Source organism: Pristiophorus japonicus, chromosome 7, assembly GCF_044704955.1.
Source record: "Pristiophorus japonicus isolate sPriJap1 chromosome 7, sPriJap1.hap1, whole genome shotgun sequence".
NCBI classification, from domain to species: Eukaryota; Metazoa; Chordata; class Chondrichthyes; family Pristiophoridae; genus Pristiophorus; species Pristiophorus japonicus.
In genome coordinates this window covers 140445015-140589193 of record NC_091983.1, presented here as the reverse complement: position 1 = coordinate 140589193, position 144179 = coordinate 140445015, and positions in this window count along the sequence as shown.

The window sequence follows — 144179 nt, the reverse complement described above, 5'->3', positions numbered from 1 at the left end:
CATCATCTGCCTCCTCTGTCTTCCTTGTGCTCTGTGTCTCAGCATGTGCCAATTCCCCATCTACACTACATGCATCCCCCTCGAGTGGGCGTATCTGGGCTGCTGAGTGTAAGAAGGTGAATGATGGATGGGTGAGTGGTCTCCAGTGTTGCCGGGGTAGACGGCCCCACTTCATCAGTGTTCTCCACTGTGTCATGGATTGCGGCCTCAGGTTGAAAAACACAATACTTTCAATCTCCCTCCCTCGCTGCACCTTAAGGACATTCTCTTACCTCTGCTTAATGAGCCATTCCACCAGACAGTCCCGAGGGGCAGCAGTACCAGGGGCAGGCAGGAGGGAAATGGGGAAGAAGGCTGGGCTCCAAGCCACCTGCTAGCATTTCTGTTCTATGATATGACTCACCACCTCATTTTCTACATCATTTTTGTTAATTTTAGACAGGAAAATGCATTGCTTCCTCTTTTCGATATTTCCAGTGAAATCATAAACATGCTGTAAAACATGAACATTCTTTTAGAATCTGTGTCTTCTTTTTAGGCAGTCCCTCGGAGTCGAGGATGACTTGCTTCCACACTAAAATTAGTTCTCAGGTGACTGATGAGACCAATGCGGGGTCTACAGTCTCTGTCACAGGTGGGGCAGGCGGTGGTTGGAGGGACGGGTGGGTGAGGTGCTGATTGTCATACGCTCCTTCTGCTTTATGTGCTTGGCTTCCATGCGCTCCCGGCGAAGAGACTTGAAGTGGTCGGTGCCTTCCAGGATGCTCCTCCTCCACTTTGAGCGGTCTTGGACCAAGGATTCCGAAGAGTCGGTGAGGATGTTGCATTTTTTCAAGGAGGCTTTGAGGGTGTCCTTGAAGTGTTTTTCTCTGCCCTCCTGGGGCTCACCTGCCATGACGTAGCTCAGAGTAGTGCTTGTTTCAGGAGTCTAGCATCGGGCATACGGAAAATGTGGCCCACCCACCGGAACTGGTCGAGCATGGTCAATGCCTCAATGCTGGGGCTATTGGCCTGAGAGAGAACATTGACGTAGGAGCGCCTATCCTGCCAATGAATTTGCAGGATTTTGCAGAAGCAGCGTTGGTGGTATTTCTCCAATGCTTTGAGGTGCCTATTGTACATAGTCCATGTCTCTGAAGCATATAGAAGGGTGGGTATCACTACTGCTCTGTAGACCATGAGCTTGTTGCCGTGTTTGAGATCCCAGTCTTCAACTACTCTTTTGCTCAGGCAGTCGAAAGCTGCACTGGCACACTGAAGGCGGTGTTGAACTTCATCATCGGTGTCTGCCCTTGCTGATAGTAAGCTTCCAAGGTATGGGAAGTGGTCCACATTGTCCAAGGTCTCATTATGGATCTTGAAATCCGGGGAGTGGTACTGTGTGGCAGGGGCAGGTTGGTAGACGACCTTTGGGGCCGATTTTCATCAAGGCCTCCGCCTGCCCAAGTGCCGCCCAAAGTGTCGCCGATGGCCACCGAGGTACCGGATGGTACTTTGGGTGGGATATTCATGGTCGAGGTCCCTCGAAGGTCGGCGGGTGGCAAATGGACGATGTACGCCGCCAATCTGGGTGGCAACAGGCGGGAGGTCTCATTCTCAGTGGCAGAGGCGCTTGCCGCCCAAGTGCCGCCGAGGATGGAGTCGGACCCATGAAGACCTGGAAAAAAAAAATCACCAATAAAAAGTAAAAAACTATCGGAAGACCTCCAGGGGACCCCATGCAGGTAAGTCGCTGTTGAAAAAAAAAAATTAAATGTTCACTTACCTTTTTTTCAGGTTCTTCCTACTTACCGTCGGGGACAGACCAGCCTCCAGCCAGCGGTCCACCACCGTTCTGCCGGCGAGTCCCGCCGACTCTCGCCCGCAGGAATCTGGGAGCTCGGCGGGTGGGAGCTTAGTTGCGTGACCCGGCCATCCGGTGACATCAGCGGGCGGTTCCCAGCGACTCTCCCCTCCTGCCCGCTCCAGGCCACCTCGAAAGTGGCACTGGGCGGATCAAGAAGAGCAATGTCGGCGGCAGTGGGCAGCAGTCGGTGGCAGTGGGAGGTGAGTGATGAATTTCAGTCATTTTGTCTTACTGATGTTTAATGTGAGGCCCAGACTCTCGTATGCTTCAGTGAAGGTGTCAACGATGGTTTGGAGTTCGAACTCCGAATGTGCACAAACGCAAGCATCGTCTCCATATTGTAATTCAATGACAGAGTTTGGAGAAACCTTGGATCTGGATCCAAGTCCAGGTCCAAAATCTGTGTATGATGCTGCTCAAAATACCAGAGGAAATCTTTATAGATGGCCCTATCGAGTCAACCAATAAAATGGCAGGGCTGCAATTGATGGGGCCCAATAAAAAGTTGATGGTGCAGAGCAATGAAAGGACATGGCAGAGTTATTGCTAACCAATGAGGTAACTATGTTTTCTCAGAAGCTGCTGGTGCTATCTGTACGAGGCAGCTGCTGACAAAAGCCGGACTCGCATTCAAGCAAACTAGGCACCTGACTCATCCAGAGTAAGTCATCTCAATATCAAAGACTAAAATTGTGTTAATCTTCTGACTAAACAAAAACTTATCAGATTTAATCAAAAGTGGTTATTGAGTATTGTACTGATTAGACATCCAATTTCTCCCACAAAGACAATTTGTGATATTTTCGATGTTGCGGACTTCCTATTGCCAGATTTTTCTCTGGTGGGGATTATTGTCAGCACTAATTCATGTTAAGATGCACAAACAACACTAGTAGTTTCATTAGAAACCACAAAATGAAAATATATTAGGATAAAAAAAAATCCTGAAACACACTCCAGCTTCTGCCTCCCAATCTCCAAGACGTGAACGCGCTGCGAAGTGCGGGAAGAGAAGGCCTCAGAACGGAATCGCTGGAGGGCGCAGGAGCAAAAGATAGGTGAGGGTCTTTTTTCTTATTTTCAGGCGAGCGCCCGCGGGAAGCCCAGCACCGGGATTTCAGGCCCACTGTATTGAAGTTGAATCATCTGCTAGCAGAAAATGCTCTTGCCCTCAAAGGTTTATGTGAGTAAATAACAGGATAATGAGGGCAAAAGCTGCTGTCCCAAAAATTCTGTCATTTGTACCAGAATTCCACCTGACTTAAAATAAGCCCATAGAAAAAAGTAGAAAAGAGGGGTAACTTACCTGCACGATTTATTGTTCAGTTCACAGGCTTCGAACGTCCACAATCTTTGTTGATACATCAACTTCGACTGAAAGAATTAGAACATTATTTTCTCAGCTATGCAACTAAGAAAAGGAGGAGGGAAATCTTTTGCTTCCAACCTTTCCACCATTCAGCCTTTACATAGGTTACAGCCTTTATAGCCTTTACACCAAAGGAGAAGAGCAAAGAGAAGGAACCCTTTCACCAGAGTCTACGACCATGTTACCCCCTCGATTATGTCTAAGAATTGGTCTACTTAAGGAAGCAATGGTTCCCTAAGGAGGCAAAGATGGAACTTAGGGGGCGAAGTTGGACAGGGAGGGCCGCTGCGTGCTCTGAAGTCCCTTTATCAGCCATCACTGGGCCACCAGGAATGCCCTCGACCGGACCAGCAGCTCGGCACCCATAATGGAGAGCTAGGCTGCAGGATGGTGGCCCGGTCGAGGCGAGGGCTGCCATTGTCAGGCTGGCAGAAGAATCGACCAACAGAAAAATATGGCAGCCAACGCCGCAAATGGCCTCCCCTTTAAGGGACACCCCGGCGGCGGATGCCCGCCAGTTTTGTGACCCGCAAAGCTGGCGGTGACATCAGCCAGCACCATCCTCGTCACCCACGGGGAAATTTCCTCTGCAGGCCGCAAACGGGTCGGTGCGCACGGTAATGACGTCATCGCCATGCGTGTGCCAGCCAGGACGCAAATCGCGAGGTGCTGCGCTAACGGCACACCATCCCCCAAACCTCCGGGGCAATATCCCCAGAGGCACCCCTTCCCCCTTGTTGTGTCCCATTAGGGCCCTCCGGAGGCGCTAATGGTGCTATAAAAAAGGACAATTTCGCCCTCTGTCTCCTGTTGTAAACTGACCTCCAAATATTCTCTCAAAAGCAAAAAAATTTGACCTACTTTAAAACACTAGGCTTCATATCACTGAGCAGTTTTACTGTGCATATATATATTTTACAACAAGTGCCTATCCCTGGTGTCTCTCTATACTGTTCTTAAACCTATCCTGGTTCTGCAACAAGGTAATGAGGGACTGGGGCACCAGTGACACTTGGCTGTGCTGTGGTATCATGAGCCTCTTGGGACTAAGGTGCTCTCATCTCATGACTTTTGAGTCCCAGGCGTGTCAATGCAGGTGTGTGGGCCGTCTGGTCCCGTATCCTGACATCTACAAGAGCAGGCATCTGGCTGTTATCTTGGTTGCACAAGTTAAGCAGCGGTAGGTTTTACATCCAGTTACTGCACCAGATCTCTGCCTCTGCTGCAGGTATTTTCCACTCCTGACCTCCCAATCCTCCCCATCCCTGCTTGCAACCCCCACCCCCCAAGCAAATCCCACTTCCCGACCTCTCTCAGCATCCCAGGTAATTTCCAGACCTCTCCCCATTATGGCCCATTTGAGCTCTAACTTCTGACTGTGCGGCAGTTTTCTGCACTCTCCCCCTGTGTATCTGCTCACACAGCCAGTAAACCTCTCTCTATTTCAATGAGGTCAGCACCATGACCTGAAGGTGAGTCAAAGTCCTGCTGTGTCTCTGTTGCAATGATGCCATTATAACTTTGGGCACCATATTTATATACTTTACTGTATTTATGGTTGTTTTTCAGTTGCCAGTTGTTGGAAGTTATTGTTCAGTTAGTTTGTGTAAGTTTTCTAACATGATATATATGTGTGTCTTCACGATATTTGTAAATATGTTCCTGCAAATAATGTTATAATGATAAAACATGCAAGTTTTCCAACCTGTTACCGCAGTGGGCAAATCCTGTGCTCAGTCTGAAAAAATCGTTTCAACAGAACCCTGCAAATATATTTTGCAATTCGAGTATTCTTATTAGGACCCCAGTTTTAGTCCTTGGGGGCCATTTTAAACATACACCCAAAACAGGCATGAAGTCGGTGGAACAGACACAGCACCATCCAAATCCAGGATCAGTAGGCATGCATCGGTTTTGGGATTGGACCTCAATTGAATGCAACCATTGAGTTGGGGAGCACCTAAATGGGTGTTCCTCCATTACAGCTTACTGGTTGTGATAGGGCAGGAAATCAGCTGGCTGCCAGGGTGCGGCTGCTTATCCTGGAGGCTGGCTTGTACAGGCAGTGGGCTGCAGTATTTCTGTAGAGCCATGAGGAACATCACTGCTCCTCCTGATCCCTTTAAGGATCACTTGTTGGTGCTGTGCTCCCATTCACAGGCCCACCTGAAAATTGCATCTGGTAGGCCTTTTGCGTCCAAGGGGAAGCCGAAGTTTTCCTCAATTTTCCTTCACTGACAGCCCATTTTTCAGGCAGGAAATGGGTGGGTGTATGTTATAAATTGTACCCTCTGGAAAAGGCAAATTCAATTAATGTTAATAGCAGGTTGAATGTCAACCGTGGTAGTAAATTTCAGCAGTAATGTGCTTTTCCTCAATATATCTTCATTCACATTACAATGTTCACATTTTAACAGATGCTACGAATCTTCAACACTGCCACATTTAGTGGAGATTTTACAAATTCGAGCTCCCAGCACGGAGCCAAGGGCATAGCGGCAATTGGAAGTCTTGAGGTTGGGGGCACTGCAGGATTTTCCAACCAATAGAAGTAATTTTGACTTCTTGTCCCTGTACCATGAATTACCATTATGCGCTCTAGGTTTGCAAATCTACATTCAAGAGTCAATTAAAAAAAATATACACCCTATGCTGTATAACAACAATATAACCAATGGCTTTGACCACAATGGTAACACATTCTCTAGGATCCACATTGTGCTATTTGCAGCATATGGCGTCTTTCTCCATCGGGCCAGCCTAAGGTTATCTGTACTCTCCCTGTCAGTCTTAAATTGTCTACTGTTTGTTTCTATCTTTTCCAGAACTCCATGTTTGAATCCCTGCAATCAAATTTCTGCCCCTGCCACAGATTAGTAAAAGGGGAGGTGCAACGAGACCTGGGTGTCATGGTACATCAGTCATTGAAAGTAGGCATGCAGGTACAGCAGGCAGTAAAGAAAGCAAATGGCATGTGGCCTTCATAGCGAGAGGGTTTGAGTATAGGAGCAGGGAGGTCTTACTGCAGTTGTACGGGGCCTTGGTGAGACCACACCTTGAGTATTGTGTTCAGTTTTGGTCTCCTAATCTGAGGAAGGACATTCTTGTTATTGAGGGAGTGCAGCGAAGGTTCACCAGACTGATTCCCGGGATGGCAGGACTGACATATGAAGAAAGACTGGATCGACTAGGCTTATATTCACTGGAATTTAGAAGAATGAGAGAGGATCTCATAGAAGCATATAAAATTCTGACGGGATTGGACAGGTTAGCTGCAGGAAGAATGTTCCCGATGTTGGGGATGTCCAGAACCAGGGGTCACAGTCTGAGGATAAGGGGTAAGCCATTTAGGTCCGAGATGAGGAGAATTGTGAACCTGTGGAATTCTCTACCACAGAAAGTTGTTGAGTCCAGTTCATTGGATATATTCAAAAGGGAGTTAGATGTGGCTCTTATGGCTAAAGGGATCAGGGGGTATGGAGAGAAGGCAGGGGTACTGAAGTTGCATGATCAGCCATGATCTTATTGAATGCTGGTGCAGGCTCGAAGGGCCGAATGGCCTGCTCTTGAACCTATTTTCTATGTTTCTATGTACCGAAACGTCTCTCATCAAATTCACAAGTGACATCCTTATGTAACTGTGATCATGGTAAACTATCCCTCCTTTGCTTCTTGCCCTGTTTGCAGCCTTTGACACAGTTGACCACACCATGGGCCCAAGTTTCGAGCCGCGCCGAGAACGGCGCAGTCCCGACCTGGACGCCCGTTTTTCGCGCCACAAAGTGCGCCTAAAAAAACCCTCCAGATTCTCCACCTCCCTGCAGGTCCTCTGGCCCACGGCGCAGCGCAGCAGGAGCTGTAGGGGGCGGACACGCCCCCTTTTGAAAAAAAAAATTCTGTTCCAAAGTGAAACTGTTCTAACTGACTAGAACTGGAGCAAACTAAGTGACGAGAATTCCGATTTCTAAGATACTCCGTTCTACACCAGTTGCTCCTAAAAATCAGGAGCAAATCATGTGGAAACTTGGGGCCCATCTTTCTCCAACATCTCTCCACCTTATCTATCTAATCGTAGTCAGAGAATCACCTGCAATGGCTTTTCTTCCCACTCCCACATCATTACCTCTGGTGTCCACCAAGGATCTATCCTTGGTCCCCTCCTATTTCTCATCTACATGCTGCCCTTCAGTGACATCATCTGAAAAAAGTGTCGGTTTCCACATGTAGACTGATGATACCCAGCTCTACCTCACCTATCTCGACCCCTCCATAGCATATGAATAGTCACACTGCTTGTCTAACATCCAGTCTTGATAAGCAAAAATTTCCTTCGATTAAATATATGGAAGACTGAAGCCATTGTCTTTGGCCCCTCCCACAAACTGTATTCCCCAGCCACCGACTCCATCCCTCTCCCTGGCAATTGTCTGAGGCTGATCCAGACTCTTTCCAACCTTGCCCAACTCTGCCCCTGCCTCAGCTCATTTGCTGCTGAAACCCTCAGCCATATTTTTGTTACCTCGAAACTTGACTATTCCAACGTACTCCTGGCTGACATCCCATTTTCCACCATCTAAACTTGAGGTCATCCAAAACTCTTTCATCTTTAATCCAAAAATCTGTATCCTCCTTCAGCCCCCCAAGATATCTGTGCTCCTCAATTCTGGCTTTTTGTGCATACCCAACTTTAATTGCTCCATCATTGGCGGCCGTGCCTTCAGCTGCCGAGTAAGCTCTGAAATTCCCTCCCTAAGCCACTCTGCCTCTCTACCGCTCTTTTCTCCTTTAAGATGTTCTTTAAAGCCTACCTCTTTGACCAAACTGCCCTACTATCTCCTTACTTTGCTCATTTTCAAACTTTGTCTGATAACGCTTCTATGAAGCGCCTTGGGACGGTTTACTACATTAAAGGCGCTATATAAATACAAGTTGTTGTTGTTTATGTTGATGTGTCATTCTGTTCCTTCCACTGATCTAAAGCTAGACTTTGTACAGTCCTGATTAGTGTAATGGGAGCTTGATAGCCAAATCAAATAATTTTGCGCAAATCTACAAAAGCAAAGTACTCCAGATGCTGGAATCTGAAATAAAAACAGAAAATGCTGGAGATCTCAGCGGGTCAGGCAGCATCTGTATGGAGAGAAATAGAGTTAACATTTCAGGTCGATGACCCTACATCAGAACTGGAGAATGTTCGAAATGAACAGATTCTTAAAGAGCATTGAAAGGGGGAGGAGCGGAAAGAACAAAAGGGAAGGTCTGTGATAGAATGGAAGACAGGAGCAATTAGAGAGACAAAAGGGATGATGGGGCAACTTGAGATGGTAATGGCAGAAGTTAGAAAAAGATTAGGCTAGATAGGGTGTGAATGGCAGAATAATTACCAGCTGTCATGGGAAACAGAGAGAGAAATAAACTACATAAGATCGAGGGGAGGATGAGGCGGGGGGGGCATTAAAAAGGAGGAAAGGGAGCCAAATATGGGCAGAGGTTATGGTCTGAAATTGTTGAAATCAATGTTGAGTCCAGAAGGCTGTAAAGTTCCTAAATGAAAGATGAGGTGCTGTTCCTCGAGTTTACATTAAGCTTCGTTGGAACAGTGGGGGAGTCCAAGGACGGAGAGGTCACAGTGGGAGTGGAGTGGAGAATTAAAGTGACAGACGACTGGAAGCTCGGGGTCATGCTTGCGGACTGAACGGAGGTATTCCATAAAGCGGTCATCCAATCTACATTTTGGTCTCCCTTATGTAGAGGAGACCACATCGTGAGCAGCGAATACCATATACTAAATTGAAAGAAGTACAAGTAAATCGCTGTTTCACCTGGACGAAGTATTTGGGGCCCTGGATAGTGGGAAGGGAGGAAGTAAAAGGGCAGGTGTCGCATCTCCTGTGCTTGCACGGGAAGGTGCCATGGGAAGGGGAGGGGGTGTTGGGGGTGACTGCGGAATGGACCAGGGTGTCACGGAGGGAGCGGTCCCTTCGGAATGCTGAGAGGGGAGAGGAGGAGAAGATGTGATTGGTGGTGGGATCACGTTGAAGGTGGCAGAAATGGCGGAGGATGATCCGTTGAACATGGAGGCTGGTGGGGTGAAAGGTGAGGACAAGGGGAACCCTGTCGTGGTTCTGAGAGGGAGGGGAAGGGGTGAGAGTAAAGGTGTGGGAAATAGAATGGACACGGTTGAGGGCCATGTTAACCACGGCGGAGGGGAATCCTCAGTTGAGGAAAAAGGAAGACATGTCAGAGGCACTAGTGTGGAAGGTGACTTCGTCAGAGCAGATGCGACGGAAATGGAGAAACTGGGAGAATGGAATGGAGTCCAAACAGGATGCGTGATGGGAGGAATTGTCGTCCAGGTAGCTGTGGGAGTCAGTGAGCTTAAAGTGAATGTTTGTCGATAGTCTATCCCTAGAAATGGAGACAGAGAAGTCTAAAAGGGAAGGGAAGGGACCATGTGAAGGTGAGGGAAGAGTGGAAATTGGATGCAAAGTTAATGAAATCTTCGAGTTCAGGGCAAGAGCAGGAAACGACACCAATACAGTCATCAATGTACCGGAAAAAGAGGTGAGGGAGGGGACACGAGTAGGACTGGAACAAAGAATGTTCCACATATCCCACGAAAAGGTAGGCATAGCTAGATCCCATGCGGGTTCCCACAGCAACACTTTTAATTTGGAGGAAGTGAGCAGAGTTAAAGGAGAAGTTGTTCAATGTGAAAGGTGTTGTGTATCTGTAAAGCATGCACTCCCATGTTCCGCCACCAGGGAGCTCATCCCTTGAAGTCCCAAGGGATCCCAGCGTCCCTTGGGAGCACTGTATATAAGCCGGCCCCTAAGGCCTGAACCTCACTCTGGAGTGTCTTAATAAAGACTGAGGTCACTGTTACTTTAACCTCCCTGTGTGCAGTCTCATCTGTGTTAGGAACACAACAACTGGCGACGAGAATACGAATCCAACGCAAAGATGCAGCAAACTGTGGGCATCCTGGAAAAGTTCTCGGAGGGTGAGGACTTGGAAGCCTATGTCGAACGGCTAGACTAGTACTATGTAGCCAATGAGCTGGACGGAGAAGGAAGCGCTGCAAAAAGGAAAGTGGTCCTCCTCACAGTCTGCGGGGCACCGACCTACAGCCTCATGAAGAATCTTCTGGTTCTGGTGAAACCAACAGATAAGTCGTATGAGGAGCTGTGTACACTGGTTCAGGAACATCTTAACCTGAGGGAGAGCGTGCTGATGGCGAGGTATCGGTTCTACACGGGCCAGCGATCTGAAGGTCAGGAAGTGGTGAGCTACGTCGCCGAGCTAAGGCGACTTGCAGGACGAAGTGAGTTTGATGGCTACCTGGAGCAAATGCTCAGAGACTTTTTTGTACTGGGCATTGGCCAGGAGACCATCCTACAAAAACTTTTGACTGTAGAGATACCGACACTCAGTAAGGTCGTTGCGATAGCACAGGCGTTTATGTCCATCAGTGATAACACCAAACAAACCTCTCAGCACACAAGTGCTAACAATGTTCATAAATTAACTGGAACTGTGTTTGTGAGCAGAAATATACAGGGCAGAACCCACGAGTCTGCAACTGCCAGCAGGCTATTCATGCCGCTTCAAAGGGTATGTTTGCAAGAGCTGTGGAACAATGGGGCACCTCCAACGAGCTTACAAATGAGCTGCAAGGTCTGCAAAACCTGCTAACCACCATGTGGCAGAGGAAGATCGGTCCATGGTGAATCAAAGCAATTTCGAGCCTCAGAGAGAGGAGGTAGATGCTGAAGTACATGGGGTGCACACATTTTCGACGAAATGTCCACCTATAATGCTAAACGTAAAATTGAATGGCTTACCCATAGCCATGGAACTGGACACTGGTGCTAGCCAATCCATCATGAGTAAAAAGATGTTTGAGAGATTCAGACAAGCCCTGAGCCCCATCCACACGAAACTGAGAACGTACACCAAAGAGCTTATCACTGTCCTGGGCAGGGCCATGGTCAAGGTCACCTACGAGGGCACGGTGCATGAACTGCCACTCTGGATTGTCCCAGGCGATGGCCCCACACTGCTTGGAAGGAGCTGGCTGGGCAAAATCCGCTGGAACTGGGATGACATCCGAGCGCTATCACATGTCGATGAGGCCTCATGTACCCAGATTCTTAACAAATTTCCTTCCCTTTTTGAGTCAGGCATTGGAAACTTTTCCGGGGCGAAGGTGCGGATCCACTTGGTCCCAGAGGCATGACCCATTCACCACAAGGTGCGAGTGGTTCTTCACATGATGAGGGAGAGAGTGGAAAACGAGCTGGACAGGCTGCAACGCGAGGGCATCATCTCCCCAGTGAAATTCAGCGAGTGGGCCAGCCCGATTGTTCTAGTACTCAAAAGTGATGGCACGGTCAGGATTTGCAGCGATTATAAAGTAACTATTAATCGTTTCTCGCTACAGGACCAATACCCACTACCTAAAGCAGACGACCTATTTGCGATGCTGGCAGGAGGCAAGACGTTTACCAAGCTCGACCTGACTTTGGCCTACATAACGCAAGAGCTGGAGGAGTCTTCGAAGGGCCTCACCTGCATCAACAAGCACAAGGGACTGTTCATCTACAACAGATGCCCATTTGGAATTCAGTCAGCTGCAGCGATCTTCCAGAGAAACATGGAGAGCCTACTCAAGTCGGTACCATGCACGGTGGTTTTTCAGGATGACATATTAGTCATGGGTCAGGACACCGTCGAGCACCTACAAAACCTGGAGGAGGTCCTCCAGCGACTGGATCGCGTCTTCGCGAAATGCGTCTTCATGGCAACAGAAGTGGGGTTTTTGGGGAGAAAGATCATGGCGGACGGCATTCGGCCCACAGACACCAAGGCAGAGGCTATCAGGAACGTGCCCAGGCCACAGAACGTCATGGAGCTGCGGTGGTTCCTGGGACTCCTCAACTATTTTGGTAACTTTCTACCGGGGTTAAGCACCCTCTTTAGAGCCCCTACATGTGTTATTGCGTAAAGGTGAGAACTGGGTATGGGGGGAAAAAAAAGTAATTGCTTTTGAAAAAGCCAGAAACATTTTATGCTCCAACAAGCTGCTTGTATTATATAACCCGTGTAACAGACTTGTGCTAGCATGTGATGCGTCATCGTACAGAGTCGGGTGTGTATTACAACAAGCTAACATTGTGGGGATGTTGCAACCTGTCGCCTATGCTTCCAGGAGCTTGTCTAAGGCCGAGAGGGCTGACAGCATGATTGAGAAAGAGGCATTAGCGTGTGTGTTCGGGGTAAAGAAAATGCATCAGTACCTGTTTGGCCTCAAATTTGAGCTGGAAACCGATCACAAGCCCCTCATATCCCTGTTCGCTGAAAACAAGGGAATAAATACAAATGCCTCATCTCACATACAAATGTGGGCACTCGCGCTATCAGCATATAACTATACCATCTGCCACCGGCCAGGCACCGAGAACTGTGCGGATGCTCTCAGTTGGCTACTATTGCCCACCACGGGGATGGAAATGGCGCAGCCTGCAAACTTGTTGATGGTGGCACAGCCCGCAGACTTGTTGATGGTCATGGAAGCATTTGAAAATGATAAATCACCTGTCACGGCCCGCCAGATTAGGACTTGGACCAGCCAAGATCCTCTGCTGTCCCTCGTAAAAAACTGTGTACGGCATGGGAGCTGGGCCAGCATCCCCGTTGAAATGCAAGAGCTAATCAAGCCATTCCAGCGGCGAAAGGACGAGCTGTACATTCAGGCAGACTGCCTGTTGTAACCGTGTAGTGCTATTCAAAAAGGGCAGGGAGACGTTCATCTCAGATCTCCACAGCACACACCGGGTATAGTAATGATGAAAGCGATAGCCAGATCCCACGTGTGGTGGCCCGGTATCGACTCTGACTTAGAGTCCTGTGTACGGCAATGCAGCGTGTGTGCTCAATTGAGCAACGCGCCAAGAGAGGCACTACTAAGTTTGTGGTCCTGGCCCTTCAGACCATGTTCAAGGATCCATGTCGACTATGCAGGCCCGTTTCTCAGTAAAATGTTCGTGGTGGTGGTGGATGCTTTTTCAAAATGGATTGAATGTGAAATAATGTCGGGAAGCACCGCCACCGCCACCATTGAAAGCCTGAGGGCCATGTTTGCCACCCACGGCTTGCCTGACATACTGGTCAGTGACACCGGGCCATGTTTCACCAGTGCCGAATTTAAAGAATTCATGACCCGCAATGGGATCAAACCTGTCACCTCGGCCGCGTTTAAACCAGCCTCCAATGGGCAGGCAGAGCGGGCAGTACAAACAATCAAACAGAGTCTCAAACGAGTCACAGAAGGCTCACTCCAAGCCCGCCTGTCCCGTGTACTGCTCAGCTACCGCAAGAGACCCCACTCGCTCACAGGGGTGCCCCCGGCTGAGCTACTCATGAAAAGGACACTTAAAACCAGACTCTCGCTGGTTCACCCCAACCTGCATGATCAGGTAGAGAGCAGGCGGCAGCAACAAAATGTAAACGATGGTCACGCCACTGTGTCACGGGAAATTGATCTGATTGACCCTCTGTATGTGCTAAACTATGGACATGGTCCCCTGACCGGGAATGCGAACCCGGGCCGTGGCAGTGAGAGCGCCGAATCCTAACCACTAGACCACCAGGGACATGGTCCCAAGTGGATCGCGGGCACAGTGATAGCTAAAGAAGGGAGTAGGGTGTTTGTAGTCAAACTCGACAAAGGACAAATTTGCAGAAAGCACCTGGACCAAACAAGGCTGCGGTTCACAGACTGCCCTGAACAACCCACAGCAGACACCACCTTTTTCGAGCCCACAACACACACCCAAAGGATCAACGACACCACCCTGGACCAGGAAATCGAACCCATCACGCCCAACAGCCCAGCAAGGCCAGGCTCACCCAGCAGCCCTGCAGGGCCAACAACATGCCAGCTCAGCGAGGGCACAGCCAAAACACCAGAACAAACATTTGTACCGAGGCGGTCCACCAGGGAAAGAAAGGCTCCCGACCGCCTCACCTTGTAAATAGTTTTCACTTTGACTTTGCGGGGGAGTGATGTTATGTATCTGTAAAGCATGAACTCCCAAGTTCCGCCACCAGGGAGTGCATCCCCTGAAGTCCCAAGGGATCCCAGCATTCCTTGGGAGCACTATATATAAGCCGGCCCCGAAGGTTTGTTCCTCACTCTGGAGTATCTTAATAAAGACTGAGGTCACTGTTACTTTAACCTCCCTGTGTGAAGCCTCATCTGTGTTAGGAACACAATAAAAACAAGTTCAGCCAGGTGGAGGAGGGTGGTGGTGAATGGGAACTGGTTGAGACTCAACTCGAGGTAGAAGCGGAGCGCCCTCAGGCCATCCTGGTAGGGGGGTGGAAGAGTAGAGGGATTGTATGTCCATAGTGAAAAGGAGATAGTTGGGGCCAGGAAACTGGAAACTGTTAAAGTGGCGGAGGGCGTCGGAGGAGTCGTGGTTGTAGGTGGGAAGAGAGTGGACAAGGGGAGGAAAAATAGAATCGAGATAGGGAGAAATAAGTTCCATGGGGCAAGAGCAGGCTGAAACAATGTGTCTACCGGGGCAGTCCTGTTTGTGGATCTTGGGAAGGAGGTAGAAGCGGGCTGTGCGGGGTTGGGGATCTATGAGGTTGGTGGCTGTGGAGGGAGGATCTCCAGAGAAGATGTCGTCAGTGATGGTCTGGGAAATTATGGCTTGATGTTCAGTGGTGGGGTCATGGTCCAGGGGAGGTAGGAGAAGGTGTCAGAGAGTTGGCGATCAGCCTCTGCAAGGTAGAGCTCGGTTCGCCAAACCTTGTCAGCAGGTTTAATGACAAGGTTGGGGTTGGATCTGATTGAGCGAGTGCTGCAAGTTCAGAGGGATATAGGTTGGAGTGAGTGAGGGGAGCAGAGAAATTGAGATGGCCGATGTCCCATCGGCAGTACGCAATTAAGAGATCTAAGGAAGGTAAGAGGCCAGAGGGAGGGGTCCATGTAGAGCAATAATTCTAAAAGCGTGAGAACGGGTCAGCTGTGCCGGGGAAAGACTCCTGGCCAAAGAAGTGGGCACGGAAGCGAAGGCGGTGGAAAAATAGCTCAGAATCGTGCCATGCTCAAAATTCATTGAGGTTGGGGCGTAAGGGGATGAAGCTCAGGCCTTTTCTGAGGACTGATTGTTCGGGTTCAGAGAGGGGAAGGTCAGAGTGGATAGTGAAAACATGGCAGGGGTTGACATTGGAAGAAGGGATGGGATCAGAGGGAAAAGAAAGGGAAGAAGGTTCTGGAGGGATGTTGGTGTCCAAGAGTTGTTGAAACTTACCATCCTTGACACCTGAAAGGAAGGAAAAGAGGTTTTTGGTTAAAACGCCAGATGAGGCGAAGGATGAAATGGAACTGTGGACCAGAATAGCTGAGAGATAGAGTGAGTCGGTGCTGCTGAAGAGAGAGGTCGAGAGCGTGTATGTGGTGGCGCATAGCGTTGAGTGTGGATCTCAGGATGCGGCGTGAGTAGTGCTTGGAGCAACGCTGAATATCTCGGAGATACCTGTAATCCTAGGTGGATCCAAAACATGAAGGGTGGAATTTCAATTGGAATCCACGTGGATTAAGTCAGAGGCGGAGACAGTTACTGAGGAAAGAGATGTGGCTGTGAAAGCTGGTCTTGGCAGATACTTGATCAAACACGAGAAGGGAAACAGAAAGCAAAAAAGATGAACAAGGTAAAAGAGACCAACGGAAATCCCGTCTGAGGGAAGAGGAGAACTTCTTCAAGGTGGGTATTCCTAGCAGAGAAGTGGCAGTGACTTAAACATTAATACAAAAGCAAAATATTGCGGATGCTGGGATCTGAAATAAAAATAGAAAATGCTAGAAATCTCAGTGGAAATCTTGGGCAAATCTAGTTCACTGCTATTTAATGTCTTTAACAAACAATAAAATCACATTGCACTGGGTCACTGTGTTACTATGTATTGCACCCGTTTACTCTTATGAGCAATTTTAGGAATGTGGGTAAAATTAGCAAAAATTCCATTAACAATAATACAACAATTACTGCACCAAAATGCTTATTTAGCCTATGCACCAGCTTGACACAAAGCAATTTTATTTCAATAATGGTTAACACAAATCAAATTCTACACATCTTTGCCCATTAACTTCTACCATTTAAGATATTTGTATTTAGAGCAACCTCTCTGAATTTAATCTTAACACCATGATTGAAAAAGACCAATATATTTATTTTTAATCTATATATTTTAGATCAGTCTTTCATTAAATTTTACATTAAAAGTTTCCAACGGCCTATATATATATATATATATATATATACATCTGTCGCAGAGACTCATAGTTTGAGAGAGCAGTTAACAGTTGGGATGGCTGTCTAATGTAAATGTAAATTCATTCTTACTGACTGACACTAATATTTACTCGACTGATGTATCTTTTGTTTAACACTTCTTGTTATAGGCTTGGCCCTGGCACCATGAAAGGCTGCTGTGAAACTGAGAAATAGTGTGGGAAGACAATATCATAGGTGACAACAAGGAGAGGTTCAAAAGGGCCGACAGGCTTTCTTCTTCCCACCCTATTTTCTGATCCTGTGATCAATCTATATTCATGACTCTTGTACTACTGGGAACAATAAACACATTTTAGATTTATACAAGAATTATAACTAGCTGATTGTAACAACAAAGTAAGAGAATTGTCAAGAAGCATATTTTAGCAGTGTGTTAACTCTCATTCCACAATTCAACAGGAACAGAAACCCTTTTTTTGTTTCTGCCTCCTGCAAAATGTCTTTGGAAATTTTAAAAGCTGCCTGCATGGTTTTTGCTTCCTTCTGAAAGCATGTTTTCATAATAAACATAAATTGACTTAGATGACTCTATTACAAGAAAATGCATATGTTTTTAACAGAAATCTTGGAGCATTCTAGATACCACACTGATTTACTTTCCATGCCCATTCCTCTTACTGCTCAAGAAACAACTTCGGAACAGTTCAGTTCTCAGCTCTGAGTGTCTCATTACAGCGAGTACTTGGGGCCATGAGTTGGGAATTTCCTGAGAGCTGCTCCTGCTCTGCTACCATAACTTTGCCAGAAGTGTGGCAGAAACCCTGTTAACACATGGAAACAGAATTACCATTGCATATAGTTACCGTGGCAGAATGCGAGCATCTCTGAGAAAATCCCAGGGCTATAGAGAATGTACTGCATAGATTCACCAGAATGATGTGAAGGATGGGAAACTACAATTCTGAGGAGAGACTGGTGCAGAGAATCAGATTTAATGGAGAATTTTTTAATTATGATGGGTTTTGATACAGTGAATAGTGAAAGACTATTTCCTCTTGTTGCAGAATCAGTAATAAGGGATCATCAGTGTAAAACTGTCATTAAGAGGGCGAGTACAGAGGTTGGGAGAAATGTCTTTATACAGCAGATTGTTGGAATGTGGAATGCTTTGTCACAGGTAATGGTTGAAGTAGAGACTACTCTCTTTTAAGCAAAAGCTGAATAAATATTTGAAACAAAAAAAGATATGGAGCTATGGAGAGAGAGCAGGACCACAGAATTAGTTTTTGGATTGCTCTTTCAAAGAGCGGGTAAAGTCACAATGGGCTTATTGACCTCCTGTAAACCTCTACCTTTTTTCTGTAAATGTATTCCTGTTCTTAAAGCACATTGTGGAACCTGCAATAAACTGTAAAGATTATGCGCTAGAACCTCCACTTTTGAGCTTATCGCCCAAAAATGGGTGTTATTTCTGGTGTGGGCAATAAAAAAGGGTTTTCAGATCGCCCATTCTTAAAACATCTAGTTTACATTTTTGAAAATGGGTTTTATCATGAGCGACATCAAATGGGCGGTAGCGTTAAATTTTTCTGACCTTCTGCCGTAAAGTGTGGCCGTCCTTAGCAACGGTATGGCAACGCTCAATTCCCGCGATTCAGGAGATCAAAGGTCACCATGACATGCGCAGAAGAGGAGACAGAGAGAGAGGGAGCTCAGAGGGACTGAAGGCATGTCTGGGTGTGGTGTGGCTACTTTGGGAGGAAGGAGCGAGACTTTAGAGCTTCACAGCAAGTAGGCAAACAAAAAATAGCTGTTAACAGCCACATATTTGACCGAATTTGCCCTATAATGGAGGGAGAGGAGGAGGCATCACAGCATGCTGTGGAGACTGATGCTGGAGAGAGCAGTGAGGTATGAGAGAAGCACATTGGAGGCCACAAAAGAGCCAGGAGGTTCTCGGATGAGGCAAATGCCTCCCTCCTGCAGGAGGTCGAGTCACGCTGGGGTGATTTGGGAGGGCGTGGGAAGCCCACCCCAACGGTCTACCAGAGGATATGGACCGAGATAGCAGAGATGGATCCATTGGCAACCAACGAGGTGCGTGAGGGAAACCAATGCCGCAAGCGATGGAACGACCTTGTGGGATCCGCAAGAGTAAGTATTACATTGATTTACATGTACTTATGTATTTATATAATTTGATTTGTAACAGTCATGAGTGACTATCAGCAGATGTGAGGTCTTGCACTTTTACCGGGAATGTTTTACTCAAAGCCTGCGGTCACGGTGTACGTCTTTAGGTAAAAAATGATAATAATCATAATAATCATAATTACATCTGTCGGTTATGTATTGTATCAGTGTCTGTGATACAATGATCTCATGCCATGTCATCCTGTCACCTTTTACAGAAGAAGCTATCAATGGTGAGGTCCATTCAGAGGCGAACGGATGGGCGGCCACCAGTCCCCAGCGACATCACTGACATGGAGGAGCGAGTGCTAGCACTCGTAGGGAAGCACCCCCAAACAACCACAGACGCATCTGCAGAGCCTGAAGTGATGCCACGTGAGTAAAGCTTACACCATTGTGTGATGTAAAGTCAATAGATGCCACACCAACTCATATCCGACCAATGATATATGATAGATGATTTCTAAAAGTATCATAGAAATAATGCTGACCTAATCAAAATCATTGCAATCACAATGTGTTGAAGTCATGAAATGTGATGTCTGCGATGATTTTGAGAGTGGTGGTGCTTTTGTCGTGCATATGCTGTGTGTAGCGCTGGACTCACCTTGTCACCCTAGTACCCCCTGCTCCTCTAACAACCTCATTTGTATCTTGCAGCTCAGCCAGCAGCGTGGCCCCAAGCAAGGCCACAGAGGCCAGAAGGTGGGGGCGTGGGGCAGGAATTGGCAGATGATCCTACTACATCTGGTGCTGAGGAGCTCGGATTGTCGCTTGTAAATCCGCTGGGTCTGTTCTCGATGGATGAGAGCGCGGACTTCGAAGAACCTGCATCGCCACGCTCCAGAACCCATTCCAGCCCAAGGCCATCTATTGGTCCTCCGGTCATTCCCGCCTCCACTCTGGAGGTGCCGGCCCCAAGTTCCTCTCCACAAGACATCCCATTTGCCCCCAGGACGGCGCCAACCCCGCGGAGGCCTTGTGGACATGGCAAGTCTGTTCCACGGGCGCGACATGGCAGCGGAGAGATGGTGCAGTTGTCCAGGAAGACTGTAGACATTAGTGACCAGCTCATCGAAGCCTTGGGGGGAATGTCCCGACACCTGGCCACCATGTCCAATACATTACATGCATGGCGGAGTCCCTGGATGCGATAGCCAGGAACACTGCTGCCACAGCCCTCCCAGTGGTCCCAGAGCGCGGCACTCCACCCTTAGGTTCACCATTGCGAACGACAGATATGAGCAAGGACCAAGATCCTGTTTCTGCATCAGAGAATGTTGCCCCCTCGGCAACCCCCGCTCCCATACCTGTCCAACCAACGCATCTGCCTTCATCCCCCCCAATGAGGCACCGCGTGAGGAGCTCCTCGACCAGGCGCCGTGGAGCAAGGAGGGGAAGGGGTAGAGGTGGGGAGAAGAAAGCGGGGGGGAAGGAAAATGAGGTCCAAGTGTGCAGGTGATGGCTGTGTTATATCTCCATCTGGATGTATGCAATTTGTTGCAATGTATGGAGGCTGGGGATCATGCTCCTGCTTTGTCTTTGTATTCTGTGTTGCTGGACATGTTGACCATGTGATTTATGTCAATGGTGGAAAAAGTGGGATGTGGGCGGGGGTTGGGTGTTATTGGCTGTGTTACTTATGATTTCAGACCAATGTTGGTATTAATCTTTTGTTATTGAACATAACCTTATTGCACATTGTCTCAGATAGCTGGACCATTACACACTGGTGATTCCTTACCATGAAAGGGTGAATTACAACTTAACATCAATCAACGTAAGCTTTAACTGGCACCAAAGTGATGGGCACCATTGATGTCTGAGCTGCACACACACAGCAGTGTGTCAGCGTTTTCACTCACATCAGCGCTCTTTCAGGCAAATCTTTCCGATATCAGCTCCTCACGTAAGAGTGGGATTTACCAAATGCCAGCCCCACCACTGGCGTCCGTCCCAGTTAGTTCCACTTTTTGTGGGCGTTTTTTTGAGCGAGCGATATTGTGGGCGATATGTGTGGGAGGTGGTGAAATTGACGGTGGGCGATCTCCATGGCCGCTAGTTTGGGTAATTATGCTCTTTATGACAAGAAACAGTCTCCAGGCATTATTATTGAATCTTGGCGTTAAGTCTGTGAGTAAAGTAACGCTGGGCGATATTATGGGCGTTGAAATCGGCCATTCTGCTGATTCCGCCCCAAAAAAGTGGGCGGGCAGTAATATTTTTTCCCGGTGTTAAGCACATGGGAAAAGTAACGCTCGGCGATAAGTCTGCTAAAAATGCTCGTCAGTTTCCATTTAGTGCCAAAATGGGCGAAATCTGGGCATTATACGTCATTTCAGCGGTTAAATGGGCGTTAAGTGGGCGTTAAGCAGGCAAAAAAATTGGAGGTTCTAGCCCTATATACCCTTTCTGTATATCATACTGTAGTTGCAGTTGTTTCAATATTCCAAATAGGTGCTCTGTAATTCTTTTACTTATGTAATTCTTTCGTCTTCTGCCTCCCTGCTCCCAGGATATTGCCCCCTGATGTGAGAACACACCCAAACCAACAGGTCTTCTGAGAATAGCAATCAAAATTAGAATTTGAGTAGTTAATAATTGATTAATTGTAAAATTTAAATAAAATTATTTTAAATAGACACTATTTTTTTCTAATTGTATATTTAAAATAAATGCGGATGGATTGCTGGCCTAGTCCATAGTTTCAGTCCTCAATGAAATTCGTAGAGTTGGCCCAGGATGCCAGTGACTTGTCTCCATTACTGATGTCATTTTATTTTTTTTTCAAAACTTGGACAGTGGTTTAAATTAAGAGCTGGGATGACAGATTAAAACTATATACATATAATTGAAATTTCAAAACTTGAAAACCTAATTAATTAAATAAAATACATTAGAGATGGCAGGGCAGGCAATGTGTTCCAACTGCGGCATGTGGGAGCTGGTGGACACCAGTGTGATCCATGGCGACCACATCTGCAGTAAGTGCAATGGCTCGAGGAACTTTGGCTCAGAGTTGATGAGCTGGAGTCCGAGCTTCAGACACTGCGATATATCAGGGAGGGGGAGAGTTACCTCGATGTGTGTTCGAGCAGGCAGTCACACCCCTTAGGTTAAATAATTCAAATTTGGTCCGTGGTCAGGGACGGGAGGGTGTGACTATGAGTAAGGCAGGTATGGGGATCCAGAATGTAGCATTGGAGGAGCCTCAGACCTTGCACTTGTCCAACAGGTACGAGGTTCTTACTCGCTATGTGAATGAGAGCAGGGACTATAGGGAGGATGAGCAAGCTAACCATAGCAGCACGGTACAGGGGGACATTCAAGTTGAGGGAATATAAAGAAATGTGGAAGTGGTAGGGGACAGTATAGTTAGGTGGATAGATACTGTTCTCTGCAGCCGAGAGCGTGAGTCCCGAAGGGTTCAGAACATCTCCTCTGGGCTGGAGAAGAACTTGGAGTGTGAGGGGAAAGATCCAGTTGCCGTGGTCCATGTAGGTAAGACATAGGTAGGACAAAGAAAGAGCTTCTGCTGAGGGAGTATGAGTAGCTAGGGGCTAAATTGAAAAACAGAACCACAAAGGTAATAATCTCTGGATTACTACCTGAGCCACAAGCAAATTTGCATAGGGTGAATAAGATCAGAGAGATGAATGTGTGGCTCAAAGATTGCTGTGGAAGAAATGGGTTTCAATTCATGGGGCATACATAAGAACGTAAGAACATAAGAATTAGGAACAGGAGTAGGCCATCTAGCCCCTCGAGCCTGCTCCGCCATTCAACAAGATCATGGCTGATCTGGCCGTGGACTCAGCTCCACTTACCCGCCCGCTGCCCATAACCCTTAATTCCCTTATTGATTAAAAATCTATCTGTGATTTGAATACATTCAATGAGCTAGCCTCAACTGCTTCCTTGGGCAGAGAATTCCACAGATTCACAACTCTCTGGGAGAAGAAATTCCTTCTCAACTCGGTTTTAAATTGGCTCTCCCGTATTTTGAGGCTGTGCTCTCTAGTTCTAGTCTCCCCGACCAGTGGAAACAACCTCTCTGCCTCTAGCTTGTCTATCCCTTTCATTATTTTAAATGTTTCTATAAGATCACCTCTCATCCTTCTGAACTCCCAACGAGTAAAGACCCAGTCTACTCAATCTATCATCATAAGGTAACCCCCTCATCTCCGGAGTCAGCCTAGTGAATCGTCTCTGTACCCCCTCCAAAGCTAGTATATCCTTCCTTAAGAAAGGTGACCAAAACTGCATGCAGTACTCCAGGTGCGGCCTCACCAATACCCTATACAGTTGCAGCAGGACCTCCCTGCTTTTGTACTCCATCCCTCTCGCAATGAAGGCCAACATTCCATTCGCCTTCCTGATTACCTGCTGCATCTGCAAACTAACTTTTTGGGATTCATGCACAAGGACCCCCAGGTCCCTCTGCACCACAGCATGTTATAATTTCTCTCCATTCAAATAATATTCCCTTTTACTGTTTTTTTTTCCAAGGTGGATGACCTCACATTTTCAGACATTGTATTCCATCTGCCAAACCTTAGCCCATTCGGTTAACCTATCTAAATCTCTTTGCAGCCTCTCTGTGTCCTCTACACAACCCGCTTTCCCACTAATCTTTGTGTCATCTGCAAATTTTGTTATACTACACTCTGTCCCCTCTTCCAGGTCATCTATGTATACTGTAAACAGTTGTGGTCCCAACACCGATCCCTGTGGCACACCACTAACCACCGATTTCCAACCCGAAAAGGACCCATTTATCCCGACTCTCTGCTTTCTGTTCGCCAGCCAATTCTCTATCCATGCTAATACATTTCCTCTGACTCCGCGTACCTTTATCTTCTGCAGTAACCTTTTGTGTGGCACCTTATTGAATGCCTTTTGGAAATCTAAATACACCACATCCATCGGCACTGGCACTGATACTTGGATAAGAGGGAGCTGTTCCGTTGGGACGGGCTTCACTTGAACAATGCTGGGGCCAGTGCCCTGGCAAATCGAATAACTAGCGATGTAGCTAGTGCTTTAAACTAAATAGTGGGGGAGGGATCAAACTCAAATAGAAAGGAGAAGACAATAATGCAGGGTAGCGATTGGGATAATGCTAACCAGAGTGTGACAAGAAGGGACAGAGCGTATAAACATAAGAGCCCATCAGAAAATGGGGTCCATCAGAAAAAGGGAAAAATGGTAAAAAGACAAAATTAAAAGTTCCTTATCTGAATGTAAGCAGCATTCGTAACAAGATGATGAGTTGACGGCACAAATAGAAATAAATGGTTATGATCTGATAGCCATTACAGAGACGTGGTTGCAAGGTGACCAAGGCTGGCAACTGAATATTCAGGGGTATTTGACATTTCGGAAGGATAGGTGGAAAAGAAAAGGAGGTGGGGTAGCTCTGTCAATAAAGGATGAGATCAGTGCAGTAGCAAGAAATAATATTGGCTCAGAAGATCAAGATGTAGAATCAGTTTTGGTGGAGATAAATAATAAGGGAAAGAAGTCACTGGTGGGAGTGGTCTACAGGCCCCCAAACAGTAGCTACACTGTAGGACGGAGTATAAATCGAGAAATAATGGAGACTTGTAAGAAAGGTACGGCAATAATCATGGGCGATTTTAATCTTCATATTGATTGGACAAATCAAATTGGCAAAGGTAGCCCTGAGGAAGAGTTCATAGAGTGTATTTGGAATGTTTTCTTAGAATAATATGTTGTGGAACCAACCAGGAATCAGACTACTTTAGATCTGGTAATATATAATGAGACCGGATTAATTAATGATCTCATAGTAAAGGATCCTCTTGGGAAGAGTGACCATAGTATGGTAGAATTTCAAGTTCAGTTGGAGGGTGGGAAACTTGGGTCTCAAACTAGTGTTCTGAACTTAAATAGAGGCAATTACAAAGGTATGAAGACAGAGTTGGCTAAAGTGGACTGGGAAAATAGATTAAAGGGTAAGACGGTAGATAAGCAGTGACAGACATTTAAGAAGATATTTCATAACACTGAGCAAAGATATATTCCAGTGAGAAATAAAGACTCTAAGAGAAGCATGAACCATCCGTGGCTAACTAAGGAAGTAAAGGGTGGTATCAAATTGAAAACAAAGGCATACAATGTTGCGAAGATTAGTAGAAGGTCAGAGGATTGGGAAATTTTAGAAACCGGCAAAGGACAACTAAAAAAAAAATAAAGAGAAAGAAGGTAGATTATGAGAGTAAACTAGCAAGAAATATAAAAACAGACAGTAAGAGCTTCTACAGGTATATAAAAAGGAAGGGAGTAGCTAAAGTAAATGTTGGTCCCTTAGAGGATGAGATTGGGGAATTAATAATGGGAAGCAGGGAAATGACAGAGACTTTGAACAAATATTTAGTATCAGTCTTCACTGCAGAAGACACTAAAAGCATCCCAATAATTGATAAACAAGGGGCCATTGGGAGGGGGGAGCTTAAAATAATCACTGTCACTCATGAAAAAGTTCTAGGCAAACTAATGGGACTAAAGGTGAACAAATCCCGTGGACCTGTTGGCCTACTTCCTAGGGTCTTAACAGAAGTTAATCCCTTAATTAATTAAGTTAATTCCTTAATCCCTCATCCATGCCTTTGTTACCTCTAGACTTGACTACTCTAATGCAATCCGGGCTGGCCTGCCACATTCTACACTACGTAAACTTGAGATCATCGAAAACTCGGCAGCCCATGTCCTAACTTGCACCAAGTCACAATCACCCATTACCCCTGTGCTCGCCCACATACATTGGCTCCCCGGTTAAATAATGCCTCGATTTTAAAATTCACATCCTTGTTTACAAATCTCTCCATAGCCTCACCCCTCCCTATCTCTGTAATCTATTTCAGCCTCACAACCCCATGAGATGTCTGCGCTCCTCAAATGCTTCCCTTTTGAGCATCCCTGATTATAACCGTTCAACCATCGGTGGCCACGCCTTCAGCTGCTTGGGCTCTAAGCTCTGGAACTCCCTCCCTAAATCTCTTTGCCTCTCTACATCTCTTTCCTCCTTTAAGACGCTCCTTAAAACCTACCTCTTTAACCAAGCTTTTGGTCACCTGCGCTAATTTCTTCATATGTGGCTCGGTGTCAAATTTATCTGTTTTGTCTTATAACACTGCTGTGAAGCATCTTGGGATATTTTACTACGTTAAAGGCGCTATATAAATAAGAGTGGTTGTTGTTGTTGAAATGGCTGCAGAGATAGTGGATGCATTGGCTGTAATCTACCAAAATTCCCTAGATTCTGGAAAGGTCCCAGTGTATTGGAAAACTGTAAATATAGTTTCAGAATAAGAGGTCACCCATTTAAAATGGAGATAAGGAGGAATTTCTTCTCTCACAGGGTCATAAATCTGTGGAATTCTCTGCCCCAGAGAGCTATGGAGGCTGGGTCATTGAATATATTTAAGGCGGAGATTGACAGATTTCTGAACGATAAGGGAGTCAAGGTTATGGGGAGCGGGCAAGGAAGTGGAGTTGAGGTAGAAGATCAGCCATGATCTTATTGAATGGCAGAGGAGGCTCGAGGGGCCAAATGGCCTACTCCTGCTTCTATTTCTTATGTTCTTATGTTCATCAGCGTAGCAATAGAAGGAAGGAGACGCAAAATGGCTGATCTTCACTTGGTAGTAAGTTCAATCATAGTGTAATAAAAGTCATATCAAAATAAATATATCTATTACTTTCAGATAAACAACACCGCCAATTTGCATTTATATAGCACCTTTAACATAGTAAAACATTTCAAGGCACTTCACAGGAGTGATTATCAAACAAAATTTGACACCGGGCCACTTAAGGAGGTATTGCTCTTAAAAGAGGAGAGAGAGATGGAGAAGCGGAGAGGTGGAGAGATTCATTGAGGGAATTCAAAGCTTTGGGCCCAGGCAGCTGAGGGCATGACTGCAAATGGTGCTGCAAAGAAAATCGGGGATGCCCAAGAGGCCTTAATTGGAGGAGGGCAGAAGTTACAGAGATAGGGAGGGGCGAGGCCATGGAGGGATTTGAACACGAGGGTGAGAATTTTTAAATTGAGGTGTTGCCAATGTAGGTCAGCGAGCATGAGATGGTGGGTGAACTGAACTTGTTGCGAGGTAGGATATGGGCAGCAGAGTGTTGTATGAGCTCAAGTTTATGAAGAATGCAAGGTTGGAGGGAGCCAGGAGAGCATTGGAATAGTCAAGTCAAGTCTAGAGTTAACAAAGGCATGGATGTGGTTTTCAGCAGCAGATGAGCTGAGGCAAGGGTGGAGACGGGTGATGTTATGGAGGTGAAAGTAGGCAATCTTGGTGATGGAGAGGATATGAGGTCAGAAGCTCATCTCAGGATCAAATAGGATGCCAAGATTGCAAACAGTCCAGTTCAGCTTCAGACAGTGGTCAGGGAGAGCAATGAAGTTGGTGGCTAGGGAACTGATTTTATGGCGGGGACTGAAGACAATGGCGTTGGTCTTCCCAATATTTAACTGGAGGAATTTTCTGCTCATCCAATACCGGATGTCCAACAAGGAACTTGACAAATCAGAGGCAGTTGAGGAGTCAAGAGAAGTGGTAGTGTGGTGGAACTGGGTGTCGTCAGCGTAGATGTGAAACCTGATGTGTTTTTGGATGATGTCACCGAAGGGCAGCATGTAGATGAGAAACAGGACAGATCTTGGGGGACTCCAGAGGTAACCATGCAGGAAGGGAAAGAGAAGCCATTGCAGGTGATTCTATGACTACAACTGGATAGATAGAAATGGAACCAGGCAAGGGCAGTCCCACTCAGCTGGACAATGGACAATGGAGGAGAGGCATTGGAAGAGGATGGTATAGTCTACCGTGTCAAAGGCTGCAGATAGGTTGAGAAGGTTGAGAAGGATGAGGAGCATAGTTTGCCGCAGTCTAGTCACATAGAATGTCATTTGTGACTTTGATAAGGGTCATTTCAGTGCTGTGGCCTGACTGGACTGGAAGGGTTCAAAGGTGGAGTGTGGGAAAGGTGGGTATGGATTTGGGAGGCAACATGTTCAAGGACTTTCGAGAGGAAAGGGAGGTTGGTGATGAGGTGGTAGTTTTCAAGGATACTGGGGACAAGGGTGGTATTTTTGAGGAAGGGGGTGATGCTAACATATTTGAAGGGGAGGGGTATAGTACCTGAGGAGAGAGAATGGTGAACAATATTAGTTAACATGGAGGCCAGGTAAGTTAGTTGGATGTTCAGCAGTTTTGTGGGAATAGGGTCGAGGGTGCAGGAGACGGGTCTCATGGACAAGATGAGTTTGGAGAGGACATGAGGAAAGATAGGAGAGAAACTCAAGAATGATGGAAGTCTAGGGCTATGGCAGAAGGAAATCTTAGGGAAAGTTTGGCTTGGTGGGCTAGGGGAAGGGAGGGAAGAGGCAGGGGTAACTGAACGCATGGTCTCAATCTTAGTGACAAAGAAGTCCATGAGCTCCTCGCACTTGTTGGAGATGGGGGTGGAGCAGGCACGGGAGAGAGGGTTTAAGACGATGGTTTTTGTGGAGAAGACAAGCCAGGGGTTATCTTTGGATTACAGGATACCCCTGGAATAGTCAGCAGTTTTGGCAGAGGAGAGCAGGACCTAATAGTGCTTTATGTGAACCAGCCAGATTTGGTGATGAATGATTAAACCAATTGTCAATAAACAATCGACAATCTTAGACTTAAGGGAGCAGAGATGGTGTTCATACCAGGGGGAACAACCAGGGTGAGAGTAATGATTTCAATGGGGACAAGGGCATCAAAGATGGAGGTGAGGGTGTGATTGGGCAGCCTGGTAGCTGCAGAAATATTGTGGCGCATGGTGGGCCAACAGCTAGAAAGTTACATGCTGCAGGGAGATGCGGAGAGGGGCGGTAATAGCTGATCTGCTGGCATAGTCCAAAGGACCATAAGAACATAAGAATTAGTAGCAGGAATAGGCCATACAGCACCTCAAGCCTGTTTTGCCATTCCATAAGAGCATGGCTGATCTTCAACCTCAACTCCACTTTCTCACCCAATCTCCGTTTCCCTTGGTTCCCCTAGAGTCCAAAAATCTATCTATCTCAGCCTTGAATATTATCAACAATTCAGCATTTACAGTCCTTTGAGGTAGAGAATTCCAAAGTTTCACAACCCTCTGAGTGAAGAAATTTCTCCTCATATCAATCTTGAATGGCTGACCCCTTATCCTGAGACTATGCCCCCTAGTTCTAGACTCACCAGCCAGGAGAAACAATCACTCAGCACCTACCTTGCCAATCCCCCTCAGAATCTTGTATGTTTCAATTAGATCACCTCTCATTCTTCTAAGTTCCAGAGAGTATAGGCCCAATCTGCTCAATTGCTCCTCGTAGAACAACGCTCTCATCCCAGGAATCAATCCAGTGAACCTTCATTGCACCCCCTGTGAGGCAAATATATCCTTCCTCAGATAAGGAAACCAAAACTGTGCACAGTGCTAAGAGTGGTGAATGCAACGGGAAGGAGTTTGGCAAGATTGGCCCCCCAATAGGCACGCTGGGCAGGAAAGTTGGATAAGGAGTAGAATGGGTCAGTTTAGGATTGCTGCTCATAAGAAGGCAGCAACGAGTATCTCGATGGCCCTTCGCTGGTTGCTAAATGAGGTGCAGAGGGAAGCTGTTGGCTTATCCAAGAGGGAGTTGAGCCTGGGACTGCGGAAGGGGAGTAGGAAGATCGAGGAATGGGGTTGGGATTTGGGAGGGCAGAGTACTCGAGAGAGGCGAAATGATGACAGGAGAGAGGGGCCTAGAAAGAGAAAAGAAGAAAAAAGGGGTAAATAGAAGTGATGGGCTCAGGTCTGGAACGGCAGCCAAAATGCACACACGAATGGATACATGGAAATTCAAGTTACATAGGCGTGGTTACATAGCAAGATTAAGATAGATATGTCTTGGTAATAAACAAAGAATAGTGAGGAGTCAACCGAAGGGCATCCAAAGTTAAAGTCAGAGGTTCCTTGGTGGGATAAAGTTGATGTAGATCGGGTAGAGTCAGCTCGGTTCGGAGGCAGGTGTGCAGGGCGAATTAGTCAAGAAGCTATTTGAAGAGTAGAGTACTGGAGGATAAACTACTAGAGGTACTTCCATGGAAGTGACGAGCCAGAAGGTGATAAGAATCGATCGTGGGACAGAAAAACGGTGACGAAACGGACTTTCCTTCATCTTTAGCTTGTAATGTCTTGTAATGTCTTGTAATGTACATGGTATCCATACAATGTGTCACATGGTTGCACTTCAGTATGAGTCACTGTCTACAGTACCGCTGTAGTATGAGTCACAGTGATAAAGTATCATTGTAGTTTGAGTCCCATGATACATTCCTTGGAGCATGTCATCCATCTGAAATATCCTTACATTAAAGCTTAATTTGACTAAAACAATGTAGACAATTCTATTATTGATTCATTATGTAACTTTGATAAATCAGTCTATCTTAACTATCCCAATGTATGATGTCAGCTGACCTCCTCAATGGATTGAAGACTATAATACACTCCTAACCATATGCGGTCCTCTTTACAATTAAATAGATATACTCTATTTCGACAAACGCAAGTGTCAAATGTTGGAGTTTGGTGGATTTCTGGGGTGTTTTTAATAATTTTAAAAGAAAAGTTGTTGAAAATTCCTGAAATGCCCTGCTGAGTATCTGAGTACAATCTCATAAGCAATGTTGTCAGAATATGCAAAGGCCCTAACGCCTGCTTTAGGTACAGGCTCTGGATGCCTCTTTTGATGTCTTTACCAATTTGGCGGGTGGTCAGAATGCGCGCCTGCACACCGCCTACCAAATTGGATGCTTTTGCACCTGCTTCACGCCTGCATACCGCCCATTTGTAGACAAATTTCAATCGAGGTCTGACAATCAGCATTAGGATCCCAATTTGCATATGCAAATACATAACATCTGATTCAGGCAGGTGCCCTAGACCTGTAAAACTCACCAACTTCTAATTCAGCAGCCGAAACACTTCTGGTGGAGATCAAACGCGGGAGACCCCAAACCCAAAATTGGTCTCCCTAACATTCATTTTACGTGCCATGATGATGAATTTCTATCCAGGGTGCTGTGAGATGCTTCGTTCAATATGGACATTGGACTTTTGTCATTTCTTCCTATTTGCTACTTAGAGAATGGACTGCCCATTGAACAGAGCGTACATGGCAACACATTTCAGCGTGTTATAATATAATGTGTGCCTGTGTATGAGTGAGTGAAGGAGGGAGGGAGTGATTGAGTGAGTGTGTGTGAGAGAATGAGTGAGTGATGGAGTGAGGGAGTGAGGAGATAAAGAATAAAAAATAAAGACTGATACTACCTCTGATTTTCACAGAGCCCCCTGGTCTCCTCCTCTCCCGCTCCCTCTATTGCCTCCAAGTACAAACTTTCCAGTGCTTACACTTCCTAAAGAGTTAAAGCTATTAGATAAGGTGACTACCATACCCGCCCCCATCCTGTCCACTGCCCTTCCATTGTGCATGTGCTGCCACCTGCCATGTGCAGCCTTTTCCTCAAAGCAGATAGAAAAGGGACTTGTGTCAGGATGTGGAATGTGTGAGAAGTGTTGCACTGAGGTGCCCAGGTCAGCTGTTACTTTGGGTAACTGTGAAGATGCAGCATATAGAGATAAATTAATCAAGTGAACAAACATTCAGGGAATGTGACAGAGCAGATGGCCGGATTAAATCAGCCTCTGCTAACAACATTTGCTAAATTTCTAGTTTAGGTTATCTGCAGAGATTCAATTTGGGTGGAAAGCAATAAATAATGAATAGACGAAGCATGCAGGAATGGAAAAAAGTGAAAAAAGAACGATGCTGAGCAAACAGACATGGAAATATGGAATTCCCGTACACTGGACTTTTGCACACCTGGCAGTCAGGTTAATGTTAAAAGCACATTTCTCTTGGGTGCTAGATGTACTCTCTCAGGATGACAGCACAGATGTTTCCTCCTCACACTCTCACTCAGTACCCTTCTTGTGTCAGACAGCCAGCTGGGTCTGACAGCCTGGCCACCGCCAAAATACTGCAGTCCACAACTGGGTAACTGGGTCCTCGAGGGTAACTGCTACTCAAGGTCACCCTGCCTCCCCCTGCAACCCTCTGCCCCCACGCCCATCTCAGGGGTCCTCAATGGAAGTTCAGCAGCCTTTTACCTCCCTTGCTGCAGCCACAGAGGATACATCTTGTAGGAGCTCTAGAAAAGGTAAGCAACAGGAGACAGGTACTGGGGGGGGGGCTGAAATTCTCCATTTGTGCGCCTCCTGTTAGTGCCTCCAGGGGGCGCTAATAGGGAGTGAACCTGTTTTCGCCCAGGGGGTGGGGGGAACACTACCGACTCCTGCAAAATTGCAGGGAGTTAACGGAGACACCATAGCGCCACACCCCGCTAGTAGTGCCCCGGGCCACTGCGCAACCAGTAAGGACATCATTGCCATGTGCAAAGACCCCTTAGCGCCCCACGGTGAACCCTTTCCATCCCACGGCAGCAATTGGCCAGCGCCCCATGAGGTTTCTGTGAGCAGTGTCAGCATCAGCCTCGTGGGTTGCGAACTGGGCCGACCTCCACTCCCAGGGCGGAAGTTAAAGGGGAGGTGCACTGTGTCGCACGTTGCCATGTTGTAATTTTAACCGACTCGCCGGCCAGTCTGTCTTGCGGCTCTATAGCATGGTCCAGGCCGCCATCGTGCTGCCAGGCACTCCGCTTGTGTGCCGGGCTGCAGCCACAGCACCACGCCACCCTGGTGGCCCAGTGCAGGCCATCAAAGGCCCTGCAGAGTGTACAGCGGTCCTCCCCTTTAATGGAAGGGGAGGGGCGTTGAAACCTGTCAGCGCTATGTGGAGAAGCCGCATACCGCTGCCGATCATGCCCGAGTTGTGCCCCGGATACTGCCCAACAGGAAGTGGAGCGCACAACATTGCACTGCACTTCCTGTGAGGGGCGGTAACAGCAATTTTAGGCCTCGGTAGGACTTCCACATTGGGCACAGGAAGCCCCTCCCTGACTGGGTTACCTCCCCTAAATGGGGCGCTGGGGAAATCTCCCCCAGGGGCTTTTCACAAGGATGATTTTTTGTTCTCTATATTCAGTATAAGAATTTGTCAAATATCTTCAGATCATTTCACCAATCAGGTTCCCTCCCTGTCAATGCACTGAAACTTCCCTTATTAAAGTCACAAGTGATATCTTATGTGACTGTGACCATTGTAAACTATCCCTTCTCAACCTTCTCGACCTGTCAGCAGTCTTTGACCCGGTCGACCATGCCATCCTCCTTTAATGGCTCTCCCCCCGAGTGGGATCTCGCTCCATATTTATCTATTGTAGCCTTTCTTCCCATTCTTGCACCGTTACCTCTGGCGACCCTCAAAGATCTACCTTTTTTAGTCGTTCATGATATGTGGAACCCAAATTGTGCTGTGGCACCTATGTTTTGTGTCTCCCAGCTCCTCCGCATTTGCTGCAGAGGAACTTTATTTTGCTCCAGCAATTGTAGTTCCTTCCCAAATTGTCAGAAGTTTTGCTTTTAACTATAAATAATATAAAATATTAGATAAAAGTCAGAACAAAATATATGACAAAGTGGGGACTGAATCAGGTCTGTACGCCCAGAATCACTTATCCCCACCTTCTAACCCAGCTTCACCCTGCATCAACTAAAAACAATAGACTTACCAGGAGTCCCAATACGTCATTGTAAATAAAAATGGGACAATGACTGTTTTTCTCCACAATTAATAACCATTAATTCTCTTCCCATTACTCCACCAAGCAAAACTTCCCCCAAAATGTCTTCCTCTCCAAACTCATCTTATCCATGAGAACCACCCCCTACTGTCTCCACCGTATTGCCACTAAACTGCTGACCACCCAACTTCCCTTCCTGGCCCCATGCTAGCTGATATTCTAAATGGTTCCCTCTCCTCAGGTGCTATTCCCCTCCCTTTCAAATCTGCCATCATCACCACCCGAAAAAATACACCCTTGACTCCTCTGTCCTTGCAAACAACAAACCCAACTCCAATCTCCTTTCCCTCAAGTCCTTGAATGTGTTGTTTCCTCCCAATTCTATGCCCATATTTACTGTACCTCCATGTTTGAGCCTCTCCAATCAGGTATCTGCCTTGCCACAGCACTGAAACAGCCCTAATCAAAGTCACAAATTACATCCTTTGTAACTGTGACCGAGGTGCACTATCAACCCCCCTCCTTCTCTACTTGTCTGCTGGTTGCTTCTTTATTCGCTCCTGGGATGTAGGCGTTGCTGGCAATGCCAACATTTACTGCCCATTCCTAATTGCCCTGGAGAAGGTGGTGGTGAGCCGCCTTCTTGAACCGCTGCAGTCCGTGTGGTGAAGGTACTCCCCCAGTGCTGTTAGGAAGAGAGTTCCAGGACTTTGACCCAGCAATGATGAAGGAACGGCAATATATTTCCACATCAGGATGGTGTGTGACTTGGAAGGGAACGTGGAGGTGGTGGTGTTCCCAGGCACTTGCTACCTTTGCCCTTCTAGGATGTAGAGGTCACGGGTTTGGGAGGTGCTGCCGAAGAAGCCTTGGTGAGTTGCTGCAGTGTAGAAATGAGTTCTCAGGTGACTGGAGAATCCAATGCGGGACTACAGTCTCTGTCACAGGTGGGGCAGATGGTGGTTGAGGAATGGGTGGGTGGGGTGTCTGGGTTACCGTGTGATTCTTCCGCTGTCGACTATTGGCTTCAGCTTGCTCTCAGCGAAGAGACTCGAGGTGTTCAACGCCTTCCCAGATGCTTTTTTCCCACTTTGGGCGGTCTTGGGCCAGGGATTCCCAGGTGTCGGTGGGGATGTAAAATTTTTTCAAGGAGGCTTTGAAGGTGTCCTTTGAAGCATTTCCTCTGCCCACCTGGGGCTTGCTTGCCGTGTCGGAGCTTCGAGTAGAGCGCTTGTTTTGGGAATCTTGTGTCAGGTATGCGGACAATGTGACCCGTCCAGTGGAGCTGATCGAGCATGGTCAATGCTTCGATGCTAGGGATGTTGGCCTGAGCGAGAACACTGACATTGGTGCGCCTATCCTGCCAATGGATTTACAAGATCTTGCGGAGGCAGTGTTGGTGGTACTTCTCCAATGCTTTGAGGTGCTGTATATAGTCCATGTCTCTGAGCCATATAGGAGAGCGGGTATCTTAGAAACATAGAAACATAGAAAATAAGTGCAGGAGTAGGCCATTCAGCCCTTCGAGCCTGCACCACCATTCAACATGATCATGGCTCATCATTCACCTCAGTACCCCTTTCCCGCTTTCTTTCCATACCCCTTGGATCCCTTTAGCCGTAAGGGCTTCTAACTCCCTCTTGAATATATTCAATGAACTGGCATCAACGACTCACTGCGGTAGGGAATTCCACAGGTTAACAACTCTCTGAGTGAAGAAGTTCCTCCTCATCGCAGTCCTAAATGGCCTACCCCTTATTCTAAGACTGTGTCCCTTGGTTCTGGACTTCCCCAACATCGGGAACATACTTCCCGCATCTAACCTGTCCAGTCCCGTCAGAATCTTATACGTTTCTGTGACATCCCCTCTCATCTGTCTAAACTCCAGTGAATAAAGGCCCAGTTGATCCAGTCTCTCCTCATATGTCAGTCCAGCCATCCCTGGAATCAGTCTGGCGAACCTTCGCTGCACTCCCTTAATAGCAAGAACATCCTTCCTCAGATTAGGAGACCAAAACTTAACACAATATTCCAGGTGAGGTCTCACCAAGGCCCTGTACAATTGCAGTAAGACCTCTCTGCTCCTATACTCTAATCCCCGAGCTATGAAGGCCAACATGCCATTTTTCTTCTTCACCGCCTGCTGCACCTGCATGCCAACTTTCAATGACTGATGAACCATGACACCCAGGTCTCGTTGCACCTCCCCTTTTCCTAATCTGCCACCATTCAGATAATACTCTGCCCTCGTGTTTCTGCCACCCAAGTGGATAACCTCACATTTATCCACATTATACTGCATCTGCCATGCATTTTCCCACTCACCCAACCTGTCCAAATCACCCTGCAGCCTCTTAGCATCCTCCTCACAGCTCACACCACCATCCAGTTTAGTGTCATCTGCAAACTTGGAGAAATTATCCTCAATTCCTTCATCCAAATCGTTAATGTATAATGTAAAGAGCTGGGGTCCCAGCACTGAGCGCTGTGGCACTCCACTAGTCACTGCCTCCCATTCCGAAAAGGACCCGTTTATCCCGACTCTCTGCTTCCTGTCTGCCAACCAATTCTCTATCCACACCAGTACATTACCCCCAATACCATGTGCTTTGATTTTGCACTCCAATTTCTTATGTGGGACCTTGTCAAAGGCCTTTTGAAAGTCCAAATACACCACATCCACTGATTCTCCCTTGTCCACTCTACTAGTTACATCCTCAAAAAATTCCAGAAAATTTGTCAAACATGATTTCCCTTTCACAAATCCATGCTGACTTGGACCGATCCTGTCACTGCTCTCCAAATGCGCTGCTATTTCATCCTTAATAATTGATTCCAACATTTTCCCCACTACTGATGTCAGACTAACCGGTCTATAATTACCCGTTTTCTCTCTCCCTCCTTTTTTAAAAAGTGGTGTTACATTTGCTACCCTCCAGTCCATAGGAACTGATCCAGAGTCGATAGACTGTTGGAAAATGATCACCAATGCATCCATTATTTCCAGGGCCACCTCCTTAAGTACTCTGGGATGCAGACAATCAGGCCCCGGGGATTTATCGGCCTTCAATCCCATCAATTTCCCTAACACAATTTGCCACCTAATAAGGATATCCTTTAGTTCCTCCTTCTCACTAGACCCTCGGTCCCCTAGTACATCTGGAAGGTTATTTGTGTCTTCCTTCGTGAAAACAGAACCAAAGTACTTGTTCAATTGGTCTGCAATTTCTTTGTTCCCCATTATTAATTCACCTGAGTCCGACTGCAAGGGACCTACGTTGGTCTTCACTAATCTTTTTCTCTTCACATACCTATAGAAGCTTTTGCAGTCAGTTTTTATGTTCCCAGCAAGCTTCCTCTCGTACTCTATTTTCCCCCTCCTAATTAAGCCCTTTGTCCTCCTCTGCTGAATTCTAAATTTTTCCCAGTCCTCAGGTTTGCTGCTTTTTCTGGCCAATTTATATGCCTCTTCCTTGGATCGAACGCTATCTTTAATTTCCCTTGTTAGCCACGGTTGAGCTATCTTCCATGTTTTATTTTTACTCCAGACAGGGATGTACAACTGTTGAAGTTCATCCATGTGATCTATAAATGTTTGCCATTGCCTATCCACTGTCAACCCTTTAAGCAACATTTGCCAGTCTATTCTAGCCAATTCGCGCCTCATGCTATCCAAGTTAGCTTTCCTTAAGCTTAGGACCCTAGTTTCTGAATTAACTGTGTCACTCTCCATCTTAATAAAGAATTCTACCATATTATGGTCACTCTTCCCCAAGGGGCCTCGCACAACAAGATTGCTAATTAGTCCCTTCTCGTTACACATCACCCAATCTAGGATGGCCAGCTCTCTAGTTGGTTCCCCGACAATTTGGTCAAGAAAACCATCTCTAATACAGTCCAGAAAATCCTCCTCCACCGCATTGCTGCCAATTTGGTTAGCCCAATCTATATGTAAATTAAAGTCGCCCATGATAACTGCTGTACCTTTATTGCACACATCCCTTATTTCTTGTTTGATGCTGTCCCCAACCTCTCTACTACTATTTGGTGGCCTGTACACAACTCCCACCAGCGTTTTCTGCCCTTTGTTAATCCGCAGCTCCACCCATACTGATTCCACATCATCCAAGCCAATGTCTTTCCTTACTATTGCATTAATTTCCTCTTTAACCAGCAACGCCACCCCGCCTGCTTTTCCTCTCTGTCTATCCTTCCTAAATGCTGAATACCCCTGGATGTTGAGTTCCCAGCCTTGGTCACCCTGGAGCCATGTCTCTGTGATACCAATCACATCATACCCATTAACTGCTATCTGCGCAGTTAATTCGTCCACCTTATTCCGAATACTCCTTGCATTGAGACACAGAGCCTTCAGGCTTGCCTTTTTAACACACTTTGACCCTTTAGAATTCTGCTGTAAAGTGGCCCTTTTTGTTTTTTGCCTTGGGTTTCTCTGCCCTCCACCTTTGCTCTTCTCCTTTCTATTTTTTGCTTCTGTCTCCATTTTATTCCCCTCTGTCTCCCTGCATAGGTTCCCATCCCCCTGCCATATTAGTTTAACATCTCTCAAACAGCACCACTGCTCTATAGATCATGAGCTTGATGCCGGATTTGAGGTCCTGGTCTTCAAACACTCTCTTCCTCAGGCTCTTCTACACCCCTCATTGAACCAGGGTTGGTCCCCTGGCTTGATGGTAGAGTGAGAGATGTGCTGGGCCATGAGGTTACAGATTGTGGTGGAATACAATTCTGTTGCTGCTGATGGCCCCCAGCGCCTCATGGATGCCCAGTTTTGAGCTGCTAGATCTGTTCTGAATCTATCCTATTTAACAGATTCCGGTGTAAGGCCCACTGTCAGCTTTCTGGGGTACCCCTCTAATGGCCAGACAAAGAGGAAAGGCTGGACGCAGGAAATGTTCCCTCCCGGTTAATCTACATGCTTATACTAGACCTGTGTCTATTCTCGTCACAGGCCCAGTGAATTTGGGGAAACCCAGCAAATCTCAGGCAGCAATATGAGGAGGGAGACCTGACGCAATGAATCTCTGCCTCCATTTCCTCTTCACTATGTTTTGGAACTGACCATTCCCTAGGTGCAATGAAGAGGAAAATCTCCCCTTACTCACCATTTTTCTTCTAAATTACAGTTCTTACAATTACTGGTTTCAATTTCAACTGGCAATAGTCTACCCAATTAGAAATGTGGCTGCTTTATCAGACTTGCAGTTTAGTACTGTCGGTAAATCTAACCATTTTAGATTGACTTCGGAATCCAAATCATTCCTGTAAATTAGAACCACGAGGGACTGGAGCACAGATTCTGGAGCTACTCCACTTCCTACTTCCACAACCTGACATCACTCCCCCAACAACTACCTGCTTTCAATATTTTATTAATTTCCAGATTATTACCTTGAATTCCCACTATTTCTGCTTATGTAGCAGCATTTTGTGCAGAACACTATTTTGGAACATCAAGAACAGCAATAGGCTATTCATCCCCTCAAGCCTGTTCCACCATTCAATTAGATCATGGATGCACCTCAACCCCATTTACCCGCCTTTGTTCCATATCCCTTGATATCCTTACCTCAGAAAAATCTATCAATCTCAGGCTTGAACATTTCAATTGTCCCAGCATCTACCGCCTTTTGGGGACACAGTTCCAGATTTCTCCTACCCTTTGTGAGAAAAGTGCTCCTTGTTTTCACTCCTGAATGGCCTAGCTCGAATTTTAATATTATGTCCCCTTGTATTTGAATCCCCCACCAGAGGAAATAGCTTCTTTGGGCCCGAATTTGATGGACTCACCGCCCACTGCCGCCGACTGCCACCGATTGCCAACAACTGCCGCCGACATTCCTCTTCGGGTTCCGCACAGTGCCACTTTCCATTTGGGCTGGAGCGGGCGGGAGGGGAGAGCCGCCTGGAGCCGCCCGCTGACATCAGTGACGTAAGTGGACTCCCCCGCCCCCGCCGAGAGGGGAGAGCCGCCTGGAGCCGCCCGCTGACATCAGTGACGTAAGTGGACTCCCCCGCCCCCGCCGAAATACCATATTGATGCAGCGGGAGTCGGTGCCAGAACGGGAGTGGACTGCTGGCTGGAGCCTGATCTGTCTCCAACGGTGAGTATGAAGATCCTGAAAAAATGGTTAGTGAACTTTAAAAAAAATTTTTTCACAACAACTTACCTCAATGGTGTCCCCTGAAGGTCTTCCGATGGACTTTTTTTTAAATGATTTTTCTTTGCAGGTCTTCGATCCTCCATGGGCCCGACTCCATCCTCGCAGCACTTGGGTAGCAAGTGCCTCTGCCGCCGAGAATGAGAGCTCCCACCGGCTGCCGCTCAGACTGGCGGCATACGTCGCAGATTTGCCGCCCGCCGACCTTCGAGGGACTTGGGTGATGAAAACCCCGCTCAAAGAACCACCAAGGACCTCGGCGGCCATCGGCAGTCCTTTGGGCGGCACTTGTAAGGGCGTAGGCCTTCACCAAATTCGGGCCCTCTGTATCTACCCTTTCGAATCCTTTGAACATTTTAAACACTTAAACATCTAAAACTTAGCTATATATTGATTCTAATTCTGACTTATCATATTTCTGAATGTAATTAGAGACAAATATGTGTGGAGAATTTGTTTACCACAGAAGAAATGGAAGATAAGACGTATGGGTCTATTGCACCCAGCTGTCCTTTCCTTTTATGAAGTGGATTGATTTAAATTATATGAATTTTAATTGCCTTTGTAAAATAAATTATACCACACCAACATCAATCAGAAACATGGTTTATATTATTGTTTTGTCATAATTAAATCCATTAAACGGGCATGAAAGAATAGATACTGTAGGAGAATTAAATATTGGTGTCAATTTTAACTTTGGTTGCCTGATATAAATGGGCTGCAGCAGCCTGAAATTGGCCTTGGGTCACTTAGTGTTCCATTTACACTGGCACCACCTTTATGGGGGCCAATAGATGGGTGGCCAGAGCGCTGGCTTGTTTCAGGAGGAGGAGGCCACTTTTAATATGCAAATCAGAGTCCCATGACATATATTGGAGCCCGATTGGAATTTTGAGATACAAATGGGCAGAATGTGTGTCATGCCTGCTCCGTCTATTTGTACCAAGATAAAACAGCCGAACCAGTGGTCCTTAAATGGACCACTGGAGGCTCCTCAAAAAACAGCCCAAAACCATTTACATACTTTATTTTTGTGGGGCCAAGATGCAGAAATGTTTCTTCTGACCCCTCAAAAATACTCCTGCACACTTCCAGCCCGTGTGAAGTTCCCCGCCAGGGCTCAACTCCCCCCAGTCCCAGACTGTTTCTTGGCTCTGTGTAGGATCCAACTGGTGTCCCACTCTCTATAAGTTGAATGCTCCATCGGACCAGTGGTTTGTCACGCGCAGCTCACTGGATCTGTGCAAGCAAGACCCTGGCGTCAAAATGGTTCGGGCCTCATGACAGCAACAAAAGGCGGGAAGCACGCTGCCCCCTAAAAATATTTTAGTGACCGACTAGCTTCCTGAGAGTAATTTGGTTGCCCGCCTCCAACCCACCTCCATTGAAGCCAGAGGTTGGAGGTGGTTGAGGGGACGAGTTGCTCATTTTTACATTTCTATACCCGCCACCCACCCTAAGGGGTTAAAATTCCTCCTGATAAATTAGCCAGTGATGTGTAAAGTAGAATTTAATTTAAATATGTTAGATATTTATAAGATGAGTAAGCCTCTAATAGATTCATCTTTTAACATCCATTTAACGTAGAATAATAATAAAGTATTAAAGCAAAGTAAGAATAATGATGTTTTGTGATCGTTTCTCCCTTCTCTATTGTTATTACGCTTTGAGAGATGTGGTACAGCAGACAAACTAGAAACTCATTTATACCAGAACTGCAACTTGACAAATTTTTTAAATTAATTTAATAATTCAAAGTAAAAGATTCTCATCTCTTGACACAAGGTTTGGTTTAGACTGTGAGGCAAGAGATTTTCATCAGATGCATATAAACAGCTTTAATGTGAATCCCCTGCTGCTTTCTGAAAATAAATTTAAAAAGAAACAGCACACAAATCCCACAGATGATGCAAAGCTGCCAACAGTTAAATGAACTGGGATAAGCCTAAATTATAACCTCTGAGATCATGAGATCCTGTTGATGGGAATCAAAGTATAAATAGGACACCAGTGGCTTTGCATTCTGGTTGGGAAATGAAAAGTTGAGGTTTGTGAAGAACTCTATTTAATACACAAATGAATAGTGTGTCCCATGATCTGATCATTTTTTTTTTGTCGTGATAGTACAGGTTGGACTTGCACTCAGCTGTGCCACGATGCAGGAGTAGAATGAGTGGAGAGAAGATGGCGAATTTGATAATTTCTTCTGCTAGTGTTTCTCTAACCAACTACATTGTGTGTGTTAGAGTGATACATTCACTCAAATGTGTGAAACAATATTTAAATGGACAATAATACGGTGGCACCTGAACCACTTCTCTTTGGGCACTGCTGTGCCTGTAGTGGAGAAAGCTGGCCTGCTAATGTGGGGGGTAATATTGCAGCTCTATGTATCAGAAGCATATATAAGGCCCAATTCCATGCTTGAATGTACAGCAGGCCACACAGGGAGTACAACTGAGGTGCTCAGTAGGCTGGCACCAGAAAGAAAATGCCCATAAAAGTGGGTGAGCTCCATCGGTGCAACTGAATGCCCGCTGCAGCCCACCGCATATATGTTCATGTGGCCCGGCCATTGTGAACAGAAAATAATGTGCCTGAAATACTGAAATGCACTCAGTAAGCATACATGTTAAGAGCACAGTTTTGTAAATTTGCCTCAAATATCTACACTCCATCTGATACATTCTTTATGTGTTCTTTTTAAATCCAAAGAATTGGCTCCATCTTGAAGAATCATAGAATCATAAAAATTTACAGCACGGAAGGAGGCCATTTCAGCCCATCATGTCCACCCTGGCCAACCAAGAGCTATCCAGCTTAATCCTCCTTTCCAGCTCGAGATCCGTAGCCCTGTAGGTTACCGCACTTCAAGTACACATCCAAGTATCTTTTAAATGTGATGAGGGTTCCTGCCTCTACCATCCTTTCAGGCAGTGAGTTCCAGACCCCCACCACCCTCTGGGTGAAGAAATTTCTCCTCATATCTCCTCTAAACCTCCCTCCAATTACTTTAAATCTATGTCCCCTGGTTGTTGACCCCTCTGCCAAGAGAACAGGTCTATCCTATCCACTCTATCTAGGCCCCTCATAATTTTATACACCTCAATCAGGTCTCCCCTTAGCCTCCTCTGTTCCAAGGAAAACAGACCCAGCATCTCCAATCTTTCCTCATTGCCAAAATTCTCCAGTCCAGGCAACATTCTTGCAAATCTCCTCTGCACCCTTTCCAGTGCAATCACACCTTTCCTGTAATGTGGTGACCAGAACTGCACGCAGTACTCCAGCTGTGACTAACCAGTGTTTTATACAGTTCAAGCATAACCTCCTTGCTCTTGTATTCCATGCCTTGACTAATAAAGGCAAGTATTCCATATGCCTTCTTAACCACCTTATCTGCCTGGCCTGCTATCTTCAGGGATCTGTGGACCTGCACTCCAAGATCCATCTGTTCCTCTAAACTTTTCAGTGTTGTACCATTTAATGTGTATTCTCTTGCCTTGTTAGACCTCCCCAAATGCATTATCTCACACTTATCTGGATTGAATTCCATTTGCCACTGTTCTGCCCACCTGACCAGTACATTGATATCTTCCTGCAGTCTACAGCTTTATTTTTCATTATCTACATTCAAGTGTAAATCATTGATATTTACCACAAAAAGCAAGGGGCCTAGTACCGAGCCCTGCAAAACCCCACTGAAAGCAGCCTTCTAGTCACAAAAACACCCATCAACCATTACCCTTTGCTTCCTGCCTCCGTCAATTTTAGATCCAACTTGCCACTTTGCCTTGGATCCCATGGGCTCTTACTTTCATGACCAGTCTGCCATGTGGGACCTTATCAAAAGCTTTGCTAAAATCTATATACACTGCATCATACGCACTGCTCTCATCGGCCCTCCTGGTTACCTCCTCGAAAAATTCAATCAAGTTAATCAGACATGACCTTCCCTTGATAAATCTATGCTGACTGTCCTTGATTAATCCATGTCTTTCCAAATGATGATTTATCCTGTCCCTCAGGATTTTTTCCAATAATTTTCCCAACACCGAGGTTAGGCTGACTGGCCTGTAATTATTCAGCCTATCTCTTTCTACCTTTTTAAACAAAGGTACAACATTAGCAGTCCTCCAGTCCTCTGGCACCACACCTGTAGTCAGAGAGGATTGGAAAATGATGGTCAGAGCATCTGCTGTTTCCTCTTTTTCTTCTCTTAACAGCCTGGGATACATTTCATCTGGGCCTGCGGATTTATCCACTTTCAAAGTTGCACAGCCCCTTAATACTTCCTCTCTCACTATGTTTATCTTGTCTAATATTTCACACTCTGCCTTTCTCATTACAAAGTCTGCATCACCCCACTCTTGTGAAAAAGGATGCAAAGTATTCATAAAGAATCCTACCCAAGTCTTCTGCCTCCACATGCAGATTTACCTTATGGTCTCCAATAGGCCCCACTCTATCTCTAGTTATTCTTTTGCTCTTAATGTATTTATAAAACATCTTTGGATTTTCCATGATTTTACTTGCCAACATTTTTTCATGTTCTCTCTTTGCTTTCCTGATGTTGTGGAACCCAAAATAAAGGCTCAACACAAGAGTCTGATAAAGAATCAAAGATATGTTTATTTAGGAATACCTATAGTTTGGCCAAGGGAGTAAGCTTAGAATTCCTCAACTCTCCAACAGCCGACGCAACTTTGGCTTCCAGCCGTACAGAATATATAGCTGAAAACCGCAATCCATCATCAATTACATTGGGGGCTTTTACATTTTTCAGCTATGAAGCAACAAGCCAAGTTTCCTGTTACTCAACACCTAGCCTAACCGCAAGTCAGCATCCTGTTATGTTTATGAATTCTATGTATATCTTTGTTAAGCTTGCCACCACATCCTCTTGCAAGTGACCTACTTAGTTGTTGCTGGGCAAATTGACTTGACATGTTTTTCCCCTGTTCTACCCAGCCTGCAACTCTTTATTACTACTTGTCCATTTCTGAACAGATTTCCCAGACTGCAACACTTATATCACTACGGTGGGTTTCGAAAAGTCCCACTTCAATCCCCCCTTTGGTCCCTGGCTAACCTCAACCCATGAGACCACTACAGCTAAGCTATCTAATGCTTTAGCCTTCCTGCCCTGCTTGCGGTGATATCTGCTGCCAAGTTTGGGAGGTCTATCGCTTAACCGGGGTTTAAATTCCCCCATGCATCAGCAGTCTTTCTTTCTCTTGCATACAAGTGATTACTTTAGCTTGCTGCCTATGTCTACACTTCCTACAAGCTGCACATGTTATTATCAGCCAGCACAGTGCCAAAATCAGTTGAACTGCCACCAATATGTGAGAAATGATCCGTATCCTTGGATAGATATTAACATTCAGTCCCCATTTCCATGCCTTCTCGTACCAGTGGGTATATTGAAGGTCTTTTGCAGTGTCCTTGCCCAGTTCGCGCAGCTCCTGTTTGAGCACGTGATATCATTTTATGCTTGTCAGCAGAGGATCCTTTATGTCTCTCAGGTCCTCGGGCAGGTATTGGTGCAGCCAGTTCACTTTCATATTAGTACAAATCTTGTTTAATTTCATCAGTCAGGTTCAGGGTAATAGTTACTCGAGCATGGATATACATTATTCGTGCTCATCCGATTGTTACCGGTAGCCTCGGGGTGAAGCAGAAGTTAGGATTAGTGATATTACATTGATAAATACCATACTCATAAGTTGGTTCATTGGTTACCACACAGTATTCCCCCTTTCTGCTGTAGGCTGAGTGGGTGTATTCAGTTTTTGATGGGCTTATTTCTAAGACACACCCAATGGTTTGATTAAATCCGCACCCATCATTGCTTCCCCTGCCTATTGGATGTGAACATATAGTTAGGCTTCCTACCCTGCGGCACGCTGATAATGAGACCCCTCTCATGGTTCCATTCCATTTGATCACATATTGATCCATTGGGTAATACTGCATGTAGTTCTCATCCCGGATTAGCCCCAAGTTTTCTACCTCATACTGGGGATGTGGTCCAGACTTTCCCTTCGTCATTACCAGAATCATTAGGACCATCCCCACCAGGGCAGAATGTTAATCTGTGCATCCGCCTGTCACCGGAAAGACTCTTGTCATTTCTTTCATGGTGCACGCATCCAGTGACCCTGGGTGCTGTGCTAGGCAGAACAGGTGGGTGCTGTTAATCCAGTCCGGGACTTCGCCCCTGTGTATTTGGTCTAGGTTCTCCCTGACCTGCCCAATCATCCATTCCCCGTAAGCATGGCAGAGGTCTCACTGAACCTCTGCCTTTTCCGCATTAAATTCTCGGTCGATTAGGCGGTTAATAGTGGCAGCATGGCCCTCCAGGACTGTAATCCTTTTGACTAAGCTCCCTGCTGCCCCTTCACCTTCTCGAGCAGCCCCTTTAGCTGTGTCTGTCTGCCTCTGCCTCAACTTCCTGACTGTGTCTTTAAGGCTTTCCGATTGTTAGACCACATTCAATACATAAGATCCTATTGTACCGTATCGCGATACCTAATAATGTGAGTTACATAGAAACATAGAAACATAGAAAATAGATGCAGGAGTAGGCCATTCGGCCCTTCGAGCCTGCACCACCATTCAATGAGTTCATGGCTGAACATGCAACTTCAGTACCCCATTCCTGCTTTCTCGCCATATCCCTTGATCCCCCTAGTAGTAAGGACTACATCTAACTCCTTTTTGAATATATTTAGTGAATTGGCCTCAACAACTTTCTGTGGTAGAGAATTCCACAGGTTCACCACTCTCTGGGTTCCCTTACACCCGCAAAAGTTTTTGTCTGGTCCGAGGGAAACCTCTGCACCCTTTTGCCGGGATATACCAGTCAGGTAGACTCCATTTCCAACTTGGGTCTTTTGATAGTCCGGGTCTTCATAATTCGGGTGTAGTTCATCAACTTCAGCCCCATGATTTGAATTCTGGCTGATCATCTGGCCCGCGCTGGTTTCCACAAAGGTGAGTGCCAAAGTATAATCAGTATCCTGTAAAATCAAACTTCACCCTAGATGGGGTATTCTGTTAGAGTTGTTTTAGCTGGGACCAGTGTTTCCACCATCCTACTCCATTCATATCCACACATGCACACGTATCGCCACTACTCAATATCTCGTATGTCCCTGACCACCGTGGCGCAAATCCGATTCGTCCCGATAGCCCCTTAACCATTACTTTCTCCCCCACTTGGGGAAGATCTACCGGGGACTCTAACTCTTCGTGTTCGTCCCGGCCTGTCTGTCGTTCTCTTACTTCCTGTCTCATAACCTTAAGTTGCTCACTTAACTCCATTACATATCTCCTAATCTGATCCCGCAATGGGCCCACATCGGACCTTCCTGTGATTATACCTTCGGGTAATTGCATTGCCTGATCAGTCATGAGTTCATATGGAGCTAATTCTGTTGTCCGGTTAGGGGTTGCCCTTTGTCTCATCAGGATAGCAGGCAGCAGCTCAGCCCAAGCCTGTCCAGTTTTTTGGGTGGCTTTTGACAGGACTGTATTTATTGTCCGATTCATCCCTTCTACCATCCCCGAACTCTGCGAGTGGTAGGGGATGTGAAACTTTTGTTTAATACCCAATGTAGTGCATAGTAATTTTACCACCTGTTCTGTGAATTGGGTTCCCTGATCGGAGTCTATTTGGGTGGGGATGCCCCAGCAGGGAATCATCTCCTCGGCTAAGATACAAGCTACTGTGGTTGCAGTACAGTTTCGGGAGGCAAAAGCTTCCATCCACTGTGTAAACAAATCAATTATTACTCGACAGTATTTCTTTCCTCTAGTGCTTGGCAGTGGTCCTGTGAAATCAATTTGTATATTCTCCCATGGCCCTCGCGGCCGTGGTTGATGGGCCATTCTAATTTTAATGGCCTTTCCCGGATTATGCTGGACATGTAATGCATTGCTGGCAATATTTAGGAATGTCTCGTCCCATGCCTGGCCACCATCAATCTCTAGAGACACTACTGATCATAGCATTTCGCCCGGCATGGTTAATGCTGTGGTGCAGTTCCATGAGCATCTTTCTTACACAAGTGGGGACTGCCATCTTACCGTCCTTTCTCCACACAGAGTCTAGATCTGGTGCCCCTCCCTGTCTTTTCCATTTTTTTTTTCTTCATCACTTACATCTGCATGTAATTTTACAATGTCAATATCTTCTTTAGTAATGATACTACTTACTGATTCCTCCCTCACTTCAGACGAGGCTGTTGTCTCCTGCGTCGCCTTATCCGCAGCCTCATTTCCTCTCTGGACATCGTCCACCACTTTCTGGTGGGCTTTGACCTTTATTACCGCCGCCTCGGCGGGTTTACTAGCCGCATCTAATAGCAGCCTAATTCGGCCTTCATGTTTGATGGCCTCCCCGCCTGAGGTGACAAACCCCCGCCTCCCCCAGGCGGTCATGTAGTCATGGACTACTCCAAAAGCATAGAGGCTGTCTGTGTAGATATTTGCCCGCTTGCCTTCAGCTAATTGGGGAGGCTTCTGTCAGGGCAGTGAGTTCTGCCACTCTGTCCAGTCCCCCAAAGTGCTCCATTGACCACCGTCCACTCTGTATGTGGAGTCCCTTGGATATATTTGCGGGACCCATCCACATAAAGGGTTAAATCAGACTCCTCGAGTGGGATCTCACTTATATTATCGGGTGAGTCTTCCCACTCTCGGGCGTGGCACTCACGGGGTTCACCCGTGACCAGGAGACCCTCTGCAGGGTTCTCCCCTATGTCTCGCACTATTTCCATGGACTCATCATGGGGGAGTAAAACTGCCTCCCACTTAGCCCTGCGTACATTGGACACGGATCTTAGTTTCCCGATGTTGAGCATTTCTACCAGAGTGTGCTTAGTGTGCATTACAATCTCCCCGGTCCTCAATACCGGTTCACTGACTTTCACTGCCCACAGTGCACAGTCCAGAGTTGCCACACACCAGGACAGACCGGCCGCCACGGGTGACTGTTGGGTTGAGTAATAGGCTACAGGATGCATCCTGTCCCCATGAATCTGAGTGACCACTGCCCCATCGAATCCTTCCTCATTTTTGTAGTAAACATGAAAAGGTATGTCCACGTTTGGGAGTCCCAGGCTGGGTGCAGACATTAAAGCTTCCTTCAGATTACCATATGCTGTTTCCTGCTCCGGCCCCCACTCCACACTTTCTAAGGAGGGTTTCCCCCCTTACACCAGTTTCTGTATTGGTTCTGCAATTGCTGCGAAGTTGGCTATAAAGTTTCTGCAATAATTAAAGAGTCCCAGTACTTTCCATACCCCTCGGACTGTCTTTGGGTGGGGCATGATTCTGATAGCTTCTGTCCTATCTTGAGACATTGTTCTAGTCCCTTTTGATATCTCATGTCCCAAATATTATACCACTGTCTGTCCAATCTGGGCTTTCTTGGGATTGGCTTTAAATCCCACCCTTTGTAGGGTTTCTAAGATTTCTATGAGAGCGTCCATGTGTCTCCTACAGTAAGGGCAAACTTGTCCTGTGATTCCCGAGCTAGAGGTATGGACCAAAATCCATTGGCTATGTCAAGCACTGTGAATATCTTATATTCTGATTTCAATCCGTTAAAGATTCTGGCTGGGCTGGCTACAATGGGATGCCAACCCGTCCCGTGTAATTTATAATCAGCTGGTATGAGCCGTCTGGCTTCCTTATTGGCCACACGGATGAGGTAGTGATGCTCTCAGCTTCCCGGAGTATGCCACTGTCCAGCAGATCTTGAACAATTTGTTTGACTGCCTCGCTGGCTTAAGGTTTGATTGTATGTTGTTTATGAGGGGTGTGCTTGGGTCTCGGGACAATGATTGGGTTGGTTTCTACCAGTCCACAATCTTGTTTGGACCGTGCCCACACTCCATCAATCTGCAGACACACAGGGCCATACCCTTTTAATATATCCCAATCCCTGGTGAGGAATTGTACGCTCCCCATCTTCGCATGGTTGTCCAATTTATTTGTTCCCCGAAGGTAGTAGTTTTGCACCCATTTGGGCTTCTCCAAACTATTTTCTTCCCCCGGGGATCAATCAACACTCCTAATTGTTCTAGGAGGTCGATTCCTAATATTGTACCCTCATTATTAGGACATAAATAAAATTGTGCTTGGATTAGAATCCCTGCCACGTTTAATAATATTACTTTGCTTAGGTGTGCCCTGGTGGCAGATCCTCCAACCCCTGTGATTAGAACTGTCCGTTTGGTTGTGGGTAGGGGGATATATGTCATTGAGACAGAGGCGCCTGTATCCACCAACGTCTCGCACTGCCGGCCCCCTAACAATGCTGTAATGTGGATCCGAGCTTGTGGTCCTTGAGGGCCTGGAGGAGCTGATTCTTGGTCATGTTCTGGGATTTGGGTGGGCTACACTGCAGTGTGGGTCTTTTCTGGCCCCGCCTGGCGCCCAACACTGGTTTTTGTTGTGCCCCATTTTCTGGCAGTTGGTGCACTTGAGACGTGGACTTTTACAGTCCTTGGACATGTGTCCGGGTTTGCCACAATTGTAGCAAACTCCACTGGGTCTTTTGCTAGAAGCCGCTCATATTTCTACTTTGATTGACTTCTGCTTCATTATCCACCTGGCATGTCCAGCTCACCAGTCCGTCATCGGTAGCTTCGCCGACTACCCCACCTTAAGTATTTTCTGATGGTTGGCTGACAGGCTGACTTTAAACATCTTTAAAAATGCCTGCTCTGCCTTGTCTGGTGCTGCCTGACCCGAGTATTTTTGATACGCGGTCCACAGTCTATGACCATACTCACTGCTGTTTTCATCTTTCTTCTGGTGCACTAACAGAATTAGTCCCCAGTTGGGAGCCCGGGTGAAATCATCGTCTGCTGTCTGTCGGACTGCCTGAGTGGCATTGTTAAAAGGAGTCCATTCACCATTTCTATAATCCTGTCCTATGGTCTCCCATTTAGGCCGTGGACATTTAGCCCTCACTATCTGATGTACATCCCTCTCATGCATCTCATGGATGTCACACATTTCCCTTAACAATCTCCAAAATTCAGAATTGCCATGTTTTTCCTTCACAGAAGGTAGATCCTTGAGGATTCCGTGTTTATCCAAAGGGGTAAACGGTATGTATTTCACTGTTACTTGATGGCAATCTCCCTGTCCTGTGCCAGACGATCGCAGCAGAGCTGCAGAAAGCTTAGTATCATCCTCTAGGTCATACTCGGGTGCCGTAGCTCCCGTCTTTTCATAGGAAGGGAGTGCCTCCGGCTCCCCGCCTTCGTCCCTGTTGTAGTCTCCAGGTCTCCTAAAGAGCCCGGACACACAACGATGTTCATGAGTTTCTCTTAGTTTATTTACTTCTTCCCTTGATTCCCTTAATTCCTCAATTTTAGGTTTCATCTCATCACTAAATTGTAAAAACTGTTGCACTATAATTATACCGGCTTTCTGGGCTCTCTTAGTTTTCTCTTTTTCCCACCAAGCCTTTTGTTCGGCTGGTTCTTGTGACAGGTCCCACCCGTCTTTTAACATTTTGTCAATTAACCCCTTCCGGTCATCTGCATAGAATTTAGTAAGGGACCTGTCCGAGCCCCAGTCTAATCCTTTCCCTGATGCCATTATATGGTCTGACAATCTACGTCACCTGTCCGATGACTTGACGTCTCTCCAATCGGTAGTTTAATCCAACCTCTATCGTAAATCTTAGCCTTATTTCACCGGTATAATTTCTGTGCTACACAGTTCTTATCAATGACTTTAAACTAAATCAATGACTTTAAACTAACTTATCATAATCACGCGCCAACAAAAATTTGTTCTTTAGCAGACTTTCAAAGTTCGGAATATTCGGTCGACAGACAGTCTTGTCATGGAGATCATGTAATTTCGGAATGGTACTTTAAACGTACTCACTCCGACATGTTCTGCCAATGGCCATCTGTCCATCTCCTGGAGTATCCCATCCTCGTCGCCAAATTTGTTGTGGAACCCAAAATAAAGGCTCAACACAAGAGTCTGATAAAGAATCAAAGACATGTTTGTTTAGGAATACCTATAGCTTGGCCAAGGGAGTACAGCTTAGAGTTGCTCAACTCTCCACCCGCCGACTCAACTTTGGCTTCCAGCCGTACAGAATATATAGCCGAAAACCGCAATCCGTCATCAATTACATTGAGGGCTTTTACATTGTTCAGCTATGAAGCAACAAGCCAGGTTTCCTGTTATTCAACACCTAGCCTAACCGCAAGTCAGCATTCTGTTATGTTTATGAATTCTATGTCTATCTTTGTTAAACTTACCACCACTTCCTCTTGTAATTGACCGACTTAGTTGTTGCTGGGCAAATTGACTTGACATGTATTTCCCCTGTTCTACCCAGCCTGCAACTCTTTATTACTACTTGTCCATTTCTGAACACATTTCCCAGACTGCAACACTTATATCACTACGGTGGGTTTCTAAAAATCCCACTTTACCTGATATCTTTTTTAATTGTAGCCCTGCACTTCTTATACTCTTCTAGGGTTTCTACAGTGTTGAGTTCTCGGTATCTGTCATAAGTTTCCCTTTTTTCTTTATCTTACCCTGTATGTCCCTTGACATCCAGGGGGCTCTAGATGTGTGAGTCCCGCCCTTTTCTTTAAGGGAACATACTTGCTCTGTACCCTCAGGAACTCCTCCTTGAATGCCTCCCACTGCTCTGACACTGATTTACCATCAAGTAGCCATTTCAAGTCTACTATGGCCAAATCCCATCTCAGCTCAGCAAAATTGGCTTTACCGCAATTGAAATTTTTTTTCCTGGTCCCGCTTTGCCCTTTTCCATAACTATGCTAAATCTTACTGAATTAGGATCATTAGCACCAAAATGCTCTCCCACTGATACCCCTTCCACCTGCCCCTCTTCAATCCCCAAAACCAAGTCCACAACCACCCCCTCCCTTGTTGGGCTTGTTACATACTGGCTAAAGAAGTTCTCCTGAATGCATTTTAGGAATTCTGCATCCTCTGTACCAGTCACACTACCTTTTCCCAGTTAATATTAGGATAGTTGAAATTCCCCAATATTACAGCTCTATAGTTTTTGCACTTCGCAGCAATTTGCCCACCTAGTTGTTCTATCTCCCTCTGGCTGTTGGGGTCTATATTACACTCCCAATAGTGTGAACGTCCATTTTTTGTTCTTTAATTCAATCCATATGGTCTCATTTGATGACCCCTCTAACATATCATCCCTTCTTTGTAATTGTTTCTTTAATCAATACTGTGAACCCCTTTCCTTTTTTAACCCCCTCTCTATCCTGTCTAAAAAACCCTGTAACCAGGAATGTTGAGCTGCCATAGCTGCCCTTCTTTCAGCCTTGTCTCAGTAATGGCTATCGGGCTAGACTTTCCACTTTGTTCGCTAGGGCCCAAAAAATGGGCGATGTTCCAGCCTTAGCGATGTTGCAGCCTTAGCGATGATCGCTGGAACATCCCCATTTTTTGGATCGCGATTTTCAGCTCGGTGATAGCCCAGCAATGTGAAATGGCCTAGCGATGTCACATCGGCCAGCGATGGCGAAGGGTACGCATTTTTTTTTTGGTTGGCCATGTTTTCCCGCGTTTCGGGAGGTCAGGGGTCATCCAAACGTGCGCAGAAGGGGGAGAGAGATCGAGAGAGGAGAGAGAGAGAGAGAGAGAGAGGGGAGGCAGAGACAGAGAGGTGAGAGAAAAGAGAGCAAGAGAGAAAGAAAGACAGAGAAATATATCTGTCAGTGATGAAAGTGGGAGAGATGTAGAGATGGGGAGGAAGAGGGCCAAACCCTTCTCCGAGGAGGCCAACGAGGCCCTCATAGCGGAGGTGCACTCCGGTCGGCCCAATTGACCAGGGGAGAGCATGGTGGGAAACCAGCACCACGGGCGTACCGCAGGTTATGGGGCGAGATAGCCGAGATCGTCTCATCTGCGTTCCACGAGCCCAAGGGCTCCGACCAGTGCCGTCAACGCTGGAACAGCTTCGTTGCTTCAGCAAGAGTAAGTACAACTTTATATTTTAATGATGTACATTCTAAGTATAATAATCATTATAATGGTAATTCTCCTGGATTGAATGTAAGCTTGTTATTCTAACTTATATAACATATATCATCCCCGCTAAGAACTGGACAGGGCCATGAACCGGTGCCCATTTTAAGTCTCTCTGGCTGCTGTCACTGACACAGGGACCCAGCACGGACTAGGGGAGAGCTGCCTTTGCTCAGTGTCTGGCCTGGGACACTTTTGGACATCAGCTACTGTCATTGAGTTGTGGACACAACCCCTATTAGCATATAACGCTTGAAACTGTTGTGTATAAATGACATAACCTAGTCAAGTAGCTTATGCCATGCTCTATTCACGTTCGCAGAGGAAGATATCTCATAATCGGGCTCAGCAGAGGTGTACCGGGGGAGGGCCTGATGTAATACAGACCCTCACTGACTTGGAGGAATGTGCTGCAGCACTAGTGGGGGCCCACAGCCGAGTGGTCACCACCCGTGGTGTTGCCGGACCATCGCATGCGCCACGTGCGTAATATGTCAAGTAGTGTAAGAGCTATGTGACATAATTTCATTCTCCTATCATAGACGAATGATGTCATGTAATGCATGCAGCCTCTGTGCGACTCTCTGCCACGCTCAGGTCGACAACATAAGAACATAAGAGCAGTCCATCTGGCCATCTGTCCCCGTCTCTGTCCGCACCCCATAAACTCTCACTCCCTTATCATTCGGTCTATGTGCAACTGATCCAGCCTCCACAGCTCTCTGGCGCAGTGATTTCCACATAGATGTACTGCCATCGATACCACCATATGATGCATTAATGTGGAACATTTCTCTGTCACATTTATGGGATTATTGCTGTTCTTCCTACATATGCCAGCGCAGTGCAACAATGCTTTCTGCTCTAATAGTCTCACTTGTGTCTTGCAGCTTTACCAGCTCTAGAGGCGCAACGGGAGGACAAATGCTCACATGGACCTGACCTACTGAATGTGTCATTCACCACGGGTGGTGAAGAGGAGGAGACCACCGAGCCTGAGGAGGAGGAGGAATACCTGGAGACAGAGGAGGATGCCCCTTGCATCCCTCTGTCTGGGGAACCTGTGGCCACGATGGGGATCCCAACTGAGGAGGTACCGGAACCAAGCGGCATGCAGTTGGCGATGCCAAGACGCACATTGGTGCTGTCGCAGACCCCATGGAGGTTGGGTCAGTGGCTTGAGCAAAGGCCTACCCTGGACAACTGCGTGGAGCACCTGGCACGACTCTGCGAGGAAGGCTGTCGCGATCCAGCGCGAGCAGCTCCAGGTGTTTGTGGGGTTCACGCAGGAATTCTCCCGGGTGTCTGCTAGCCAAGCGGAGGCAACGCAGCAGATGATCCTGGAGTTGCGTGGAATCTCTTCCTCCTACCGTACCATGCTGCATGCGTTCTTGGCGGTACATGGCACTGTGACCACAAGCACTGGAACACAAGCGGGTCAGGAGGATGCACCACCTCCTGACATGGAAGGCAATCGCCCTGTTTTGTCTTCCCTACCAACAGCCCCCAACAGGCGATCGTCCCAGCATGTCCCCCACCACGGCAGGAAGTCTTGCCATCGCCCACTGCACGCCGGCTTCGCAGCAGTACCCGGGGACCAAAACGGGTGGGTGAGGTAACGACACGGGTGGGTGCAGGATCTGGAGGGAAACGTGGCCGCAGGTCGGGAGGGGGATGCACTCTTTTTAATATTGTTCCTATTGTTCACATTTACTGTTGGTGTTGTGGTTTCACTGTTGGGGTGTGGGTGGGGGGCGGGTCGGTGGTGGTTGGGGTGGGGGGTGGGAGGGTGTTTTGGTGTTTGTAATTGAAAGATTACATTCAAAAGTTGTCATTTTATTAAAACCATTTTATTTCACTTTATAATTGTTGTGCAGTGGCTTCTAATAACGTAAGTTAAAATAGAACATTCGTGCAACTGTTGTTAAACAATGTCCAGGCCAGACCAAGTCAGTATGAAACGTCACTTATTTATATAAATATGAGAAAAAGTCTAATTGTGAGTGTATCTATCTTTAAAAGGCCCTTAAGTAATTCACAAACTATCTATGCCCCTGTTTAAGAGGCCTCCTGTCTTCCTCCGACATTCAAAATGGCATCCGTAGTGCCCCGTTCTGTGAGGAAGGTCAGGCCATAGCAATTATTCTCCAGCGATGTTCTCGGCGAGCGATCAGCTCGGCAATGTGCCGGTGATGTGCCGAAAGTTGGGCTGGGCGATGTGTGGGCGATCACCTCAGTGATCACCTTGGCGATATGAGCCGCAAGTTGCGCTGGGCGATGTGTCGGTGATAAGTTCACTGATGTGTCCCAACTTTCCATTTTTGGGTGAAATCAGCTCTTTTTGGGCGATATATGGGCATTAGCCCAGCGATGTGAAGTGGAAAGTCTAGCTGTGCTCACAGCTCATCTGCCTTATTTCCTATACTCCTTGCATTGAAGTTTTTACTGTTTAGTATTGCCAAACTCCCCTGTTGTCTATTTTCCAGCCCTTGTTTCCTATGTCTTCCAAATTCACTTTCTACTTCCACTTCTCTGCTGCCCAATTCCAGCTTTGCTATTCTCCCCACTGAATCTATTCTCCGGTTACCATCCCCCTGCCAAGCTAGTTTAAACCCTCACAAATAGCAAAACTTCCCGCGAGGATACTGGTCCCGGCCCTGTTGAGGTGCAACCCATCTGGCTTCTACAGGTCTCACCTCCCCCAGAAACGGTCCCAATGCCTCAGGAATCTAAAGCCCTCCCGCCTGCACCATCTCTCCAGCCACATATTCATCTTTTCTATCCTCCTATTTCTGTACTCACTAGCATGTGGCACCAGCAGTAATCTGGAGATTACTACCTTTGAGGTCCTGCTTTTTAATCTCTCGCCTAGCTCCCTCAACTCTGCCTGCAATACATCATCCCTCTTCCTACCTATGTCATTCGTATCAATATGGACCATGACTTCTGGCTGTTCTCCTTCTTTCCCCAGAATGTCTTGCAGCTGCTCAGTGATGTCCTTGACACCTGGCACCAGGGAGGCAACATACCATCCTGGAATCTTGTCTGCAGCTACAGAAGCACCTGTCTGCTCCCCTGACTATTGAATCCCCATGCCACTATAGCTCTTGCAATCTTCTTCCTCCCCCGCTGTACAGCTGAGCCACCCGTGGTGCCATGGACTTAGTTCTGGCTGCACTCCCCAGAGCCACCATTCAGAACAGAGTACTGGTTGGAGAGTGAGATGGACTTAGGGGACTCCTGTACTCCTCTTCTGTCTGGTGGTCACCCACTTCTTCTCTACACTTCCTTTCTTAAGCTGCGGGGTGACCATCTCCTGAAACATGCTATCCACAAAATTCTCAGTCTCGCGGATGCACAGCAGTGACTCCAGCCACCGCTCAAGCTCTGAAATGCAGAGAACTGCCAGATAACTTAAGATTAAAGTCCAAAGTATTTTCTCAAAACTCAGATTTAGAACTTTAAGATGTTTATAGATGAATTACTTGTTTTTATTTTCGTTGGCTGCACATCCATTTAGGTTAATCTTTTTCGAATGATTATGTTTCAGTGAATGCTGAGAAAAGTAAATGACCTGCCAAAGCTTTGGCTCCAGACTTCTGCATTGCGCAGAGAAGCTCTTCTGGTGAGGATCCAATCTTGGAGCTGGAGCCGTTCCCACATTAAAACATTGCAATTTTTAAAATGCTGTTTTCATTTTTTCTCCACACCTTTTGTCATGTATTCAACTATCATTGTAACCCATGTATAAGCTGACCTAAGTTGAGAACATTGACCACAAGGGGGTGAACTTGTGGGAGACACTCCTAACCTGGACTTTCAGGTATAAAAGGGGAAGCTCCACCCACCTTCATCACTTGAGGTCTTGGTAATAAAGGTAACTGGTCACTGAGTGATCTTCTCTCAAGTATGGGCCTCATGTGCATTTATACTGTATAGTAAGGACATATCATTGGCGACGAGAAACTGGGATTTAAACCACGCGAGTATGGCCATTAGCAGCACAGAAGAGAGGTACTGTGTTGGTGATGATTGGGACTTTATTGAGAGACTACAGCAAAGTTTCGTCTAAGGAATGGTTGGGACAGAATTCGGCCGACAAACGCAGGGCTCATCTCCTGATGGTTTGTGGATCCAGAACGTACTCCCTGATGAAGGACCTTCTAGCGCCAGAGAAGCCGGCGGACAAGACATTCGAAGAGATCAGTAAGTTGATCGGGGAACACCTTAAACCGGCGAGCAGCATGCACATGGTGAGACACCGGTTTTACACGCACCGGCGGCGAGAAGGTAAAGCGTTCCAGACTTTGTGGCAGATCTCCAGCGACTGGCGAGCCTATGTAAGTTCCCAGATGCATGCAGAGCGGAGATGCTGTGAGACATTTTTATTGAGGGCATCGGGCCGCTGGGGTTTTCAGGAAACTGATTGAGACCAAAGACTTGACCTTGGAAGCGGCAGCTTTGATAGCCCAGACATTTATCTCAGAGGAGGAAGAGACCAGAATGATGTATGACAAAAATCTTGGCTCAAACGTGGCAAACGACCAGCGAGTCAACATTGTTAATGCGACACACAGTTCTCTAGGCAGACAAGGGCAATCGGACATGCCCCAGCATGTAGTCGAACCCAAAGGGGGAATTCAACAGAGACAATGGCTAGCTGAACGGCAATTCATGCCATCGCAATGGATAATGCGGCCAGTAACACCTGTTAATGGTGCGCTTAAGGATAGTTACAGAGACAGTCAGAGACGATCGACTGGTAATGGACCTTTTGTTTCCAGCAATGGGGCCTCCAGCTCATGTTGGAGGTGTAGAGGCAAACATCCAGCCAGAGCTTGCAGGTATCAGCAATATATCTGCAGAAACTGCAACATTAGCGGTCACTTGGCGCGTATGTGCAGGAAGCCTGCAGCCAGGTTGATGTATGAGAAAGATGGGCTAGATGTAAGCCCTATGAGGCCAAACGAATACTGGGGGAAATCGCTGGAAGCTGAAGTTCAGCGAGTTCATGTGGAGCATATATACAGTTCATGTACCAGGACGCCACCGATAATGATGAAAGTGCTCCTTAATGGCATCCCAGTATTAATGGAGCTAGACATGGGGGCCAGCCAGTCCCTGATGAATATCAAACAGTTCGACAAGTTGTGGGTGTCCAAGGTCAGGAGGCCAAAATTATTTCCGATTGACACACAGCTACGGACATATACAAAGCACATCATTCTGGTGCTAGGCAGCACCACGGTAGTCGTGACCCACAAAGATTCGGAGAACAGGTTGCCACTCTGGATTGTCCCGGGGGATGGTCCCGCACTACTGGGGAGGAGTTGGTTTGCTGTCATGAACTGGAAATGGGGCGATGTCAATGCAATTTCTTCTGTGGAGTGAGTGTCATGCTCACAGGTCCTGGACAAATTTGACTCATTATTTCAACACGGCATCGGCACTTTCATGGGGGCCAAGGTAGTGATTCACATAAACCCGGACGCCAGGCCAGTACACCACAAGGCCAGAGTGGTGCCATACGTGATGCGGGAAAAGATAGAATGTGAATTGGACCGCCTGCTGAGTGAAGGCATCATCTCGCTAGTCGAATTCAGTGACTGGGCAAGCCCGATCGTGCCGGTGCTCAAGGCGGATGGGTCAGTCAGGCTATGTGGCGATTACAAGGCCATCATCAATCGGGTGTCACTCCAAGACCAATACCGCTACCGAGAGCAGAGGACCGCTTTGCGACGCTATCCGGTGGCAAACCTTTTTCAAAATTGGACCTGACCTCAGCTTACATGACCCAGGAGCTGGCGAGTGAGTCGAAGAAGCTGAGAACCATCACGACACACAATGGGTTGTTTTAGTACAACAGATGTCCGTTCGGGATTCGCTCGGCCGCCGCGATCTTCCAACGAAATATGGAAAGCCTCCTCAAGTCAATTCCAAGGACGGTGGCTTTTCAAGACGACATCCTTATCACGGGTTGCGATACTGAAGAACACCTCCACAGCCTGGAGGAGGTGCTACGCAGACTGGACCGGTTAGAGCTGCGACTGAAAAAAGCGAAGTGCATCTTCTTAGTTCCAGAGGTAGAATTCCTGGGGAGGAGGGTAGCAGCAGACGGGATCAGACCTACTGCGTCAAAAACGGAAGCGATCCAGAGAGCACCCAGATCCCATAACACAACGGAGTTGCGTTCGTTCCTGGACTCCTGAACTATTTTGGTAACTTTCTTCCCAAATTGAGCACGCTGGTAGAGCCGCTACACATGCTCCTATGCAAAGGTCGTGAATGGGTCTGGGGGGACAGTCAGGAAAGGGCTTTTGATAGGGCACGCAATTTGTTATGCTCCAACAAACTGTTAACGTTATATGACCCGTGTAAGAAACTTGTTTTAATGTGCGATGTGTCATCCTATGGGGTTGGGTGTGTGTTGCAGCATGTGAATACCAATGGTCAGTTACAGCCGGTAGCTTATGCCTCCAACAGTCTGTCTCAGGCAGAGAGGGGCTACGGGATGGTAGAAAAGGAAGCGCTAACATGTGTATATGCAGTAAAAAAAAATGCACCAGTACCTGTTTGGCAGGAAATTTGAGCTGGAGACAGATCACAAACCCCTAACGTCCCTTTTGGCCGACAACAAGGCCATAAATGCGAATGCATCGGCCTGCATACAGAGATGGGTACTCACGTTAGCCGCCTATGACTGCACAATTCGGTATAGACCGGGCACTGAAAACTGCGCCGATGCACTCAGCAGGTCTCACTCGCCACCACTGAAGGAGCAACTGAGCATGCTGCTGAGATGGTCATGGCTGTTGAAGCTTTCGAAAGCGAAGACTCACCTGTGACAGCCCGTCAGATTAAAGTCTGGACAAATAAAGACCCGCTACTGTCTTTAGTTAAGAAATGTTTCCTGAATGGGGACTGGGCAGCCATGTACAGGGCATGCCCTGAGGAATTTAAACCGTTTCATAGGCGCAAGGATGAACTCTCGATTCAGGCCGATTGCCTATTGTGGGGAAACCGAGTAGACATGCCCCAGATGGATAGAGAGGTGTTTATCAGAGAACTTCACAATAAGCACCCGGGCATTGTCATGATGAAAGCAGTTGCCAGGTCACACGTTTGATGGCCAGGGATAGATGCAGACCTGGAACTTTGTGTTCGCAGGTGCAACACGTGTGCTCAGCTGGGCAACGCGCCCAGGGAAGTCCCCCCTTAGCCCCTAGTCCTGGCCTGCCAAGCCATGGTCATGCATCCATGTGGACTGCGCAGGTCCTTTCATGGGAAAAATGTTTTTGGTTGTAGTAGACGCCTACTCCAAATGGATTGGGTGTGCCATTTTAAATTCAAGCACATCCTCTGCCACGGTAGAAAGTCTACGGGCAATGTTCGCTGCCCATGGTCTACCAGATATCTTGGTCAGCGACAATGGCCCCTGCTTCACAAGCACTGAATTCCAGGACTTCATGGCAGGCAATGGAATCAACCATGTCAGAACGGCACCGTTCAAGCCAGCCTCAAACAGCCAGGCGGAACGAGCAGTGCAGATAATCAAACAGGGAATGCTCAGAATCCAAGGGGGTTCCCTACAAAGCCGCTTATCACGCCTCCTGTTGGCCAATAGATCCCGACCACACTCACTCACAGGGGTTCCACCCGCAGAGCTGCTAATGAAAAGGATGCTCAAAACCAGGTTATCCCTTATACACCCCATTATCAAAGAAATTGTTGAGTGCAGGCGTCAGTCACAATGTGACTACCATGACAGGAATGCGAGGGTGCGATGTATTGATGTCAATTATCCTGTTTTTGTCCTTAACTACGCTGCAGGGCCCAAAATGGCTTGCAGGCACTGTGATTGCCAAAGAGGGGAATAGGGTTTTGGTAGTTAAACTTACCAATGGACAAATCTGCCGCAAACACGTGGATCAAACTAAAAGGAGGTTCAGCAACCCAATAGAAGAAGCAGAGGAAGAACACGACGTAGAGTTTACTCCACAACAGGTGACTGAACACCGGAACCAAGTGGAGGAGAGCCCAGTCACTGTGGGCAGTCCGGACAGGCCTGAGGCACCGCAAACAGCAGTCACTCAGGCCAGCGCCCTACAACTGGAGCCCCAACTCAGGCGCTCTCCAAGGGAGCGTAAACCACCAGAAAGACTTAACCTGTGATTCTGATAAGACTTTGGGGGGCGAGGTGATGTCATGTATTCAACTCTCATTGTAACCCATGTATAAGCTGACCTAAGTTGTACACCTTGCTAACATTGACCATAACGGGGTGAACTTGTGAGAAACACTCCTAACCTGGACTTTCAGGTATAAAAGGGGAAGCTTCACCCACCTTCATCACTTGAGGTCTTGGTAATAAATGTAACTGGTCACAGAGTAACCTTCTCTCAAGTATGGGCCTCGTGTACATTTATACTATATAGTAAGGACATATCACCTTTCCTTCCACCTTTGACTTACTCACACTTTTCTTCCCTCTTCACCCTCAGCTCTTCATTTGTGTTTCTGCCCCACTCGAACTGAACCGTTTGCTGATTCTGAGACTAAATTGCAAAGTCTTCTCTGCATGTATCTGCAGTCGGCCTTTCAAAGAGAGAGGTCCACAGATGGTCTGCTGTTATGATCCTTGAGTGTTACTATCACTTGCCAGGTATTGGGCTGAAAAAGGTGCACTCTGAGTAGTCAAGGTACTGGGGTCCACTTACTGAGAAAACATCCATTGCAAGAAACCAAAATCTTCACAGTATTGTTGATCATGCTTTAGTATGCATATTTAGTTCATCCCAATGGTATTTAGAATGTTATGTTTTCAAGTTAGCATGCATTTTATTAATGCTGAAGTATATAGAGCTGTTAAGGGTGGAACAGAGTATTCATTCCTGTGGTTTTAAATAATGGGAACAATTTTCCTCCTCCTCCCACTGCTGGATTACAGCCAAGGTGGTGCATTGCCAAAATTAGCCCAATTACATTACACCATAGTCCCTATATTACAGTAGTAACTACACTTCAAAAGTACTTAATTGGCTGTAAAGCACTTTGGGACATCCTGAGGTCATGAAAGATGCTATACAAATTCAAGTTTGTTCTTTGCTTCTTAACTGGTGGACAGATGAACTTCTGGGTTCAGCTAATTCCCATATCTTTTACCTGAAAGGCTTGCAGGAGCACAGATGCCAGGCAGCTTTGGAGCTTTCTGGCCACTGTCAAAAACAGATGGTCTGCAGTTCCATTGCATCTCCTTGCTGGCCCAGAATAAAAATAAACGTGCCGGTCTGGAGATTGTTGGAGGTAGTTGGCAACCCCTTTTCAGATCTGCCAATCTGAAAATTGAATCATAACATCAATAACATTTTACAGTACAGAAGGAGACCATTCAACCCTTCATCCCTGTTTTGGTTCTTTGAAAGAGACTAACTACAGGCTAGTTAGTTAAAAACACAGAGTTGGAAAAATGTTTGAAGACACTCCATGGGATGCTATAAATGAAAATGTCAAGAGCACAGGTATCACAGGGAGTAATTGGCATGGTTTTAGAAGTACTAGGTATGCCTTGCAAACTTACTTGCATTTTGTGAGAGTATCTATGCTAGTGGATGATGCTGTTTAAACAGCTCTTTCGGGATTTCCATTTGTATAAACTATCACGGGTAGGGGTAACATCGCTTTTACACCTCTAATTACTATCAGTAGCCCAGTAAAATGCTCAACGCCTTCTATTTAAATTCATAACCAATTCATTGTGCTACATTTTATTTACACCGCCCCCTCCCAATTTTACAGATATATCGGCCATAAAAACATATTCCACTTCGGAAACCTGCCCATAGCAGTAAGGAAGTGACTGAATAGGAAGCCAATGGTGAAGAGCAGTGAATCAGTCCTAGTCAATGTGTAACTACAACAGCTTAGCTTCATTCAATTTCTGCTATTGATCAACACAGCGCACAGTCCAGGTCAATTTCAATCTGAGGTCTTAACCACACACCAATCTGAAAGGACAAAATATTGAATGAACTTTCCCATTGGAACATTGGCTAGTTAGAATGTCAGTCGTGTGCACGAAGTTTGTAAATATTATCACTTTGTTATCTTGTTATTTACTCTTTATACAATGTGTAGTAATTTGTTAGTCGCAACATTGCTACATTTCACATGATTTAAAAGAAACAATATGCTCATGAAATGTCTAAACAGTGCAAGATTATTTCGCAGTGAATTCCAGACCATTGAATTTAAATAATAATGCAGTGCATATTTTATCTGGCAATTTGATATTTTATTAAATCCTAAGCAGAATGCAGTTAATATGTGTTGGTTCAGCTGTTTCCTTTTATTACAGTGCTTTTTGAGGTGAACTGTTTTGGGAGGGAATACATGATGCCTTTGCCCTTTCTCATTGCTGCAGAGATATCCATTGGCTGTGCCATTTCGGGATTGCTGTGGCGTCATCCAATGAGTTCTCCAACAAATGATGTTATAAATTCAACACTGGAGGATTGGGGAGGACAATGGTCTAACCTATTACTTTTGTCATCAATATCGCCGTTACAGCAAATTCTGGGCCAATGTTTACTAGATTCCAAGATCTCCAGGACACCATTTCAGAGCATTTGCATGATATTCAATAGACTCTTTCTCAGAGATTAAGGGATGTTAGTAATTCCATGAGCACTGTTTTTCTACAGATCAGTGGCAGCTAATATTCTGATCCTATGCCTAGTGGGATGGCAGGAGAGGACTCCGAGGACTCTGCCTTCCCTCAGGACAGCAGTACCACACAGTTCTTTTCTGACCTTTCTGATACCTTCACAGGTGGAAGAAGATCAGCAGGCCAAGACTGTGGATGTTTCAAGCCCCAGAGAATTAGTCCATTGCAGATCCAGCTCAGGATTCAGCGGCACCTGATCCCAATAGGCTTATAGTCATGTAGAGCAACCAACCATATCGCAGGCCCCAGGTGCCATGAGAAAAAGTGTTGGACTAGAAATGAGGAAAAGTCAAAAAGTCGCATTCTAATTGACTTCTCAGTTACAAAGTTAGAGAAACGTTATATAATTATTGTCAAAATATTGTTACGATATTCATGAAAACATAAAATTGCACTGAAGCTGGAAAATATGTTTATGGACTTTGGACTCTCATGGGACTTTTGCTTTTAATATAAATGGAGTATTCTGAAGGTTGTAGATGTAAATTATTTAGGGCATCCTGGTTATTGCAGATGTTGTATAGCTATAATATGATCAGACATTACTGAAAGTCTCTCTGATGCAATCGTTTTATAGCTCTATCCCAGAGGCCATCTCTGAGCCTGCTGCATCCTCTCATGTCTGAGCTTCTCTGTCTCGGGTGTGTACAGCTTCTGACTCTTTCACCTCTAAATTTAATCTAAATTTCCAGGCCTTCCTGAAGATAAAAATTGTGGAGGACATAGTAGGAATCTGCAATTTGTGAGACAATGTTGGCAGTGTATCAGCGGGAATCCCTGGACCTACCTAAACACCTGAATGTTCTCTTCAGCCGCATGCCAGAGCCTAGTTTATTTAAATTCATGTGTGGGCCGAGCCTCGTTGTAGTGTTCCTCCACTCAGTGATGGTCCTTCTCAATGATCTTTACAACCATGATAGTATTGTTTTGTTAAGGGGAGGTCGTATCTGACTAACTTGATTGAATTTTTTGAGGTGGTAACAGGAGGGTCAATGAGGGTCGTTTGTTTGATGTAGTGTACATGGATTTTAGCAAGACTTTAGATAAGGTCCCACATGGCAGATTGTCCATGAAAGTAAAAGACCATAGGATCCAGGGCAAAGTGACAAGTTGAATCCAAAATTGGCTCAGAGGCAGGAACCAAAGGATAATGGTTGATGGATGGTTTTGTGAATGGAAGGCTGTTTTCAGTGGGGTTCCACAGGGCTCAGTACTGGGTCCCTTGCTTTTTGTGGTATATATCAATGATTTAGACTTTAATATAGGGGGGGTATGATCAAGAAGTTTGCAGATGATACAAAAATTGTCTGTGTGGTTCATAATGAAGAATAAAGCTATAGACTGCAGGAAGATATCAATGAACTGGTCAGGTGGGCAGAACAGTGGCAAATGGAATTCATTCCGGAGAAGTGTGAGATAATGCCTTTAGGGAGGGTTAACAAAGCAAGGGAATACACACTAAATGTAGGACACTGAGAAGTGTAGAGGAACAAAGGGACCTTGGAGTGCATGTCCACAGATCCCAGAAAAAGCAGTAAACCTGAGGACTGGGAGAAATTTAGAATTCAGCAGAAGAGGACAAAGGGTTTAATTAGGAGGGGGAAAATAGAGTATGAGAGGAAACTTGCTGGGAACATAAAAACTGACTGCAAAAATTTCTAGAGATATGTGAAGAGAAAAAGATTAATGAAGACAGGTCCCTTGCAGTCAGAATCAGGTGAATTTATAATGGGGAACAAAGAAATGGCAGACCAATTGAACAAATACTTTGGTTCTGTCTTCACGAAGGAAGACACAAATAACCTTCCGGAAATACGAGGGGACCGAGGGTCTAGCGAAAAGGAGGAACTGAAGGAAATCCTTATTAGTCAGGAAATTGTGTTGGGGAAATTGATGAGATTGAAGGCCAATGAATCCCCAGGGCCTGATAGTCTGCATCCCAGAGTACTTAAGGAAGTGGCCCTAGAAATAATGGATGCATTGGTGATTATTTTCCAACAGTCTATTGATTCTGGATCAGTTCCTATGGACTGGAGGGTAGATAATGTAATACCACTTTTTTAAAAAGGAGGAAGAGAGAAAACACGGAATTATAAACCAGTCAGCCTGACATCAGTAGTGGGGAAAATGTTGGAATCAATTATTAAAGATGAAATAGTGGCGCATTGGGAAAGCAGTGTCAGGATTGGTCCAAGTCAGCATGGATTTATGAAAGGGAAATCATGCTTGACAAATCTTCTTGAATTTTTTGAGGATGTAACTGGTAGAGAGGACAAGGGAGAACCAGTGGAAATGGTGTATTTGGACTTTCAAAAGGCTTTTGACAAGGTCCCACACAAGAGATTGGTGTGCAAAATTAAAGCACATGGTATTGGGGACAACATACTGACGTGGATGAGAACTGGTTGGCAGACAGGAAGCAGAGAATCGGGATAAACGGGTCCTTTTCAAAATGGCAGGCAGTGACTAGTGAGGTGCCGCAGGGCTCAGTGATGGGACCCCAGCTATTTACAATATACATCAATGATTTAGATGAAGGAATTGAGAGTAATATTTTCAAGTTTGCAGATGACACTAAGCTAGGTGGCAGTGTGTGCTGTGAGGAGGATGCTAAGAGGCTGCAGGGTGATTTGGGCAGATTAGGTGAGTGGGCAAATGCATGGCAGATGCAGTATAATGTGGATAAATGTGGTTATCCACTTTGGGAGCAAAAACACAATGGCAGATATTATCTGAATGGCGGCAGATTAGGAAAAGGGGAGGTGCAACGAGACCTCGGTATCATGGTACATCAATCATTGAAGGTTGGCATGCAGGTGCTGATATGTCCTTACTATACAGTATAAATGCACACGAGGCCCATGCTTGAGAGAAGGTCAGACTGTGACCTGTCCTTCATTCTTTAGCACTCAAGTGATGAAGGTGGGTGGAGCTTCCTCTTTTATACCTGAAGGTCCAGGTTAGGAGTGTCTCCCACTTAGTGGTCATTGTTCCACAGTGTACAACTTAGGTCAGATTATACATGGGTTACAATGCTGGTTGAATACATGACATCACGTCCCCCCCAAAGTCTTATTGGGATCAAAGGTTGAGTCTCTCTGGTGGTTTACGCTCTCTTGTAGAGCGCCTGAGTTGGGGCTCCGGTTGTTGGATGCTGGCCTGAGTGTCTGCTGTTTGCGGTGCCTCAGGCCTATCCAGACTGCCCCCAGTGATTGGGCTCTCCTCCCTTTGGTTCCGGTGTGCGGTCACCTGTGATGGAGTGAACTCTACATCATGTTTTTCCTCTGCTTCTTCTATGGGGTTGCTGAACCTCCTTTTTGTTTGATCCATGTGTTTGCGGCAGATTTGTCCATTGGTAAGTTTAACTACCAGAATTCTATTTCCCTCTTTGGCAATCACAGTGCCTGTGAGCCATTTGGGCCCTGCAGCGTAGTTGAGGACAAAAACAGGATCATTTACATAATTACATCATGCCCTCGCATTCCTGTCATGATAGTCATATTGTGGCTGGCGCCTGCTCTCGACAATTTCATTCATGGTGGGGGGTATAAGGGATAGCCGGGTTTTGAGCGTCCTTTTCATTAGCAGCTCTGCGGGTGGAACCCCTGTGAGCGAGTGTGGTCGGGATCTACAGGGAGGCGTGATAAGCGCCTTTGTAGGGAACCCCTTTGGATTCTGAGCATCCCCTGTTTGATTATCTGCACTGCTCGTTCTGTCTGGCCATTTGAGGCCGGCTTGAACGGTGCCGTTCTGACATGGTTAATTCCATTGCCTGCCATGAAGTCCTGGAATTCAATGCTTGTAAAGCACGGGCCATTGTCACTGACCAAGACGTACGGTAGACTATGGGCGGCGAACATTGCCCGTCGACTTTCTCCCGTGGCAGAGGATGTGCTTGAATTTAAAATGTCACACTCGATCCATTTGGAGTAGGCGTCTAATACAACCAAAAACATTCTTCCCATGAAAGAACATAAGAACATAAGAATTAGGAACAGGAGTAGGCCATCTAGCCCCTCGAGCCTGCTCCGCCATTCAACAAGATCATGACTGATCTGGCCGTGGACTCAGCTCCACTTACCCGCCCGCTCCCTGTAACCCCTAATTCCCTTTTGGTTAAAAATCTATCTATCTGTGATTTGAATACATTTAATGAGCTAGCCTCAACTGCTTCCTTGGGCAGAGAATTCCACAGATTCACAACCCTCTGGGAGAAGAAATTCCTTCTCAACTCGGTTTTAAATTGGCTCCCCCGTATTTTGAGGCTGTACCCCCTAGTTCTAGTCTCCCCGACCAGTGGAAACAACCTCTCTGCCTCTATCTTGTCTATCCCTTTCATTATTTTAAATGTTTCTATAAGATCCCCCCTCATCCTTCTGAACTCCAACGAGTAAAGACCCAATCTACTCAATCTATCATCATAAGGTAACCCCCTCATCTCTGGAATCAGCCTCGTGAATCGTCTCTGTACCCCCTCCAAAGCTAATATATCCTTCCTTAAGTAAGGTGACCAAAACTGCACGCAGTACTCCAGGTGCGGCCTCACCAATACCCTGTACAGTTGCAGCAGGACCTCCCTGCTTTTGTATTCCATCCCTCTCGCAATGAAGGCTAACATTCCATTCGCCTTCCTAATTACATGCTGCACCTGCAAACTAACTTTTTGGGATTCATGCACAAGGACCCCCAGGTCCCTCTGCAATAGGACCTGCGTAGTCCACATGGATGCGTGACCAAGGCTTGGCGGGCCATGGCCAGGGGCTAAAGGGGGGCTTCCCTGGGCGCATTGCCCAGCTGGGCACACGTGTTGCACCTGCGAACACAAAGTTCCAGATCTGCGTCTATCCCTGGCCACCAAACGTGTGACCTGGCAATTGCCTTCATCATGACAATGCCCGGGTGCTCATTGTGGAGTTCTCTGATGAACACCTCTCTGCCCATCTGGGGCATGACTACGCGGTTTCCCCACAGTAGGCAACCGGTCTGAATCGAGAGTTCAACCCTACGCCTGTGAAATGGTTTAAATTCCTCAGGGCATGCCCTGTACGTGGCTGCCCAGTCCCCATTCAGGACACATTTCTTGACTAGAGACAATAGCAGGACTCTATTTGTCCAGACTTTAATCTGACGGGCTGTCACGGGTGAGCCTTCGCTTTCGAAAGCTTCAACAGCCATGACCATCTCAGCAGCATGCTCGGTAGCCCCCTCAGTGGTGGCAAGTGGGAGCCTGCTGAGTGCATCGGTGCAGTTTTCAGTGCCCGGTCTGTGCCGAATTATATAGTCATAGGCGGCTAACGTGAGTGCCCACCTCTGTATGCGGGCCGATGCGTTGCATTTGTGGCCTTGTTGTCGGCCAAAAGGAACGTTAGGGGTTTGTGATCTGTCTCCAGCTCAAATTTCCTGCCAAACAGGTACTGGTGCATTTTCTTTACCGCATATACACATGCGAGCGCCTCCTTTTCTACCATCCCGTAACCCCTTTCTGCCTGGGACAGACTCCTGGAGGCATAAGCTATCGGCTGTAACTGACCCTTGACATTGACATGCTGCAACACACACCCGACACCATAGGACGACGCATCGCACGTTAACACAAGTTTCTTACATGGGTCGTAGAGTGTTAACAGAGTGTTGGAACATAACAAATTGCGTGCTCTATTAAAAGCCCTTTCCTGGCTGTTCCCCCAGACCCATTTGCGACCTTTGCGTAGGAGCACGTGTAGCGGCTCTAGCAGCGTGCTCAATTTGGGAAGAAAGTTACCAAAATAGTTCAGGAGCCCCAGGAACGAACGCAGCTCCGTCGTGTTACGGGGTCTGGGTGCTCTCTGGATCGCTTCCGTCTTGGACGCAGTAGGGCTGATCCCGTCTGCTGCTACCCTCATCCCCAGGAATTCTACCTCTGGAGCTAGGAAGACGCACTTCGTCTTTTTGAGTCGCAGCCCTACCCGGTCCAGTCTGCGTAGCACCTCCTCCAGGTTGCGGAGGTGTTCTTCAGTATCGTAACCCGTAATGACGATGTCGTCCTGAAAAACCACCGTCCTTGGAATCGACTTGAGGAGGCTTTCCATATTTCATTGGAAGATCGTGGCGGCTGAGCGAATCCCGAACGGACATCTGTTGTACTCAAACAACCCCTTGTGTGTCGTGATGGTGGTCAGCTTCTTCGACTCACTCAACAGCTCCTGGGTCATGTAAGCTGAGGTCAGGTCCAATTTTGAAAAAAGTTTGCCACCGGATAGTGTCGCAAAGAGGTCCTCCGCTCTCGGTAGCGGGTACACCCGATTGATGGTGGCCTTGTAATCACCACATATCCTGACCGATCCATCCACCTTGAGCACCGGCACAATCGGGCTCGCCCAGTCACTGAATTCGACTGGCGAGATGATGCCTTCCCTCAGCAGGCGGTCCAATTCGCCTTCTATCTTTTCCCGCATCATGTACGGCACCGCTCTGGCCTTGTGGTTTACTGGCCTGGCGTCCGGATTTATGTGAATCACAACTTGGCCCCCATGAAAGTGCCGATGCCGGGTTGAAATAATGAGTCAAATTTGTCCAGGATCTATGAGCATGATACTCGCTCCACAGAGGAAATTGCATTGACATCGCCCCATTTCCAGTTCATGACAGCAAGCCAACTCCTCCCCAGTAGTGCGGGACCGTCCTCTGGGACAATCCAGGGTGGCAACCTGTTTTCCGAATCTTTGTGGATCACGACTACCGTGGCGCTGCCTAGCACCGGAATGATCTGCTTTGTGTAAGTCCGTAGCTGTGCGTCAATCGGCAATAATTTTGGCCTCCTGGCTTTGGACGCTCACAATTTTTTGAACTGTTTGATACCCATCAGATACTGGCTGGCCCCCGTATCTAGCTCCATTGATACTGGGATGCCATTGAGGAGCACTTTCATCATTATCGGTGGCGTCCTGGTGTATGAACTGTATACGTGCTCCACATGAACTCACTGAACTTCAGCTTCCAGCGATTTCCCCCAGTGTTCATTTCTGCAATTTCTGCAGGTATTTTGCTCATCTCTGCAAACTGCGGCTGAGTGTGTGCCTCCACGCCTCCAACATGAGCTGCTGTTGGAGACAAAAGGTCCCTTGCCAGTCGATCGTCCCTGACTGCCCCTGTGACTGTCCTTGAGTGCGCCATTAACAGGTGTTGATGGCCGCATTACTATCCGCATTGTCCCTTGCAATGGCGTGAATCGCTGTTCAACTTGCCATTGTCTCTGTCGAACTCCCCCTCTGGGTTCCACTACATGTTGGGGCATGCCTGACTGCCCTTGTCTGCCTGGAGAACCGTGTGCTGCTTTAACAATGTTGAATCTCTGTCCCAACCTTTCCTTAACACAGTACCTCTCGTCTGTTCTGCTAGTGGCCATGCTCGCGTGGTTTAAATCCCAGTTTCTCGTCGCCATTGATACGTCCTTACTATACAGTATAAATGCACACGAGGCCCATGCTTGAGAGAAGGTCAGTCTGTGACCTGTCCTTTATTCCTTAGCACTCAAGTGATGAAGATGGGTGGAGCTTCCCCTTTTATACCTGAAGGTCCAGATTAGGAGTGTCTCCCACCTAGTGGTCATTGTTCTCACAGTGTACAACCTAGGTCAGATTATACATGGGTTACAATGCTGGTTGAATACATGACAGGTGCAGCAGGCGGTGAAGAAGACAAATGGCATGTTGTCCTTCATAGCTAGGGGATTTGAGTATAGGAGCACAGAAGTCTGACTGCAGTTGTACAGGGCTTTGGTGAGGCCTCACCTGGAATATTGTGTTCAGTTTTGGTCTCCTAATCTGAGGAAGAACGTTCTTGTTATTGAGGGAGTGCAGCGAAGGTTCACCAGACTGATTCCTGGGATGGCAGGACTAACATATGAGGAGATATTGGATCGACTGGGCCTGTATTCACTGGAGTTTAGAAAAATGAGAGGGGATCTCATAGAAACTTACAAGATTCTGACAGGACTGGACAGGTTAGATGCAGGAAGAATGTTCCCAATGTTGGGGAAGTCCAGAACCAGGGGTCACAGTCTAAGGATAAGGGGTAAGCCATTCAGGACCGAGATGAGGAGAAACTTCTTTACTCAGAGAATTGTTAACCTGTGGAATTCTCTACGCAGAAAGTTGTTGATGCCAATTCGTTAGATCTATTCAAGAGGGAGTTAGATATGGCCCTTATGGCTAAAGGGATCAAAGGGTATGGAGAGAAAGCAGGAAAGGGGTACTGAGGTGAATGATCAGCCATGATCTTATTGAATGGTGGTGCAGGCTCGAAGGGCCGACTGGCCTACTCCTGCACCTATTTTCCATGTTTCTATGTTTCTATGAAGGTAGCAGGCCAGGTGGATAAGGTGGTTAAGAAGGCATACGGAATACTTGCCTTTATTAGCTGAGGCATAGAATACAAGAGCAGGGTGGTTATGCTTGAACTGTATAAAACACTAATTAGGCCACAGCTAGAGTACTGCGTGCAGTTCTGGTCACCACATTGCAGGAAAGATGTGATTGCACTTGAGACAGTACAGAGGAGATTTACGAGGATGTTGCCTGGACTTGACAATTCTAGCTATGAGGAAAGATTGGATAGGTTACTTTTGTGTTCTTTGGAACAGGGGAGGCTGAAGGGGGCCTTATTAAGGTGTATAAAATTATGAGGGGCCTGGATAGAATGGAGAGGAAGGACCAATTTCCCTTAGCAGAGGCGTCAACAACCCGGGAGCATAGATTTAATGTAAATGGTGGTAGGTTTCGAGGGGATTTGAGGGGAAATTCTTTCCCAAGGAGAGTGGTGGGGGAACTCATTGCCTGAAAGGGTGGTAGAGGCAAAAACCCTCACCACATTTAAAAAGTACTTGGAGGTGCCTACAAAGCTACGGATCAAGAGCTGGAAAGTAGAGGCTGAATAGCGGACAGTGTGGACACAATGCGCCAAAATGGCCTCCTTCCATGCTGTAAATTTCTATGATTCTATCATTTTGATATTGTATACCGCATGTCTGCAAGAAGCCAACCAATGCCTTGCCCATGATTCTGAAAAGAGTACATTAACACTGGATTTTGATGGGTGGATGAATCATGGCAACTCCCTGCATACTGGACATTGACATGCAGAAACCTGTGCTTGTAGTCAAACGCTAATTGAACATTAAGGAAGTGAAATTCTTTTTGATTGCCATAATGATGTGGGTTGACTTAGCGGCCCATCTGGCACAATCTATAGCTCCAAGAACTGAGTCCCTGGAATCTATCTCAGGTCCTTTGACCTGTGTTTATATTCCACATAAGTCTCCTCCCACCCGTCTTCATCTAACTCTGTCAGTATAACTCTACCAAAGAGCCAGCACAGATGCAATGGGCTGAATGGCCTCCTTCTGTGTTTATCTAGCTTTCCCTTATTTGCATCTATGCCATATAGACAGATTTTACAGCTGTTTACTCCTGGTGTGATGCTTTGTGTGCTGGGAGCACATATAAATTTGTAAATTTGGGAATGGAAATCAATGGATCCTGAAGAATTTTATGCCCATTAATTTTAATGGGTAGAAACTGCTGTGAGGCCCATTGCCATCCATGGCTAAAATCTTGATATCCAGTCTCAGTGCATTATAGTCTAATCCAGGAGGGTCAGTTTATAACATCTGCTCTATAATTTGCACTGTGAAATTCCAGAGAATGTGAATGAGAAAGAAGGAAAGATTGTCGTCTTTTGAAGGGTATTGATTTTGTTTATAAAGAATTCTCTGCATGTTAAGATCCCTTCTAATTTTCTACAATCTCCCTCTCTCAGATATTTAAATGTAATATATTTTAGTACATTTTTGCATCAACATTTTTTCTGTCAATTGTGTTCTGCTGCTCTGAAACAATCTACTTTAAAAGTCCAATGTCTTCTCTTCTTCTTAGGCAGTCCCTCGGAGTCGAGGATGACTTGCTTCCACACCAAAATTAGTTCTCAGGTGACTGAGGAGTCCGATGTGGGACCTACAGTCTCTGTCACAGATGGGGCATACGGTGGTTGAAGGGACGTTGGTTGAAGCGACGGGTAGGTGGGGTGCTTGAGTTGTCGTGCACTCCTTCCGCTGTTTGCACTTGGCCTCCGAAGAGGCTCGAGGTGTTCGGAGCCTTCCCGAATGCTTATCCTCCACCTTGAGCAGTCTTGGGCCAGGGATTCCTAGGTGTCGGTGGGGATGTTGCACTTTTTCAAGGAGGCTTTGAAGTGTTTCCTCTGCCCACCTGGAGGTCGCTTGCCGTGTCAGAACTCCAAGTAGAGTGCTTGTTTTGGGAGTCTCGTATCGGGCATGTGGACGATGTGGCCCATCCATCGGAGCTAATCGAGTGTGGTCAATGCTTTGATGCTGGGGATGTTGGCCTGAGCAAGAACACTAACGTTGCTGCATCTATCCTGCCAATGGATTTGCAAGATCTTGTGGAGACAGCGTTGGTGGTACTTCTCCAGTGCTTTGAGGTGCCTGCTTTACATAGTCCATGTCTCTGAAGTACATAGGAGAGCGGATATCACTGCTGCTCCGTAGACCATGAGCTTGGTGCCATGTTTGAAATCCTAGTCTTCAAACACTCAGACGACCGAAGACTGCACTGGCACACTGAAGGAGGTGTTAGACTTCGTCATCGATGTCTGCCCTTGTTAAGAGTAGGCTCCCGAGGTATGGAAAATGGTCCATGTTGTCCAAGGCCTCATCGTGGATTTTGATAATCGAGGGTGTCATGTATGTATGCTTGGGGTTACTAATCACCAGGTGGCGCCACTGTCGGAGGTCATTGGGCTGTATGCACGTGTGTGCTGTCCAGGTGTAAAAGGCAAGCCATCATGTAATGTAATCACTTTGGGTCCTAATAAAGCAGAGCCAGGTTTGTACCTGTGTTAATTTACAGTATTCAGTCTATCGAGATATACATAACATTTGGCAATGAGGTAACTTAAGAACCTTCGCATACAAAAATGAGCATAATTGGAATTCTGGAGAGATTCATGGAGGGAGAGGACTGGGCAAATTTTGTAGCTCGCCTGGATCAGTACTTCTTGGCTGACAAAATGGAGGAACCCACTGAAGCAGTTAGGCGCAGGGCGGTCTTCCTCACGGTTTGCGGTCTGAAAATCTATGGACTCATAAAGAATCTTCTCTCGCCTTTAAGTCCAATGGACAAGGACTATGAGGAATTGTGTGCTCTGGTATGTGACCATCTCAAAAAAGAAGAAGGCACCATCATCTCACGATATCGATTCTACAAGCACATTCGTTCTGATGCCAGGATGTGTCAGAATTTGTTGCCGACCTAAAATGTCTAGCTGGACCATGTAAGTTCGAAAACGTGTTGGGAGACATGCTGTGGGACTACTTTGTAATCGGCAACAACCACGAGGTGATCCTGCGTAAGCTACTGGCAGCGGAGACTCTGGATTTGAGCAAGGACACCACGATTGGCCAGGCATGCATGACGACGGACAAAAACTTAAAGTAGTTATCATCGAAAAATCGGAACTCGGCAAGTACTGTAAACAAGATTGTATCGTCATTTGGCAGAGCTGCATATGGCAGGGCCTACTCGACTGCGTATGCGAAACCTGTGGCTGCCCAAAGTTCGCCAACCGGAATGAATCCGATTTCACCGTGTTGCCGTTGTGGGGGCAATCATCGGCCTCATCAGAGTCAGTTTAAACAGTACATTTGTAAAAGCTGTTCAAGACTGGGGCATCTCCAGCGGATGTGTCCGCAACTGAGCAAGCGTGCTGCGACACACCACGTGGAGGATGATGACCAGTATAACGCGGATCCGGATATGCAATCCGAGGTACCAGAGGAGGAAGTGTATGGACTGTATTTGTTCCTAACAAAGAGCCAACCGATAATGATTATTGTGAAACTTAACGGTGCACCGGTACCGATGGAATTGGACACGGGTGCGAGTCAATCAATAATGAGCCAGAGGACATTCGACAAGCTGTGGGATACTAAGGCTGTGAGGCCTAAGCTGAGTCCAGTCAATGCCAAGTTGCGTATGTACACTAAAGAACTCATACCGGTGATTGGCAGTGCAGTAGTCAAGGTGTCGTATGATGGTGCAGTTCATGATTTACCTTTATGGATTGTTCCAGGTAATGGTCCAATACTGATCGGCAGGAATTGGCGAGAAAAAATCTAATGGAATTGGAACGATATCAAAGTGTTGTCGTTGGAGGATGATACTCCATGTGTTCAAGTAAGTTTCCCTCGCTGTTTGAACCAGGCATCGGCAACTTCATGGGACCCAAGGTGCAGTTCCACGTGGACTCGGATGCAAGATCCGTCCATCATAAAGCTCGGGCGGTTCTGTACGTGATGAGAGAGAAGGTCGAAATCGAACTGGACAGACTCCAGCATGAAGGGGTCATATCAACAATCGAATTTAACGAATGGGCCAGCCCCATTGTTCCTGTGTTGAAGAGTGATGGCACTGTCAGGATTTGTGGAGACTACAAGGTTACAATCAACCAAGTTTCGAAACAGGATCAATACCCGTTACCGCAGACTGATGACCTGTTTGCAATGCTAGCCGGGGGAAGTCGTTCACTAAACTGGATCTGACGTCGGCCTACATGACACAGGAGCTGGTCAAGATATCGAAGAAACTTACCTGCATCAACACTTATAAAGGACTGTTTATCTACAACAGGTGTCCTTTCGGAATTTGCTCGGCTGCAGCCATATTTCAGGGGAACATGGAGAGTCTACTCAAGTCCGCCCCTAGAACCACCGTGTTCCAAGCTGACATCCTGGTCCAGGTCGTGACACCGCCGATCATCTGAACAACATGGAAGTGGTTCTACATCGTCTGGACAAAGCGGGACTCAGACTGAAACATAGAAACATCGAAAATAGGTGTAGGAGTAGGCCATTCGGCCCATCGAGCCTGCACTACCATTCAATATGATCATGGCTTTTCATGCAACTTCAGTACCCCATTCCTGCTTTCTCTCCATACCCCTTGATCCCTTCAGCCATAAGGGCCACATCTAACTCCCTTTTGAATATATCTAACGAACTGGCCTCAACAACTTTCTCAACATCGAGAACATTCTTCCTGAATCTAACCTGTCCAATCCTGTCAGAATTTTATATGTTTCTATGAGATCCCCTCTCATTCTTCTAAATTCCAGTGAATATAAGCCTAATCGATCCAGTCTTTCGTCATATGTCAGTCCTGCCATCCCGGGAATCAGTCTGGTGAACCTTCGCTGCACTCCCTCAATAGCAAGAATTTCCTTCCTCAGATTAGGAGACCAAAACTGTACACAATATTCCAGGTGTGGCCTCACTAAGGCTTTGTATAATTGCAGTAAGACCTCCCTGCTGCTATACTCAAATCCTTTCGCTATGAAGGCCAACATGCCATTTGCCTTCTTCACCGCCTGCTGTACCTGCATGCCAACTTTCAATGATGTAGCATGACATCCATGTCTCGTTGCACCTCCCCTTTTCCTAATCTGTCACCATTCAGATAATAGTCTGCCTTCCTGTTTTTGCCACCAAAGTGGATAATCTCACATTTATCTACATTATACTGCATCTGCCATGCATTTGCCCACTCACCTAACCTGTCCAAGTCACCCTGTAACCTCTTATCATCCTCCTCACAGCTCACACTGCCACCCAGCTTAATGTCATCTGCAAACTTGGAGATATTACATTCAATTCCTTCGTCCAAATCATTAATGTATATTGTAAATAGCTGGGGTCCCAGCACTGAACCTTGCAGTACCTCAATAGTCACTGCCTGCCATTCTGAAAAGGACCCATTTATTCCTACTCTTTGCTTCCTGTCTGCCAACCAGTTCTCTATGCACGTCAATACAGTACCCCCAATACCATGTGCTTTAATTTTGCACACTAATCTCTTGTGTGGGACCTTGTCAAAAGCCTTTTGAAAGTCCAAATACACCACATCCTAGTTCTCCCTTGTCCACTCTACCAGTTACATCCTCAAAAAGTTCAAGAAGATTTGTCAAACATGATTTCCCTTTCATAAATCCATGTTGACTTGGACCGATCCTGTCACTGCTTTCCAAATGCGCTGCTATTCCAACATTTTCCCCACTACCGATGTCAGGCTAACAGGTCTATAATTTCCTGTTTTCTCTCTCCCTCCTTTTTTTAAAAGTGGGTTACATTAGCTACCCTCCAATCCTTAGGAACTGATCCATAGAATGTTGGAAAATGACGACCAATGCATCCACTATTTCTAGGGCCACTTCCTTAAGTACTCTGGGATGTAGAGTATCAGGCCCTGGGGATTTATCAGCCTTCAATGCCATCAATTTCCTTAACATAATTTCCTGACTAATAACGATTTCCTTCAGTTCCTCCTTCTCAATAGAACCTCAGTTCGCTAGTATTTCTGGAAGGTTATTTGTGTCTTCCTTAGTGAAGACAGAACCAAAGCATTTGTTCAATTGGTCTGCCATTTCTTTGTTCCCCATTATAAATTCACCTGATTCTGACTGCAAGGGGCCTACATTTGTCTTCACTAATCTTTTTCTCTTTACATATCTATAGAAGCTTTTGCAGTCAGTTTTTATGTTCCCTGCAAGCTTCCTCTCATACTCTATTTCCCCCCTCCTAATTAAACCCTTTGTCCTCCTCTGCTGAATTCTAAATTTCTCCCAGTCCTCAGGTTTGCTTCTTTTTCTGGCCAATTTATATGTCCCTTCCTTGGTTTTAACACTATCCCTAATTTCCCTTGCTGGCCACGGTTGAGCCACCTTCCCTGTTTTATTTTTACGCCAGACAAGGATGTACAATTGTTGAAGTTCATCCATGTGATATTTAACTGTCTGCCATTGCCTATCCCTTTAAGTATCATTCGCCAGTCTATCCTAGCCGATTCACGTCTCATACCATCGAAGTTACCTTTCTTTAAGTTCAGGACCCTAGTCTCTGTGTTAACTGTGTCACTCTCCACCTTAATGAAGAATTCTATCATATTATGGTCACTCTTCCCCAAGGGGCCTCACACAACAAGATTGCTAATTAATCCTCTCTCATTACACAACACGCAGTCTAAGATGGCCAGCTCTCTAGTTGGTTCCTCGACATATTGGTCTAGAAAACGATCCCTTATACACTCCAGACAATCCTCCTCCACCGTATTTTACTTCCCTCTGTCTCCCTGCATCGATTCCCATCCCCTGCCATATTAGTTTAACTCCTCCCCAACAGCACTAGCAACCACTCCCCCTAGGACATCAGTTCTGGTCCTGCCCAGGTGCAGACCATCCGGTTTGTATTGGTCCCACCTCCCCCAGAACCAGCTCCAATGTCCCAGGAATTTGAATCCCTTCCTCTTGCACCATTCCTCAAGCCACGTATTCATCTTAACTATCCTGCTATTTCTACTCTGACTAGCATGTGGTACTGGTAGCAATCCTGAGATTACTATCTTTGAGGTCCAATTTCTTAATTTAACTCCTAGCTCCCGAAATACAGCTTGTAGGACCTCATCCCATTTTTTACCTATATTGTTGGTACCTATATGCACCACGACAACTGGCTGTTCACCCTCTCCCTCCAGGAGGCCCTGCAGCCAATCCAAGTCATCCTTGACCCTTGCACCAGGGAGGCAACATATCATCCTGGAGTCTCGATTGCAGCCGCAGAAATGCCTATCTATTCCCCTTACAATAGAATCCCCTACCACTATAGCTCTCCCAATCTTTTTCGAAGTGTGTCTTCATGACAACGGAAGTCGAATTCCTGGGGAGAAAAATTGCTGCTAACGGCATCAGGCCTACGGACTCGAAAACCAAGGCCATCAAAAATGCACCCAAGCCTCAGAATGTGACAGAGCTGCATTCGTTCCTTGGTCTACTCAACTACTTTGGTAATTTCCTATCTCGATTGAGCACTTCATTAGAGCCACTATACATGCTGCTAAGAAAAGGCGACAACTGGGTTTTGGGTGCGTCTCAAGATAGAGCTTTTGAGAAAGCTACTAATCTGCTTTGCTCTAACAAGCTGCTGGTACATTATGATCTGTGTAAGCATCTAGTATTGGCCTGTGATGCTTCGTCATATGGAGTTGGTTACATGCTTCAACAAGCTAATGAGTCGGGTAAACTACAACCTGTTGTGTATGCTTCTAAAAGTTTGTCAAAGGCAGAAAGAACCTACAATATGGTTGAAAAAGAAGCACTAGCCTGTGTGTATGGGGTTAAAAAGATGCATCAGTACCTGTTTGGTCTTCGGTTTGAACTGGAAACAGATCACAAGCCACTCATTTAATTGTTTTCGGAAAACAAAGATATCAATACCAATGCATCGTCCCACATCCAGAGGTGGGCTCTGACATTATCTACCTATGATTATGTGATTTGCCATAGACCTGGCACTGAGAATTGTGCCGATGCACTGAGCCATCTGCCGTTGCCCACACTGGAGGTGGAGATGCCATAACCTGCAGACCTACTGTTAGTCACGGCTCAACAAGTTAAGACCTGGACCAGCCAGGACCCGATATTATCAGTTGTGAAACATTGTGTCCTTAGTGGTGATTGGTCTGCCATACCCAAGCAAATGGGTGATGAGACCAAACCTTACAACCGTCGCAAAGACGAACTATCCATTCAGTCAGATTGTTTACTATGGGGTAATCGTGTTGTTATGCCTAAGAAAGGCAGAGAGAAATTTGTACATGATCTACATAGTACTCATCCTGGTATTGTCATAATGAAAGCCATTGCCAGGTCTCATGTATTGTGGACTGGAATTGACTCTGATCTGGAATCCTGTGTGCATCAGTGCAACACTTGCATGCAGCTCAGCAAAGCACCAGCGGAATCGCCGTTGAGTCTGTGGTCGTGGCCATCTAAACCATGGTCCAGGATCCACATCGACTTTGCAGGTCCCTTCCTGGGAAAGATGTTTTTAGTTGTGGTGAATAGAGTGTATAATCATGTCATCCAGTACATCCACAGCTACCATTGAGAGCTTTCGTGTCATGTTTGCCACTCATGGTCTGCCCGACATCATTGTAAATGACAACGGACCTTGCTTCACTAGTCTGGAGTTTCAAGAGTTCCTGAAACTCAATGGTATCAAACATGTGAGGTCAGCACCATTCAAACCCACATCTAATGGTCAAGCAGAGCGTGCTGTCCAAACCATCAAGCAGAGAGAGTATGAAACGTGTAACTCAAGGTTCACTGCAGACTCGCTTGTCATGCATATTGCTTAATTACAGGACGAGACCCCACACGCTTACCGGGGTCCCCCCTGCTGAACTATTGATAAAGAGAGGTCTCAAAACCAAGCGCTCTCTTGTCCACCCTGTCTTGAATGATCATGTTGAATACAGACGTCAAAGTCAGCAGTGGTATCATGAACACGCTGCTGTGTCACGTGACATTTCTGTTAACGATCCTGTGTATGTACTCAATTATGGTCAAGGTCCCAATTGGATCACCGGTACTGTTACGGCCAAGGAGGGTGACAGAGTATTTATCGTCAAGCTCAAGAATGGGCAAACATGCAGGAAACATGTTGATCAGATAAAGCTGTGGCACACGGATGAACCGGAACATTCTGAGGAAGGCACAATCAGTGACCAACCAACCTACCCTCAGTCATCAGAGGACTCCGCTGTCATCAATGAATCTGGACTTTCAATCCCTGACATGGTCATTGCCACTCCCATCAGATCGGCTACCCAGCCCCCAGTCATAACAGACTCAGAACGCTCGCCCAAGGCTGGAGTTGAACTGAGACGATCAACTCGGGAGCGGAAAGCCCCAGACCGTTTCAATTTGTAAAAAGACTGTTACTAATATCTTAAAGGAGGATATTGTCATGTATGTATGCTTGAGGTTACTAGCCACCAGGTGGCACCACTGTCGGAGGTCATTGGGTTTACGCACTTGTGTGCGGTCCAGATATAAAAGACAAGCCATTATGTAATGTAATCACTTTGGGCCCTAATAAAGTAGAGCCAGGTTTGTACCTGTGTTAGTTTACAGTATTCAGTCTATTGAGTTATTTCATACATAACAGGGGGGAAGTACTGTGTGGCAGGGGCAGGTTGTTAGAGGACCTTTGCCTTACAGATATTTAGTGTAAGGCCCATGCTCTTGTATGCTTCTGTGAAGGTGTTGACGATTGCTTGGAGTTTGGCCTCCGAGTGTGCGCAGACGCAAACGTCATCTGCTTACTGTAATTCAATGACAGAGGATGGGACGAGCTTGGATCTGGCCTGGAGGTGACGGAGTTTGAACAGTTTCCCGTTTGTTCTGTAGATTAGCTCCACTCCAGCAGGGAGCTTACTGAGGGTGAGATGTAGCATTGCAGCAAGGAAGATCGAGAAAAGCGTTGGTGCGATGACACAGCCTTGCTTGACCCCGGTCCATACGTAAATTGGGTCTGTGGTAGATCCGTTGTTCAGGATCACGGCTTGCATGTCATCGTGAAGCAGGCGGAGGATGGTGACAAACTTTTGAGAGCATCCAAACTTGAGGAAGACGCTCCATAATCCCTCATGGTTGACAGTGTCAAAGGCTTTTGTAAGGTCAAAGAAGGCCATATACAGAAGTTGTTGTTCCCTGCATTTCTCTTGAATTTGACACGCGGTGAAGATCATGTCCATTGTGCCCCTTAGTGGGCGGAATCTGCATTGCGACTCTGGGAGGAGCTCTTCAGCCACAGGGAGAAGGCAATTGAGGAGGATTCTTGTGATGACTTTCCCTGTGGCAGACAGCAGGGAAACCTCTCTGTAATTACTGCAATCGGACGTCCCCTTTCTTGATGATGGTCACGATTACGACATCTCTGAGATCCCAAGACATACTCACCTCCTTCCAAATAAGAGAAATGAGATCATGTATTCGTGCCAATAGTGCTTCTCCACCATGTTTTAGTGCTTTGGCAGGGATTCCATCTGCTCCTGAGGCCTTGTTGTTCTTCAGTTGCCTGATGGTCTTTTCAACCTTGTGTCGGCCTGAAATAACGCTAGGGTGGTGGCGCGTGGCATGCTGCGGGATGGAGTTGAGAACACTCGCGTCGAAGACAGAGTCTTGGTTAAGGAGATCTTCGAAGTGCTCCTTCCAGCGGGCACTGACTGCTTCTCTGTCCATGATGAGTATCTCTCCTTTCTTGGCCCTCAATGGGGTAGGACCTTAGGTGCTTGGGCTGTAGGTGGTCTTGACTGCGCTATAGAATCCACGCACGTCGTGGTTGTCGGCTAGTTGCTGGATCTCCATTGCTTTCTCCACCCACCATCTGTTCTTTAGGTCACAAGTTTTTTGTTGGACCTCGGCCATCATACACCTGTAGAGTTACTTTCTTGCTCTCGAGTTGTACTGCTATTTCCAGTTCAAGAATGCCTTGCGCTTGTGGCTTATTAGCTCATGGATCTCCTGGTCATTCTCGTCGAACCAATCTTGGTGTTTCCTGGTCGAGTGACTGAGTGTCCCTATGGAGGCCTTGAGGGCAGACCAGGCGCTGTGGACACTCTGAATCTCTGGGTCACTGGGAGTCGCCAGGATGGTTGTGAGTCTCTGGCTGAATAGGGCTTTCTTAGCAGGATCTTTGAATGCTCCAGTGTTGATTTTCCTGCGGCAGCGTTTCTGTTGCCGCCACTGTTTTGGGGCTACCTTGATGGAAATGACAGAGTGGATTAGGCGATGGTCCATCCAGCAGTCGTCAGCTCCTATCATGGCACGGGTGATGCGCACGTCCTTGCAGTCCCTTGCTCGGACGATGACGTAGTCGAGTAGATGCCAGTGCCTGGTACTGTAAAAGTCCAATGTAGAAAGGGAGAGTCAGATGGACAATACTGTCAACTTTTGTGGAATTTTTCAGATGGGCAAAAATAAATGTGTTATTGCCTGCCTTAAAATAACACTGATTGGAATTTGGTGCGAGCATCTTAAGCGCCCATAACAGAAGATCACCCATTGGAAAATTACTTATTCTGCCATGCGGGATGGATTGTAAATGGTGCAGGAAACTGGCAGCTCTTGATTCCACCTCAAGGCCCTGGTACCCTGTAGCTGATCCAATACCAAAAATGTCTAAAGAGGATGCTTCATTCAAAGAACAAGAAAGATATTACATAGCAGTTATATTTTTTTATGGTTTTAACACACTATTGCTTGTTTCGTCAAAGAGGTAAAGCAAACATTTATATGTTGGAATGCACAGTGACTGAACATCTTGTTCCCAGTAAAAATGGGCTTTGCATGATTTTCATAAGTCTTTTCTGCTCTGGAGCTAAAATGTCTGGAGCTCTACTCTACTGCAGGAAGTACTGTGAGTGTGCCCTTCCCAAATCATTAACATGGTGGCAGCCCCCACCCAGAGAGGTGTAACAGAGACACCTGCCCCGACGAGCATGTAGTAGTTGGAATAACCCCCTGCCACTCTTACAGGAGGACTGCAAAGCTTGGGTAGACTGAAGAAATGCTTTTGAATGCTTCTAAAGGAGTCAAGGATCAACATTTTAATGGTTAGTCGATTTCTCTTGGAATTATTATCATTCTTTGGGCAATCCTGGAGCCTTTCTAATGCTCAGGGTGGGACCAATGCCTGATCTCAGCAGAAGTAGGTTCTGCCAGGCTTAACAGGTGTACCTGGACATGCTCCAAACACCCCTTAAAGGCGGCTGTGGATGTGGGGGATGGGGTGGATTTTAAATGGTGCAGGAAACCCTGACACCCTGTAGCTCATCCACTTCAGTTGTGCTCTCCTGTACTGCAGAAATTTTCACTGCACTGTATCATCCTGTGGTTTAGATTTTGGAATTGTCTGCAACAATTTGTGTGACTTTTCTGGCAATGAATGTCTTTTTGTTTCTAATTTTAGTGTGGTAGTTAATACAATAATTTTTCTAGTTGTACTATCTCACTGTTTACAAGTGCTACTTTTATTTCCAAGTAACAAATATACAACACAGGCACAATGGCTTTAAAGTCTTTAATCGTACTGAAAATAATTCTGAGGTTGGACCAATTGGGATTATTAAGTTTTTAACACAATTCTCAGCTGACTATACACATTTTTATGACTCCATGATGGGGGCCGAACTTGGTGGACTCACCGCCTGCTGCTACCGACTGCCGCCGAGTTTTCTGGGTGGTTTCCCCTCCGTGCGAGTTTGGTGGAGGTCTCCGGCTGGCCGGGAGGGAAGATCGCTGGGAACCGCCCACTGACATCCGCTGACGTGCAACTCACGTAAGTATCCTCCCGCCCGCCGAGGTGCCAGTTTGGTCTGGGCGGGAGTCCGCTGCAGCAGGGGGAAGGACTGCTGCATGGAGGAAGGTCTAACCTCAATGCTAAGTAAGAAGACCTGCAAAAAAAGGTTAGTAAACTTATTTTATTTTTTTTTACAGTGCTTCAGGTGGATGGGATCCCCTGAAGGTTTTCCATTTTTTATTTTATTTTTTGTAATTTTTTATTTTTATCTGTTCCCCCCTCCCTGGTCCCTACTCAATCCTCGGTGGCACTTTGCCGAGGATTGCATTTGCCGTCGAGATTGGGATCTCCCGCCTGCTACATGGCATAAGTCCTTTTTTTGCCACTGGGCAGTCTTTCCTGGACTTTTCCATGAAACTCGCGCTCAAAGTACCATCAGGTATCTCAGCGGTTCTTTAGGTGGCACTTGGGCGGAACTTAGCTTCCACAAAGTTCGGGGTCTATAATCTTAAAGTGCAATTTACATGGTCTGAAACAATGAAGCAACTCCATTTTCATCACCTGCAGCTCTCATCCACTAATTACAGATTTTCATCGAAATTCTCCTTGAAGTAATGTTTTGTTACAAAAGTCACAGATGCCCTAAATGGTTCCATGGTCAATTGTTGAACTTTCTGCCTGCTTCCCCTTCGCATTTGATGGTTATTCCAACTGATGTTTCTGCCATTATTGCTTAGAGCTCCTTCTTGCAGCACTGAATAAAACCTGTGGAACAAGATTGTTATGGACATCTAGGCTTGCTCAAACTCGATTAAAAGGAATTAGAATATCATTTTCTTCAAAGAGTTTCTCCCAAATCTGATGATTGAAAGGCTCACATGGTATTGCACTGGTCTGATTGATGACGTACTTGAGGGTTCAAAGACAGAATCTCTTTGGTTAGAATTAAAGATCAATAGAGAAGCTGTTATGCTGCTGGGTTTATATTATAGGTCACCAAACAGTGGGAAGGAGATGGAGGATCAAATTTGCATGGAAATTGCAGAAAGATGCAAGAACTATAGAGTAGTGATAATGGAGGACTACAATTATCCCAAATTTGGCCCACCCATTTTTTCAACGCACACACCGGAGATGCGCCGACTTCCTAGGGTGAAAACGGCGCTGAAAAAATCTTCCTGGATTCTGGCCGCTCTGTGGCCTCTCCCATGGCTTGGCACGGCATAGTCTGTCCATTAGGGGGCAGACCAAGGGCCCTGCGTGAAAAACAGTGCCGGCAGCTGGAGGTTTCGCGCATGCGCGGTAGCTCCTGCTCTCAGCCGGAGGTCCCTCGGAGAAGTCCCTCGGAGAAGTCCTTGAAGAAGTCCCTCGGAGAAGTCCTCGGAGAAGTCCCTCGGAGAAGTCCTTGAAGAAGTCCCTCGGAGAAGTCCCTCGGAGAAGTCCTTGAAGAAGTCCCTCGGTAAGTCCAATCCTTGGAGAAGTCCTCAGAGAAGTCCCTCGGAGAAGTCCAGTCCTTGGAGAAGTCCTCGGAGAAGTCCCTCGGAGAAGTCCTTGAAGAAGTCCCTCGGAGAAGTCCCTCGGAGAAGTCCTTGAAGAAGTCCCTTGGAGAAGTCCCTCGGAGAAGTCCTTGAAGAAGTCCCTCGGAGAAGTCCAATCCTTGGAGAAGTCCTCAGAGAAGTCCCTCGGAGAAGTCCAGTCCTTGGAGAAGTCCTCGGAGAAGTCCCTCGGAGAAGTCCTTGAAGAAGTCCCTCGGAGAAGTCCCTCGGAGAAGTCCATGAAGAAGTCCCTTGGAGAAGACCCTCAGAGAAGTCCAGTCCTCGGAGAAGTCCTTGGAGAAGTCCCTCGGAGAAATCCAGTCCTCGGAGAAGTCCCTTGGAGAAGTCCAGTCCTCGGAGAAGTCCTCGGAGAAGTCCCTCGAAGTCCAGTCCTCGGAGAAGACACTGAGAAGTCCAGTCCTCGGAGAAATCCAGTCCTCGGAGGAATCCCTCGGAGAAGTCCAGTCCTCAGAGAAGTCCCTCGGAGAAGTCCAGTCCTTGGAAAAGTCCCTCGGAGAAGTCCTCGGAGAAGTCCCTCAGAGAAGTCCTCGGAGAAGTCCCTTAGAGAAGTCCAGTCCTCGGAGAAGCCCCTTGGAGAAGTTCCTCGGAGAAGATCTCGGAGAAATCCTCGGAGAAGTCGCCGGAGAGTCGTCGGAGAGTAGTCGGAGTCGGGGAGAGAGAGTCGGAGAGAGAGTCGGAGTCGGAGAGAGTCGGCAAGGAGCCGGTCGGCCCGCTGACTTCCTGTTAGGAAGGTAGGACTTAAGTTTTATTTTTTATTTATTATTGATGGTTTTTATGCTTCTTGAATGTTGTTGTGAAGGTGTTTAGTGCTTTGCAAGGTCCTCTCCGCTTCCCTTCCCACCCGCCCCCCCCACCCCCCAATCCCGCCACACCCCCCCCCCCCCCCAACCATCTCTGGCTACCTGCGCTGATTTCTTAACTCTCCACAAGGGCTTTACATACCGCTGGCCTAAGTTAGTTTGGAGCAACTATTAGCTGTCCAAACTAGCTTAAATGGCCAGAATGGGCATAGGTGGCTGGTAAAGCCCCATTTTGAAAAAAAAACTAAACCAAAAAAATCCTAACTAACTCATTTACACTAGCGCAAATTAAATGTGCAGAATGGAGATTTTTAATATACTCCAGTAAAATCAAATTGCTCCAAAAAGACCGGAGCAACTCCTGGGCAAATTTGGGCCCATTGATTGGGATAGTAACAGTGTAAAGAGCAAAGAGGGGGAGGAATTCCTGAAATCTTTACAAGAAAACTTGCTTGTTCAGTGTGTTTCCAGCCCAACGATGAAGGAAGCAATGATAGATCTAATTCTGGGGAAATAAGTGGGGCAAGTAGTGCATGCTTCAGTGAGATAGCATTTAGGAACAGTGATCACAGTATCATTAGGTTTAGAGTAGTTATGAAATGGACAAGAAAAAATCAAACGTGAACATATTCAGTGGTTGTCCAAGAGGAGGGAAAGGAGAGTGAAGAAAAAGAAGAAGAAACACTGTCACTCGATTTGACACTCCCAGCCACCAGCTCCTCAAGGTCACACTCAAGGCCATTTGCAATGTCCCTCACTGAAAATCAGCAGGCTTCCACCTACCATGCTGCAGTCACTGGGACAGCACTGCATAACATCACTAGGATAGGCAAAGTCACACACAAGACAGTCACTAGAAAGGCTTACATTTATATAGCGCTTTTCATGACCACCGGACATCACAAAGCGCTTTACAGCCAATGAAGTACTTTTGGACTGTAATCACTGTTGTAATCTTGGAAACGTGGAAGCCAATTTGTGCACAAGCAAGCTCCCACAAATAGCAACGTGATAATGACAAGATAAACTGTTTTTGGATTTTGACCAGGACTCTGTGGATAACTCCCCTGTTCTTTGAAATAGTGCCATGGGATCTTTTACGTCCACCTGAGAGGGCAGACATGGCCTCGGTTTAATGTCTTATCCAAAAGACAGAACCTCCGACAGTGCAGCACTCCCCCAGCGCTGCACTGGAGTGTCAGCCTAGATTTATGTGCTCAAGTCCTTGGAGTGTGATTTGAACCCACAACCTTCTGATCATAGGCAAGTATGCTACCCACTAAGCCACAGCTGATACTTAAGGGAATGCACAAGGGTGATTAGTTGATTTCTTGATATCATTTTGGATGGATAGACGTATAAAGTTGAATTGGAAAGTTTGCTTTGTGGTGGTTTTCATTTCAACATTGTGGCTAAGAGGACACTGTGATGGCCAGTAACAGAGGGAAGTTAAGATGTGGGACTAATATTAAAAGGGGAATTGTGGTTGTTGCCAAAGGTACCGCAGGCGGATGACTCCATCCTGGATATCCCAGCCAGAAAGGGGTTGTCTGGTTTGCATCATTCCTTTTGCATTCTTCTCTGTTGCTTTTGCCATGTGTCCGCCCATTCTACCAGCCTGTCTATGTCATATTGAAGTCCTATCACAATCCAAAAAGGCAAAAAGCAAAAAGGGCCACATTACAGCAAAATTCTAAAGGGGCAAAGGGTGTTAATAAATCAAGCCTGAAGGCTCTGTGCCTCAATGCAAGGAGTATTCGGAATAAGGTGGACAAATTAACTACACAGATAGCAGTTAACAGATATGATGTAATTGGTATCAAGGAGACATGGCTCCAGAGTGACCAAGGCTGGGAACTCAACATACAAGGGTATTCAACATTTAGGAAGGACAGACAGAAAGGAAAAGGAGGTGGGGTGGCGTTGCTGGTTAAAGAGGAAATTAATGCAATAGTAAGGAAGGACATTAGCTTGGATGATGTGGAATCGGTATGGGTGGAGCTATGGAATTCCAAAGGGCAGAAAACGCTAGTGGGAGTTGTGTACAGATCACCAAACAGTAGTAGTGAGGTTGGGGACAGCATCAAACAAGAAATTAGGGATGCGTGCAATAAAGGTACAGCAGTTATCAAGGGTGACTTTAATCTAAATATTGATTAGCTAACCAAACTGGTAGCAATGCGGTGGAGGAAGTTTTCCTGGAGTGTATTAGGGATGGTTTCCTAGACCAATATGTCGAGGAACCAACTAGAGGGCTGGCCATCCTAGACTGGGTGATGTGTAATGAAAAAGGACGAATTAGCAATCTTATTGTGCGAGCCCCCTTGGGGAAGAGTGACCATAATATGGTAGAATTCTTTATTAAGATGGAGAGTGACACAGTTAATTCAGAGACTAGCGTCCTGAACTTAAGGAAAGGTAACTTCAATGGTATGAAATGTGAATTGGCTAGAATAAACTGGCGAGTGATATTTAAAGGGTTGACGGTGGATAGGCAATGGCAAACATTTAAAGATCACATGGATGAACTTCAACAATTTTACATCCCTGTCTGGAGTAAAAATAAAACAGGGAAGGTGGCTCAAATGTGGCTAACAAGGGAAAGTAAGAATAGTGTTAAATCCAAGGAAGAGGCATATAAATTGGCCAGAAAAAACAGCAAACCTGAGGACTGGGAGAATTTTGTAATACAGCAGAGGAGGATAAAGGGTTTAATTAGGAGGGGGAAAATAGAGTATGAAAGGAAGCTTGCTGGTAACATAAAAACTGACTGCAAAAGCTTCTATAGATATGTGAAGAGAAAAAGATTAGTAAAAACAAAGGTAGGTCCCTTGCAGTCAGATTCGGGTGAATTTATAATGGGGAACAAAGAAATGGCGGACAGTTAAACAAATACTTTGGTTCTGTCTTCGCGAATAACCTTCTGGAATTACTAGGGGACCGAGGGTCTAGCGGGAAGGAGGAACTGAGGAAATCCTTATTAGGTGGGAAATTGTGTTAGGGAAATTGATGGGATTGAAGGCTGATAAATCCACCGGGCCTGATAGTCTGCATCCCAGAGTACTTAAGGAAGTAGCCCTAGAAATAGTGGATGCATTGGTGATCATTTTCCAACAGTCTATCGACTCTGGATCGGTTCCTATGGACTGTTGGGTAGCTAAAGTAACACCACTTTTTAAGAAAGGAGGGAGAGAGAAAACGGGTAATTATAGACCAGTTAGCCTGGCATCAGTAGTGGGGAAAATGTTGGAATCAATTATTAAAGATGAAATAGCAGCACATTTGGAAAGCAGTGACGGGATTGGTCCAAGTCAGCATGGATTTATGAAAGAGAAATCCTGCTTGACAAATCTTCTAGAATTTTTTGAGGATGTAACTGGTAGAGAGGACAAGGGAGAACCAGTGGAAATGGTATATTTGGACTTTGAAAAGGCTTTTGACAAGGTCCCACACAAGAGATTGGTGTGCAAAATTAAAGCACATGGTATTGGGGTTTAATGTACTGACATGGATAGAGAACTGGTTGGCAGACAGGAAGCAGAGAGTTGGGATAAACGGGTCCTTTTCGGAATGTCAGGCAGTGACTAGTGGGGTGCCGCAGGGCTCAGTGCTGGGACCCCAGCTATTTACAATATACATTAATGATTTGGATGAGGGAATTGAGTGTAATATCTCCAAGTTTGCAGATGACACTAAGCTGGGTGGTGGTGTGAGCTGTGAGAAGGACGCTAAAAGGCTGCAGGGTGACTTGGACAGATTAGGTGAGTGGACAAACGCATGGGAGATGCAGTATAATGTGGATAAAAGTGGTTATCCACTTTGGTAGCAAAAACCCGAAGGTAGAATATTATCTGAATGGCAGCAGATTAGAAAAAGGGGAGGTGCAACGAGACCTGGGTGTCATGGTACATCAGTCATTGAAAGTTGGCATGCAGGTACAGCAGGCGGTGAAGAAGGCAAATGGTATGTTGGCCTTCATAGCTAGGGGATTTGAGTATAGGAGCAGGGAGGTTTTACTGCAGTTGTACAGGGCCTTAGTGAGGCCTCACCTGGAATATTGTGTTCAATTTTGGTCTCCTAATCTGAGGAAGGACGTTCTTGCTATTGAGGGCGTGCAGCGAAAGTTCACCAGACTGATTCCCGGGATGGCAGGACTGACATATAAGGAGAGACTGGAGCGACTGGGTCTGTATTCACTGGAGTTTAGTAGGATGAGAGGAAATCTCATAGAAACATATAAAATTCTGACGGGACTGGACAGGTTAGATGCAGGAAGAATGTTCCCGATGTTGGGGAAGTCCAGAACCAGGGGACACAGTCTAAGGATAAGGGGTAAGCCACTTAGGACTGAGATGAGGAAAAACTTCTTCACTCAGAGAGTTGTTAGCCTGTGGAATTCCCTACCGCAGAGAGTTGTTGATGCCAGTTCATTGGATATATTCAAGAGGCAGTTAGATATGGCCCTTATGGCTAAAGGGATCAAGGGGTATGGAGAGAAAGCAGGAAAGGGGTACTGAGGTGAATGATCAGCCATGATCTTATTGAATGGTGGTGCAGGCTCAAAGGGCCGAATGGCCTACTCCTGCACCTATTTTCTATGTTTCTATGTTTCTATCCTCCTCACTGTTCACTATACTTCCAAGTTTTGTGTCATCTGCAAATTTTGAAATTGTGCCCTCTACACCCAAGTCTAAGGGGCGGAAATTGATAAACTTATCGGCCACTGCCGCTGATATTCCTCTGCTCGAACCGCCCAGTGCCACGGGCGGATGGGGAAAGCCAATGCCCGTAAGTAGACTTCCGCCCGCCGAAATGCCAGATTGGTGCGGGCGGGAGTTGGCGGCAGAACAAGAGTGGACAGCTGCATGGAGGCTGCTCTTTCCTGAATGGTGAGTGTCAAGATCCTATAAAAAATGTAAGTGGAATGTTTTAAAATTATTTCTTTACGGAAATTTACCTGGATGGGGTCCCCTGAAGGTCATCAGATTTTTTTTTATGTTGGTGATGATTTTTATTTTTATCTCTTTGACCCTCCGTGGGCCTGACTCCATCCTCAGCGGCACTTGGGCGGCAAGCGCCTCTGCCGCCGAGAATGTGACCGTCCACCCGCTGCCGTCCAGACTGGTGGCGTACGTTGATTTGGCACCTGCCGACCTTCAAGGGACCTCGGCAATGAAAACACCGTCGAAAGTACCGTCCGGTACCGGTGGCCATCGGCGGCACTTTGGGTGGCACTTGGGCGGGCAGAAGCCTTGACCAAGTTCAGCCCCTAAGTCATTAATATATATCAAGAAAAGCAGTTGTCCTGGTGCCGACCCCTGGGGAACACCACTGTATCTTCCTCCATTCCGAAAAATAACCGTTCACCACTACTCCCTGTTTCATGTCACTTAGCCAATTTCATATCCATGCTGTGACTGTCCCTTTTATTCCATGGACTTCAACTTCGCTAGCAAGCCTATAATGTGGCACTTTATCAAGCGCCTTTTGGAAATCCACATACAGCACATCAACCACATTGCCCTCATCAACCCTCTCTGTTACCTCAAACATGATTTGCCTTTAACAAATCCATGGTGGCTTTCTACTCTAGCCCAAGTGACTGTTAATTTTGTCCTGGATTATCATTTCTAAAAGCTTCCCCACTACCGAAGCTAAACTGACGGGCCTGTATTTGCTGGGTTTATCTTCATACCCTTTTTTGAACAAGGGTGTAACGTTTGCAATTCTCCAGTCCTCTGGTGCCAGCCCCACATGCATGGAAGATTGGAAGATTATGGGCAGTAGCTTCACAATTTCCACCTTTACTTCCCTCAGCATCCTAGGACGCATCCCATCCGGTCCTGGTGACTTACCTACTTTAATACAGCCAGCCTTTCTAGTACCTCCACTATATCAATTTTTATCCTACCCAGTATCTCAACTACCTCCTCTTTCACTGTGACTTTGGCAGCATCTTCTTTCTTGGTAAAGATAGATTCAAAATACTCATTTAGTACCTCTGCCTTCATGCGTAGATCTCTTTTTTGGTCCTTAATTGGCCCTACCCCTCCTCTTACTAACCGTTTACTATTTGTATGCCAATAGAAGACTTTTAGATTCCCTTTTATGTTAGCTGCCAATCTATTCTCATACTCTCTCTTTGCCACTCTAATTTCCTTTTTTAGTTCCCCTTTGAACTTTCTATATTCAGCCTGGTTCTCACTTGTATTCTCAATCTGACATCTGTCATACGCACCCCATTTCTAGTGTTTGTACTGCCGTGGTGGATGAGGTGGCCTCGAGTGGAATTCCTCTCTTTGGCTTCTTTTTTCCACAGACCGGAAGTCGGTCATAATGGGGATGGATATGCAATGGTAAGCACACTAGAGGGGCAGAAGTTGGGGCCGCCACTGTCAGTCATCAGCGCTGTGTCACCACGGCTCTCCCCTTCCATTAAAGGGGAGAGCCTGCGTGATTTTTAAAGTTCGGTCCACTGGGCCACCAAGGAGGGTTTTGGCCGGGCCAGCGGCCTGGCATCCAATAGGGGATGCCAGGCTGCCTATTGGAGGCCCAGCCAAACCAAGGGACCATCTGAAAAAAGCAGCTTTTGGCACCGCCCGGCGGGAGGAAGATTTTCTCCGCGGAATTTCGCCATCGGGGTGGAGGGGAGGGAACTTTGGGGTGTGCACTCTGATGACACACTTAGGACGGTTCGGCAGCATCGGCGTGGTGAGGGGTGGGGGGTAGCGGGGAGAGAGTCACTGCCGGGATACCGCAGGAGCAGAATTTTGATAATGGCAGCCATTACATGAAAAGTCGGTGGCCATTGCACTCCACAACGTGATAACAGGCCTTAAGGAATGGGGCAATTTCGGCCCCTCTATCTCTTTCGTCATCCAGGGAGCTCTGGCTTTGGTTGCCTCACCGTTCCTCCTCATGGGAATGTATCTTGGCTGTACCCGAACCATCTCCTCTTTAAAGGCAGACGATTGCAGTTTTGCCTGCCAAACTTTGATTCCAATTTACCCGGGCCAGATCCATTCTCAACCTATTGAAATTGGCCCTCCTCCAACTAAATATTTTTACTCTAGATTGCTCCCTGTCATTTTTCATAGCTAATCTAAATCTTATGATACTGTGATCACTGTTCCCTAAATGTTCCCCAATGACACTTGTTCTACTTGACCCATCTAATTTACCAGAACCAGACCCAGCAATGCCTCCTTCCTCGTCGGGCCAGAAACATACTGATCAAGAAAGTTCTCCTGAACACACCTCTGAAGTTCCTCCCTCTCTCTGCCCTTTACACTGTTACCATCCCAGCCTATATTAGGATCATTTGAAGTCTCCGATTATCACTACTCTATAGATCTTGCATCTCTCTAATTTCCCTGCATATTTGTTCCTCTATATCCTTCCCACTAGTTGGCAGCCTATAGAATACACTTAGTAGTGTAATGGCTCCTCTATTGTTTCTCAACTCTAACCAAATAGATTCTGTCCTTGATCTCTCTAGGACATCCTTTCTCTCCAGCACTGTAATATTCTTAATCAGTACTGCCACCCCATCTCCTTTCTTTCCTTCTCTATCTTTCCTGAACACCTTAAATCCAGGAATATTTGGTACACAATCCTGCCCCTTTTTGAGCCAGGTCTCCGTTATCGCCACAACATCTTATTCCCATGTGTCTATTTGCGCTAGCCTCTCACCAATCTTATTTACCACACTTTGTGCACTGTAAACCTATTTTAGACCTTCTTGTATTCTCTCTTAGTCTGACCCCATGTAATACTGTATTATTTCTTACTCTAATGATATCTGTCTCTCTCAATCCTTTGTGCACCTTGTTTCTCCTGTCTAATGCGACATCCTGGAGTCCATCCCCCTGCCAAATTAGTTTAAACCCTTCCCAACAGCAGTAGAAAACCCCAGCGAGGACATTGGTCCTGGCTCTATCGAGGTGCAACCCATCTGGCCTGTACAGGCCCCACCTCCACCAGAACCAATCCTAATAACCCACAAATCTAAAGCCCCCTTTCTGCACCATCTCTCCAGTCATGCATTCATCTGCTCTATCCTCCTATTTCTGTACTCACTGGCTCGTGGCACCGGGAATAATCCGGAGATTACTACCTTTGAAGTCCTGTTTTTTAATCTCTTTCCTAGCTCCCTAAAATCTGCCTGCGGGACCTTATCCATCTTTCTACCTATATCGTTGATACCGATATGAACTACGACCTCTGGCTGTTCACCTCCGAATGTTCTGCAGCCGCTCAGTGACATCCTTGACCCTGGCACCAGGGATGCAACATACCATCCTGGAATCACTCTGCGGCCACAGAAACGCCTGTCTGTTCTCCTAACTATCAAATCTCCTCCTCCCCCCTGTACAGCTGAGCCACCCGTGGTGCCATGGACTTGGCTCTGGCTGTACTCCCCAGTGGAACCATCATCCTCATCAGTATTCAGTCCTGATTACTGGTTAGAGATTGAGATGCAATCAGGAGATGCTGCACAACCTACCTGGTCCTCCTTGTCTGTCTGACAGTCATCCATTCCCCCTCTGCCTGCACACTCTTATGCTGCAGGGTGACCACCTCCTCAAACATGCTATCCGTGTAGCTCTCAGTCTCACCGCAGTGGTTCAAGCTCCGAAATCTGGAGCTCGAGCTCCTCCAGCTGATGACACTTCCTACACATGTGGTTGTCGAGGACACGGGAAGCGTCCTGGAGTTCCCACATGGCACAAGATGTGCATTCCACAGGACCAAGGTGCCCTTGCCATGCCTCTACTTCATAGACTATTAAGTAATTTAACAGAAATAAACTTGAGACTTAAAATTACCAATCACCAGCTACTTATCAATCAGCTTCTTCCCTTGTGCTGACGTCACTTACCTCGCTCCCTGGCGCTTGCACTCTCTCCGGGCTCTGGTCTATTGGGCCTACCTTTATCTGCGGCCGCTGCTCTCCCGCAGGTCCGCTCCTTTGTTTATTAACTTAGATACCTAGGGTTCTGTGGCTCCATTTTAAAAACTTTTAACATCTATTGCAACAAACCACTACTTCCATAAAATATTTTTTTTAAGTTCAAAAGATTAAATACAAACTTACCAGATAGATGAGTGTGTCTCTTTAAGAAACGCTAACAGCGTCTTTGCAGGGCTGCTTCACACACACTTTTCTGTGCATGCTTAGGACCAGCGTTAAAGAGAGCATGGGTTGGAAATTCGGTTGTCTAGCACCTCTGTTAGTGCCCAGGAGAGTCGAATTGCTTACCGCCCAGGCGCACAGTTTGCAGCGCCCCGCCAAGATATTTGGTGCCTCGCCAAACACTAGCGCCTTGCTCTGTAATTTCATTCAGATCATGACGTCAGTTGTCGGGTAACGTCCCGCTGATGATCTGGTCGAAAAATTAGATGGATACGCCTCCTTTACCGTCAGCCCCTAATCACATCGGAAAAACCAGGCGGTTCCACGCTCCGTTGTCGCTATGTGCAACGTATTTAAAGTGAGGGAGGAGGAACCTAAATTGAAGGGCACATTGAGCTCAACGGTTTTGCTCTGGTCGCTGTGCCAACTGCTGACTTTAAATCTGAAGAATGATGGGGTCCTTACAGGTTGAGTGAAATAATTTAATGGGGGTCATTACTAGTTCGCCAGATTCACTTACTCCATGCTCTGGTTAGGTGGCGTGAAGATAGAAGGGCCGTTGGCCATGTCAGGCTATGAATGAGGAAAGGCCACAGATGTCTGGACAGGAGGCCTTACCCCCCCCATGAGTTTACAGGCAGCAACGCTCATACCTCCATCTCTCGGAGGAGCAGTGTGTGAGAAGGATGCGCTTCTGAAAGGAAATGCTATGGGATAAATGCCATCTCCTATAGGCAGACCTGCAGCCTCACATCAGCACCAGGACTGCGCTGCCCGTCACAGTGAAGGTCACTGTGGTGCTGGCCTTCTATGCCTCTGGCTCCTTCCAGTCTGCATCAGCGGACATATGCAGCACCTCTCAATTCACTGCACATCGTTGCATTCGCCACATCACAAAGGCTCTCTCCGACCACAGAATGGATTTCATAATATTCCCAATGAGCAGGAAGAGCTAGAATGAGTGGGCATGTGAGATTGGCAGGATTGCGGGCTTCCCATGGATTCAAGGAGCCATTTTATTGACATATGTGCCCTTGCGAGCACCATTTGCCAATGCAGAAGTATTCAGAAACCGAAAGGAATACCATTCTCTAAACGTGCGTGCGACCACACACAGTGCATCCTCACAGTGAATGCCCGCTATCCAGGGAGCGCACATGATGCCTTCATCCTGCGTGAGAGCACTGTGACACGATTGTTTCGGCCACCACGGGAAGGGCATGGCTGGCTGCTCAGGGACAAAGGACGGCCTAGCCACCTGGCTAATGACCGCCCTCCACAATCCCACCACACAAGCAGAGCACTGCTACAATGAAAGCCATGTGGCTACCTGCAACATCATTGAGAGGACAATACAGATGCTCAAGCAGCATTTCTGATGTCTGGACCGCTCGGGAGGCATCCTTCAATACTCCCCTCAACTGGTGTCGCAATTCATTGTGGTGTGCTGCATGTTACACAACTTGGTCATCATGAGGGGCCAGGCATTGCCAGTGGGGTTTGCAGCCCCACCTCAGCAGGAAGAGGATGAGGAACAGGAGCCTGGCAAGGCCCCAAATGGCCAGCCACTCCAAGAGGAGGAGCACCGTCCATGGTGGAGGCAGCATGGTGATCCTGCCGGTGCAAGAGCCACACGTCAGTGGTTCATAATGCATCGGTTCTCTTGAATGGAGGAAGCTGAGGGATGCAACTAATACTGCCCGCACTATGTGCCATAAACATCTCCGTTAAAGTCCACAATCATACCACAAGACGCCAATGCAAAACATTTTACTTACAACACCAACATAGTCGCCTCAAACAACACAACCCACCCCCCCGCCCCACCCCACTGCCACCACACCCCCCCCACCCAGCGAGTAACAAAACAAAACACATCGTCCCGTTGAAAGACCATCAAGCGCATTGAAGTTAAACAATGTAACGACATATTTACAGCCATTATTTACATGATGAGCATATCTGTCCAAAGTGGGCAAAGTACTCACTCAGACTTTGACTGACATTTCCCACCCCTCACCTTTACCACCCTCCCATGCCTACTGCTCCTCCTCAATGTGGCCTCAGTGCCTGCAGCAATGCTGCTTGAGGGCTGCTGTGTGTGTGGGGCAGACAGTACAGCTGGCCGAGCGGAATGCCCTGGACCAGCTCTGTGCCTGGAACGCCCGGCTGTGGACTCCACCGCCTCAGCATCGGCGGCAGCAGTCTGGGATAGCTCGGGTGTGGACTGCAGCAGGTGCAAAGGTAGAATGGCTGTGGTGAGAGCCGGAATGCCTTGAGGAAGGACAGCACCTTCCATTTCCAGCGGCCGATTGTCACTCACCCAGGGCGGAGGGTCTGCATCTGGAGCAATCTGTGAGAGCACCGTTCGTTCCCCATTGGACTGTGATGAACACAGAGAGGATGGCAGCAGTCAATGTGTGCATGGCATCACTCTGCGACTGACTCACAGCACACTGAACCCGAAACGCAGCAGCCTGCGAGTTCATGGCAGCAATCAGTGCCAGTCTCACATCACGGGATCTTTGCGTGGCTTGGGCCTGTGATGTGATAGCTGCTGCCACGTCAGCCATGGCACGTGCCATCCGCTCTGCGACTTCACTATCACTCATTGGGCCCATCTCTCTCTGTGTGTGGGCAAGAATGGGCTCGTTGGACTCCTGAGAGACAGGGGCAATGTTTGAAGCGGCCTCCCACACATTCACAGCAAGTGTATCGATGCTCTGCAGGACCTTTTGCACTGCACCCATGAGGTCGCGGTGCGTTTGTGTGTGTGGTGTCTCTGCACCTTGTTACAAACTCACACGAGGCATGTATATATCAGACACGGTCACTCTGTGATCTTCACTTTATTCCCAGGACCAAGGTGGGACCTCCCCTTTTATACCTGGAAACCCAGGTGAGGAGTGTCTCCTGCAAGCTCACCCCCTGTGGTCAGGGTGTGCATTTCAAGAGTACAGGTACAGTGTGCATGAGTTACAGTTACATAACTATTGTTATTGCAAGATGGTGAAATATATGACATCACATCCCCCCCTTAAGTCTTTTAGTTTCAGAGGTTAAGTCTATCGGGTGGTCGATGCTCTCTCGTGGAGCGCCGCAGTTGTGGATCTGGTGGCTGAGTCTCAGCACACGTCTCTGTCACTTGAGGTGATTCCAGCCTGTCCGGGCTGGCTGCCACGACTGTGCATGCTGAGGGCTGTCTTTGTTGCTCGTACGCTGGCAGTGGTGTGGGTGCTATTTCATCATGCTCTTCTTCTGGTTCCTCCGTGTCTCTGCTGAACCTTGTCTTTACTTGGTCCAAGTGTTTGCGGCATATCTGCCCATTGTTTAGTCTGACCACCATGACCCTGTTTTCTTCCAATTACGGTGCCCTCAAGCCATTTGGGTCCCAAAGCATGGTTAAGAACAAATACCGGGTCATCTATTTCTATACACCTCCCCCTTGAGCCTTGATCATGGAGCTCGATTTGGGACAGGCGCTTGCCCTCAACAATGTCTGCCAGGTCTGGGTGAATGAGGGACAGCCGCGTCTTGATCGTGCATTTCATGAGGAGTCCCGCTGGCGGGACTCCCTTGAACGAGTGCAGCCGGGACCTGTAGGCCAGCAGGAGGCGCGATAGGCGGTATTGAAGGGAAGGTCCTTGGATGCGTAGCATGTTCTGCTTTATGACTTGAACCGCCTGTTCCGCCTGGCCATTGGAGGCCGGCTTGAACTGCGCTGTCCGGAGTGCTTGATCCCATTGCCCGACATGAACTCCTGGAATTCATGGCTGATAAAATACAGGCCATTGTCGCTGACCAGGATGTCCGGCAAGCCGTGGGTCGCGAAAACCGTACGCAGACTCTCCACAGTGATGGATATCATGCACGAGTTCAATATGATGCACTCGATCCACTTCGAGTATGCATCGACAATGATCAGGAACATTTTCCTCATGAACGGGCCCGCATAGTCTACGTGAATGCGTGACCATGGCCTGGTGGGCCAGGGCCACGGGCTGAGTGGAGCCTCCCTGGGGCATTGCCCAGCTGGGCACACGTCGTGCACCTGCGAACCCAGTGTTCCAGGTCTGAGTCAATCCCCGGCTACCACACGTGTGACCAGGCAATGGTCTTCATTAACACGATGCCAGGGTGCTCGCTGTGGAGTTCCCTGATGAACGCTTCCCTTCCTTTCTGGGGCATGATTACCCGGCTGCCCCATAACAGGCAGTCGGCTTGGATGGAGAGTTCATCCATCCGTCTCTGAAACGGCCTGACTTCCTCGGGGTGCCCTGTGTGCGGGCGCCCAATTCCCAGTCAGGACACATTTCTTTATCATGGATAGTAGGGGGTCTCTGTTGGTCCAGAGTTTGATCTGTCAGGCTGTGATGGGAGAGCCCGCAGTGTAAAAAGCCTCAACGGCCATGACCATCTCGGCGCTCTGCTCCGACGCCCCCTCGGTGGTGGCCAATGGGAGCCTGCTGAGTGTGTCAGCACAATTTTCGGTGCCTGGCCAGTGCTGTATGGTGTAGTCATACGCAGCCAGCGTGAGGGCCCATCGCTGTATGTGAGCTGACGCGTTAGCGTTGACAGTCTTGCTGTCGGACAACAGGGATGTTAACGGCTTGTGGTCCGTCTCTAGCTCGAACTGTCTACCGAAAAGGTACTGGTGCATCTTTTTCACACCGTACACACACGCGAGTGCCTCCTTCTCGACCATGCTGTATCCACGCTCTGCCTGGGAGAGCGACCTGGAGGCGTAAGCCACCGGTTGGAGTCGGCCGTCATCGTTACCCTGCTGCAATACACACCCAACCCTGTAGGATGACGCATCGCATGTTAAAACCAGTTTTTTACAGGGGTCATACAAAGTCAACAGTTTGTTGGAACACAGCAGTATCCTCGCCTTATTGAAAGCCCGTTCTTGACAATCCCCCCAAAACCATTCACACCCTTTATAGAGGAGCATGTGTAACGGCTCCAACAATGTGCTTAAGTTCAGCAGAAAGTTCCCAAAATAGTTCAAAAGTCCCAGGAATGAACGCAACTCCGACGTGTTGCCAGGCCTGGGCGCCCGGCGAATCGCCTCAGTTTTTGATTCAGTGCGCCGGATCCTGTCTGCCAACCCTCCTGCCCAGGAACTCGACTGCTGGGGCCAAAAACACGCACTTGGCCTTTTTCAGCCACAAGCCTACCCGATCCAATCGGTGTAGCACCTCCTCCAGGTTGCAGAGGTGTTCCTCGGTGTCTCGACCCGTTATAAGGATGTCGTCTTGGAATATGACCATTCCAGGGATGGACTTGAGCAAGCTTTCCATGTTTCGCTGAAAGATAGCCGCTGCCGAACGAATGCCAAACGGGCACCTGTTGTAGACAAATAATCCCTTGTGCGTCGTGATGGTGGTCAGAAGCTTGGAATTTTCCACCAGTTCCTGAGTCATGTAGGCCGAAGTGAGGTCCAGCTTCGTGAACAGCTTTCCACCTGCCAGCGTGGCAAAGAGGTCCTCCGCTCTCGGAAACGGGTATTGGTCTTGCAGCAACAAGGTTGATGGTGGCTTTGTAGTCGCCACAAATCCTCACCGAGCCATCTGCTTTGAGGACGGGAACGATGGGACTGGCCCAGTCGCTGAATTCAACGGGCGAAATTATGCCCTCTCTGAGCAGTCTGTCCAGTTCACATTCAATTTTCTCACGCATCATGTACGGCACCGCTCTGGCTTTGTGGTGCACTGGTCTGGCGTTCGGAGTGATGCGTATCACTTCTTTAGTGCCCTTGAACGTTCCGACACCGGGTTGAAAGAGTGACTCGAATTTTTGCAATACCTGCGAGCATGAACTTAGCTCCACGGATGAAATGGCATGCACATCCCCTCATTTCCAATTCATTTCAGCTAGCCAACTCCTCCCCAAAAGCGCGGGGCCATTTCCCAGAACAATCCAGAGCGGCAGCCGGTTTTGTAATCCATTATGCGTTACCACCAAGTTTGTACTGCCCAGCACTGGGATGATCTCTTTGGTATACGTACGTAGCTGCGTCTCAATGCGTTCCAGTTTGGGCCTGCTAGCTCTGTGTGGCCACAGCCTCTCAAATTGTTGGGCGCTCATGAGTGACTGGCTCGCTCCTATATCCAGCTCCATGTGCACCGGGATGCCATTCAGCAAGACTTTCATCATGATGGGTGGCGTTTTAATGTATGAGCTGTGGACGTCAGCCACATGAACTCTCAGAACTTCAGCATCCATGGTTGTTCCCTAGGCCTCATCCTGCATTGCAGACCCCTTGTCTGTTTCCTCTGTCTCGCAGATTAGCCTCGCTACTGACTTTTTGCACATCCTGACCAAATGTCCACTGACATTACAAATCCTACAGGTATAAAGCTGGAACCTGCAGCTTTTGGCAGTGTGTCTACCCCCACACCGCCAGCATGAGCTGAGATTTCTGTTAACAAAAGGACTATTCCCAAGCATTCCTCTCTGATGGCCCGTTTGGCTGTTTCTAAGCACTCCGAAGGAGGGTGTTAATGGTCCCATCACGGGATGCATTGTTCCTCGTGATGGCGTGAATTTCCGATCCCCTTTCCATTGTCCCTGCTGCGGGCCCACCCTGGAGCTTGTTGCTGCCTGGGCGGTGTTGAATTGCCCTTGCCTGCCTGCCTGGGCGGTGTCGAATTGCACTTGCCTGCCTGCGGGGTTCTTTATCACTTTTACAACATTGACTCCCTGATTCATCGCAACGTTAAAGCCAGGGCTGTGTGCGTAGATTAGCTTGGTCTCCTCTTCCCCTGCCATAAAGGTCTGAGCTATCAACGCCGCCCCTTCTAAAGTCAAATCCTTAGTCTTTATGAGTTTCCTGAAAATGCCGGCATGATTAATGCCCTCGATGAAAAAGTCCCTTAACATTTCCCCCCTGCAGGCATCAGAGAACTTACAGAGACTGGCCAAACGCCACAGTACCGCCACAAAGTCCGAGAGGTTTTGACCCTCCCGACACCGGTGAGAGTAGAACCGGTGCCGGGTCATGTGTACGCTACTTGCTGGCTTGAGATGCTCACTGATCAGTTGGCTGAGCTCTTCAAAGGACTTGTCCGCTGGCTTTTGGGGAGCGAGCAGGTCTTTCATCAGCGCATATGTCTGTGGACCACAGCTGGTTGGTAGATGCGCCCTCCACTTGTCAGCCACTGTCTCTTCCAGCCAGTCCTTTGTGACAAAGCTCTGCTGGAATCTTTCCACAAAGTCGTCCCAGTCCTCAACCACACAGTAACGTTCCTCTGTGCCACCAGTGGCCATCCTCATTGTTCGGTGATTCCCATTTCTCGTCACCAGATGTGGTGTCTCTGCACCTTGTTATAAACTCATACGAGGCATCGATATATCAGACATGGTCACTCTGTGACCTTCACTTTATTCCCAGGACCAAAGAGTGCTGACCCTGGGTGGGACCTCCCCTTTTATACCTGGAAACCCAGGTGAGGAGGGTATCCCGCAAGCTCACCCCCTGTGGTCAGGGTGTGCATTTCAAGGGTACAGGTACAGTGTGCATGAGTTACATTTACATAACTATTGTCATTGCAAGATGGTGAAATATATGACAGTGTGGTCTCCCTGGACATAGCCTCCAAGTCCAGGTCCGCCCATGACTGTGTTTCAGCAGGACTCCTGGGCCGACTCATCCTCCGGGGAGCTGGCTTCCAAGCTTTCCCTCCCATCCGGCGTTGCTGTGGGCCACTGGGGACAGGAACCTCAGGCTTCTCCACCGATGTGGTGTCCCCACTTGGTGAGACTGATGGAGTGTCCCGCTCTGTTATCACACTGTCATCCCCTCCCTCATCATGTCCTCCATCGCCCGATGTTGATGGTTCAGGGACAGGATGCCCCATTTCTGGCTGATCATCTGTATGCACAAAGCAACCGATGTGTGGTTAGCAGCAAGGGAGGGGACAGGGTGATAAGAGGAATGTGGCATTGGATATCTATATGGAAAGGGGGTAGGCCAATTGATGTCAGGGGTCAGGGAACTCAAGAAGTCATTAAGGTCAATCACATACCGTCACTACTCCTAGGGGTCTCTGCCTCACCTCCCACCACAGCGCCAACTGGGATGCCCATGAGGGCCGACGTTCGCTGCTCGACCTCAGTGAGGTCCTGAAGATCAGGCTCCCCACCTCCAGTGCCCTGCTGCTCCTGGTGATTGTGCACCAATTTCACCTACAATAAAAGCAAGAAGAAGGTGTGAGTGAGTGTGCAACTCATCATATGGCACATGTGCCTTCCATAGCAGAGTAGCTGCTACTGTCTGAAAGTGTAAAGATGTCCATTACAATCTTCTTGTCTGCACACAGAGCATGTGGAAAGGGTGGGATGAGGTGAGAGCCACCTAGATTTGCGGTTCAGGATGACACTTGGCAAACGTATATGAAGAGTCAAATGGCAGTGCGAGGAGGGGTGAGAGTGATTAGGGGGCAAGAAGGTGTGCGACGTTTGGATGTGCAGAGCGTGCTGGTGAACTGAGCCTCCACTTTTCACATGGCTTCACTGACCCACACTGATGTGGTGACCTAGTATTGTTTAATGTACTGATGTGATGAGCATTATGTATTATTCCATCACGCGTAAGTCAGTATGATCTTTTAAAGATGTCAGTAGCTATGTTAGTAATAAGTCATTGTAACCGCAAGGTGTGATGGGAAGCTGGGCCATACATAAGCTAAAAAATTTAAAACCACTGTCTTCAGCAGTTTAAACATAAACATGTTTCTAAAACCTGAAAACAAGGGACAGTTGGGTAGAGATAAGGGTAAGGAAAGGCAACCATAAAGGACTTGAGGCCAATACAGTTGAGATAACAGGAGACATCTGTTTAAGCTTACGTGATCAGTAGTTAATGATCAAGCAACTGTCACCCTTATATGGGCTTGTCTTTGTCAACCATGGAGTTTCACTTCCTCCTGATCATGTATAACTGAGTCGGCATGACTACTGGAATTTTGAGAGTCTTTGGTACGCTGAAAGGCTCTCCCTTGCATGCTTATATTAAAGATTCTTGTATCACAGTGCACCCGTGACTCCGAGTGGTTTCTTTCCACAACACACACCATGGGCTGGAACACACAGAGAAGAGGCAAGTTCTGCAAAGATTTTACATTGTGTAAGACAGTGATTTTGAACTCATGGCATTGGTGCATTAATGAAAAGGGTACTCACCCTGATGACCCTCGTGAGGTCGTTAAAAACCTTGTGATATTGTGTCGCAATTTGCCCCACCGAGTCTCTTGCTGAGGCGTTTTGTGCCACCTCCCTCCAAAGCCTCCGAAAAACTGTTGCAACGTGACTCCTTCCTCCAGGAAGATGCAAGACATGCCAACTTGGGGCCAAAATTTCCCCTTTTGATAAGGCCTCTGACCGCCTGAAAGCAACTACGGGGCGGCACGGAATGACCGCCGATTCTCCGTGGAGGGGTCACCATTTTATAAAGTGCCCTTCCTTCAGGAGCGGAGCGGTGTCTGGGATCACTCCATCCGTTTTCCTGCCGTAGAGGGCACGCACCGACACCTTACCGTCTAGGGGGGACTCCCTCACGAAATTGCCATTTACCCGAAATTGCTCCGCAGCAGTGGCCCCACCACTGGCCTTTGCCCCAACATCTTTTTCTGTCAGTGCACTCTTTGTGAAATGGCAGCGCGGCTGCTATTAAAGGGCACTGCCACGGCTGCCATGTTATTTTTTTTTTGTCGGCCGACTGCTAGGTCGGCCCGCCAATTATGCTCCCGGGTTGGGCCAGGCCACCAACAGGCAGCCTGGCACGCCCTCTTGGGTGGCAGGCCGCTGGCCCGACCAAAACCTTCCCTGGTGGTCTAGTGGACCTAACTAAAATGATTGCAGGGTTTGCAGTGGCTCTCCCCTTTAAATGAAAGAGAGAGACGTTGTGTCACGCCAGCGTGATGACATCATCAGCGTGGCGCTGAAGACTGACAGCTGCGGACACTCCATCCCGCCCCCACTTCCGCCCCGCGAGTGACGGCCACTCCGCTCCGCTCCCACTTCTGCCCCCGTTATCCACTTCCGTCCTGCTAGAAAAAAAACCCTGAGGAGCTGAATTTCGCCAGGTACTTCAAGAATGGTATGCGCCCCGTTTCCGGCAGAGGGCAATTTATACCCCCTTCTATCTACAACCTCTATTAATACTTCAGTGGCTATGACTGAGAAGCAACATGATCTATGGCGACCTTCCAGCTCCTGCATTTTGCCGCTTGGCTCAAAGTGCACAGATGGAACTGTGCATGCACATAAAACCTTGAATCTTCGTGCTAAGGTTTTCGCTTGGAGTGGCTGAGCACAGGTGTGAATCGCCTGATTTAGCGCCCCCTATCATTCTTGCTGCTTTTGCAACAGATTTTCCAGCCGGTAGAGCAAACTGTTAGAGGGTGCTATAGTTACCGCCCCATCATGAATAACACTGCAGAATGTCCAGAACAAAATTTGCAGCCCCAGGAATGTCCAAGTTTGCAGGCCGATCTGCTAATTTACATTTCAGGCACAGTGTTGTCAATGGCAGCACAGTGGCTCCTTTCAAAATGGTGGCCTCCGTGTCCTGCGCCGGAGGCGGCCGGAAGCGAGGCAGCCATCATTTTTTTTCCTGAAAACCAACATGAATGGCCGACACTCATGTAAGCAATTTTTAGGCCATAGAGAGTAAAATGAAAGAGTAAAATACAAAAGCAAAATACTGCGGATGCTAAAATCTGAAATAAAAACAGAAAATGCTGGAAATCTCCGCAAGTCAAGCAGCATCTGTGAAGAGAAACAGAGTTTATGGGGGGGAAATTGCGGTCAGAGGCTTCCTTCGGACAAATGCCTCCGACCCGAAAAGATTTTGCAAAAATACCTAGCGGTCACGAAGGCGCCTTCAATTGTGGTCGGAGGCCTTCATTAGATGCGCGGCATACAGGGAGAGGACCTTAGAGGACGAGACCGGGGAATTAGTAATGGAGAACATGTAGATGACAGAAACTGTGAACAAATATTTTGTATCAGTCTTTACAGTAGAGGACGCTAACAACATTCTGACAGTGGATAGTCAAGGGGCTATAGGGGGAGGAACTTAACATAATTACAATCACTAAGGAGGTGGTACTCAGTAAGATAATGGGACTAAAGGCAGATAAATCCCCTGGACCTGATGACTTGCATCCTAGGGTCTTAAGAGAAGTAGCGGCAGGGATAGTGGATGCATTGGTCGTAATTTACCAAAATTCCCTGGATTCTGGGGAGGTCCCAACACATTGGAAAACTGCAAATGTAACGTCCCTATTTAAAAAAGGAGGCAGACATAAAGTAGGAAACGATAGACCAGTTAGCCTAACATCTGTGGTTAGGAAAACGTTGGAGTCCATTATTAAAGAAGCAATAGCAGGACATTTGGAAAAGCAAAATTCAGTCAGGCAGAGTCAGCATGGATTTATGAAGGGGAAGTCATGTTTGACAAATTTGCTGGAGTTCTTTGAGGATGCAACGAACAGGGTGGATAAAGGGGAACCAGTGGATGTGGTGCATTTGGACTTCCAGAAGGCATTGGACAAGGTGCCACATAAAAGATTTCTGCACAAGATAAAAGTTCACAGGATTGGGGTAATATATTAGCATGGATAAAGGATTGGCTAACTGACAGAGAACAGAGAGTCGGGATAAATGATTCATTCTCTGGTTGGCAACCAGTAACTAGTGGGGTGCCGCAGGGATCAGTGCTGAGACCTCAACTATTTACAGTCTCTATTAACGACTTGGAAGAAGGGACTGAGTGTAACGTAGCCAAGTTTGCTGACAATGCAAAGATGGGAGGAAAAGCAATGTGTGAGGAGGACACAAAAAATCTGCAAAAGGACATAGACAGGCTAAGTGAGTGGGCAAAAATTTGGCAGATGGAGTATAATGTTGGAAAGTGTGAGGTCATGCACTTTGGCAGAAAAAATCATAGGGCAAGTTATTATTTAAATGGAGAAAGATTGCAAAGTGCCACAATACAGCGGGACCTGGGGGTACTTGTGCATGAAACACAAAAGGATAGTATACAGGTACAGCAAGTGATCAGGAAGGCCAATTGTATCTTGGTAGTTATTGCAAAGAGGATGGAATATAAAAACAGAGAAGTCTTGCTGCAGCTATATAAGGTATTGGTGAGGCCACACCTGGAATACTGCATGCACAAAAGGATAAACTTGCTTTGAAGGCAGTTCAGAGAGGGCTCACTGGGTTGATTCCGGGGATGAGGAAAGGTTGAGCTGGTTGGGCCTCTACTCATTAGAATTCAGAAGAATGAGAGGTGATCTTATCGAAACGTATAAGAACATAAGAAATAGGAACAGGAGTAGGCCATACGGCCCCTCGAGCCTGCTCCACCATTCAATAAAATCATGGCTGATCTGATCATGCACTCAGCTCCACTTCCCCGCCCACTCCCCATAATCCCTAATCCTCTTATCGATTAAGAAACTTTTTATTTCTGTCTTAAATTTATTCAATGTCCCAGTTTCCACAGCTCTCTGAAGCAGCGAATTCCACAGATTTACAGACCTCTGAGAGAAAAAATTCCTCCTCATCTCTGTTTTAAATGGGCGGCCCCTTATTAGAAACATAGAAAATAGAAACATAGAAAATAGGTGCAGGAGTAGGCCATTCGGCCCTTCTAGCCTGCACCGCCATTCAATGAGTTCATGGCTGAATATGCAACTTCAGTGTCCCATTCCTGCTATAGAAACATAAGATCATTCTAAGATCATTCCCCCTAGTTCTAGTCTCCCCCATCAGTGGAAACATCCTCTCTGCATCCACCTTGTCAAGCCCGCTCATAATCTTATACATATATGTATACCTGCATACTATCCTTTTGTGTTTCATACACAAGTATCCCCAGGTCCCGCTGTACTGCGGCACGTTGCAATCTTTCTCCATTTAAATAATAACTTGCTCTTTGATTTTTTCTGCCAAAATGCATGACCTCACACTTGACAACATTATACTCTATCTGCCAAATTTTTGCCCACTCACTTAGCCTGTCTACATAATTCTAAAAGGACAAAGAGTGCTCAAAAAACAAGCCTGAAGGCTCTGTGCCTCAATGCGAGGAGCATTCGTAATAAGGTGGATGAATTAACTGCACAGACAATTGTTACTGGGTATGATGTAATTGGGATTACGGAGACATGGCTCCAGGGTGACCAAGGCTGGGAACTCAACATCCAGAGGTATTCAATATTCAGGAAGGAAAGACAGAAAGGAAAAGGAGGTGGGGTGGCATTGCTGGTTAAAGAGGAGATTAACACAATAGTAAGGAAGGACATTAGCTTGGATGATGTGGAATCTGTATGAGTAGAGCTGCGGAACTCCAAAGGGCGGAAAACGGTAGTGGGAGTTGTGTACAGACCAGCAAACAGTAGTAGTGAGGTTGGGTTGGCATCAAACAGGAAATTAGGGATGCGTGCACTAAAGTTACAGCAGTTATCATGGGTGACTTTAATTTACATATAGATTGGGCTAACCAAACTGGCAGCAATATGGTGGAGAAGGATTTCCTGGAGTGTATAAGGGATGGTTTTCTGGACCAATATGTCGAGGAACCAACTAGAGAGCTGGCCATCCTAGACTGGGTGTTGTGTAATGAGAGAGGATTAATTAGCAATCTTGTTGTGCGAGGCCCCTTGGGGAAGAGTGACCATAATATAGTAGAATTCTTCATTAAGATGGGGAGTGACACAGTTAATTCAGAGACTAGGGCCCTGAACTTAAACAAAGGTAACTTCAGTGATATGAGATGTGAATTGGCTGGGATAGACTGGTAAATTATACTTAAAGGGTTGATGGTGGATATGAAATGGCAGATATTTAAAGATCACATGGATGAACTTCAACAATTGTACATCCCTGTTTGGCATAAAAATAAAACGGGGAAGGTGGCTCAACCGTGGCTAATAAGGGAAATTAGGGATAGTGTTAAATCCAAGGAAGACGCATATAAATTGGCCAGAAAAAGCAGCAAACCTGAGAACTGGGAGAAATTTAGAATTCAGCAGAGGAGGACAAAGGGTTTAATTAAGAGGGGGGAAATAGAGTATGAGAGGAAGCTTGCAGGGAATATAAAAACTGATTGCAAAAGCTTCTATAGATATGTGAAGAGAAAAAGATTAGTGAAGACAAACGTAGGTCCCCTGCAGTCAGAATCAGGTGAATTTATGATGGGAAACAAAGAAATGGCAGACCAATTGAACAAATACTTTGGTTCCGTCTTCACTAAGGAAGACACAAATAACCTTCCGGAAATACTAAGGGACCGAGGGTCTAGCGAGAAGGAGGAACTGAAGGAAATCCTTATTAGTCAGGAAATTATGTTAGGGAAATTGATGGGATTGAAGGCCAATAAATCCCCAGAGCCTGATAAAGGACTTAAGGAGGTGGCCCTAGAAATAGTGGATGCATGGTGGTCATTTTACAACATTTTATAGACTCTGGATCAGTTCCTATGGATTGGAGGGTAGCTAATGTAACCTAATTTTTTTTAAAAAGAGGGAGAGAGAAAATGGGTAATTATAGACTGGTTAATCTGATATCGGTCATGGGGAAAATGTTGGAATCAATTATTAAAGATGTAATAGCAGCACCTTTGGAAAGCAGTGACAGGATCGGTCCAAGTCAGCATGGATTTATGAAAGGGAAATCATGCTTGACAAATCTTCTAGAATTTTTTGAGGATGTAACTAGTAGAGTGAGCAAGGGAGAACCAGTGGATGTGGTGTATTTAGACTTTCAAAAGGCTTTTGATAAGGTCTCACACAAGAGATTAGTGTGCAAAATTAAAGCACATGGTATTGGGGGTAATGTATTGACATGGTCAGAGAACTGATTGGCAGACAGGAAGCAAAGAGTAGGAATAAACTCGTCCTTTTCAGAATGGCAGGCAGTGACTATTGATGTACCACAAGGTTCAGTGCTGGGACCCCAGCTATTTACAATATTCATTAATGATATGGACAAAGGAATTGAATGTAATATCTCCAAGTTTGCAGATGACACTAAGCTGGATGGCAGTGTGAGCTGTGAGGAGGATGCTAAGAGGCTACAGGGTGGCTTGGACAGGTTAGGTAAGTGGGCAAATGTATGGCAGATGCAGTATAATGTAGATAAATGTGAGATTATCCAGGCCAAGTCCCCAATAAATTAGAGGGAGGACTCACGCGTAGAGAGCACACCATTGGGGACCCCCGCCTCCTCCGGATGGCAAGATGGTGCACCATGGGGTGTCCGGATGGCAGACAAGGATGGCAATGTGGAGAGTGTGCAAGCGCAGCCCATACACGAATCCTGTCCACGCAGAACTGAAAGGCATGGAGGGGATTTGCTGGAGGAGGCTCAAGTTGTGAGGCGCCAGCTCCCAAGGGAGATTTCTGGGCTTGGCGCCAAAGAGGAATTCTGTCCAGATGCGGGTCAGTTCGGCAGGATCTCTCCACGTGCTTGAGCCTCCTTGACACACTTAATGGAGTCAGGGTGGCAAAGGTTACATGTGGATTTTGCTGAGCTAGAAGGACAATATTGTGATTGGTAGCCATTCGAAGAGGGTAGAGGTGTTTCCGGTGCGGAAAAAAACAACAAAGAAAATACTAGACAATTTGCGTAGATTGTTTTCTTCATATGGCCTCCCAGAAGAAATTCTGTCTGATAATGAGCCACAATTCTGTCCAGATGAATTTGCACAGTTCATGAGCAGAAATGGTGTGAAACATACTAAAGTTCCGCCATACCACCCTGCCTCAAATGGTGCAACTGAGCGCACAGTACAAATTGTAAAACGTGTCCTCATCAAACAAATGTTGGATCCAAATCCAAAGAAACGGCAGTTGTCGTTGGACCACAAATGAGCAAATTTTCTGATTACTTATCATAATACTCCTCATTCAACTACTGGTAGAATACCAGCAGAGTTGTTCTCAAATGAAACCAGGTTCTCGTTGTTAAAGCCAAACTTGGCACAACCAGTAGAAGAGAAACAATTAAGACAGAAAGAGAATCAGGATAGAGGTAGAGCAAGAGAGAGAAGTGTGAAATTGAATCAGAAGGTTAGAGTGTAGAACCATCACCATAAATGGTTAAAGTGGTTACCAGGAAGAGTAGTGAAGATATATGGCCCTCGCACATATTTGATCATGGACAGGTCAGGTTTGTTCACATCGATCATATTTTACCTACAGATGTGGAAAGAGTTGAAAGTTGGAATGATTCGATTATTTCTGATGAGTCAGGCAGTCTTGTTACAAGTAGAGTATTAGTAGTAAATCCTACATCAGATGTACTAGAAACAAGTCCAAGAGAAAGTCAGAATTTGTCTGAGTCCGAGTCAGGTAGACAAACAGTTTGAAGTTGTAGTGAGTTTAAATGTAGATCAAGGGCATTCCTTGGAGGAAAACTCTCCTCAGGCTCAGCCTAGAATGAGTCTAACTTCGACACCTAGTTTGGGAAGTTCTGTTTGAGAGCGAAGGTATCCTCTTCGAAGCAGAAAACCAGTGGCTAAGTTTGATTGTAAATATGGCAAAATAAGTCCATATATTTTGTTATGTGTATTACCATGCACGTTTTTTTGATGATTATTTTGTTATGATTACTCTTTAAGGAGGGAGAAGTGTAATATAGAGATCCACCTAGTGGACTACTGTGGTAATGCAGCCAATGATGTTACAATAAAAGAAAGTTCCAGATTGGAGTCAGCTTGAGTGTGTGTGCTTTAGTGATGTCGTAAAGAATATATTACACCGAGGATAGCTTTAAGGGCAAACAGTTACCCTTTAAAAGCAGTTATTAACCCCTCCCTACCTTCCCAGACCTTGTATTATTGCAATATATCCGCTCAGTGCAGAGCAGGTATATGCAGTGCTCAAAGATCAGCAGTCCTGGCACTGCAGTGCCTGGATTACATTATCATTGTTGAAGTTTCCAATATGATGCCTACAGTGCAATAAATTATTAATCTGGAACTGAACCTTAGAGGTGCTGTGCTCTGCTTAATGGAATTATGCAGGCTGAATTTTAAAACTACTAAACTATTAGAAAGCAAGAGTTATAACCCCTTCGAGCTCAGTGAATAAATGTGTGCTGCGACATTCAGCCAAAAAGATACTGAAAGCTGTAGTTTTGATCCGTGGTCTGTGCTGCTTCAGCCAATCTCTGCCAGGGTAACAATAGTGATAAGAACATAAGAAATAGAAGCAGGAGTGGGCCATTTAGCCCCTCGAGCCTGCTCCGCCATTCAATAAGATCATGGCTGATCTGATCTTGACTTCAACTCCACTTTCCTGCCCACTCCTCATAACCGTTGACTCCCCTATAGTTCAAAAATCTGTCTATCTCCAACTTAAATATATTCAATGACGCAGCCTCCACAGCTTTCTGAGGTAGATAATTCCAAAGATTCATGATCCTCTGAGAGAAGAAATTTCTCCTCATCTCCATTTTAAATGGGCGACCCCTTATTCTGAATCTATGCTCCCGAGTTCTAGATTCCCACACGAGGAGAAACTCAGGGCCCAAGTTTCCACATGATTTGCGCCTGATTTTTAGGAGCAACTGGTGGAGAACGGACTATCTTAGAAATCGCAATTCTCCACACTTTTTTTCGACAGTTCTAGTCAGGTAGAACAGTTCTACTTTGGAACAGAATTTTTTCTTCAAAAGGGGGCGTGTCCGGCCACTGACGCCTGATTTCAAAGTTTCCACAGTGAAAACGTACTCCAAACTAACTTAGAATGGAGCAAGTGAAGATTTTTGTAGAACTGAAAAAACCTGTTCTACACATTAAAAAATCAGGCGCAGGTTACAAATTCAGCGTCCAGAACGAGGTGGGGGGGGGGGGGGGGGAAGGGAAGTCATTAAATTCTACAATAAATCCTTATTTATACTTCTACAAATATTATACAAATAAATTCAACCTGAATAAACATTTATAAGCAAAGAAAAGATTAAATAAACCATCTTCCTACCTGTGTGAAAGTGCTTCAGGCACGGAGAATGCTGCAGTCAGCCTGAGGCGCCCGTTCTTCCCGCGGAGGGGGAGGAGGCGCCCGTTCTGCCCGCGGTGGGGGGGTAGGAGGCGCCCGTTCTTCCCGCGGTGGGGGGGAGGAGGCGCCCGTTCTTCCCGCGGGTGGGGGAGGAGGCGCCTGTTCTTTCCCGCGGGGGGAGGAGGAGGCGCCCGTTCTTCCCGCGTGGGGGGGGGGGAAGGAGACAGTGAGAAGGCTGCAAGAAGCCTCAGTGCTGATGTGCTGATGGCAATGTGCTTTTATTAAAAAATTTTCAAAAATTGAACAGCTACAAAGAACTACAAAAATGGCCGAGTGCCAATGTTTCCTTCACACTGCGCATGCGCGAATGCTCCAACGCGCACGCGCAGTGTTGCCGGCAGGAAAAAAACTAATTTAAATAGTACCCGCCCCCTCCCACTTTCAAAATCGGCGCGAGTGTAGGCTCCGCCCCCCTGGGCGCCGCGCCAGGCAGACAAGGAGCTGCAGAATGCTCCAGAATCACGAGTTTTTTTTCCGGCGCCGGTTTAAGCGCAAAAAACGGGTGCCCAGCTCGGAGGGGCGCCCGGCTTTTATCGTGTGGAAACTTGGGCCCATCCTCTCTGCATCTACCTTATCAATCCCCCTCAAAATCTTATACGTTTCAATAAGATTACCTCTCATTCTTCTAAACTCCAACTGATACTACACTTGATCTCAGTTTTTCTTGGCTGGGAAGGTAAGTAGTAAAATAATTGGTCAATGTTTCCATGTTGATTATTACACAGCCCCTGCAATGCAGAAAGTTGGAGGAGATAACTTATCTTGTTAATATTGGCAATCAGGGAGTATGAATTAAAATATAAGGATTATGCGGTGAGATTGGTCAGTTTCCCATTGCCCTCAGGATAAAACCATCTTAACAGACAATCGCTGGACGTAAACAGAAAAATTAGGCAATTAATACTTTTTTGGTGACCCAAGGAAATCATTCCCCTGGTGAAGACAAGTTTGTGTCCAGTTGAAGGCCTATCAATCATTACTGTTGAAACTCATACACAAAGAATGGCCATTTGCTTAAGATACTAAGGGGCTGCTGCTGCTGGGAGACCATATTCCAAGGTGAGTCATCGCCTTTAGGAAAAAAATAGTAATGGGAGAAAAATAGTTGGAAGAAAAATTGTAAAAATCACAATACCATCCCTTTCTCCCTCCACACACATTAATAACAGTTTAATATTCTCACTTTATAACTGGAAAGTTGAAATACTGATCAATTCTGAAAGAAATTTCAAAAAAGGAGCAAGGAAGGAATCACAATATAAATTTATGAGTGATTTATGCTTAAAAGATTAAACCAGCCTGGAATTTAAATTCTTGGAGGATATACATCTTCCCAACAGCATGTTGAAATGAATAAAAATGAATTATTACCTAGTATTTACAGCACAGAAACAGGCCATATGGCCCAACAGCTCCAAGCCGGTGTTTATGCTCCACACGAGCCTCCTCCCACCTCTCTTCATCTAACCCAATCAACAATGATTGCAATAGTCTGTAAAAAAAATTGTACTAACATAATTGAGCTATAAACAATGACTTGTGCACTTTTTGCATTTGCACATTAGGTATTCATTCTGCACAAGTGTTAGTATTATTTTCAGATATTATTAAATAGGCACATGGGGTTTGTCTTGAAAATTGTTCTCTATAGTTTATTTTAGTCATCTGCACACCAGTAAATCATTAAAGAGATTAATTTGATCTATTTGACATTAACAGGGAGCAAACAGTATTAGCTCAGAGATTACAAATTGAAAACATGGCATGGTAACCAACTACTTATAGGCATTCGAAGGACAAGACTTTTATTCCCATCAGAAATGAATTAAACCCAGGCCCGAGAGAATTGTTCTAGCCCTTTTAATCCAATACATCATAAAAGAAAGGAAAGGAAAACAAATATAATGACTTGCTTTCTTGAATAATAAAGATCTTAACTTAAATAAACAGTGAGACAAAGCCACTGAGGAAATCATGGGAATACGTTACTCTAATAGGAACATCTGTAAGCCCTTGGATTAAACTACTTGCCTCAACGTATACACTAATCTTACAGCGATTTGTTGACCAGAAAACAATATTGATTGATCAGGATTCTTTTGAGTCAATCATATGATTTAAATATGTTAACCACAAATTCACCCTGCATTTGAGAATTATATTTTGTTTTGTTGGAATCCACAAATTCTGATTCAGAATGAATCCCAGACATTTGTGATAAAGCATGCCTCTTGCTGTTTGCTCTTCAGGACCATTTCAAATCAGTTCTGAATAGATAAATCACCTGGTATTCAGCATTAATTGACACTACTCAAAAGTATGGGAAGTAGAAAAGTTATCTTGGAACATTAGGGATTGTCTTACTTGGAGGGCATTGTCTGAGGATTACAAGCTTTGCTCTTGATCTATGTCATTCTGACCTAAGGTTATCGGATACTGTGATACAAGTGTCATTGCTCATCTTGATCAGCACACTAGGACAAAACAAATCAATAAAAGCAATCAAAAATATGTAACTTAGCTGCTCCAGTGATGATGGAAGGAAAAACGTAATTTATCCACTTCCTTTCTTTATCAGTGTGTTTCTGTTGACTCAGGTGTAACTGTTTGAAGCAGAGAGAGACAAAAATGGGAGAGTAAGAAGCCACTGGTATAACGGTTCCTATGTTTCTTCACCACAATGGTGTCTCTAGGGCCAATTTTAACTCTCCATGTCCGACGAGAATAGGTTGTGAGGGGGATTAGAATATCAACTCACCTTGTCCATGCCCGTGCCATTCTAATGGCTGCAGTTGGGGCAGCATCAGAGGCACTCATCCCAGACAGGTGACGGCCTCATGGAAATGCAAGAGTTGGGGTCTGATGATGACAATCAGACCCTGATGAGAATTTGAGACACAATCGCGTGTTCAACGTCCAGTGCCACACTCACCAGGGAAACCTGGCACCACGCAAGCGAAGGCCTAAAAGAGGTCTGAGAAGGTAGGTTAATTTAATTTTTTAATGTTTCCTTGTGGGCCAGGAGGAGCAAGAATGCCACGGCTCTCCACTTTCCCTCGACCACAATCATGTCCGGCCCCTCCCAGTGCACCTAAGTGACTGCCAGGAAGAGTTCCCGTACGTCCCCAGCAGCAGCCTTCTGCCACGCTTGCCCTGCCCGCCTACCTTCACGCCAGTGCTGTAGGGTTCAGCGGGAGTCGGGCTTGGAGTTAAAATGGGCTTACATCAATGAGGTCAGCCTGCTACTCGCCCCCCTGCCTGACCCACGCTGACCTCTCAAATTTTTTTAATCTGGTTTGTCAAACTGCTCACAAAAATAAATGAGGTTAACACAGCGTAAAAAGCTGAGCTATTTTTAGCAGTATATTGTTGAACAGCGACCACAGATAAAATAAATTCAATCTTTCATATCATTGATTTAATGGTTATTTTAATTGAGCCTGGGAACTCCCTGTACCCATAAATTTTATATGCCATCATACATTGCTGCCAGATATCTGATTAAATTGTCTACTTTACAGACTGCGGAGCATGTTTAATAATTCAGTTTTATTTTTGCTTCTTGCCAGATAGTAAATGGTTTTTATATTAAAAATTCAGCCAGATAAAAGCAATTTTGATTAAAACTATATTTTTTTCCTTTTTCGTGTGCTTTGTCAGAAGGGAGTGCATTTATTGCATAAATAATGTACAAGAGCTGTAGGTGATTTATGACCTATTCTGGTGCTTCAGATTAACATAAAATGTTCTGATTCTTCACAGAAAATATGTCAGGGGTAATTTTCTGACTTTGCATTCGTGATGGTGACCCTCAGCCTCCAAGAGGCTTATATGATCGGAAAATCATGCACAGCGCATGCCCCTTTCTAATATGTGCTCCTCAGTGGACAAGGCTCCCCACCGTGAGTGTCAAGTCAAAACATCACCCCTATAACCTCCAACAAAATATGACTTTAAATGAAATTCTTAACTTCTTTTGCTTCTTCCTCTATTAGTTATCCTTTCATCTGACATAGAAATAATGGCCCCAATGTTAAGTCTGGGCCTAGTTTTCAATGGGTGAGTTTTGGGCCGTGACTTTAACCTCCATCACCCAGTGAGAATGGTTTGTGGGAGGGTTCGAACCCCTTGTGAGTCAAAAGGAGCGGGAGTGCTCCACTGCTCAGCCCAGACGCTGTAAGGAGTCCTTGGGCCTCTCCAGCCCCAGGCTCCCCCCCTATCACTCTGGAATGGCACCACTTGCCTCTTTTCAGATCGGTTTTAGGACTCATCTCCCACAGACTGTCGGGGATCATTCTTATGGGTCCCTGGCTGCCGCCTCCTGCTACCACATTTTAATTCCCGCCTGCAGGCCAGGTATCAGGTGAGACTCCAGGAACTCTTATTTACATGAAAACCTGCCATTAAGATCGACAGGGCCTCCTGTCGAAATCTCGACTCACAATATACAACTCAGACACCTTCAGTCCGACAGATATTCCTTTAATTTTACTTGCTAGCAAGGGAAAGGTCACACTCAGTCAACGACTAAGTGAACACCTTCGAAATGGTACAATTTCACAAGATATTTATACAGTAAAAACCCAAGTTATGGCCTCTTCCTGTAGTCAGTGAATACAGATAAAGAGTTAATTACTACATCCTTGTCCTGACATGGTTTCCAAATATTTCCTTTTGTCAGGGTTATCAGTTGGCTAGTCGGCCATTACTCGATGAGAGTGTGGTAATGAGCTATTACTGGCATTGCATTGTGTCAGGATTGTCCAGTTTCCTGGTCAGTTATCTTTTTGCATCAAATGGATGAGGTCTGTACAAGAGATAATGGCTGATGGTTTGAGTATCTCGAAAAGGGTGGGGTGGAGTGGAACTGGTGTTGTATGGACAATAGGAGAGCACCATGGGTGGTACCTGTCTCAGCAGGACTTGTCTCCTAGCTGTCTGGTGGCCATTGATTAGTTATCAGCCGTTTCAAGCCAGGTTTAGCTGTTTATGAAAACAGACTATCTGTTGCAGAAATTTCTGGAAGGACCAGGACTCCGTTTTGTTTTATATTAAAAGGGCACAAAAATACAGTGTGGTACAGCTTAGATAAAAATACATTTCCACACTCCGCATCCCTGAACTCTCCCGGTGTACCACCTGCTTTGAGGCTTGTGTGCACCATTCCCGCCCCACTTGTAAAATTGGGTCTAAGATGTCAGTTCAAAACTCACCTGCTGCAGTAAAATACAGGCCGAGGGTATTTTAACTCTTGGGCCTCATTATAATCTCAACGGCAGGTTTCAGACTCGATTTGCTGATCTGTCAGGAAACTGGCCCACCTCCGGAGGATGGTTTATGGAGGGTTTGCGAGATGCCTATTTAAAGTGGGAATGTACTTCTTAAAGCGAGGTGGCATTCTCTTATGGTTAATCTCGCTGTTGGAGTGTACAGAATTACTTGTGAGTTAAACAATCTATCTATATTCACAAAGTCTCAAAATTAACTAACCTGACAACATTCACATTACTCATAGTTTCTTGCATTGTAAGGATTTCTTATCATGTCTCCTCTTAATTCCAATGCACTTCTTTGAAATCATTCTATCTGCTCTTTAATGGATCCATCAAGTTTAACACTGACATCATCCTATAAAACTTCAACCTGTCTTTCTCTTTTGGATTCTGAGTAACCCACTTTAGGTTTACAGCATTTTCTGCTTTAAGATCTATATTTGCCTGATTCATGTCTTACTGCTTTTTTGGACATCAGGTTACACATGCCATATGTTCTATGGTCACAGGAAAAATGAAAACAAAGCCAACAGCAGGAAAGAGCAGAGCTAAAATTACAACTGACTGAAGACAATGACACGTTATTGTGATATCATCACTACAGAATAATATCAGAGCAGCATATGGTAAGGGGATAATTTTCTAGGACTAAAGGAGAATTATAAGGGAATTAGTTCTTATTTCATGTTCTAAAACAATTAACAGCTCTTTACTTTGTGAGTTATTGTAAAATAGTGTCAGTGGCCCTGAATTTCCCTTTGCTGCTGTGCCGCTGTAACTTCACTGGAAGTGCGGTGCAATTCCCATTTTCATGCATCAACGGGGGTTCTGAACACTTCCAGCGAGGATACGGTGGCACAGCAGCAGAAAATCCGATGAAATTCAAGCCCAATTTCTTTTTTTATGTTCATCTACTTTAACGTATGGAAAAATTGTGAACATTTTATAACCCACTTATAGAAGTCAAGATGATATTAAAACTCTTTAAAAGAGGGAAAATGCCTTTTAAATTAGAGTTGTTATAACTCTCAGGAGCTATCCTTGCTTCTACTATATTTAAAAATCTCTTAACAATCCTTGACAGCATTTGCAATTTTCTCCCTCTAAAGAATATGTAATGACTCATCTTTCAACAGCCATTAACTTAAGGTCCTTTCCCTGGTTATGAGGTAGATCTCCTGTCAGCTGAGATTTGATTTTATGGCATTCTTGCTGTTATAGAAATATACCATAGCAATATTGGGTCCTTAGTCAAACATGCAATGTCATCATTTGTTATTCTCAGCAGCTCCATATCCCGTGGAAGAAAGTTCAGTGAAACTAATCGAATAAACTATTTCCTGAAAACTGGCAGCTTTCATTTTAATGTCTGTACAGCTTTGACACTGTAATTAATTGGTTTGCAGTTTCATACTGCAGTTTTGCACATAAATTTATTTTTTTGCCTTTAGTAGGTTTGGGTTTCATGTATTAATGTTAATTCAGATTGAGACAACACTGATTTAAGAGACAATTAATTCCTGATGCTACCTGTCAGATGCCCATGATGAAGTGTTGCATATGCTATTCATCCTAGTGATCTCATGAAGAGCAAGTAGTGCACAACTGATGATATCGACTTCCTTAGCAACCGTTTTAACTCTTAGACTGACAAAAATTCTGTAACATTTCTTTCCATTGCTTTTTTAAAAAATTTGCATCATCTTGCATTTGACCAGTTGTAATAGCACATTTTATAATGAACCCTCAACAGCCTATACTTTTTTTGAATTATAAGACTTCAGGCTACGTATAAAGTACATATTTTCTGCTAATTTTATCTCAGAGGTGCAAAATGTGTAAATAAAACACAATTTTCTTTTGAAAATATTGTGTAAATTTTCCAAAGTTACACATAAAACTAATGGGCAGAAAAATTTGTGTGGCCACTAACCTTCACGGCTGAGTTCCTGAGATGTGCTTCCAGCAGGTAAAGCAGTGCTGGGAGTATAAATTCGGAACATTTACTCTAATGAATGTAAAATTGTGAAACAACACACACAAATAATTATGCATATGCAGGAAGAGATTTTCCAAGACCTCATGGCACTGACAGGATTTCATAGGAATAGGAGTAGGCCCCTCAAGCCTGTTCCGCCATTCAATTAGATCATGGCTGATTTGTGTCTTAACTCCACCTACCCGCCTTGGTTCTGTAACCCTTAATACCAGTTTATCAGAAAATCACTGGTGCACTTATGGTGATTTTCCAATAAGCTGCATGCAAGACCTCAGTGTCACATAGTCTCAGAGCATTTACCTTCATAGTGTAAACTTTTTAAATGCTGGTACATGAAAGTTGTACACAAAATCATTTTATAATGTAAAGTTTGACCTGTTAATCAGAGCTTATACAGGGTTAATTCCTCTGCTAAAATGTCACAAAGAGAAACATGATACAAATGTGTTAAACTTTCACATGCTGGTTAAACTGACAGTAATTGTCATGTTAATATTCCTATTGTTGTAACTTGTCAACCAACAAGGAAAGGACATGTTCATGAGTCACTCTATTTAACCAACTTCCGATATGTAACAGCATTTAACCTCAAAGTGTGCAGTTTATACGAAACCTAATTCATAGAATCATAGAAATTTGTAGCACAGAGGAGGCCATTTGGCCCATCATGTTTGCACCAGTTGAAAAAGAGCTATCCAGCCTAATCCCACTTTCCAGCTCCTTTTAAATGTGATGGGGGTTTCTGCCTCTAACACCCTTTCAGGCAGTGAGTTCCAGACCCCCACCACCCTCTGGGTGAAATAATTTCTCCTCAACTCCCCTCTAAACCTTCTACCAATTACTTTAAATCTATGCTCCCTGGTTATTGGCCTCTCTGCCAAGGGAAATAGCTGTTTTGTATCCACTCTATCTAGACCCCTCATAAGTTTATATACCTCAATTAAGTCTCCCCTCAGTCTTCTCTGTTCCAAAGAAAACAACCCCAGTCTAGTCAATCTTTCCTCTTTGCTTAAAATTCTCCAGTACTGGCAACATCCTTCTAAATTTCCTCTGTACCCTCTCTAGAGCAATCACATCTTTCCAGAAATGTGGTGACCAGAACTGTACACAGTATTCTAACTAGTTTTTTATACAGTTCTAGCATAACCTCTCTGCTCTTATATTCTTTGCCTCGGCTAATAAAGGAAATTATCCCATATGCCTTATTAACCACCTTTTCCACCTGTTCTGCTACCTTCAGTGACCTGTGGACATGCACTCCAAGATCCCTCTGTTCCTCTACACAGCTCAGTATCCTACCATTTATTGTGAATTCTCTTGCCTTGTTAGCCCTCCCCAAATGCATTACCTCACAGTTCTCTGGATTGAATTCCATTTGCCACATGTCTCCCCACCTGATCAGTCCATTGATATCTTTCTGCAGTCGACAGTAAGCATCAAATTGCTCTTCCATAGCACAACACCCTCATCTATCAACAAATACCAGTCAAGAGTCTTCTTTTCTCTTTGTAGCTCATATTCTTAATCCTAGGTGCCCTTCAATGTCCCCTTCCTAATGGCAAGATGTTCAATTATTCTATAGCACAGATAATCTTGAATACTTTAGTAAGATCTCTATGAGCTTTCTTTTCTCCGGTGCTGTAGCTGTTTTTGTAGCCTTTCCTTGTAGATAAAGTACCTAATCCAGGGTATCTTTGTTGCCCTTTGTGTACCCTCTTTAAGACCAGGATGTTCTCGTGACCAGTCATAGGCAGTCCCTCGGAATCGAGGAAGACTTGCTTTCACTCTTAAAATGAGTCCTTAGGCGGCTGAACAGTCCAATACAAAAACCACAGTCCCTGTCACAGGTGGGACAGATAGTCATTGAGGGAAGGGGTGGGTGGGACTGGTTTGCCGCATGCTCTTTCCGCTGCCTGCGCTTGATTTCTGCATGCTCTCAGCGATGAGACTCGAGGTGCTCAGCGCCCTCCTAAATGCACTTCCTCCACTTAGGGCGATCTTTGGCCAGGGACTCCCAGCTGTTGGTGGGGATGTTGCACTTTATCAGGGAGGCTTTGAGGGTGTCCTTGTAACGTTTCCTCTGCCCACCTTTGGCTCGTTTGCCGTGAAGGAGTTCCGAGTAGAGCGCTTGCTTTGGGAGTCTCTTTGGGAGCGGACAATGTGGCCTGCCCAGTGGAGCTGATCAAGTGTGGTCAGTGCTACAATGCTGGAGATGTTGGCCTGGTCGAGGACGCTAATGTTGGTGCATCTGTCCTTCCAGGAGATTTATAGGATCTTGCGGAGACATCATTGGTGGTATTTCTCCAGCGACTTGAGGTGTCTACTGTACATGGTCCATGTCTCTGAGCCATACAGGAGGGCGGGTTTTACTACAGCCTGTAGACCATGAGCTTGGTGGCAGTTTTGAGGGCCTAGTCTTCAAACACTCTTTTCCTCAGGCGGCCGAAAGCTGCACTGGCGCACTGGAGGCGGTGTTGAATCTCGTCGTCAATGTCTGCTCTTGTTGATAAGGTATTACAAGTGGGACTGGTCCAGTACTTCTTAAAAGTTCATTATCACTTCCTGGCTCTGTCTATGCCTATACACCCGATTTCCTTTTTTGATTGAATTATCGCATACTGCTGAAGGATTCACCATGCTAACCACAATATATCCCCAGATCTCTCTTTCATGTTTTGTCCCAAAGACCAAAACGTGTAGCTTCTAATCCCATTGCTTATTCCTCTTTCGTAGATTCATTATGCACCAGATCATGTGCGCACTAGGTCCGTGCAACAGAGCTGGTTTCCAGTCGTCTTGGTTAATCCTTGCCACTGGATCAAGACCTAGCTCTGTCAAGCCCCTGTGGTGGCAGGGGTGCAATGGCCACCACATGTTAAAAAAATCCACGCACAGGCATCTTCCACCGTTCGGGATCCAGAATATTAGGTCTTTCATTAAAACACCTGTGAACTCATCCCTTTTCGGCATGGAAACAAGTCATCCTCGTTTCGAGGGACTGCCTATGATGATGATGACTTTTCATTTATCCACATTTATCAACATCTACCATAGTTCAAGTGCATTATAATGTTTCGTGTCCTGGGTTCCCTCTTTATTTTGCCTCTAAATTATCTGCTAGGATGAAGGATTTAATAAAGAAGCTTAAACTAATTATGTGCCAGGCAAATGTGGAAAATAGCGAGAGAAAGAAATTATGCGCACTCCAATACCTTCTGACAGCTCCGTTGCCTTCACAAGACCCAGTAGGATAATGAGTGCAAAGAAGAATTGCTTGGTGTCAGTCTGCTTTCATGCCTGTAAATATGATTTTAGTCACGATTCTCCACCACTCTCTGGGTGAAGAAACATGAGGCTTTGCTGCCAATTTCAGCTCATGTTCAGTCCAAAACTAAGAACACATCCACCTGAAGATCAGATGCAGCATTAAATTGGTATAAATTCCACTGGTTGTCAAGAATACAGCTCTGCAGATGCATTTCTATTCAATATAGTTGTAGTTTATTGCCCCTCAGCTCTTTTGCCTATATTACTTCTCCCTCAAACCAATCTCTGACTCCCCGACCTCCCCGATCTCCAACACCCCCCACCTTCCCCCGTGATCTCCTGACATCCGCTCCACAGCTGCGCTCCTGACAGTCAATCAGGCAGGCTGTAAGGTGGGAAACTGGACAAAAAGATTTAATAGATGTCCTGCGGTTAATTTCAGCAGGATGTTCACGAAACCCTTACTTCTGGGTTTCCCACTTAGAAATCCTGTTTTTATATTTTTAATTTTTATATTTTAAAATTTAATATACATACCCTTTAGCATCGGCTACTGAAGAATCCGGACAGAAGTGAACTTGGCTCGTGCTCTACTCTGCAATGTCCAATTTAGCAAAGGGAGCCTAAAATAGGCGTGGGCCTTTAATTTATATGTGTATGCATGTACCTGTGCTCTGTAAGAATGTCACTATGATGGAATTAAATCTATCTGATTTCAAGTTATAATAACTCCTATACATTCTATACTTATATGTGAGCTAGTTAATTTCCTAAGGCGTTGCACACAGTAAGTTGAAGAAAATGGTTTCTCTCATAGCTGTCTTTTCTGCCTTTGTGTTGCTGTTTCTTTCACTGTCTCACCTTTTCACAGTAGCACAATAAACTAGCCTCCGTTGAATGATTACTGGTATAGAATTTGTCTATCTCCTCACTCAAATAGTCAAATTGTACGGGAACATTTTTAATTATCACAGTGATAGTTGAACTATCACTTGAACTGATACAAGTTTTGTATCCTTTGTAGGACAATGGAGGTGTTATTTTGTAGTTTCTTATTGGATGCATAATGGTTACCAAGCTATTTGTAATGCCTATCAAGTATTACATAATAGAGTGTAGAAGGCCATACCAGGAGCAGGACAAGGGAAGTGATGTACCTGTCTTCCTTGGTGGTCAAAGTTGCAGGGGAGAGAGATGAATTCTGACTTTAATATAAATCACTATTACTTCATCATCACTGAGTCAATATCTGAGAATTCCCTACCAAACATTATCACCACAAGGTCTACAACAGGTTCAAGTAGAAGGTTCACCATCACTGCCTTTTTAAATATCAGTGAGGAATGGACACCCACATCCAGTGTAGGGTGTTTGTTTTTCACTCTACTCTGATTGTTAGACCTCAGAACTTATAAGGGAAAGGACAACATGTGACACAAAATTTAGGCTTAACTCAGTGTCAGTTTTATTACGCACAAAAACCGACTAAAACTACAGGACTAGACTTCTGAGAGAAATCGATTAAAAACATACAATCACCCTTCCTGGCTGTAGCTATTGTAGGTTCGTGATCATTGGTTCCGTGGCCGGTTGGCTCTTCTTCCGGCTGTTCTCTGCAGTGCTGTTCTTTCCGTGTACTTTCTCAACTACATTTCCTTCCGTCCGTTCGTCTGTTCATTCTTTCGATCTGTGTCCATCTGTACAAATGTCCTTTCACTTCTTCTGTGTGCTTCTTCTGTCTGTTCCTGTCCTTCTGTCTTGTGCTGAGCTGCTTCTAGCTCGCATATTTATATCCAGATTTTGACAGATCTCCCGCCACTGCGGTTTCTGATAAAGTATTTGCATCGATACATTGTTTTGTGGTTGATTGACTGCAATTATGGACTCGTCTGTTTTTCCATTTGCATATTGAGTCTGCAAGGCTCAAGTTGATTTCTCATTGTGTATCTGTAAAGCATGCACTCCCATGTTCCGCCACCAGGGAGCTCATCCCCTGAACTTCGAAGGGATCCCAGCATCCCTTGGGAGCACTGTATATAAGCCGGCCCGATGGTCTGTTCCTCACTCTTGAGTGTCTTATTAAAGACTGAGGTCACTGTTATGTTAACCTCCCTGTGTGCAGCCTTATCTGTGTTAGGAACACAATAACTGGCAACGAGAATACAAAGCCAACGCAAAGATGCAGCAAACTGTGGGCATCCTGGAGAAGTTCTCGGAGGGTGAGGACTGGGAAGCACATGTCGAACGGCTAGAACAGTACTTTGTAGCCAACGAGCTGGACGGAGAAGTAAGCGCTGCAAAAAGGAGAGCGGTCCTCTTCACAGTCTGCGGGGCACCGACTTACAGCCTCATGAAGAATCTTCTGGCTCCGGTGAAATGCACAGATAAGTCATATGAGGAGCTCTGTACACTGGTTAGGGAGCAGCTTAACCTGAGGGAGAGCGTGCTAATGGCGAGGTATTGGTTCTACACGTGCCAGCGATCTGAAGATCAGGAAGTGGCGAGCTACGTCGCCGAGCTAAGGCAACTTAGAAAACATAGAAAAACAAAGAAAATAGGTGCAGGAGTAGGCCATTCGGCCCTTCGAGCCTGCACCGCCATTCAATGAGTTCATGGCTGAACATGCAACTTCAGTACCCCATTCCTGCTTTCTCGCCATACCCCTTGATCCCCCTAGTAGTAAGGACTACATCTAACTCCTTTTTGAATATATTTAGTGAATTGGCCTCAACAACTTTCTGTGGTAGAGAATTACACAGGTTCACCACTCTCTGGGTGAAGAAATTTCTCCTCATCTTGGTCCTAAATGGCTTACCCCTTATCCTTAGACTGTGACCCCTGGTTCTGGACTTCCCCAACATTGGGAACATTCTTCCTGCATCTAACCAGTGTAAACCCGTCAGAATTTTAAACATTTCTATGAGATCCCCTCTCATTCTTCTGAATTCCAGTAAATACAAGCCCAGTTGATCCAGTCTTTCTTGATATGTCAGTCCCGCCATCCCGGGAATCAGTCTGGTGAACTTTCGCTGCGTCCCTCAATAGCAAGAATGTCCTTCCTCAAGTTAGGAGACCAAAACTGTACACAATACTCCAGGTGTGGCCTCACCAAGGCCCTGTACAACTGTAATAACACCTCCCTGCCCCTGTATTCAAATCCCCTCGCTATGAAGGCCAACATACCAGTTGCTTTCTTAACCGCCTGCTGTACCTGCATGCCAACCTTCAATGACTGATGTACCATGACACCCAGGTCTCGTTGCACCTCCCCTTTTCCTAATCTGTCACCATTCAGATAATAGTCTGTCTCTCTGTTTTTACCACCAAAGTGGATAACCTCACATTTATCCACATTATACTTCATCTGCCATGCATTTGCCCACTCACCTAACCTATCCAAGTCACTCTGCAGCCTCATAGCATCCTCTTCGCAGCTCACACTGCCACCCAACTTAGTGTCATCCACAAATTTGTAGATACTACATTTAATCCCCCCGTCTAAATCATTAATGTACAATGTAAACAGCTGGGGCCCCAGCACAGAACCTTGCGGTACCCCACTAGTCACTGCCTGCCATTCTGAAAAGTACCCATTTACTCCTACTCTTTGCTTCCTGTCTGCCAACCAGTTCTCAATCACGTCAGCACACTACCCTCAATCCCATGTGCTTTAACTTTGCACATTCATCTCTTGTGTGGGACCTTGTCGAAAGCCTTCTGAAAGTCCAAATACACATCAACTGGTTCTCCCTTGTCCACTCTACTGGAAACATCCTCAAAAATTCCAGAAGATTTGTCAAGCATGATTTCCCTTTCACAAATCCATGCTGACTTGGACCTATCATGTCACCTCTTTCCAAATGCGCTGCTATGACATCCTTAATAATTGATTCCATCATTTTACCCACTACCGATGTCAGGCTGACAGGTCTATAATTCCCAGTTTTCTCTCTCCCTCCTTTTTTAAAAAGTGGGGTTACATTGGCTACCCTCCACTCCATAGGAACTGATCCAGAGTTTACGGAATGTTGGAAAATGACTGTCAATGCATCCGCTATTTCCAAGGCCACCTCCTTAAGTACTCTGGGATGCAGTCCATCAGGCCCTGGGGATTTATTGGCCTTCAATCCCATCAACTTCCTCAACACAATTTCTCGATGAATAAGTCCCTCAGTTCCTCCTCCTTACTAGACCCTCTGACCCCTTTTATATCCGGAAGGTTGTTTGTGTCCTCCTTGGTGAATACCGAACCAAAGTACTTGTTCAATTGGTCTGCCATTTCTTTGTTCCCCGTTATGACTTCCCCTGATTCTGACTGTCCCCGTTATGACTTCCCCTGATTCTGACTGCAGGGGACCTATGTTTGTCTTTACTAACCTTTTTCTCTTTACATATCTATAGAAGCTTTTGCAGTCCGTCTTAATGTTCCCTGCAAGCTTCCTCTCGTACTCTATTTTCCCTGCTCTAATCAAACCCTTTGTCCTCCTCTGCTGAGTTCTAAATTTCACCCAGTCCCCGGGTTTGCTGCTATTTCTGGCCAATTTGTATGCCACTTCCTTGGCTTTAATACTATTTGATTTCCCTTGGTAGCCTCGGTTGAGCCACCTTCCCTTTTTTATTTTTACGCCAGACAGGGATGTACAATTATCGTAGTTCATCCATGCGGTCTCTAAATGTCTGCCATTGCCCATCCACTGTCAACCCCTTAAGTATCATTTGCCAATCTACCCTAACCAATTCACACCTCGTACCTTCAAAGTTACCCTTCTTTAAGTTCTGGACCATGGTCTCTGAATTAACTCTTTCATTCTCCATCCTAATGCAGAATTCCACCATATTATGGTCACTCTTCCCCAAGAGACCTCGCACAACGAGATTGCTAATTAATCCTCTCTCATTACACAACACCCAGCCTAAGATGGCCTCCAGCCTTGTTGGTTCCTCGACATATTGGTCTAGAAAACAATCCCTTATGCACTCCAGGACTGTATTGCTTCCAATTTGGTTAACCCAATCTATATGCATATTAAAGTCACCCATGATAACTGCTGCACCTTTATTGCATGCACGCCTAATTTCCTGTTTGATGCCCTCTCCAACATCACGACGACTGTACACAACTCCCACTAATGTTTTTTGCCCTTTGGTGTTCTGCAGCTCTACCCATATAGATTCCATCATCCAAGCTTGCAGGACAATGTGAGTTTGATGGCTACCTGGAGCAAATGCTGAGAGACTTTTTTGTACTGGACATTGGCCATGAGACCATCCTATGAAAACTGTTGACTGTAGAGACACCGACCCTCTGTAAGGCCATTGCAATAGCACAGGCGTTTATGACCACCAGTGATAACACCAAACAAATCTCTCAGCACACAAGTGCAAGCAATGTTCATAAATTAACTGGAACTGTGTTTGCGAGCAGAAATGTACAGGGCAGAATCCACGAGTGTGCAACTGCCAACAGGCCTCAGGTGACCCAGATGACTCAGAGTCCGCAACAAAGGATGAATGTAAGGCAATTCACACCTTGTTGGCGTTGTGGAGGCTTCCATTTAGCCTATTTATGCCGTTTCAAAGGGTATGTTTGCAAAAGCTGTGGAACAATGGGGCATCTCCAACGAGCTTGCAAACGAGCTGCAAGCTCTGCAAAACCTGCTAATCACCACGTGGCAGAGGAAGATCGGTCCATGGTGGATCAAAGCAATTTTGAGCCTCAGAGAGAGGAGGCAGATTCTGAAGTACATGGGGTGCACACATTTTCGACGAAATGACCACCTATAATGCTAAACGTAAAATTGAATGGCTTACACGTAGCCATGGAACTGGACACTGGTGCTAGCCAATCCATCATGAGTAAAAAGGTGTTTGAGAAACTGTGGTGCAACAAGGCATTCAGACAAGCCCTGAGCCCCATCCACACGAAACTGAGAATGTACACCAAAGAGCTTATCACTGTCTTGGGTAGCGCCATGGTCAAGGTCACCTACGAGGGCATGGTGCACGAACTGCCACTCTGGATTGTCCCGGGCGATGGCCCCATACTGCTTGGAAGGAGCTGGCTGGGCAAAATCCGCTGGAACTAGGATGACATCCAAGAGCTATCACATGTCGATGAGGCCTCATGTACCCAGGTTCTTAACAAATTTCCTTCCCTTTTTGAACCAGGCATTGGAAACTTTTCAGTGGCGAAGGTGCGGATCCACTTGGTCCCAGAGGCACGACCCATTCACCACAAGGCGCGAGCAGTACCTCACATGATGAGGGAGAGAGTGGAAATCGAGCTGGACAGGCTGCAACGTGAAGGCATCATCTCCCCAGTGGAATTCAGCGAGTGGGCCAGCCTGATTGTACCAGTACTCAAAAGTGATGACACAGTCAGGATTTGCAGCGATTATAAAATAACTATTAATCGTTTCTAGCTGCAGGAACAATACCCGCTACCTAAGGCAGACGGGTATTTGCGATGCTGGCAGGAGGCAAGACGTTCACCAAGCTCGGCCTGACTTCGGCCTACATGACGCAGGAGCTGGATGAGTCTTCGAAGGGCCTCACCTGCACCAACACGCACAAGGGACTGTTCATCTACAACAGATGCCCGTTTGGAATTCGGTCGGCTGCAGCGATCTTCCAGAGAAACATGGAGAGCCTACTCAAGTCGGTACCACGCACTGTGGTCTTTCAGGACGACATATTGGTCACGAGTCGGGACACCGTCGAGCACCTACAAAACCTGGAGGAGATCCTCCAGCGACTGGATCGCGTAGGGCTGCGGCTGAAGAGGTCGAAATGCGTCTTCATGGCAACAGAAGTGGAGTTTTTGGGGAGAAAGTTTGCGGCGGACGTCATTCGGCCCACAGACGCCAAGACAGAGGCTAGCAGGAACGCGCCCAGGCCACAGAACGTAACGGAGCTGCGGTCGTTCCTGGGACTCCTCAACTATTTTGGTAACTTCCTACCGGGGTTAAGCACCCTTTTACAGCCCCAACATGTGTTATTACGTAAAGGTGAGAGAACTGGGTATGGGGGAAAAAACCAAGTAATTGCTTTTGAGAAAGCCAGAAACATTTTCTGCTCCAACAAGCTGCTTGTATTGTATTACTGCAATTGTACAGGGCCTTGGTGAGGCCTCACCTGGAATATTGTGTTCAGTTTTGGTCTCCGAATCTGAGGAAGGACATTCTTGCTATTGAGGGATTGCAGCGAAGGTTCACCAGACTGATTCCAGGGATGGCTGGACTGACATATGAGGAGAGACTGGATCAATTGGGCCTTTATACACTGGAGTTTAGAAGGATGAGAGGGGATCTCATAGAAACGTATAAGATTCTGATGGGATGGGACAGGTTAGATGCGGGAAGAATGTTCACGATATTGGGGAAGTCCAGAACCAGGGGACACAGTCTTAGGATAAGGGGTAGGCCATTTAGAACTGAGATGAGGAGAAACTTCTTCACTCAGAGAGTTGTTAACCTGTGGAATTCCCTGCCGCAGAGAGTTGTTGATGCCAGTTCATTGGATATATTCAAAAAGGAGTTAGATATGGCCCTTACTGCTAAATGGATCAAGGGGTGTGGAGAGAAAGCAGGAAAGGGGTACTGAGGTGAATGATCAGCCATGATCTTATTGAATGGTGGTGCAGGCTCGAAGGGCCGACTGGCCTACTCCTGCACCTATTTTCTATGTTTCTATGTTTCTAACCCATGTAAAAGACTTGTGCTAGTATGTGACCTGTCATCGTACGGAGTCGGGTGTGTATTATAACAAGCTAACGTTGCGGGGAAGTTGCAACCTGTTGCCTATGCTTCCAGGAGCTTGCCTAAGGCCGAGGGGGCCTACAGCATGATTGAGAAAGAGGCATTAGCGTGTGTGTTCGGGGTAAAGAAAATGCATCAGTACCTGTTTGGCCTCAAGTTTGAGCTGGAAACCGATCACAAGCCCCTCACATCCCTGTTCGCTGAAAACAAGGGGATAAATACTAATGCCTCAGCCCGCATACAAAGGTGGGCACTCGCGCTATCAGCGTATAACTATACCATCCGCCACAGGCCAGGCACCGAGAACTGTGCGGATGCTCTCAGTCGGCTCCCATTGCCCACCACGGGGGTGGAAATGGCGCAGCCTGCAAACTTGTTGATGGTGGCGCAGCCCGCAGACTTGTTGATGGTCATGGAAGCGTTTGAAAATGATAAATCACCTGTCACGGCCCGCCAGATTAGGACTTGGACCAGCCAAGATCCTCTGGTGTTCCTAGTAAATAACTGTGTACTGCATGGGAGCTGGGCCAGCATCCCCGTTGAAATGCAAGAGCCAATCAAGCCGTTCCAGCAGCGAAAGGACGAGCTGTCCATTCAGGCAGACTGCCTGTTGTGGGACAACCGTGTAGTGCTACCAAAAAAGGGCAGGGAGACGTTCATCTCGGATCTCCACAGCACACACCCGGGTATAGTAATGATGAAAGCGATAGTCAGATCCCACGTGTGGTGGCCCGGTATTGACTGACTTAGAGTCCTGTATACGGCAATGCAGCGTATGTGCTCAGTTGAGCAACGTGCCCAGAGAGGCACCACTACGTTTGTGGTTCTGGCCTTGCAGACCATGGTCAAGGATCCATGTCGACTATACGGGCCCGTTTCTCGGTAAAATGTTCCTGGTGGTGGTGGATGCTTCTTCAAAATGGATTGAATGTGAAATAATGTCAGGAAGCACCGCCACCGCCACCATTGAAAGCCTGAGGGCCATGTTGGCCACCCACGGACTGCCTGACATACTGGTCAGTGACAACGGGCCATGTTTCACCAGTGCCAAATTTAAAGAATTCATGACCCGCAATGGGATCAAACATGTCACCACGGCCTCGTTTAAACCAGCCTCCAATGGGCAGGCAGAGCTGGCAGTACAAAAACCATCAAGCAGAGCCTTAAACGAGTCACAGAAGGCTCACTCCAAACGCGCCTGTCCCGAGTACTGCTCAGCTACCGCACGAGACCCCACTCACTCACAGGGGTGCCCCTGGCTGAGCTACTCATGAAAAGGACACTTAAAACCAGACTCTCGCTGGTTCACCCCAACCTGTATGATCAGGAAGAGAGCAGGCGGCAGCAACAAAATGTAAACGATGGTCGCGCCACTGTGTCACGGGAAATTGATCTGAATGACCCTATGTTAGTGCTAAACTATGGACATGGTCCCAAGTGGATCACGGGCACGGTGATAGCTAAAGAAGGAAATCGGGTGTTTGTAGTCAAATTAGACAATGGACAAATTTGCAGAAAGCACCTGGACCAAACGAGTCTGCGGTTCACAGACTGCCCTGAACAACCCACAGCAGACACCACCTTTTTCAAGCCCACAACACATACCCAAAGGATCAACGACACCATTCCAGACCAGGAAATCGAATCCATCATGCCCAACAGCCCAGCAAGGCCAGTCTCACCTAGCAGCCCTGCAGGGCCAACAACACACCAGCCCAGCGAGGGCACAGCCAACACACCAGAACAGACATTTGTACCGAGGCGGTCCACCAGGGAAAGAAAGGCTCCCGACCGCCTCACCTTGTAAATAGTTTTCACTTTGACTTTGCGGGGGGGAGTGATGTTGTGTATCTGTAAAACATACACTCCCATGTTCCGCTACCAGGGAGCTCATCCCCTGAAGTCCCAAGGGATCCCAGCATCCCTTGAGAACACTTTATATAAGCCTGTTACTCACTCTGGAGTGTCTTAATAAAGACTGAGGTCACTATTACTTTAACCTCCCTGTGTGCAGCCTCATCTGTGTTAGGAACACAATAGTCATCTTAACACTTTGTTCCCAAAAAATGTGCAACTGGTGTGGTTCCTTTGTTGTCCAGTCTTTTTACAGACTTGGTGTCTCCAGTGGGTTTGTTTTTCCCCACCCTGGTCAATCAAGTTCAGGGCCTCACGTAACAACTTCATTGTTGTTATGCATGAAGTCAGTTTTGGTTCCTGACCACAGAATGTCCTTAATTGTCCAACTTAATTCTAAAAGCTTGTATTAAATTCCAAAAGCTTGGATTAATCAATTTTTAGCTCATGGTCTCCTTCTGTGCTTTTCTAAAGATTAGTAACCTTACACCTGAAAACAAGTAAAGAAATGAAAATCCTGCCCAGTTGCTCGAAAAAATTAACTGTAATGGCTGCCCTACCAGTGGCTGTTCCACTAGCAAGTATCTTGCCTTGAGTGACAGATTATCTTGGTCTTGGATGAGTGAGAGGCTACCTGAATCAGGTATCTCAGAGGCAGCCCTGTGCCTTTGAAATCAGGCTTGATTGGCAGCCTTTTACATGGAGGCCTCTCAGGCTGTGAATGCATACAGCAGCTGCTGGGCAATGCTTCAGTTCACTTGGATCAACCATATTTCCAGGTCATTGCAGCAAAACAGCAGTCTGTGAATACAAAGCTGGATGCTTACGTTAATAAAAGCTTCAAAAGGCTGATTTTATTTTGGATTTAATAAACAGTTGAAAGCACCCGTGTAAGTTAAGTGCCATATTAATAATTTTATCTACTGATGTTCCTTGCTTCTTAAAAAATTAGCATCTTGCAATAAATTCAAATTAATAATTTGGCTTAAGTTCCATGGTCCACGAGCATGGTCCTTTTTCGCTATCAGAGATATCAACCATAAGGATTTGCGCCTTTAATGTAGTAAAACGTTCCGGGGCACTTCACAGGAGCGTAATCAGACACATTTTAATACTGAGCTATATAACGAGATATTAAGACAAATGACTAGAAGCTTGGTGAAAGGTAGGTTTTATGGAGCATCTTAAAGGAGGAGAGAGAATTAGAGAGGGAGAGAGGTTTAGGGAGGGAATTCCAGAACTTAGGGCCTATGTAGCTGAAAGCATGGCCACCAGTGGTGGAGTGATGGAAGTTGGGGATGCGCAAGAGGCCGGAATTGGAGAAACGCAGATATCTCAGAGGGTGGTAGGGCTGGAGGAGGTTACAGTGATACGGAGGGGCGAGGCTATGGAGGGATTTAAACACTGTGATGAGAATTTTAAATTTGAGACGTTGCCAGATCTGGAGCCAATGTAGGTCAATGAGAACAGGGATGATGGGTAAACTGGACTTGCTGTGAGTTAGGATGTGGGCAGCAGACTTTTGGATAAGCTGAAGTTTATGTAGGATGGAAGATGGCAGACCGATGAAGGAAGCATTGGTATAGAGTCTAGACGTAACAACAACATGGATGAGGTTTTAACAGTGAATGGGCTGAGGCAGAGGTGGAGACGGGCAATGTTACAGAGGTGGAAGTAGGCAGTCTTGGTGATGGAGAGGATATGGGGTTGGAAGCACAGCTCAGAGTCAAATAGGATCATAAGGGCATGGAGGGCATGCCATAAAAATATCTGGTATAAGCAGCAATGGAAGAGTTGTTTTTTGCCAAGCGGCATGCCCTCATTTCATTGGCGTATGAAAGCTGACTATTGTGGTGAACATGAATAATGTAATGGAGAGTAATATAATTTTTAAGACAAAAGCAAAATACTGCGGATGCTGGAATCTGAAATAAAAATAGAAAATGCTGGAAATCTCAGCAGGTCAGGCAGCATCTGGGGAGAGAAAAACAGAGTTAATGTTTCGAGTCGACGACCCTTCATCTGTATAATTTCTAATACTGGTGTTAACTACCAGTCTTTGAGAACAGAGACTATTGGATTGCAAGGAGATCTCTGTATCACTCCTACCTGGCTTCCCTGATTTCCAAGTACATCCAAGCTGATGTATCCTGGATTGTGGACTTTTGTGCGAAATGGTCCAACTGCCCTCAGCATCTGCATGTCATAGGTCTCCCTTGCTGATCCCGCCAGTACAGTCCACAGAGCAGACAATCCTTGTTGCACAACCTTCCCAAACTGGGAAATAGAATCTGGACTATAGCAAACCAATTTTGCAGTGCGTTATGCATCCATGAATTATCATATGTTTCCTAATTGGCCCCATGATAATGGTATCACAAATCATTTCAACAGGGACCATGGCCCTGTTATGTCACTGCTTAGCAGCAGCTAGCCTTTTTTCAGAAATCGCCTTTGCCCTTTTCTCATCCACGAGAAAAGACTCCGTCCCTAGTCTAATCTAGTCTAATCACTAAAAACCTCAGCAGTATGTATCAATGGTCTGAAATCTGCTTCAAATTATACTGAGTGCTGAAGTGAGGCTTGTTGGTCAGAGAGAGATTTCTGCCTTTAGGGCTCAGCTATGTATATCTGTTACAAGAAAAAAGGAGCACAAGATAGTGCAGGAGCTTTGTTAGGTAGCGGTATAGACAATGCATATCACATTTCATAGCATAACATAGTCATTGCTTTATGCACTACAGTCACACCTGCTAAAATACATTGGGCAGCAAAGTTATCCTACTATAATTGTACAGAGATTAGTTATGTGTTCCATCTTGTGCCTCACCCACAATGTATATGGGTTTCAACTCTATGATCTCCATTACTGCCTCCTTGAAGAATGTATAAGCTGGTTCTTATCAAACATCTGATTTGTGAGAGACTGTGTGGTACAGTGGGTCAAACTGGGTTTGGAATCAGTATGACGAAAGGAAAGCCCCTGTACTTGTCATTCCTTGGTATGTTTGTGGAATGAGTTTTGGGCAGTCCTAATTAAGTTCCTAAAGATTGTACTTCAGCTCTCAACTGTCTGAGTATTAATTACAGTAACGGCCTTGCTCAGAGACACATCAATAATGTGAGAAATGGAAATGTTAGACTCCAGGAGCAGTGGGCACTCTTTACTGTGCTGAGGCTGTGCAGGAGAGTTTTACTTTGAACCTATGTTATTCATGACGTGAGAGTGCCTTTAGCACAAAAATAATAACGGTAACTGCTTACTTGATTGATGTTACTGAAGCTCAACTTCTTTCTTTTATACACGACAACCTCAATCTTGATTCCATATCCTTGACATATGGAGAAAGTGCAGGGAAATGGGATTAAAGTAGATAGCTCTGATGTGGAGCTAGCACTGGCGCAGGCACAGGCACAATCGACCAAGTGACTTCCTTTTATGCTGAAATGTCCATGGCTGATAAAGGGCTTGATGTGCTTTTTCCCGTCACCAATTTAACCTCAGGGTATTTTTTAGGGCATTATGCATAGTAGTTGCTATTAGGAGCTCGCTCTCTCGGTGACTTCCCACAAACCTTTCAACCGCAAGGAGTAAAAGGACTTACACAGAGGAGAACCAATTTGTTTAACCTGCTGACAACAGGAATCGTTTGTGGTTTTAAGCAGAGTTCAGAAATTAAACACTGGGAAGAGTGAGAAGCCAAGCTAAATCATGCTCAACTTGCAGCCCAGTGCCTCCACCGATGGACTGATGTATGCTGCCTGACCTGGTGAATATTTCCAGCATTTTGTGTTATTATTTCATCCCTCCTACAGTTTGCCTCTATCTACAAATACAAGTCCTGAATGCAGCATTCCTCGACATGGAAGGATTAGGTGTGACTGGCTGAATGGCATATTGTCATTCCATGCTTGTTATGTTCTTAATGGAGGTCGTCGATGGGCCCTCTGGGCCTTCTCGATGACGGCTGGACCTCCCATGGCAACAGGCGACCTCCTCCTCAACGACGACCGGGTCCCCCTCTCCCACATTGGTAACCGGCCTCCACTCCTCCTTCAGCGACGACTGGAGCTCTCCTTCCCCACCGGCGACCTGGCCTCTTCTCCTCCTCCAACACATGATGAGCTCCATGGCTGTGACCCACCTGCTCTCTCACCCTGAACCCCGGTGGGCCACTGACCCTCTCAATGCCTGTACCCAACCAGGCCTCGGATCACCTACCACCATGGGTGCTACCCAGCGCCGAGCCTGCGGCCAACATCTCACCACAGGCAACTAGGCCCATACAGCAGTGCCTGGTCTCCAGTCGTCTTGGACCCCCTTGCCACTGGATCAGGACCTCGCTCAGCTAACCCCGTGTGGTAGCCGGTGTACAACGACCACCCCATGTTAAAAAAAAACTCACGCACAGGCATCTTCAACTCCGTTAACATGAAGTTCGGGACCTGGAACGTCAGGTCTCTCATAGACAACCCCAACAGCAACAGGCCAGGACGCCGCACCACTATAGTTGCCCTGGATCTTAGACGCTTTGATATCGACATCACCACCCTAAGTGAGACCCGGCGGGCAGGGGAAGGCTAGCTCAAGGAACAAGGTGGAGGTTACACTTTCTGCTGGAAAGGGAAACCCAGGGGAAGAACGCCGCCTCCACAGTCAGCTTCGGCATCAAAAACAAGCTGGTTGACTGTCAAAGGCTAACGAACGCCTCATGACTCTTCGACTCACCCTATCCCGGAACCAGTGCACCACAGTCATCAGCGCATACGCCCCGACACTCGATGCAACTGATGAGGCCAAAGAGGGTTTTTACACCAACCTCGAAAAATCCCTGTCCTGTGTCCCCGCGGGCGACAAACTGATCATCCTCGGTGACTTCAACGCCAGGGTTGGCAAGGACACAGACCTCTGGAGGGGCGTGATTGGCAGAGAGTGGGTAGGGAAAGTCAACTCCAGTGGTACCCTACTCCTGACAAAATGTCTAAAGCACGAACTTGTCATCACCAACACCTTGTTCTGCGAGAGGGACAAATACAAGGCATCGTGGCAACACTCTCGCTCCAAGCACTGGCACCTGCTTGACTATGTCATTGTCCGAGCCAGGGATCGCATGGATGTGCACATCACCCGTGCCATGACAGGAGCCGACGACTGCTGGACGGACCACCGCCTAATCCGATCCATCATTGACATCAACATAGCCCAAAGCGGAGGGGGCAGCAGAAGCAGTGCCGCAAAAAATTCAATGCTGGAGCACTTAAGGACCCAGCTAAGAGAGCCCTATACACCCAGCGCCTCACAGCTAACCTGACGTGCCTTGACAACCCCAAGACGCAGAATGCCCATAGCGCTTGGTCTGCCCTCCAGGTCTCCATAACCAGTGCCTGCAAAGGGATACTCGGTTACTCAACCAGGAAACACCAGGACTGGTTTGATGAAAATGACCAGGAGATCCAAGAGCTAATAGATCGCAAGCGCAGGGCATTTCTGAGCCTTAAACAACAACCCAATGCGGGAGCAGCAAAACAGCATTGCAGACAGCTCAAGGCTGAGGTCCAACAAAAAATCCGGGACCTAAAGAACAGGTGGTGGATGAAGGAAGCACAGGAGATACAGCATCTGGCCGACAACCATGATGTGCGAGGATTCTCCATCGCAGTCAAGGCCACCTATGGTCCAAACACTCAAGGCTCCACCCCACTGCAAGAACGGGGAAACACTCATCAAGGACACCGAGGCAGTCAGGGCCCACTGGAAGGAGCACGCGAAGATCTCCTCAATCGAGACTTTGCCTTTGACTCGAGTGTTCTCGACTCCATCCCGCAGCATGCTACCCGCCACCACCTCAGTGAGACACCAACACTGCACGAGGTAGAAAAAGCCATAAGACAGCTAAAAAACAACAAGACTACGGGTGCGGACGGAATCCCTGCTGAAGCATTGAAGTATGGTGGAGAGGCACTGCTGGTGCAAATACATGACTTCATCTCTCTCATCTGGAGGGAGGAGAGCATGCCGGGGCATCTCAGAGATGCAGTAATCAAGACCATCTTTAAAAAAGGCGACAAGTCTGACTGCAGCAACTCCAAAGGAATCTCCCTGCTATCAGCCACTGGGAACGTCATCGCGAGCGTCCTCCTCAACCGTCTTTTTCCCGTGGCTGAGGAGCTCCTCCCGGAGTCACAGTGCAGATTTCATCCCCTATGGGGCACAATGGACATGATTTTTGCAGCACGATAGCTACAGGAAAAATACAGGGAACAGCACCAGCCCTTATACATGGCCTGCTTCGACCTTACACTGTCAAATGCGAGGGTCTATAGAGCGTCCTCCTCCATTTCAGATGCCCCAAAAAGTTCATCACCATCCTTCACCTGCTCCATGACGACATGCAGGCCGTGATCGCTCCCAACGGATCCATCGCAGACCCAATCCACATCCAGATCGGGGTCAAATAGGGTTGCGTCATTGCCCCAACCCTCTTCTCAATCTTTCTCGTCGCCATGCTCCACCTCACAGTCAACAAGCTCCCCGCTGGAGTGGAACTAAACTACAGAACCAGTGGGAACCTGCTCAACCTGCACCGTCTCCAGGCCAGATCCAAGACCACCCCAACCTCTGTCGTCGAGCTACAGTACGCGGATGACACCTGCGTCTGCGCACATACAGAGGCTGCACTCCAGGACATACTCACCGTATTTACTGAGGCGTATGAAAGCATGGGCCTTACGCTAAACATCCGTAAGACAAAGGTCCTCCACCAGCCTGTCCTCACCGCACAGCACTGCCCCTCAGTCATCAAGATCCATGGCGCGGCCCTGGACACCATGGACCACTTCCCATATCTCGGGAGCCTCCTATCAACAAGAGCAGGCACCGACGACGAGATCCAACACCGCCTCCAGTGCGCCAGTGCAGCCTTCGGTCGCTTGAGGAAAAGAATGTTTAAAGACCAGGCCCTCAAAACTGCCACCAAGCTCATGGTCTACAGGGCTGTAGTAATACCTGCCCTCCTATATGACTCAGAGACATGGACCATGTACAACAGACACCTCAAGTTGCTGGAGAAATATCACCAACGATGTCTCCGCAAGATCCTACAAATCCACTGGGAGGACAGGTGCACCAACATCAGCGTCCTCATTCAGGCTAACATCCCCAGCATTGAAGCACTGACCGCACTCGATCAGATCCGCTGGGCATGCCACATAGTCCACATGCCAGACACGAGACTCCCAAAGCAAGTGCTCTACTCGCAGCTCCTTCATGGCAAACGAGCCAAAGGTGGGCAGCGGAAACGCTACAAGGACACCCTCAAAGCCTCCCTGATATAAAGTGCAACATCCCCACTGACACCTGGGAGTCCCTGGCCTAAGACTGCCCTAAGTGGAGAAAGTGCATCCGAGAGGGCGCTGAGCACCTCGAGTCTCAACGCTGAGAGCTTGCAGAAATCAAGCGCAGACAGTGGCAAACCAGTCCCACCCACCCCTTCCCTCAACGACTATCTGTCCCACCTGTGACAGAGTCTGTGGCTCTCGTATTAGACTGTTCAACCACCAAAGAACTCACTTCAGGAGTGGAAGCAAGTCTTCCTCGATTTCGAGAGACTGCCTATGATGATGATGATGATCCATAGTTCCATTGAATCTAAAATAGCCTGCCTACAAAATTTCTCTACAAAATGCAATCACATTGTCAGATGTATATGTGAATAACATTAGTTGGCCTTCAATCCATGTAATCTCCTAGTAGAGTGGAAAAATCTGATAAAAACACAGGCCAATTAGGGAACAAAATCTGGAAAATTCCTCTTCAATGCTCTTAGATGATTGAAACTTGTCCAGGAGACCACCCTGGCCCTGATTAATGTTATACGGTACCTGTGTTCTGTACGAGGTGAATCCTGTCCCAATCAGAAACAAGTACAGCTCTTGTTTGAAGGAACTCAGTGAAACAGCTTTCACTGCATGAGCCGGCAGCCTGCTCCACAGGTCTACTTTTCTGTGGGAAAAAGAACTACCTCCTGATATCGAACCTAGTTCTGTTTTTACATTAACTTGAGATTCTGCAACCTGTCCTTATAATGTAACCCTTTAATCCTACGACCTTCTAGTGAATAAGAACATAAGAACATAAGAAATAGGAGCAGGAGTAGGCCATTAATACAATCATGGCTGATCCGATCATGGACTCAGCTCCACTTCCCTGCCCGCTCCCCATAATCCCTTATCCCTTTATCATTTAAGGAATTGTCTATTTCTGTCTTAAATTTATTCAATGTCCCAGCTTCCACAGCTCTCTGAGGCAGCGAATTCCACAGATTTACAATACTCTGAGAGAAGAAATTTCTCCTCATCTCAGTTTTAAATGAGCAGCCCTTATTCTAAGATTATGCCCTCTAGTTCGAGTCTCCCCTATCGATGGAAACATCCTCTCTGCATCCACCTTGTCAAGCCCCCTCATAATCTTATATGTTTCGATAAGATCACCTCTCATTCTTCTGAATTCCAATGAGTAGAGGTCCAACCTACTCAACCTTTCCTCGTAAGTCAACCCCCTCAACCCCAGAATCAATCTAGTGAACCTTCTCTGAACTGCCTCCAAAGCAAGAATATCCTTTCGTAAATATGGAAACCAAAACTGCACGCAGTATTCCAGGTGTGGCCTCACCAATACCCTGTATAACTGTAGCAAGACTTCCCTGCTTTTATATTCCATCCCCTTTGCAATAAAGGCCAAGATTCCATTGGCCTTCCTGATCACTTGCTGTACCTGCATACTATCCTTTTGTGTTTCATGCACAAGTACCCCCAGGTCCCACTGTACCACAACACTTTGCAA